Source organism: Homarus americanus, unplaced genomic scaffold (genome assembly GCF_018991925.1).
Source record: "Homarus americanus isolate GMGI-L3 unplaced genomic scaffold, GMGI_Hamer_2.0 scaffold48406, whole genome shotgun sequence".
In the NCBI taxonomy this organism is placed as follows: domain Eukaryota; kingdom Metazoa; phylum Arthropoda; class Malacostraca; order Decapoda; family Nephropidae; genus Homarus; species Homarus americanus.
This window is the reverse complement of record NW_024753828.1, coordinates 2,398,794-2,515,644: the sequence shown is the minus strand read 5'-3', so window position 1 is coordinate 2,515,644 and position 116,851 is coordinate 2,398,794. Positions and strand designations below refer to the sequence as shown.

Genomic DNA, 116,851 nt, shown 5'->3' with positions numbered 1-116,851 from the left:
TTGGTTTAATGTAACATGACGTGCCCTGCCACCAGAGGGTAAAAGTCGCTGACCTAGCCGGGCCTGTCTCATTGTTCTCAGTCTGTGTATACAGTTCTCTCTTGTGCCCGCTATTCCCCTCACAATGGCTTCCGCTGGACCCCCACCACCCGAGAAAAACTTTGAATTACCTGGACCAAGCCATGATAATGTGAAGGAAATCATCGAGTTGGAGGGAGAAAATTAAGCTCATCCTTGACAACGACCCAGACAAGCATCGGTATGAAGTATCTAATAACCTTCTGTCGAAAGTTATGGAACCGTATATCCAGATCTATCTCGACAACATCAATGCTAGTCGTCAACGTAGTATTGAGGACTTCCTCGCCCGCAACCCATCACAACCACAGCCAGCCCAAGTCAGTGATAGCGACAGTGAGGATATGGACTTTGAGGGGTTTGTCTGGGAGGCCCTGCAAACCTCTGCGAGTAGTGAAAGTGAAAGTGATTCATCGGAAGGCAACTAATCTGTCCTCTGCCTCGGAACCAGCCGCCATCCACGTATGCCGATCCAGCTTTTCTACTAACGTAAGTGTTAAAAAATCTAATATTATTGATATTTCTCTTAATTATTAATTGTGTGTGCATACCATCATAAAATTAAGATGTTATTTTTACTACAACGTACGTATTGTGTCGGAAAAAGTGTAGTTTGGGGCTCAGCCCAATCTCTATTTCAATTAATCCCATATGTTCTGTTATTTCGTTTAAGCGTTTCTCGTTTTACGCAGACCTCCACGGGTTCAATTGACCGCGTAAATGCAGACTATACTGTAGTAATTGTTAAAGTGCAGTAATACACTACAAATAAAACAACAGGAGAACTATATTATCCCCCCTTAATGCTAAGATGTACAAATGTTTTAAAAAGCCACTGGGTTTACCTGATTTTTCCCCTGCAGCTTCTTCCTCTCTTTGGCGTGACACACGAGGCTGCTTGACCCTTAGGCATCCAGCCTGTCCTATGACTAATTGCTGGTATGTCTTCTCTCGTCCTGCTTCTCCCTTTATCGTTATTCCATGTTTCTCTTTTTCTGTTTTCATCCCACTGGTGATTGTCACCATCTTGCACACATCCAAAATTATGTCTTTGTTTTGTGTTATTTTTGCACAAAGTGTTCTCCTGGATACAATTGTTTCTTCTGTTCGTTCCTCCATGTTGCCCGCTCCCATCTTTATCTGCGTATTTTCCTGCTTTTCTTTTGTTATCTTTCTGCATTTCTTTCCACATATTCCCTTGGTCTTTCTTCTGTTTTCTCTCTTTACCTTGCCTTTGTTGTGTTGTATGTTCTCTCTTACTGTTGTCTGTGCCTTGCTCCATTTCTCTCTCTCTGTATCTTCCATGAATTTTATTCTCATTTCTCCAGTCTTCCTGGTCACCTTGGTTTTCTGTTCTATGTTTCCTCTCCCGTCTGCATGACCTCTTACGTTCATATCTACAATGCTTTTCTTCCCTTTCGCTTTCCAATCTTTCCCATTCTCGTCTATACTGACAATTTCTTTCTGATTCTCTTTCTTTTTTATATTTCTTCTCTCTAACTGATTCATTTATATTTCCTCCTTTCTCTCCTTCTTCACCTGTCATGTACATTTTTCCTGCACGTGGCATCTTGAACAAAGTACAGTACATGATAAACTAGTTATTTTTTACAACGTTCAAATTTTGAGGTGATATTATAACGTCCATTTTCTTTCTATTCGTAAGTCTTGTGCGTTCACATACATAAATGGACAAATTAACCTTAATTAGAATGATGCAATAGATGTAAAATAAAAATTAAAACTGCTGTATATACTTATGAAAATAATATTTAATAAATCATCAGCGAAGAGGCAATAAAATTTCATTATTGAAAAGACAAATACAGTACTGTACGTCATATCAGCATTTCCTTGTAGTTCACACAATATGCCACAACATCACATATAATACATTATGATTATAAGTTTTTCAATACCCTGTACAGTACTTTAGTAAATTATGCATAAACTGACAAACTTCAATCTTTTACATTTCACTTTCAGAGGTCTAGATTAGGCTTCGGGTAATGCACTAATGAATTAGCTATGAAGTAAACAATAATAGTTTGTTTTTAATTAAATTTAGGGATAATCCGATAAAAGGAAAAATAATTTTACAGGACACTACTAGTGCTAGATTTACCCGTCTCACGTGAGATTCAAAACGTGACTTACTGCGAACTTACACCGAGCAGTATACCCTCACCCAACTTTACTCCAGCCACGTCATCGTCCTCCTCTCCCCGCAAGTACCATCCTTATTTACATTTCGTGTATGGGTGTACCTTACAAACAGATGTCATTGGAAACACTCCAAAACACAACTTCCACGTGTCACTGTATTACCATAAGTTCTAAGATAAACAGATCGGAAGCAAGATTACCTGTATATCCTATATCTGCCCTGATCATGACAAAACATCCTCCATTCACTGATTATATCACTACCTACTTTCCTGTTTTATAAATAATAGATATTTGATAGAGGACCACAACCGAACTTACAAACAAAATATGCGGTTTTCTGCTGTTTTTCGTGGTGTTTCAATTTAAATCTGACATCATTTAGACATCATTTATGTCTTTTAGGAAAACAACCTCCAACTAAATATGGAGGAGAGAAGTTGCGTGGCCGCGTCTCCACAGATAATTCCTCCAGTAGTTCCTTAAAGACCACAACACTACAAAGTAAACTACTGTTCCATTTTGTCAGTTTGTAAATCCATTTCATAATTTACCTATTTTTAATAAACACTATAAACATTGCAGAGGGTGATTTCCATCCTCTATTCTAACCCCCAGCCTCTATCCTAACCCCCAGCCTCTATCCTAACCCCCAGCCTCTATTCTAACCCCCAGCCTCTATCCTAACCCCTAGCCTCTATCCTAGCTCTATCCTAGCCTCTATAACCCTCTAGCCTAACCCTCAATTAACCCCCAGCTTCCACCCTAACCACAGCTTCTATTCTAACCCCCAGCCACTATCCTAACCCCAGCCTCTATTCTAACCCCCAGTCTCTATCCTAACCCCAGCCTCTATTCTAACCCCCAGCCTCTATCCTAACCCCTAGCCTCTATCCTAACCCTCAGCCTCTATTCTAACCCCTAGCCTCTATCTAACCCCTCAGCCTATTCTAACCCCCAGCCTCCACCTAACCACAGCTTCTATTCTAACCCCCCAGCCACTATCCTAACCCCCAGCCTCTATTCTAACCCCCCTCTATCCTAACCCCCATCCCCATTCTAACCCCAGCCTCTATCCTAACCCCCAGCCTCTATTCTAACCCTCAGCCTCATCCTAACCCCCAGCCTATTCTAACCCCCAGCCTCTATTCTAACCCCCAGCCTCCATCCCTAACCACAGCTTCTATCCTAACCCCCAGCCTCTATACTAACCCCCAGCCTCTATCCTAACCCCCAGCCTCTATCCTAACCACAGCTTCTATTCTAACCCCAGTCTCTATCCTAACACCCAGCCTCTATCCTAACCACAGCCTCTATCCTAACCCTCAGCCTCTATTCTAACCCTCAGCCTCTATCCTAACCCTCAGCCTCTATTCTAACCCTCAGCCTCTATCCTCAACCTCTATCCCAACCCCATAATCTTTACCCTAACCCCCAGCCCCTATCCAACCCCATAATCTTTACTCCTAACCTCCAGCCTTTATCCCAACCCCAGTAACCTCTGCCCTAACCCCGAGCCTCTATTCCAACCCCAGCCCCATCCCAACCCCCAGTCTCTATCCCAACCCCATAATTACTCCTAACCCCCAGCCCCTATCCCAACCCCATAATCTTTACCCTAACCCCCAGCCCCTATCCCAACCCCCAGCCTCTATCCCAACCCCATAATCTTTACCCTAACCCCCAGCCTTTATCCCAATCCCGATAAACCTCTGCCCTAACCCCGAGCCTCTATCCCTATCCCCATCCATATTTTTGCCATTATTAGATTCTGTTGTCCCAAAATGCCATGAAATATTCACCAATTACCACACTACTGCTCAGTTATTATGTTCACTGATGTCAATATATTTCAGTCGGACAACAACCAGTGATGTGATTCCGGCGCTTAGTTCAGTACAGTGCAAATCATATGTTGAGTGTAAGATGTACAGAGACAGGTGGGAGGCAGTGATAGAGGCCGTGAAGAAGTTAACACATCAAACAATCAAACGTCAGATGTATATACGAATATCAATAAAAAACTTACATAGGAAATTTATTAAAATGTGATACTTAACACTTTTAAAATCAAATTTAGTTATTTTACATGGGTAGATATTTATTTTGTATAAATAGCCTCATTGTTGAGTGTACTGTAGATCATGACTACAGAAATTGGCACAAAAGCCAGTCAGGCGGAACGATGAGTTTCTGGGTGAGACGGGCAGTGTCATGGGCTAGAAAATTGACAATTCGTGAAAAAAAGACGGAAAAAGTGCTTGTGTGATGCCGATCTCAGAGACATTCAAAATCTTGACAGATGAAAAACGTGAACCCAGGCCATTTTTCCGTGATGTAATGCACCACGAGCACCAAGGAACACAACTTCAAGCTCACCAAGATGTCATGCAGAAGGCCACCAAGTTTCGGTGGAGCTAAGTATCTATGATTCTGTCTTCTTTCATCCTTAATGACAATAAAGAACAATTTATTATCTTACCATGGCAGGCGTTGGATTTATCGTCTCATCTTGTGGGATCATTTTACTCGGTGCTAAAAATAAAACAAATCTGTTTTTCTTCCAGTCTGAAGGACCCAGAGAAGTCATAAAGCTTCTTCTGTCAATGTTAACTTCGTTAGTTTTTTAATGAGCTCTTTATTTAAAGCATATAGTACTGATAACGTTATCCATTTGTAAAACTGAAAGTTAACATCAGAGTATCAATAGGCGATATATATATAATGAGCAGAATATTTCTGTATTGTCGAAAATATAAGGCTGGAACTTTTACAAAAGTTTGGGGTTTTAATTTGTTTTAGGATAGCCCGCGACTTCTTGGGTGATATAAATAATGTTTCTGTATATTTTAATGTGCTTTTAATGGATTTCACATTCATATCTTGGGCAAATTCATGAAAATCTTACCAACCTAACATAACCTAGGAAGCTGATTTCACAAAAAATTTCTTACCTTATATCACTGAATATTGACGAAAAATCCCAATTGGCATACAGAAGCACCTTCAAGGCGAAAGAGACAATGGGGAGGGAGGGTAGTCTTGCAGTTGCTCTCAAGAAATGTGAAACTCAAGATAAGCTCAAAAAACACCCGAGAATAATATTTTTTTTACGTATTTGGCTGCAACAGCTAGATTGTACAAAGTTTGAATAATAGGCTATGTTATAAATTTATTATGGTAAAGATTCAGTTGAAAACAACCACGGTACTCTATATTAGTTTTCAAATAGGGAGATATAATTGCGAACTTTTGGGTCACTCGCCAATGTACAAGTACTGTACATCAGATTCAGTATGAGGTGAGATGTGACTATACCTCAAATTATGAATTTGGTGATATATGAACATGCATCAACATATGTAAAAGATGAGATAATACATACTGTATACTGTACACAGAATCTTGTAAGGAACAATGGTGAGGATTGATGAAATATGCATCAGATTAACCCTTTTAACTGCTGAAAACGCCACTTTTAATATTTTATTTGGCTAACGCCAGATGATTTTATTCAGCTCAACCGTGTACGCACGGAGTTAAATAAGATCTAATTAGTGAAACGAGTAACAGTGTTGACCCCATTAACAACGACAAGAAGACGAAAGCAACAAAGGTGATGATGACCTTCACTTGACTCAACGACGCCGGACCAATAATAGCTATTTATGTATTATACGTCCCTGAGTCTGAGCTCATGGCTGCACGCTCACTCGGATAACTTTTTGTTTATATTGCTGTAACAAAATATTAGTTCATAAATGGTAAAATTTGCTGTCATTTGATACATCGTTTATTATCACAGCATAAAACCAAACTGTCTTAAATACGGTTAGATAAAATAAGGTTACATAAGGTTATCAATGATAATTTTTTTTTGATTATCTACAATGTAGATTCTACATTATCGTACCTGTAAATGTATCACTTTGAAATTTAGAAAAAAAAGAGATACCATACACAAAAGATTTTGGCTTATTCTCAGTCATCCTTATTTAATAAGAGAGCAAATATTCCAGTAGATAATTTAAGCTAGTTTTCTCTACAGAGACAGATTGTAGACGACAACACAGTCGCACGCAGCATGTACGAGCTGGATATTGGACATTTCCTATAATGGACGATACTAACGAGACACTGATAAATCAATTTTCGGTCGTCCACGCGGCTATGAAATAAAAATTTCTTGTTAGAAATCTGGTAAAAATTAATCACCAAACTGTGCTCAGGTAATTCTGTCTGACCAACGCTGAAATAAATAAAAAAACAGATGGTCAAACATTTATTTCTTTCCTTGATATGAATAGAGTTAAGAGATAAAACAATGAAAAAATATGATGAAACGGATCAAATGTTTCATAATATTTTAACTTAAGACTGGACATGGATGGATCTTTTTCTGTATTTTTTGTTTCGTTTAAGTGTCCAACATATTTATACAATATTTCTCATATGACAATGAGAGACAAGGGCGAGCAAGAGTCTCACCATGACAGGGCAAATCGCTTATCAGGAGGAGAGAAACAGCAGAAATTACTATAACCTACAGTACGTCTCAACCTTTTAGGTGACGCATATCAGTTATTCCATTCACTTTAAATATTATGTTACAGGATCATATTATGCACTTAGTAACTGTAAAGATTATTAATACAAAAACTATGAATTGCATATAAAACACACATGAATATGACCTGAAACAATGTGTAAAAATAATCACATTATGATAAGTATTTTGATGCAAACGTGTACGAACTCACACAATCAATATAGTGTACTGTACTGTATATGTTGGAGACTATTATGATAGTTTAATCTTTAAACCAAATATAACAGGAAATCAGGAAAATAGAAACGTTTCGAAATCGTTCACTAAACATAAAGTGACAGGCAAAACGAAGCTGTACCGTCACCGCCAACAGCTGCCTTATTTATCTCCGTCCGTTATATGATTGTGGGAGGGTGTGGGGGAGGAGAGGAGAGGAGAGGATTGATCACGTACTTCGACTGTACATGTTGCGACCAATATATGTGTGTGGGGGGGTGGGGGGGGGCACAGTAGAAGTAGTAGTCAAGGTGTGTGTGTGTGGCAGCAGTAGAGAAGGTTGTATTGTGGCTAATTGCGTCATAACGATTATTGTAAAATATTCTTTAGTTTTCTCGAAAATTTGAGGTCATGATATCAACAAACAAACTATAATGCAAGTGAATATCGTCAACATTAACCTAGCCTAACCCAATATAGTTCGAGTCTGGTTACTGAAAGGAGGGCCACCAGACTGGTGCTTGCTTTACGGAACCTCAGTTACCCAGAGATTGGAGAGCCTGCAACTACCTAGCTTATACTACAAACGGGTAAGGGGCGACCTAATCGAAGTATATAAACAACTTATGGAGCACTTCTCGGCCGAATATATATACCTGGACCTGGCGGACGTCCGCCCCACAAGGGGTCACAGCTCAAGGATGAAGAAAACACAAGTCCAGAAAACTGTGAGGGCAAATTTTTTCTGAGTGAGAATTGTGGACTCTTGGAACAATCTGCTATAGAGTGTTGTGACGGTACCGAGTGTGAGCTCATTCAAGGCCAGACTTGACCAACACTGGAACAGATTCCGATATATTCAAGAGCCAGTTCATGCCCAGGTTCTGCCAACAGTGGAGCTTCTGAAGGAGCTGGTGCCTCCTCTCATAAGGATGCGAACTTGAAGGTGATTAGCCAGAGCGAGACAGATAGTGATGAAAGCATGAATGGGGAGAATGAGCCCCAGAGTGCCAGCGTGGTCTCTTTAATAACCCCAGGTCTGAAAACTGTCCATAACCCTGTACTTCTTCCAATATTTTCGGAGGAGGAACTCGCGGGACTAATGAAGGAACCTGTGTACAAAAATCCTACTGGAATACTGGCCGTGAGGCGTATTACCAAGAACTCCGGGGGTGGTGGATTTGAAACGGTTAACTTATTGGTCAGGTTGATCCATGAAGCCAACGCTCGACTCTATACTAAGTTCAAGGTGGAACGAGTAACACGAACGCTTAGGTTAATTTCAGGGAACATCGGGAGTGTTAACCGCAGAATTAATGACTTACAATGGTTTGTTAAAGTTTTTAACATTGATGTAATTGGTTTACAGGAATCTTACACGTCCAACACCCGGAAGAAAGCTGCACCCAGGATAGCCGGGTTTACAGCATACAATAGTGGAACAGGAAGTGGCCTGCTCACTTATGTAAAGAATGGTTTGGTCTGTAAATGGATCAAAACTCACAATGATGAAAGTATTCACTATCAACAATTTACAGTAAAGACAGCAAACAGTCAATTTTCGCTGTATAACATCTATGTTCGGTGTAATGAGCTGCGAGCAAACGTGTTACCAAAGCCATCAGGTAACAATGCTATGCTGTGTATGGGTGACTAACTCTCGTCACACTGTCCTCGGTGATGTCCAGTGTAACTCTAATGGGAGGGTGTTCGTGAATTACATCAATAATCATTATATCACTGTATACGACACAGACAAAGTGACACATCTGATGGGGGGCAGACTTGATTATGTGATTGGGTATAACCTAGTAGACAGTAATGTCAAGGCTAAGGTCATCTCAGACCACCTAGTCAGTGATCATTATGCAATACTTACTGAATACACTGTTGCTGATATCAAGTGTGAACCCCATCCTAAGCTCAGAATTAACATCCCAGATAATCTTATACTGCACTTCAAGGCCTACATCCACAGATGGTATGCTGGATATACACCTGGGTCAGTGGATGAATTTTGCTGTGATCTTGTAAATGTCATTACCACATATTATACCACCTGGGTTAAGTCAAGGAGGAAGGGGGGCAGCACTAAACCACCTCTGTGGACACATGACCCCATCCTCACCAAAGAAGGAGAGAATGTAGAACAGCTTGCCAACACTTATAAGCAAAATAAAACTAGTGATAACCTCTTGGCATTCCTCAAAGCTAACAGAGAATTTCGTGAACTCAAAGGTCAGGTGAGAAACACCTATTGGGAACAATTCTTACAGGGGATTAATAGAACAACCACTCTAGCAGAAGTGTGGAACAAAATTAGAGCCATTACCAAGTCACCCACCCCAGTCCAGCTTCATCACAGCCCTGCAGAATATGCTGACATGCTATTAGACCAATGGTCTAGTGTGTCACAAATCACTTCCCTGCCTCCTGACATACAACAATATCTTAACACCTCACACATTAATAGGGGTTTCAATATTGAAATAGCCTGTTCCTCACCAGACCTTACCGACCAGTTTCCTATAACGCACCACGAACTAACAACAGCACTAATGAAAGGTGAGTCATCCTCCCCTGGTGAGGATGGCATAACCTATAACACCCTGAGATTGTTGAATGAGATCCCTAACCATCCACTGCTTGACCTGTATCAAATGAGCCTCACACAGGGTATTCTGCCTAAGACATGGACTCATGGAAACATAGTTCCAATCCCTAAAGCTAACTCTCCAAACTTCAGGCCAATTTCACTCACATCGTGTATGTGTAAAGTCCTTGAAAGAGTTGTTCTCAACTGTCTCATGTTTCAAGTCAAAGACAAACTGGCCCCTAATCTGTATGGGTTCATGCCCGGGCGTAGCACACAGACATGCTTTGCAGAATATCTTGTTCACTCAAAAGATAAGACACAAACAGCCTTCATAGACCTTAAATCAGCCTTTGGTGTAGCTAATAGAGACATTATACTTGAGCGACTCACTAATTTTGGCATCCAAGGTAACCTCCTGACATGGATAAAGGGTTATCTGTCCAACAGGTATGCCACTGTTCTCTTTAGGGGAGTTAAAAGTGCCAGAGTGAGATCATTTGAGCTTGGCACGCCTCAGGGAGGAGTGTTAAGTCCTATGTTCTTTAATACTGATGCACAAGCTTATTGCTGACATTCCAGTTCAGCCAAACGAGGCTGTAATATGCTATGCTGATGATATCTGCATTATGACACAGACCAAGCCCAGGCTCCAAGCCTTGCTGGATGTATTTGATCGGAGGTCTGTGGAATGTGGTCTCATAATATCTGTTGAACAGAAGAGGGTCATCAATCCTCGTCCTGCTCACCCTCTGCCTCTTGACTTTAGCATTAACAGCATGCCCTTGGAACTATGTAGCTCCTATAAATATATTGGAATTTGTGTGAATGATGCAAACTTTGTCGGCAACCTTCGTGCCAAACTAATGCAGCGCATTAAACCCCTCAAAACCCTTGTTGGCAAGGGCTATGGAATTAACATCACCTATGCTCGTACTTTCTATCTTCACTTCATTCGTTCTGTAGTTGACTATCATACTCTCCCTCTTGTGACTATTCCGCCTAAACAACTCAACAGCTTTGAGGTAGTGCAAAATGAAGCATTTGCGCATCATTCTAGGATGCCCAAAATCAACCAGAATTGTAAACATGAGGAAAAAGCTCGGACTGCCCTCCCTATCTGAGAGGATAGCTCTACTTAATACCATGTTTTGTGTCAAAGTTTTGAAGAGCAGTGGTCCCCAAACTACAGCTCAAACTGAGTTGATGTTCTATCTAAGTAATCCCGACTATCTCACTAACCTTCCACAAAAGACTCTCTTTGGGGCGTGGCTTCATAAAAGAGTTGCAGATCTCTTGAAACTGAATGTCCCAATCACCCCAGACGAACCCATTAATGCCATTCCTCCTTGGCTGGATATATCAGTTCCTATTAATTACACTCCTGTTGGTAGTAAGCAAATGTTAAACACCGATGTGATGAGATGTGTCACACTAGAAACTATTAACAGACACATAGAGAGTATTAAATCAAGTGAATGTTATGCTTTTACTGATGGTTCTGTGCAGACAAACACAGGTAGAACAGGCTGTGCAATTGTGATATATAAAGAAGATGAGATGATAGTGTCAAACAAGCAAAGGCTGAACAACTGGGTCAGCACAACACAAACTGAACTAACTGGAATCTACTTAGCCACAGCCTACCTTAAAGAAAATGGAGGTGGGGTGATATTCTGTGACTCTCAAAGTGCTTTGAAATCAATGAACAGATCGTCAGGCTCTATGTCTAAAGTTGTATGTGATATTAAGAGAAATGTGATAACTGCCAATGAGAACAACTCGTATCGAATTTGTGTGGATTCCGTCCCATGTTGGAATTAGGTATCATGACGGTGCTGATAGACTGGCCAATGAGGCATGTAAGAAAGAAAATGTTGACCGTGACCTTGGCCTGTCCAATGCTGTACTTAAAAACATTCAAGTCAGAATCATGAACTCTGATCTAGAAGAACTGAGAAATGCAGAGAGACCTGGCAGTTGTAGCATTAGCAGTGCCGGATTTAGACCTGTGGAGGCCCATGGGCAGCCTCTTTGTGGAGGCCCCCCTCATTATAACTACCCAAGAGAGTGGGGTAGCGACTGAAGCGAGCCTAAACACACTCAAGCACAAGCATCAATCGACTCTCACTCGCACTCTCATTGTACATTTGCTAGACATGTTCTAGGAAATGACAACTGACAAGATCATTCATCACTGAGCGGCAACGACTTCACTCAACAAGCACACATGACAATTCTCTCTCTCATTTTACATCTGCAAGACATGTTTATGTCTACTCGTGGGAAGTTCACGAATCATGGGCGACGCAAGTCTCCTCTTTAATCGACAGACACATGACAACCGATGTGCAGATACTACACGACCCAACCCCCTCCGACAGACTGTCAACAAACACAGCGCCCTGATGGCATTCGTAATGGAAGTGATAATGAAAAAAATATTTTATTTGTTTTTTTTTAATCTCAATTTCGTTATTCCATGTAGTTCATTTTTAATCAGTATATGTTTGTGGAATTCTAAATATGTTATTAGCAACACAAACAATAGCATTCATTAAAAATATACTGTTCATAGGAAAACCAGGTATTCATAAATTTCAAGGAGTAGCTAGCCTAATTTCTATCACGCTTCTTGCTGAACATAGTTTTACGTGATGGAATAGATAAACATGAATTTTAAAGAATGAAAATAAAAATAATCCAAATGAATAAACAAATAAATAAAATATTGTAATATGTGGAGGCCCCCAGATTGTGGAGGCCCCTGGGCAGCTGCCCACTTTGCCCACTCCTGAATCCGGCCCTGAGCATTAGTAAATATGACAAATTTTGTGACGAGAGGTACCGGTATGGCCAGCATAAGGACAGAACCAGACAATGTGATGTAGTCTTGGCCAGAATTAGGCTAGGATACAGACACATCTGGCAGGTTAGTAACGCTGTACCCATACCGGAACACTCAGCATGTAAACTTTGTGATAAACCTTTAAAGCATACACTTGAACACTATATTATTGAATGTGACACTGTCAAAGACTTCAGGCCACCTGACTTATTGTATCATGAACTTTGTAATTACTATATTGAATCGGGGGTGCTTGGGGACATTCTTGCTGTTTAACCCAAATTTGTTAGCCCACACTGATTAGTCTTCAATTAGAATATGACGTCCAATGTATATGAACCACTGTCTTGCATGGCAGCGAACAGTGACATCTCCCACATGACTCTGACCTATATATACTGTTAATGAATATGATGCATTTCTTTGTGTACGAACCTCTGTCCTGCATGGCAGTGAACAGTGACATCACTGAATTACTCAGAATAGGCAAACTGTACTCCAAGCTTTGTCAATAAATTTGTTAATCTACAAAACTAAGTGCGTATGAGAGACGTGACCGACCGCCCAAGCGGCTAACAAGCCGATCAGTGGCAAAGAGGATAGAAGTAAAGTAAGAGTAATAATGTCTTATTTTTTTTACCATAAATGCACTGATTATCATGGAGTTATACCAATAATAAAATGAATCTCATTCATACCCATTCACCTTTAGCTGTTTTATGTAGTAAACTATATATCATTATCAATGCAGTGGAAATATGTACCACGTGGCCTTACACTATAACTGTGGGCAGGATCTCAACACGCTCGCGTCTCTTTTTGCCCCTTGTGCATGTATTCCCGGGTAAAGTGTGTTTTTCTACAGAATGTTCATCTTAGAGTAGATGTTGAATATGAACCACCTCAGAACTATCTAAAAAAAAAAAAATTCACTCTCGCTGCCACTAGAGATAACGTTATCTCTAGGCACTTAAACACTTAAAGTGAAAGTGGGTCCCGTAGGTACGACGGTCCATTGAGGACGATGTGGATACAGCACACTGTTTAAGCCTTTTTATTCGATAAACAGACCTCCAGTCCCAACTACAAGTATCAGTAAAGTTAGGTGCCCCTTCACTACGATGTCTTCTCTATTTTATGCTGGCTGCCACCAGACAATTTTATTCGGCTGGGGACGTTCCATCTAATAGTCAAGGGATTAAATAAAACTTTACTGCTTCTACACGACGTAAATTCAAACATATCCATAATTCATTTGCTCATAAACGCCCCCTTTGCAAAGAAACACCTTACTTAGAACACGAATTCATATCCGTCTTATCCTTTCATCTGACTAGTGTTGGATGATTACACTCAGCTGGGAGGGTGGGGAGAGAAAAAGAGAGATTAACTGGGTTACTACACTATTATAATTATCAGAACAAGATTATAAGACGCGCTCTAACCGTACTTCAATGCGTAAGCTAGCCCATAATCACAGTTCCGGGGTCAATCGAGGAGTAGACCATCACCATTTTATGATCCCGCCTTTGTTGGTATGTAAACATTTACATCTGTTATCATCCATATCTTATCCTGGGAGATGGCATAGTTGTCGTGAAGATGAGTCGTTCTGTAATCAGTGTCTCTCGGTAAGATTATGATAAGGCTCAAGTTTATAAGCATATGAATGCGCGGGTTGAGAGAGGTGATGGGGACCAAAACGGGCAGATATACATATAAATTAAAATACACATACACAAATAAATCCACATGAAAAGACAATAGACATACACTAACGTACAGATACACATACAAACACTATTCTAAATATAAACATAACTCCATATCTACAGGTACACTCACCGGAAGCACACACAAACAGTTTATTCAACACGTAAATTATCCTACATGAGCACACACACACACACACGTAATAGTGTGACGCCGCTTTAGTCACACTAACATTTCTACTGTCAACTCGTACAACAACTTTGACAACTTGCCAGTCAACTCAAGATCTATAATTGATACTACAAATAGTTATAAAAATAAACAAATATTTACTTAAAATGTAAAGCTAAAATTATTATAAAGTAATACTTTCTCATCTTCCCAAAGATTACTCATAATTATGTTTAATTTCGTAATTTTAAAGGGGGAAGAAAATGTCATTTGTTTACATTTTGACCACGTGGGAATAATAACATGGCGGAGCCAACAGAAAATAATTTCTCATGTATGGACACGCCTCTCCGAGGAGTTCTTAGTGGACCAGATAAGGCAGCGCCACTGGCTCTTGGATCACCAGGACTCTTCACACACCAAAAAAGGCGTAGAATTGCTGCGCCTTCTTCGCCAGGTGCCTCCATCTTGTTTGTTGACAGTTGTCGAAGGAGGGAAACTGGCAAGTTGGTTCTAAACGCCTGTGTGACGGTGCACAACAGAAAAGTTGTAGGATTTTCTGAAAACTGACAAAAAAAGTTGACGAAACAATGCCAGTGTGACGCCGCCTTTACGGTCATAGCCTCGTGATCGATACAGGTGGACTTTATAATAGCAGGCCTGAGAAATTGTGTCGTACAGGGCCTGAGAAACTATGTCGTACAGCGGCGTCTCACACAGTCATCAAGAGAGAGGCTGGGTTAAGCGTCACATGGCCCCTCTATCCATATGGAATCAATTTCTAGGTAGCCTGGGATACTGGTGGCCTGATCCGTGACGTCATGTCAGCCGACCTACGAAGTGTCGAGCCGACTATTAGTTATTCTAATGTTCTAAATAGCACTAATAGTTGAATTAAATACAATCTTGGGATGGTGTCTTCCAACAGTATGTACACGACGGCTAAAAACTACCAATGAACGTTTGAACTAGGAAACACGAGGTAAAACTGCTGGTGTTACTCCCCTACTTTAGAGGTCTTTGTTTGTGGGGTCCCTCCAGGTCCTTGTGTGACTGGAGTATTTCTCATCTTTTGGTTCTTTTTTTTTATTGTGTATATAGAGGCTCTGGTTCTTCGTTATCAGTTTTTATGCTTCTCGGCCACCATCTGTGCGATGTGTTGTTGTTTTCCTCGATTAATTTGTTTAGTATGGGATCCTGTTCTTGGTGGATTTTTTCCCATATTACATTTGCTTGGGTGTGTATTCTGGTGTTGAGTGGGTCTATGCCGTGTTCTGTGTGTATGTCTTGTGCTGTTTGTGTGTATGGTGGTCGGTGTTTTGCCGCTCTTCTGAGGGCTATATTTTGCACTGCTTGAAATTTAAGTTTGTTTGTTCTTGCGATTGTGTTCAGAGGTATCGGAGGGTATTCTAAGTGTGGTCTGATCAGTGCTTTGTATAGGTGCAATTGCGTGTTGGTGTTTAGTTGGCTTTTCTGAGCTTTGTAAGTTGTGATTTTGCAATTGCTATTCTTTCATTGATGTGGGCAGCATATGGTATTTGTTGGTTATTGACAATAATGGGGTAGGGGTTTGTTTTTGCGATGTGAATTATTTTGAGTTTTTGGACATTGGTTTTTATCTTCCATTTTGTTCATAGTTGTTTATTATCTCTATTTCTCTGCTTGTTCTGATGGCCATCATTTGTTTGGATTTTCCTGGGTACCTGACTATCTGTGTGACATCATCTGCATATGCTATATATTCTGATTGCCGTGGTTGTGGCATGTCTGCTGTGTATAATGTCGGCGATATATTACTGCCTTGGGGAACTCCACTGTGAAGGTTGAAAGTTTGTCCTAGGTGGTTGTCGATGATTAATTTGGCCTTTCTATTGTCAAAAAATTTGCATAGTAGTGTGGTGATATTGGGAGGCATGTCCAGTTTGATTATTTTCAATTTCAGTCCTTCATGCCAGACTTTATCAAATGCTTTTGATACATCTCTTAGAATTATATTGCATTGGTCTCTGTTGCTTACAGCATTTGCAATTGATTCGTATATTAGTGCTATTGCTGTGTTGGTTCCTCGATTTTTCCGAAAGCCGTGCTGTCTCGGGTTATATTTGTTTTCTTGTTCTAGATCATTTCTGAGTCTGTGGTTGACTATTTTTTCCAACATTTTACCGGGTGTTTCCAATAGTGAGATAGGTCTGTAGTTCTCTGCTTGGGTAGGGTTCTTGCCTGATTTCGAAGGTTAATCGCATCCTCTCTTGTGAACATCGAGGAAAAGAAGCTGTTCAATGCCTCAGCTTTATCCTGGTCAGAATCTGCATAACTATCATCTTCAGCCTCAGGTCTGATACTCCTACTCGCGTTTTTAATTTCGACTTTGCATAGCGGTAAAACGCCTTTGGGTTTGACTTGACCTCGCTTGCAACCAGCCTCTGGAACTCCTTCTATTTTAAATTTGGTAGGGAAGAAGCCAGTTGCAAGTGAGGCATTATATTTATTTTTATGCTGTTCGATCATTGACTCAGGTATGTTTTGTAGTACGATTTTATTAATTTGGCTTATGCCAGGTGCTTTGTTCTTAACGCTTGCTATTGTTTTTTTTTAATGTCATTTTAGGCCTATCAGCCGGGAGGAGGCGAGCGCCTTGTAAACAATGACATTTCTAACCACATCCTGCAAAATACAGTGTACTTAGCAAATGCTGCAGCTTCTGAGAATGGGGGTGGAGCGGGTTTATTACTAAGAGCAGAGACGTTACCGAGAACAAATTCTGGCTTGAATGTCATGTACACTAATACTGACACGTTCCTTGATAAGAGAGAGGAGTTTGAAACACTACTAAGAGTACACCAACCAGATATTGTAGGAGTTGTAGAACTGTTGTACAAGAACAGGAGAATCGACCCAGAGGAATGTGAGTTCAGTATTGCTGGATATGACTCATTTACGAACCTTTCTCAAGAAACTTGCAAGAGGGGTGTGGTTATCTATGCTAGGCAAGACCTTAGAGCCAGCCAGGCGAGGGTACAGGGAGAGGATGTTTTTGAAGAGTCCAAGTGGTGTAAAATTAAACTAAAGGGAAGGGACTTACTTATTGTCGGGTGTATCTACAGATCCCCAAACTGTGGCCCACTAAATCAAAGGAACTTAAGAGCCTTAATAGACAACGCGGCGATGCTCAACCCTAGCCACCTCCTTATCATGGGGGACTTTAACTATGGCGACATCGACTGGAGAAACGAGTTCACCCCAAGTGACTTGAATAACCCTGCTACTCTTTTTGTAGAAACTCTGAGAGATAATTTTCTGTTCCAACATGTTAGAGACCCGACACATTACAGAGGGGAGCAAACACCCAAGCCACTAGACCTCATCATAACAAACGAGGAGGGTATGGTGGCCAAACTGGAACACCTTGCCCCAGTTGGCACCAGTCACCATATAGTGTTGTCATTCAGATTTAACTGTTACCTAGTTCAAGATAAGGCCAGGTTAAGGTGAAAATATTACAGGGGAAATTACAACAGGATGAGGGAAGAGATGAGGGGTATCCACTGACCTGACTCATTAAGGCACAAGAACGCAGACACTACGCTGAATATCATAAGTAAAGTGACCCATTTGATCGATAAATAAATACCCAAGACCAAACCCAGTGTGAGGGCGCGTGTTTTCCCACAACACCTCTCCACCACCCTCATCTTACTTACTTCTCTTATCTTAGTTCTTACTCTTACTCGGTTCTGTCACCTATTCTTTTGGTAGCATGGACATTCTTTTGGTAGCATGGTCATTCTTTTGGTAGCATGTTCGAGGGTCTAGGCACATGGGTATGGTAATTCTGGTATCAAGTCACTTGGACGGAAATAAAGGTAAAATACTGTGGGAGAAATGAATACACCTAAAGTACTTTAAGAACAAATTTATTAATATGAAATCAAAGGGAAAAAGATTATTAATCATGTAACTACCAGGCTCAACTCCTGGGCTTATTGCAGACTCAGTACTTTCTTCTTTACTTATTTCTTTACTCAACAGTAATTACTCAGATCTTACACTCTTACTGCACACAACCTTACTGGTGTTACATTACATGGCATAGCAGGACCAGTTCCTTGGCCCTACTCACAATACATAGTACATGGCACTCATTGTAGGTTACTTTTCTCAACATCCAAGTGGTACTTCTCAGTACCGTTACAAGACCTTACTCAACATACACGTTAATAATTAAATCAGCAGATACCTGGGGTCCACTACCCAACATGGGATAATTATTTCCAACTAATTATCCCTAGCATACATATTACAACATTCTCTGTTGACATATACTTCCAAGGAGTAACCCAGGGTAGAACACTGGGGCTCACGACCGTTGTTGTGGTCGGCAGTAGCCAGACACATGGCGAGTCTGGGGTCTGGCCCAACGAGGCAGTGGAGCACCTTAATCAGGCCGCATCAGTGCCATCGCTTCATATATGATCCCTGCTGGGTACCTACTACATCCGGGGCAGTTGTTGAGCGATGCAAGAATCACAATGGGATCTGGGGTAACATTGGAGCAGTGTCAGGGGACGGGCTGGGAAGCATAACAACACAAACAACTCTCTTGTCTAGACGACAGACATATTTACGTTATATTACTTCACACACTGGGTGAATGACAATTCAACTGTTAAAGCATGAACACTGATTAACACTGATATTCACTACAATTGACTGAATTAACATAAACATACCTGGGGAAACATTGGAGCCGCGTCAGGGGACGCTCTCCCTGCGCGATGCACTGGTATATATATCCCTGAGTTGCCAGTGATCGCTACTCACGCAGTGACAATAATCACAAACAAACTAACTGTTACTCATTCAAAGATGACCCTCAGTTGACAAAGGTCTGGCGAATTACTTGAGTTGATATACACAGACTAATTCAAGATTGAGCTTCCCAGGAGAAAGTGGAATAACAATGCATTGATAACTGTCTTCACAAAGGCGGGGCAAACTTGGAGGGAAACACAAGTGCAGCGTCTATGGGGAAAAACACGTCTTCTCAGGGGTCGCTAACTCACTCATGTTTTGCTGTCGTGGAGTTTAATAAGAATCATTAGTTTAATAGATCAGCGGTCAACGTGACCATAACACCAGTGCCTCTAGGAATATGAGGGGATCCCTACATGTGAACCATGCAGCGGTCGACAAAGTTAAGAAGAAAACCCAAAAATTCAAGACGTGGGTTGGGTCAAATGATGAGCAGGACAGGAGGATGTATGCAAGAGCCGGAAACCAAGCAAAGATAGAATGTAGAAGGGCTGTAAAGGAGTTCCAGAGGCTGGTTGCAAGCGAGGTCAAGTCAAACCCAAAGGCGTTTTACCGCTAGGCAAAGTCGAAATTAAAAACGTAAGTAGGAGTATCAGACCTGAGGCTTGAAGATGGTAGTTACGCAAATTCTGACCAGGATAAAGCTTTTCATTGAACAGCTTCTTTTCCTCGGTGTTCACAAGAGAGGATGCGATTAACATTCCTGCGCTTGAGGACAGACGGTTCGACACAACACTGACCCACATTGTGTTCACAGAAGAGGGTATTAGAAATAAACTGTCAAAGCTAAAGGTCCATAAGAGTCCCGGCCCTGACATGGTTCATCCCAGAGTGCTAAAAGAGTTGAGCAACGAGCTTGCCGAGCCCCTGAAGATCCTGTTTTGTAAATGCCTGGATGAACGAAAGGTCCCCAGTGATTGGAAAATGGCTTATGTGAGTCCTATCTTCAAGAAGGGCGATCGTCACTCCACGAACAACTATAGACCGGTGAGCCTGACCAGCATAATATGTAAAGTACTTGAGAGTATTATCAGAGTTGCCGCAATGGAACATCTACTACGAAACAACCTTGTAAAGGATTGCCAACACAGTTTTATCCCGGGGCGCTCCTGCTAAACACAATTGCTCAAGGTATTGGATATTTGGACCCATATTCTGGAACGGGGTGGTAATATCGACAATATTTACCTAGATTTTGCCAAGGCTTTCGACAGTGTACCCCACGAAAGGCTGAAAATCAAACTGGAAGGGTACGGAATTCGGGGAAATGTCTTAGCGTGGATAGAAGACTTTTTACATGACCGCACGCAGTGTGTGGTGATTAATGGCACGAAATCATCATTCGTACCTGCCACAAGCGGGGTACCACAGGGCAGTGTATTGGGCCCGCTGTTGTTTGTTTGTTTCATAAATGACATGCCTGACGTTGTACACTCCTCCATACAAATGTTTGCCGATGACGCCAAGTTATTTCGGGAAATCAAGAACCAAGCGGACTGTGAAGAGCTGCAGAAGGACCTCTGTGGGTTCCAAGAATGGTCGAAGAAATGGCTGCTGAGATTCAATGTCACGAAGTTTAAGAGGATGCACCTGGGGCGTACCAACGGTAAGGAGGCGTATCATATGTCCCAACGGGATGAAGAAACTGCACTATTTGAGACTGATTGTGAGAAGGACCTAGGAGTGTATGTTGACAATGAGCTGAAGTTCTCGGGCCATTGCGAGAAGAAGGTAAATCAGGCAAATAAATTATTGGGTCTTATAAGAAGGTCGTTCAGATATCTAGACGGTCCGTCCCTCGTAACGATCTTCAAGAGTGAAGTGCTTCCCCATCTGGAGCTGTCACCCCGTCTGGTCCCCGAGATATGCTAGGGACTGTCAGTTGGTTGAAAATGTTCAAAGGAGGGCCACCAGACTGGTGCCTGCACTTCGGCACCTCAGCTACCCTGGGAGATTGGAGCGCCTGAACTTGCCTAGCTTATACTACAGATGGGCAAGGGGTGACCTAGTTGAGGTGTATAAGCATCTCAGGGGGCACTACTCAGTCGAGGGCAAACTTTTTCGGAGTGAGGGTTGTAAACTCTTGGAACAATCTACCAGAGAGTGTTGTGACGGCACCGAGTGAGAGCTCTTTCAAGACAAGTCTTGACCAACACTGGAGCGGGTTCAGGTACATTCAAGAGCCGGTGCATGCCCAGTACTTGCCAACAGTGCGTGACAGAGACGTGACCGATCGCCCGGGCGGCTAACGAGCCGATCAGTGGCGAAGAGGATAAAAGTAAAAATACATAGTTTGATAAGTTCGATGAAATCATCTTTCGAGACGGGCAATGAAATATTATCCAGGGAATCTGTAAATGATCAACTGGGACCTTTGTAAAGAGTGATGTTACATCAAAACTGACCAGTTTAAAATCATAATTAATGTGTAAGTTATTGAGTTTATCAACCAGATCCATATTATTCTTAATATTAGAGTTAGAAATGTTGCCAACTAGGGGATGTAGTAAAGAAACTAACCATTTAGATAACTTATAAGTGATTGACCCAACTGAGCTGATGATGGGTCTTGCTGGGTTATTAGGCTTGTGGGTCTTGATTAGACCGTACGTGTATGGCAGTGGAGGGGACGTTGAAGAAAAAAAATTAATGAGATTATCTTCACCTCTCAATAGAGACTTAAGTTTTTTTGTTAAAGTGAGTGTTGTGTTGAGAGGATTATCTATGAGCTTGGAATATGTTGCAACATCACTACTGTGTTGGCTTTATCTGCTTTAGTAACATGTACAGTAGATCCTTATTTTTCTTAAGGGCTTGGATTGCTTTGGTGAATCTTTCTGGACAATTTGGAACACAAGGCTTGGACATAGATGCATACACAATACCTTTACACATGTTCACTTCTTCATTTGTCAAATTACTGAATTTATCGAAATTGCAAAATGCTCTGGCTATATCAACGCTGTCGACTCTCTTGTTAGAGCCATCAAATTATCCAGTTTGTACCTACCATTATTCAAATTCATGTTGACAGATTCGGTATGCTGTCCCCTAGGGACTTGATCTCACTCTCCTCTATTGTATATATTAGCCTTGTCAAGTATTACTCCTTAGTCTGTACTCACCCCTGGAAACGTGGATAAGAAAAATCTTGATAAAATCACAGGGAAAAGGGGAAAAAATGGGGCACCTTAGCTTTCGTCTGTATTCAAGACATTTTCAGTTGCCTCTGAAGATGTCTTGAATAAGATGAAAGGTAAGGTGCTCCATTGTTTCCCTTTTTACTGTGTGATGTTATCAATATATATATATATATATATATATATATATATATATATATATATATATATATATATATATATATATATATATATATATATATATATATAATGCTGATAACATAATACAGTATATAAAAAATACTCTTTTCACTTTTATCCATACACGTTTACTTTTATCCATACTTTCATCACTGCAGCTACCTTCTCAAAAGAAGGTCGTGATTCGTGAGCGCTGCTGTGCCTGTAGAAACTGCAGGTTACCCAACCCCACATTGATGGGGAGCGGCTGGCTAGATGCTGGTCTGATCACTGCCTGATATGCTGGTCTGATCACTGCCTGATACTTTCATCTCCCAGTTTCGGTTGTCACATAATTAACACAACCAGTCGTTTACTGGTCATGTAATAACCATTTTATAGTTTGTGTCACATGCCAAGAGAGAGATCACTGTGGTTCTACGTTGAGATATTTCTACATATAATTGATCAACCGGCATCCATGCTGCTCGACGCACGGGCCACGGCCAGTTATTGGCTACACTGCTTCCCGCACTTTAGTTAGTGTTTATGCAGCAGTGAAAGGGGAAGGAGCAACGCGCAGCACAATGTGGGCCATAAGGCAGACGACGGTCGCCTTGATTTGTTTATTATCTTCACTGGCTACTGTGATGTCAACAGGTAAAACTGATCAGTTACGAGCACCGCAAGAAGAACTTAACCATTAATATGTAGTATTATAAGTTAAGCATTGTAATTCGTAGTTTCACGGTTGTTTTTCGAATTTTGGACCGCCATTCTGGTATCAGGGTCTCTCACGTCCACATGGGTTGTGTCCGAAACGTTACACTATCGGTGCTAAAAATCTGCGTTGACTAAAATAATTTGGTCGAGTAGCATGCGTTATGATGGTATTTAGTGAAAAGTATAAATATATTACATGATTCGAGGTTGGCTTCGGTTTATTGGGTTTATCGGGGTGATAAATATTAATTTATGTATATATGCAGTGCAGAAATTATTTGCACTAATATTTAGTAGTTTCGTACACATCGTTCTTGGGAAGATTTCTGATTATTCTACAAAATTATGGGTCACATTAAGAAGAGTACAAGAGCTGTACACAAAATACTATAAATTCATCATTGCGTGAAATCAACAAATTCGTCCAAATATCATCAACACGGTGAATGAAAAACTACTGTAAATATAATAGCAAATTAATATGTTTGACCCCGAGTACTGGAGTTTAGTTTTACAAATTTATTGACAAAGCTTGGAGCACAGTTTGCCTATTCTGAGTAATTCAGTCAGGTCTTGACTATCACTTCTCACTGCCACGAAGGACAGAAAGGAATAGATCATATTCATAAACAGTATATGCTGTATGGGTCAGATTCATGTGGGTTGATGTCGCTGTTCACTGTCATGCAGGACGGTACTGTAGATGGTTTGACACCGGTCGTTATTTGTTTTATAAAGCACCGCGCTATACTTTTTAAATCTAATCGATTCCCAAGACTAAATTTTTTCTTTAGAACCTATCTCGATTAAGAAATAAACTAGTACTACACATATTTTATATATAATATAAACACTCGTTTAAATGCGTGTTGGAAGAGGAGAGGTGAGACTACAGTACAGTGCTCTGGGAGGTGTGGCGGTAAAATGATTTAATTCCAATGTCATAAGTTAATTTTACCGCCACACCTCCCTGTACAGGAGCACGGTGACCTTCGTGACTTAATTTTTTTTTTTACTGGTTGTAAGCACAACGGCCCCACCAACGGAAGAGTGAGATTATAAAACTCTGGGCGTTTATGTCCACCTTCTCTGGACAGTGCCGTCACAGTGGTCGTGATTATCTCCGTTATTTAATAAACAATGGCCAGTCACCAGTAAAACGTAAATTATAGCAAAAGGTTTCGCTGTTTTCACAACAATATGTGAAAAGGACGTAAACCTATTTGTCTTCATCTTGCGCAAGGCGGAGAATGATCTTTCACAGGAGCATGTGGTCACAGGCAAAGCCAGAAAGATTTTGAGAATGCAGAGAATGTTTTGGAAGAAGAGTATTTGGGTCTTCAATGTCTCCATGGCTGATGCTGGCACGGAATCTGCAGTGTGATCTGTAAACTTGAGCTGTACTTCCATCTCTGAATCTCCTGATTAATTATGTCTGGATGAGGAAGGTCTTCCTTGTACCAATCTATCATCTCTTCTTCTTTTTCCTCAGTTAGTTTTGATAATGATTTTGGTATTAAGAGGCCAACATGGTTGGCTCATGTCCATTTCAACAATCTCTTTCTTTAACATCATTACTATTCCTTCTTCACGTTAGTTTCAGGTTCTTTCACGGGCGATGCAGAAACATAACACCGCTTTGGACACGCCGGCGGAGTTATCAATATTATAAAATGTTGGTGGTTTGAAACTGCTGTGTCGGGCGCTGGCAGACACCAAGAGTGACGTTCAGTTCCTCGAGAGAAATTTAAGCGAATGTAAAGAGGGAGTGATGTAGAGGTTGTCCACTGAAATCAGGAGAATATAGGGTAGGACAGGGCAGGGCAAGGCATGGCAGGGGCGCTTGGAACTGCGTACTACCGTGCAGTGGCATATTTTATTTACATAACAGTAATAGAGCAAATACTACAGTAGGTATAATTTACAGTTGCATTTTTGGAAACTGTTATAAAACAAGTTATACAGTGTACAGTACAGGCAATTGTATTCATAGAACACAAAAGTTCCTGAGTAAAAAAATATACATACATGTTAAAAGAAAACACATTTTTCTTTTCTAGGATTATTGCAAAATTAAGTATTTGGCAATGGAGTTAATAGATAGAGAGAGAGAGAGAGAGAGAACAGTACTAGCTTACTTGTGAAGAGAGAGAACAGTACTAGCTTACTTGTGAAGAGAGAGAACAGTACTAGGTTACTTGTGAAGAGAGAGTACTGTACTAGCTTACTTGTGAAGAGAGAGAACAGTACTAGCTTACTTGTGAAGAGAGAGAACAGTACTAGCTTACTTGTGAAGAGAGAGAACAGTACTAGGTTACTTGTGAAGAGAGAGAACAGTACTAGGTTACTTTGTGAAGAGAGAGAACAGGTACTAGGTTACTAGAAGAGGAAACAGTATTAGGTTATCAGAAGAGGAGAGAACAGTACGGTGTTATTTGTGAAGAGAGAGAACAGTACTAGGTTACTTGTGAAGAGAGAGAACAGTACTAGGTTACTTAGAAGAGAGAGAACAGTACTAGGTTACTTGTGAAGAGAGAACAGTACTAGGTTACTTTGTGAAGAGAGAGAACAGTACTAGCTTACTTGTGAAGAGAGAGAACAGTACTAGCTTACTTGTGAAGAGAGAGAACAGTACTAGGTTACTTGTGAAGAGAGAGAACAGTACTAGGTTACTTGTGAAGAGAGAGAACAGTACTAGCTTACTTGTGAAGAGAGAGAACAGTACTAGCTTACTTGTGAAGAGAGAGAACAGCACTAGCTTACTTGTGAAGAGAGAGAACAGTACTAGCTTACTTGTGAAGAGAGAGAACAGTACTAGGTTACTTGTGAAGAGAGAGAACAGTACTAGGTTACTTGTGAAGAGAGAGAACAGTACTAGGTTACTTGTGAAGAGAGAGAACAGTACTAGCTTACTTGTGAAGAGAGAGAACAGTACTAGCTTACTTGTGAAGAGAGAGAACAGTACTAGGTTACTTGTGAAGAGAGAGAACAGTACTAGGTTACTTGTGAAGAGAGAGTACTGTACTAGGTTACTTGTGAAGAGAGAGAACAGCACTAGCTTACTTGTGAAGAGAGAGTACTGTACTAGGTTACTTGTGAAGAGAGAACAGCACTAGGTTACTTGTGAAGAGAGAGAACAGTACTAGCTTACTTGTGAAGAGAGAGAACAGTACTAGGTTACTTGTGAAGAGAGAGAACAGTACTAGGTTACTTGTGAAGAGAGAGAACAGTACTAGGTTACTTGTGAAGAGAGAGAACAGTACTAGCTTACTTGTGAAGAGAGAGAACAGTACTAGCTTACTTGTGAAGAGAGAGTACTGTACTAGGTTACTTGTGAAGAGAGAACAGTACTAGGTTACTTGTGAAGAGAGAGTACTGTACTAGCTTACTTGTGAAGAGAGAGAACAGTACTAGCTTACTTGTGAAGAGAGAGAACAGCACTAGCTTACTTGTGAAGAGAGAGAACAGTACTAGCTTACTTGTGAAGAGAGAGAACAGTACTAGCTTACTTGTGAAGAGAGAGAACAGTACTAGGTTACTTGTGAAGAGAGAGAACAGCACTAGCTTACTTGTGAAGAGAGAGAACAGCACTAGGTTACTTGTGAAGAGAGAGAACAGCACTAGCTTACTTGTGAAGAGAGAGAACAGCACTAGCTTACTTGTGAAGAGAGAGAACAGTACTAGGTTACTTGTGAAGAGAGAGAACCGCACTAGCTTACTTGTGAAGAGAGAGAACAGCACTAGGTTACTTGTGAAGAGAGAGAACAGCACTAGCTTACTTGTGAAGAGAGAGAACAGCACTAGCTTACTTGTGAAGAGAGAGTACTGTACTAGGTTACTTGTGAAGAGAGAACAGCACTAGGTTACTTGTGAAGAGAGAGTACTGTACTAGCTTACTTGTGAAGAGAGAGAACAGCACTAGCTTACTTGTGAAGAGAGAGAACAGCACTAGCTTACTTGTGAAGAGAGAGAACAGCACTAGCTTACTTGTGAAGAGAGAGAACAGTACTAGCTTACTTGTGAAGAGAGAGTACTGTACTAGGTTACTTGTGAAGAGAGAGAACAGCACTAGCTTACTTGTGAAGAGAGAGAACAGTACTAGCTTACTTGTGAAGAGAGGAAAAAAATATCAGCTTGTGAAATTCAAAGTCAAGTAATCGGTTCTTATGACCAAATTCATTGATGACATCATCGCAATTCAGTTCCATATCTTTGTGGACAAACAGTAAAGCTAACCCTTTCAGTATTTGTTCTGACAGTGGAACGCAGATACGACTTCAGATACTTTAGGCAGCTGAATGAGCTTTCACTTGTAGCAGTTGTCACAGGAAGTGGTGCAAGAATATGTATCTGAGTTGGGATATTTTGGTATGTGCCAAATTTTCTGCAAACTTTGTGAGGCAACAGCCGTTCAAGGAAAGAAGTAGTAGTAGTGGTGAGAAAAGGGGGGGGGGGCATGGCCGAGTGCCCCCCCCCCCTATATACGCCAGTGCTACCATGAACTCCTAAGGAGAAGGAAGAATGTTTAGGAGTACGAAAACAAGCTCATGAGGGAGGGAGGGACGCTTGTAAGTGCAACCACAGCTCACAAGGGAAGGCGCCGTCTAACCTTGACTGGAACATTATCGTCTCCGTCGTGTCAAGTTTGTTACTCAGTTTTGTCATCATTCTCTGTTCTCGAAGATCTTATCTTACTCTTCATTACTGATTACCTACAGTTTTATCACATGCGTGTGTGTGTGTTTACGTGCGTCTGCCAGTTTGAGCACGACATCTCAATTAAACAACACTGGATATTATATAGTCATCCTCTGTGTGTAGATATAATATAATTTCAGGCGTTTTTATATAAGAATTTTCTCTCGATTGCCCTTTATATCTACAGTGTGGTGGACGCCTTTGGCTCATTAGTGTCAAACAGTTGTTATTCTTATCCTGTTTTTTGTCATGCCTTTTATGTATGAGACAGCACCTTGGGGTGTGGACATGTGCGCAGGATGTTAAGAATGACTTGAGTAAGGCAGGCAGAATTAACAGGGTCTGTCAAGCATCGTAGAGACGAGGACACAGCACATTATGCTTACTGCCCCGCTGCGTCACCAAGGATCCTGTTGACGTGTGTGCTTGTTCACTAACAATACTGTACTTACCAGAAGATACCAAACTCCAGCGAGACGCAAAGTTTGATAATCAATAAAATAGTTTAGGTAGGTAGTGTTTCAGGTGTTTTGTATTCTATACACCATTTTTAACCTTTCGTATACTTGTATTCCATTAATGCCATTCATTTATTTGTCAAACAGTTTATCATATCGCCTATCTATCTGTTTATATATCTGTCTGTATAAAAAGTTGATAGATTAGAATGTTGTTTATCCCAGCACACAGACTTAAGTGGGTGCGGGATGGAGGTGGTGGCCAGGGGAGGGTGCGGGAGGTGGATGGTGGCCATGGGAGGGTGCGGGAGGTGTATGGTGGATATGGTAGGGTGCAGGAGGTGGATGGTAGCCATGGGAAGGTGCGGGAGGTGGATAGTGGCCATAGGGGGGTGCGGGAGGTGGATGGTGACCATGGAAGCGTGCAGAAAGTGGATAGTGGTCATGAGAGGTGCAGTGGGTGGATAGTAGCCACTGGTAGGGTGCAGGAGAGTGGATGGTGGCCATGGGAGGAGGAGGGTGCAGAAGGTGGATAGTGGCCATGGGAGGGTGCAGGAGGTGGATAGTGGCCATGGGAAGGTGTGGGAGGTGGATGGTGGCCATGGAAGGAGTGCCAGGAGGTGGATGGTGTGAGGAAGAGGGGTGCAGGAGGTGGATGGTGGCCAGGGGAGGAGGGTGCAGGGAGGTGGATGGTGTGAGGAGGGGGTGCAGGAGGTGGATGGTGGCCATGAGAGGGTGCTGGAAGTGGATGGTGGCCAGGGAAGTTTTTTTTTTGTAGAGAAAGGAGGGGTGAAAGAAGATTAGAGGTGGGGGAAGGAAGTTATAGTTCGGAAATTGAAGAAATTTAGGAGGAGGTAAGAGAGGGCGGGCTGACCGTCTTGCTGTGTGTTAGCTAAGCTAATCGTGTGTTAGGGTTGTGTCATGGGTTAGTTATTGTCCGTGGGTACATCCTACCCTATCCCATATATGGGTGTTTTGAGGGCCATATTTCATATTCCGTCGACCTTACTGGCCGTATAGATTGGGGGTGATGCTTTTTGAGATTTGGTAACTTTTGGGGAACCACAGATGGTTGTTGTCGTTGTCTGGTGGGAGTCTTTGATGGAGTTCTTGCTCTGATCGTTCTATCTCTTGACAGACTCTGCTGGCCAGGGTGTGCAGCTTTTTTTTTTTATGGGGATTAGCCCACCCGGACACAGGTCACTGACCCACATCGGGGCCTGGGGGGCGAAAATGTAATAATAATAATAATAATAATAATAATAATAATAATAATAATAATAATAATAATAATAATAATAATAATAATAATAATAATAAAAATAAATAGTCATAATAATTCACAATAAATAAAATTTGATAAAACAAACAAAAATTAAATAATAAATAATGATAATAATACAGTAACTGTAATAATAATAATATTAATAATAAAGAACTATAAATACAAAAATGAAAAAAAAGATCAAAAGTGAGAAACGATATATGTATGTTGTGTTGTCAATGGTAAGAGAAACAATTGAGACCCTGCAATTGTGTGTAAATGAAGCAGAAATTCAGACCAGCAACCCGGGACTTGGTCACAATTTTCGTGATGCCATATGGCAGCAGGGTCTACCATTAGACAACACATTATGCTTCCAATATCTTCCCAGGCAGTGGTACCTTCCTGTTTGGTAGCTGCCTACTACCGATAAAAGCTGCTGGTTGATGGGTTTTATTCTCATGTATCTCAGGTATGTTTAACCTGTGACGATTCTCAGGGCTTCATTTTGGACCACTTGTAATTTTAATAATTGAGTGGTGCTCATGTATGAAGAGGTACTGCTGGGTAAGTTAATATCGGTGTGATAAATGATGTAACCAAGCGGAGTTTTCTTTTCTCAGGAAACGCGTTAAAGCTGTATAGTTTTTTCAGCTCTCTTCTTGCCTTTTCCTTCCTGCTGTGGACATGGTGGGAGTAACCTGTCGTGGATATATGCAGGCCCAGGAGGGTGCCTCTGCTTTTGTATTCTATCTGGGCATTATTGATTACTAATGGATGGGCTTTCCTTCTGCCTAGGGGTATGTATTACTGTGAATTTGGGGAGACTGGTTTGGATTTTCCATTTTTTTCGTAGTTATTTTCCCTTTCTATTTCCTATTTCCCGTCTGGTGTTGTCGACCTGTAGTGCTCGTGAATTTGCTCGAGTGATGTCATTTGCATACTGCGGGAGGTGGTTGGTGGCCAGGGGAGGATGCGGGAGGTGGTTGGTGGCCAGGGGAGGATGCGGGAGGTGGTTGGTTAGTCAGGGGAGGTGCAGGAAGGTGGTTGTTAGCCCAGGGGAGGTGCAGGAAGGTGGTTGGTGGCCAGGGAGGTCTGGGAGGTGGTTGGTGGCCAGGGGAGGATGCAGGAGGTGGTTGGTGGTCAGGGGAGGTGCAGAGGTGCTTGAGTGGCCAGGGGGAGGATGCAGGAGGTGGTTGGTGGTCAGGGGAGGAGTGCGGAAGGTGGTTGGTGGCCAGGGGAGGATGCAGGGGAGGTGGTTGGTGGCCAGGGGAGGGATGCAGGGGAGGTGGTTGGTGGTCAGGGGAGGGTGCGGAAGGTGCTTGGTGGCCAGGGGAGGATGCGGGAGGTGGTTGGTGGTCAGGGGAGGGTGCGGGAGGTGATTGGTGGCCAGGGGAGGGTGCGGAAGGTGGTTGTTGGCCAGGGGAGGGTGCGGGAGGTGGTGACCTGAAGAGGGTGCGGGAGGAAGAGCACAGTCTAGTTGAGTGTTTCTTAAATATGAACAAAGTTTCAGAGAGTAATGAAAAGACCTTCAATCCCTTTCACCACGAGGAGGTAAGGCTGGCGAGTGATCAGTAAGGGAGTCACGCTATGGAAGTAATGGAAGTCCTAGTTAGTTTAAAATAATAATTAAAAAACAAATTAGTTTAAAATATTTCGCCATTTTTGTCTCCTTCGCTGATGTCAGTGTATCTTGCTTGTATTCTGTGCTTTATTCTTCCGTGTCAGTATAATTTTGGTGTACCAGACCGTAGCATAATTACCGTTGACCATAAAGAGGATAATCTTCCCCAATGACCGGTCTGTGCCATGAATAACTGCACAAGAGAGAGAGAGACCTTGTACAACTCATTATTTAATTAGTCCACTCGTTGCGCTCTTTCCGTTGAGTTTGGTTAGAAGACGTTCTGTTAGATCACCTAATTCGTAATAAGTTATAAAATCCGTATTGTTAGCTACATTACCTCCTCTTCTTCTCCTGTTAGTCCCTGCTAGAGCTTCCTTCCTTGATGGTGGCTGTAATATTAGCCTTCCATCTTACCCTTGGGCATCCTCTCCCGTCTCCAATCCTAGAAAATTCGAGGATATTTTTCTATCTATACCATCTTAGTTGTGGTTTCTGTACAAGCTCCAGCAATGATTCAAAATCCAGTCATATCCAATCTGGTAACTACACAAATAAATAGTAAGACTTTCATTTCCGCTCCATGCACCACAACAGGTCGTAAAAGGGATATGTAGATAAGCCTTTCCCCTAAATTGGATTCTACCTATTGTCACAATCTGCTCTCTAAAATCCTTTCTTGTATATATATATTTTCTGTGTGGCAGTAAAGATATCCTTCTGTAGTTAAACTTTGACCTATTAACTATTGTCTATGCTCGATTAAATGATTTTTTTTTCAGTTCCCTTATAAAATTTTCACATCAATTAGTTGTGTTGGCAAACCATCTTCCCCCAAGGTCTCTCCCTATTTTCATTTTTCTAATCGTTTTGTTGATTTCCTCCCCTGGAGTAAATACTTCACATCCCAGCTCCATTGGCCAGTCCTGATTTAAATCTCCAATATCTGCTACATTTATCCTACTCGAGAAATACTGTTTACACTTTTCATCTATTGCATTTGGTTTCATTCATAAATCTCCGGTCATTTTTTTCACATGTCCAGCTTTGTTTTCTTTTCGGTATGACTGACTGGTCCAGTCCAATCTATAGAGTAGCTTTTGATTTGCTTTGAAATTCAAGTCCAGATCATCTCCCAACTTACCCTAGAAATCCTCCCTGGCCTTTCTCTTAATTCTCTCAGCCTTACTTCTTGCCACTTCATAGTTTCATCTTGATTGTGTAAATAGATATATATTGGATGGCCTTGACGTTATTGATTATTACAAAGTTCTTGTACGAGAGACGAAAATATAGATTTACGAAGTACAATAAATTGATGAATAAAGGAATATGTACAGAAATTCGCTATCAAATTACCTCTTACGTAATGGCAGGTAAAGTAAAAACAGTCACAGGATCGACACGATATAAACAGTAAAAGCTAGTTACAGATTTTATTTTATTTTTTGCAGTATTCAGGAGTCACATGACTTAGATGTTCATCGTTCATTAATTCTAACATGAGATATTCCTTTACTTCAAGTTTTGTCTTGGGTAAGTTCAAAACATCCTGGCTAACATTGTCTCAACATAAGCCATGAAATGAAGGAAGCACATTACCGCACATCTTGAGGTTATACCTTAATAAAACTATCACAGTTCTTGGAAAACCTCTCATGACGACAATTAATTAACATATTTTCCACATTTAATTTGACTTTATCCCAAGAAGGTAAAACTCCAGTACAGGTAGTAGGCAGCTACCAAACAGGGAGGTACTACCGCCTGGGAAGATATTGGAAGCATAATGTATTGTCTAATGGTAGACCCTGCTGCCATATGGCATCACAAAAATTGTGACCAAGTCCCAGGTTGCTGATCTGACTTTCTGCCTTATTTACACACAATTGCAGGGTCTCAATTGTCTCTCTTACTATTGACGACACAACAAATATAACCATACTCACTCTTGATCTGTTCTATTCTTTCTATTCCTTTATTCTCCTATGCTGTCAGTTGACAATAATATTAAAGCGGGTCTTTCTCGGATGAGTCCCACTGGTCGGGAAGGTTGTGGGCCCCAGGGCCTTATCTGATCATCATCAAACTACCGGGGCCTCAATTGATGCCACTGCGGTTGCTGGAGGATCGGCTTTTTTCACACTTCATTTTTCCAACATTCGCGGCCTGAGATCCAATTTTCCTTATGTGGAGCACCATCTATTAACCTCTTTCCCCGACCACTTACTACTATCTGAACTTCAACTGACCAAAGCAGCTTCACCCAAACCTTTTCAAGTCTCCAACTACAACCTTTATACCTCTTTCCGTTCTAAGGGAGGTGTATGCGCCTATTGCAACACACGTACACCTATAGGTCGACTCACGGATCTTGAATCTTCCCTTTATGATGTCATCTGGCTCAAAATATCTCTACCAACTGTGACTATTTTCCTTTGTTTCCTATACTGTTCTCCCAACTCTACCAAATATTTAGAACTCTTTGAGTATCTCACTTCTTGCCATGAGTCGTTGCTATCCACACACCCCAACACCGAGATCCTCTACCTAGGGGATTTCAATGTACATTACAGAGAGTGGCTTGGCTCTGCAAGGGATGACCCAGGTGGAGCTGAGGCACTCTCTTTTTCCTTACTTAATGATTTGGAACAAATAATTAAACACCCTACACACGTTCCTGTTCGACAGGATCAACTTACTAACATTCTTGATCTTTGTTTTACCTCTAACCCCTCACACTATTCATACTCAATTTCTACCCCCTTAGGGTCCTCTGATCACAATCTTATTTATATTAAATCAAACTGGACAAGACCACCTCCCCTACTCACCTCTAAACGTCAGCTATGGCACTATCGAAGGGCAAACTGGCAATCCTTGCGAGACTTCATCTACTTTCCTTGGGATGAATGTTGCTTTTCCACTCGGGATGCCTCGGTATGTGCTGACAGCATTGCTGGGGTTATACAGGGTGGTATGAGTGCATTTATCCCATCTTCTACCAAAACTTTTACTTTACAATCATGGTTTGATCGCTCCTGCTCTCTTGCTTGCAGGGTAAGAGATGGGGCATATCAATCTATGAAACTATCTCCTCCTTTTACCCACACCTCTTTCATTACTTCTAGGAATCGTTGTAAGGCTATTCTTCGTAGGGCCAAGCGGAATTTTATAAAAAGAAAGACCGCTGTCATGACTAACTCTTCTTCTAGTAAATCCTTCTGGTCCTTAACCAAAAACATCTGTAATAACTTCTGCACTCCCTCTTTTCTTCTTCTCTTCCGACCTGATAACTCTATAGCCAACTCTCCCCCTGATAAAGCCAATCTCTTTGGTACCTTATTCTTCCATAACTCCACCTTAGACGATTCCAACTCCATCTCGCCTACTCCTGCTCCTATTGAACCTATGCACTTTCCTTTAATCTCCACTCGTAGGGTTGCTGGTGTGTTATCCAGGTTGGATGTGAGTAAGGCGCATGGACCGGACGGAATACCCCCTCGTGTTCTGAGGGAGTGTGCTGAAGTTCTGGCCCCTGTGCTTGCTCGCCTCTTTCGCCTTTGCCTCAAAACCCAGACGTTTCCTTCTTTTTGGAAGCATGCCTCGGTTCAGTCCATCCCGAAGAAGGGTGACCATTCCAATCCCTCTAACTATCGCCCCATTGCCCTAACTTCATCCCTCTCTAAGATTTTCGAAACTATCTTAAACTATCATTTTCTCTGTCATCTTGAACGCCATTCTCTCTTATCTGATCACCAGTATGGCTTTCGCCAGGCGAGATCTACTGGTGATCTGCTCTCCTACTGCACCCATCTTTGGTCACCCTCTCTTAGGGATTATGGGAAAACTTTCGTCGAGGTCCTTGACATCTCCAAAGCATTTGACAGGGTATGGCACAAGTCTCTGCGTTCTAAACTTCCCTCTTATGGTTTCTCTCCCCCACTTTGTTCTCTAATTTCTAGCTTCCTTGACAAGCAATCCATGGCAGTTGTTGTCGAGGGATAGATCTCTCGATCTTTCTCAACCAATAGTGGTGCCCCACAGGGTTCCGTTCTTTCACCAACTCTCTTCCTTCTTTTTATCAATGATTTACTTCACACTGCGACTAATTATATCCATTCTTACGCATTATCCCCTTCCCCCTAATTCTCAAATTAGACCTGTTTCTAGAGTTGATATCATTACATCTATCAATGCGGATCTGTGCAGCTTCTCCGAATGGGGAGGTAGAAACTTGGTTAAATTCAAGAGTAATAAAACTCAGTGTTTACCAATTACACTTTCCAAATTAGATGATCTCCCACCAATCACATTTGAGGACGCTATCATTCTGCCAAATTCTAAAATAGATATGCTAGGCCTCATCATTTCCTCTAATATGTCATGGAAGCCATACATCCTCAACAATGCTAAAGCTGCCTCCCGAAAGCTGGGAATGCTGTACAGATGTCGTAGCTACTTCACTCCTGGGCATTTTTTTTTACGGGGATTGGCCCACCCGCGCACAGGTCAACGACCCACAACGGGGCCAAGGGGGCGAAAAATAAGAATAAAAAGAAATTAAAAATATAAAAGGAAAAGGTTATATTAATCTGCACCACGAAGATGCCGGAAAACCAACTTTTTAAAGTGAGACAGATTGTAAGAGTATGGAAACACAGAAGAAGGCAGAGCATTCCACAGTTTTGCTTCAAGTATATATACCGGTAAGGGATTCATTCGTCCTAACTTGGAGTACTGCTCTCATATCTGGGGTGGCTCTTCTTCTGTCCAACTGTTAGATAGGGTGGAATCAAAGGCATTTCGTCTTATTAACGCTCCTCCTCTAGTTGATAATCTATCTTCCCTTTCTCTTTGCCGCAATGTTCGGTGGATTTGGCATCCTGTGTACCGCTGACAAGGCCGTGGGCTCGTAATACTCTTTTACTCTTTTACTTACTTTTTCTTTTATCCTCTTCACTGATCGGCTCGTTAGCCGCTTGGGCGATCGGTCACGTCTCTGTTACTTTTATTTTTTCTCTGTGGATGTCGGTCACACTAGAATAACCCGTTATAGTACATCCTTTTTTCCTCACACAGCCAAACTGTGGAATGCTCTGCCTTTTTCTGTGTTTCCATACTCATGCAATCTGTCTCACTTCAAAAAGCTGGTTTTCCGGCATCTTCGTGATGCAGATTAATATTATCTTTTTTTTTATTTTGTATTTTTAATATCTGTTTACTCTTATTTTTTCGGCCTCGTTGTGGGTCGATGACCTGTGCCCGGGTGGGCTATTTCCCGTAATAAAAAAAAAATGCTGTATTATGTGTTCAAGAATTAAACACACACTATAGTCCTCAATCTGGGGTTATTTAGTAGAAATTTATATCCAAAATGTACAATTAGTGTCGGGAAAATTTTGAAAAAATCAAGTAAAAAACATTGACAACAGTGTGGTCACTATGACCAAAAGCCACTTACTGGGCGGCAATTACAAGTAAATGGGAGATGGTACATCAGTAAGGGTATTTGTAACAAATATTTCAGTACATTATTAGAACATAAATGGAAAAATGGAAATATAATTGTGTGAAACATTTCAATAACGTAAATAGAGATGTTATATGAGAGATGATTTACAAGAACGCGCTGTAGTTTTTTCTCTAAGGAATGGGAGTACGGTGCAACACAAGGTTTCGTACCTTTTGATCGTGGTATATTACAGAGTTTTATGTACAACGGCGAGGAACCTCAAAATAAACCACTATCGTTATTTAAGAAACGTACCAGACACCCCTGAGAGATCCAGTGTTGGTCGGCACAGTACCATGATAACACAACCCATTTTCCTCATAAAGTTGCCTGAGATACATTTTACTGCTACAGAGTGTGTATAAAAAATTAACTGCAAATTTCCGTGGGCTAGTTTTTATACTAGAAATTTATTTTATGTACTTCAAGTAATGGCCTATCTCGATTGATTACTTATCATTGTATTCCCTACTAAGTAGTGACCCTGATACAATTGATTGACCAACCATCTTAATTCCCTTGGCTTTCCTTTTTTATCATTTAATCACTTATCAGCTTACTAGCTGCTTAGGCGATTGATTTGTCTAGTGTTCGCAAAAACACTTCAATTAATGTAATATCCTGGCAGTTTTTGTTAGTACAGGAGATAACCGGGGTCCCCGGAGGAAACCTGTGATGTTTGGTAATCTGAACGGGACTTCATTACTCGAGTTTTAATAAGAAATCGTGTTTTATTTCAACCTTGCATTAATTTTAACTTTAAAATGGCGTTAATCCATTATTTTTTCACATAACCTCTTTGTCTAAGTTTTCGAAACGTGTACATGACTGACTTCTTTTTAAAACTGATCTTTTATCAGTGTTATTAGTTTTAATTTCAATTGTTTATTCCTTGATAGAGGAAGCGGGATCCTAGTGCTGTCACTAGATACACCTGTACAATAACACCAGAAGCATCTGGCAAGTGTCACAAGTATATACAGTATAAATAAATATTATAAAGGGGCTTACTAAAGCTTAAGGAAGGAAGGATATCTGGCCAGTATGGGGAGGATCATCGTGTCTCCGTCAGGGGGTCGTGGAGTGGTGGTCCAGCAGGCGTCACGGAAGCGTTGTGTGTGGGGACATCTTAGGAGGTAGTAGATAAGGGTGCGGCTGTCGGGTCTTCTGCATAATGCACAAGAGCGTTGCTCAGGGGATGCGGGGATACCAATCTCCCAAGCAAAGTCATACCCAATGATGATACGGGCAGCAATCACTTCCCTTTTCCGCGACCCTTTCCTGTAGACGTACGAGAGGTCAGGAAGTTTACGGAGGACATCGTACCAGGTGGGCGGGGAGTCCAGGGGGATGGCTGCTTCCCGAGCTTCTCTCTGTTTGCGGCGAATTTGGGTCCTAAGCTGTAAAAGTGTTCGAGGAACAACATAGTCAGGTGTGGCCTTGTTGCAGCCAGTCTTGGCAAGGCCATCTGCTGCCTCATTCCCCAAGATACCGACATGACTGGGTATCCATAGGAATGTCACAGGATGGCCTGCATCCTGAAGTGTGGATGTTAACCCCCGTATTCAAAGGATGAGGTCCTTATTTTCCCCTGATCCAAATGAGATCCCATCGAGAGCAGACCTGGAATCGCAGCAGACAAGCAAGGCAGAAACCACCGGCTTCTTCCTCAGCGAGAAGGACAGCAAGGAGGGCTATTAGTTCAGCCTGAGTGGAGGATGCCCCATCAGAAACTCTGAGAGAAAGTTTGATAGGCTCAGGGGCATCCGAACGGGAGATGTAGACACCAGCCCCGGCCCGACCTGTAGCGGGGTCAACAGAGCCATCAGTGTGTTATTAGTTTTGCTAATTTTAATGTTGATTGCATGTTATGATTCCCCACTAAGGGTCACAGTTCTAGGTTGAAGAAGCCACAGTCCAGAATATTATGAGGGTAAACTTGGAACAATCTTCCAGAAAGTGTTGTGACGGTACTGAGTGTGAACTCTTTCACGACCAGACTTGACCAACACTGGAGAAGGTACAGATACATTCTGGAGCCAAAGTACTTGTCAACAGTGGGTAACAAGGACGTGACCAACCTCCCAAGTGGCTAACGAGGAGATGAGTGGCAAAGAGGAGAAAATAAGAAAGTAAGTAAAAGTAACTGCTTCACACACAAAAAGCTGAAAGCTGACTGTCCTCTACTCTTATAACTTTCTAGGGTTTGATATAGAAAATGGCTTTCTGCCCCTGACCAAGATTATATTTCTATTTATCCCTTCGACGCAGAAATTGAGTCGGTAACTTGTTTAATCTCCCAATTGTTCTTCACGAGTATGTCCTTCATTTTTCAGTTTTAGTACAGCAGGAAATCAAAGTATCCTCGTTGTTCGTTAAGAACAGGTCTAGCCGATAATCGTTCTTAGGTTCTTAAGACATATTTCCTTGCTGCAGTCAATTATTAATTATATATAATGATTGGGGACCGAATTCCTCCACTTTTTTTTTTACAAGTTATCTTTTCGCTGGGTTAGTTATTAGCTCATATGGGGTGGGGTGGACGATTGAATACAGTGTCTCTAGGAATACGAGGGGACCCATACACATGAACCATACGGCAGTAAACAAAGTTAAGAAGAAAACCCAGATATTCAAGGCGTGGGTTTGGTCAAACAATGAGCAGGACAGGAGGGTATATGCAAGAGCCAGGGACCAAGCAAAGTCTGAGAGTATAGAAGGGCTGAAAAGGAGTTCCAGAGGCTGGTTGCAAGCGAGGTCAAGTCAAACCCAAAGGCGTTTTACCGCTATACAAAGTCGAAATTAAGAACGCCAGTAGCAGTATTAGACCTGAAGCTTGAAGATGGTAGTTATGCAGATTATGATCAGGACAAAGCTGAGGCATTGAACAGCTTCTTTTCCTCGGTGTTTGAGGATAGACAGTTCGACACAGCACTGACCCACATTGTGTTCACAGAAGAGGTTATAAGAAATAAACTGTCAAAGCTAAAGGTCCATAAGAGTCCCGGCCCTGACATGGTGCATCCTAGAGTGCTAAGAGAGTTGTGCAACGACCTTGCCAAGCCCCTGAAGATACTGTTCTGTAAATGCCTGGATGAACAAAAGGTCCCCAGTGATTGGAAAATGGCTTTTGTGAGTCCTATCTTCAAGAAGGGCGATCGTCACTCCACGACCAACTATAGACCGGTGAGCCTGACTAAGCATAGCATGTCAAGTACTTGAGAGCATTATCAGAGATGCCATGATGGAACTTCTACTACGAAACAACCTTGTAAAGGATTGCCAACACGGTTTTATGCCGGGGCGCTCCTGCTTAACACAATTACTCAAGGCATTGGATATTTGGACCTATATTCTGGAACAGGATGGTAATATCGGCAATATAATTACTTTTACTTTTATCAGCTTCACCACTGATCGGCTCGTTAGCCTCTTGGGCGATCTGTCACGTCTCTCGGAGTGAGAGTTGTGAACTCTTGGAACAATCTGCCAGAGTGTTGTGACGACACTGAGTGTGAGCTCTTTCAAGGCCAGACTTGACCAACACTGTAGCAGGTTCAGATACATTCAGGAGCCGGTGCATGTCCAGTACCTGCCAACAGTGTGGAACAGAGACGTGACCGACCGCCGAAGCGGCTAACGAGCTGATCACTTGTGAAGAGGTCCAAGAAGATAAAAGAATAGAAAAAATCACTCTGGGGTCACCATTTGTGGGGTTTCGTGATATTGGTTCACACTTAGGATGGGATGGAGAAAGGAAACTCACAATGTGCTCTCTGTATACATATTATATTGGATGTACGATGCAGCTTGGTGCTGGGAAGGCAGCATGGTTACAAGAGTTGAGTACATAAGAACATAAGAACAGAAAAATGTAGGAAACTGCAGCGGGCCTATTGGCCCATACTGGGCAGTCCCGTTTACACCCAACCCCTATTGCTCATATAAGCATCAAACCTATGTTTGAAGCTATTCAGCGTATTCGAGTTAATGATGATATTTGGTAACTTGTTCCATTCATCCACTACTCTGTTTCCAAACCAGTGTTTACCTATTTCCCGCCTAAATCTAAATTTGTCTAATTTAAAACCATTGTTACGAGTTCGCTCCTGGTTGGATAGTTTGAGTACCTTTGTAATGTCCCCTTTGTTTAGCCCTGCCTTCCACTTATACACCTCTATCAGGTCGCCCCTCGCTCTACGTCTCTCGAGGGAGTGCAAATTAAGATGCTTTAGCCTGTCTCTATACTCAAGGTTCCTAATGCCCGGGATTAGTCTTGTCATTCTCCTCTGAATTCTTTCCAAGGATTCTATATCCATTCTGTCATACGGTGACCAGAACTGAACTGTGTAATCCAGGTGTGGTCTCACAAGAGCAAGATACAGTTTTAGGATGACCTCGCTAGTCTTGTAACTAACACTCCTTTGTATGAACCCAAGTACTTTATTAGCCTTGTTACGAGCAAAAACACATTGTTTACTTGGCTTAAGGTTCCTACTTATCATTACTCCTAAATCTCTCTCGCAGTCGGATTTCTCTATGGCATCGTTGTTCATCTGGTATCTGGTTTCCCTGTTTACATCTCCTATACTGAGTACTTTACATTTGTCCACGTTGAATTTCATCTGCCATTTTTCAGACCATTCGAAAAATTTGTTTAGATCTTCCTGTAGTTTTGCTGAGTCCTCGTCAGATTTAATTACACGTCCTATTTTAGTGTCATCAGCAAATTTACTTATGTTGCTGTCTATGCCGATATCTATGTCGTTTATGTATTAATAAATAATAATGGTCCAAGTACTGAGCCATGGGGAACTCCACTTGTGACGTTGCTCCAATGGGACTTAGTGCCGTTAATGCTCACTCGCTGTTTCCTGTCCTGTAACCACGCCCTAATCCATTTAAGGATGTTACCTTTGATGCCATGAGCTTCTACCTTTCTAATTAGTCTTTCGTTGGGGACTCTGTCGAAGGCTTTGCTAAAATCGAGATATACCACATCATAATTGTGCCCCTCGTCCACCGATTCGAAAACTGATGAAAAGAATGTTAATAGATTAGTTAGACAAGAACGTCCGCTTGTGAAGCCATGCTGGGAATCATTGATCAATCGGTGCTTCTCCAGGTGATTTCGAATAGAGTTTGAAATGATTGCTTCCAGTAATTTGCCTACTATTGATGTTAGACTGATTGGGCGGTAGTTAGAGGATAGTGATCTATCCCCCTTCTTGAAAATCGGTATTACATTCGCTATCCTCCAGAATTCTGGTACTACACCTGTTTTTAAGGACATGTTAAACAACTTTGCTAAGGGCATACTAAGCTCTTCCTTACATTCCTTTAATACTCTGGCAAATATCTCATCGGAACCAGGTGGCTTGTTAGGCTTTCGTTTGTCTATTTGCTTACTAACATCGTTACTAGTCACTACTATCTCGCTTAATTTGTTTTCTTCACTATCTCTGAATAGAGTCGGTGAAAACTGTTGAAAAATATTTATTCAAATTATTGCTTATTTCTCTGTCGTTATCAGTGAGCTCGCCGGTGTCTTACCGTATTGGTCCAATCTTTTCTCGTGTTTTAGTTTGATACATTTGGTAGAATCCTTTGGGGTTTGTCTTCGCCTCCCTTGCTATCCTTACCTCATTATTCCTCTTTGCTTTCCTTATCTCGGTTTTAACCCAACTCGCCAATACCCTATAATAGTCCCGGAGGTGAATTTCGCCACGATTTATCCTTCTACCTATAGCCTTCCTTTGGCCAATGATGTTCTTTAAATAATTATTTATCCATTTAGGGTCATTGTTGTCTGATCTGAGTTTTTTGTATGGTATGTTCTGCCTTTGTGCATTAAGTAACTCACAATTTAAATTGTCGTGGAACTCGGCAATCTCAGATCTCGTTATCAGGTCCGTGTCATCTGTCAGGTTCACGGCCAAGCGCGACACCCCTTCTCTCAGCTGCCTCTTTAAACTGTCAAAGTTCGCCCTTCTGAAATCTGGTACTTTAGTGGAATTTTCCTTACGTCTGCCCTGAAAATCTAACTGGAATCTAATTTCTTTGTGATCGCTGTTTGCAAGTTCGTTCCCTACCTCGACACTGCTAATGAGGTTTTCTCTGTTTGACAGAACTAAATCGAGTATATTATTACCCTGTGTGGGTTCGGTTGGTGAGGGTGCTCAGAGGAGGACCAGCTTGTGGGTCGCCATGGTCGCCGGCGGGAGCCGCCAGGCAGGAGCAGGAGGAGGTGTTGCTTGCTGGTGGCTGTAGGTAGAAAGAGTGGTCACGAGGTGTGGGTCGCCATGGCCGCCGACTGGAGCGAGGGCCGCCAGGCAGGAGTAGAGGAGGAGGTGTTGCTTGCTGGTGGCTGTAGGTAGAAAGAGCGGTTACGATACGAAGTCTTTAGTTAAGAGGTGAAAGAAGATTATTAGGAGTTGAAGGAAAAGTGGTGAAACTGAAATACAGTAGGAGTAGAGCGGTTATCACGAGGTGTGGTTTTATATAGTGGAGGTAGGCGTGGCTTAATAGTTGACCTCCGTGATGTGTGGCGGCGCTGGTTGCTGACCTTGGACACGAGGCAGCGCAGGCTGAATTCGTGGGTCGGCTTGTCAGCGACAAACAGCGTTTGTAGGGGAGGAATCCACTACAGTTTCATGCCTCGTCAACCCCGAGTTCGTTCATGGGTGAATGAGTTCCTACAATTAGTGGGGAAGTGAAGGTAATAGAATGCAACGGCCACACTACCTCCATGAAGAAGCCGCAAGTCCAGAAAACTGTGAGGGCAAATTTTTTCGGAGTGAGAGTTGTGAACTCTTGGAACAATCTACCAGAGAGTGTTGTGACGGCACCGAGTGTGAGCTCTTTCAAGACCAGACTTGACCAACACTGGAGCAGGTTCAGGCACATTCAGGAGCTGGTGCATGCCCAGTACCTGCCAACTGCGTAAAAGAGAGCCAGTACATGACTAGCATGACTAGTACTTGTCAACAGTACGTGACAGAGACGTGACCGATCGCCCAAGCAGCTAACGAGCCGATCAGTGGTGAAGAGGATAAAAGTAAAGTAAAAATATGTTCTTGTATACTGAAAATTGACTGTCTACAATATTATGCTGTATCCGCTCTACCCTTACTGAACTGACAGGCTGCGGGATTCACTTTCACTCAGCTGCATTCTGCCTTTTCTGAATGACTGAAGATAATTTTGGAGTTCGGTAACGCACCCAAGATCCAGTCTTCAGTCTTGTTCGCCCTCTTTTTTTTCTGAAAAGGGTGGTGTCAGTTTTTAACCCAGAAATGACGAACAGTAAATGAGTAGTAAGGATGTAAAAAACTACTTTTAATTATTCCTAGGTTTTAAGACTATTACATTTCTTAGGGTATCTATAGTAGTGTATTGCGTGGGATCAAACCTACTTGCTGCTGCTAAATGTAATTAATACCAATCGTGTTTATAAATACCGCCAACGTTCGGGTTCTATGTTGTATCCACAGTTTTATCAGCCTCGCATACCGCATGATGATGCTATGAATATACCTATTTCACAAGCAATAACTCCAACGGTGTATTAGGCAATATTATTTGTTATATGTATTTAAAGAAATTAAGTTCAAATTCCTTCAATAACGATGTAGTTGTACGCTGAAAAATATTGTCTGTACATTTGTGCTTACAAAGGAGAAAAGTATGAGAAATATCTTGCCACAACTGTCTCCTTTCTCATTGCAACATGAGGATGGATGCCACGAGTCACCAGCAGACACAGCAGACGACACGCGGCTGCTCACGCGGCCCCGCGGCTCCAGCCAACCACTAGTGCTCATGGGAAGTTTGTGTCGAGCACTCACTTCATATCTTTATCATGTGTTTTATACTTACACACATTATTTGTCTAGTTATTGTATCTTTATCATCATGTACAGGTTAGTAAGTAGCATGATAGTAATGTCTAAGGTATTCAATCTCCCAGGTAACCGAAAACTGCTTCAGTATGTTGGATGAAATATAAAAATCTCCATCCCCGATCTCCCGCCGGTCACGTACACAATGTTTGACTTTTATTTGCAGATTATATGCTTCAGCTAACTCCAATAATTGTGTTTATATTTGTTGTATTCTAATATATAAAATTTTGCCAGTACTGTAGTTGAACTGAAATGAGCTCCAATTGGTAGTTCTTCCTAACTCGTGATAATGCACGCTTTTGAAAGGGCAGTCGATAGAATACGAGTCCCCTCCAGTATATAACTTGTTCAAAAAAAAATATGAAATAAAAACTAGAACCAAGAAAACACATGCCACCAATGTGCACAGTGTACTGTACTCGGTGCGTGGAGATAATATAGGTCATCGTTTATTGACATGAAAATATTGGACGAGATCCAGGTGGTACATCTTGTAATGTTTTTACTGTTTAGCTGGTATTGATATTCTGGTTTGAGTAGCAAAGAATATTGTACTTCGTGGATATTGTTGTGGGCAAATACATGTCTACTTGCATAAGAAATGCAAACCCTTAACTTATTAGTTTGCCATAAAGTATCAATCATTCAGAGTACCGTCCTCACATCTGAGGGTTGGCCACCACAGTCCTCCACTCTAAACTTTCTCGCACTGATTTTACCAATCCTCCAAGGTTTTATATCTCTGGGGACCCAGGGGACCCAGATTTTAATTTAATTCATCCACCCTAGTCGCTACTACCCCCTGACCTTCCAACCCCCAACTTTGCCCATTACTATTTGTGTTATCCCCTCATACCCGATTATAAGAACATAAGAAAATAAGGAGTCTGCAATAGGCCGGTTGGCCTGTGCATGGCAGCTCCTGTCGAGAGTTACTACCATTCTATCGTCCATTAAACGACCGAAATTCCTTTTTTCTGTACATTTCAAGTATTTATCTAAGTTTTTGCCATTCCTAGTGCTTGATTTGTTTCGGTTATTCTTACCATTCACCTATAAAACCACATTTCAGGGGTCTGACTAATTACCCAAATGTAGCCGCAATTAAGTCAAATAATGGTCCTACATGAATAAATCGGACTGCCAATCACTTCTCGACTGGTATTTGGTGTCACGAAGTCACAAAAATTGGTAAACTTAATTTAATCTGAGTTAATAGATCGAGTGCATGTACTGAGGAGTGAGTAATCACCCAAACAAGCCAGTAATGAAGCTGAACACTATCCTACATGAATAAATCGGACCGCCAATCATCACTTCGACTGGTATTGTGTCAAAGCAGAAAAAAATTAAAAACGCATTTAATCTGAGTTAATAGATCGCGGCATGTACCGAGAGGAGCCAGTAATTACCCAAATGTAGCCGCAATTAAGCCATAATGGTCCTACATGAATAAATCGACCGCCAATCACTGAATAGTATTTAAAATACAAAAAAAAATTGGAAAAACGGTAATTTAATCTGACATTAGATCGCATGTATCAGGGGATGAATATTTGAAGGAAGTCAAGATTTAGAAATGAACAATGGTCCCATACATAATTGATCATAATCACTTCGACTCGGTATTTGCGCCACGTTGCAAAATTGGTAAACTTAATTTGCACCAGCTATTAGAGATCGAGTGCATGTACCTAACCTAACCTAACCCAACACAACTCAGATTAAAGTAAGTTTTCCAATTTTTTTTACTTTGTGACACCAAATACTAGTCGAGAAGTGATTGGCAGTCCGATTTATTCATGTAGGACCATTATTTGACTTAATTGCGGCTACATTTGGGTAATTAGTCAGACCGCATTTCAGAGGACTGCAAACGTTCTGGTGTTTTACTGAAAGTGTCCATGCTTCTGACCCATACATCAGTCATTGCCCTATAAAGCCTTTTTCTGCATCCTTTTTCTCAAATTGAAATTAATGTACCTTTTCATTAGGTCTTTTAGATTATTAAATGCTGTTATTGCTGCCCTATTGTTACTTCTCAAATACACAAACCTTTTCAGGCTAAAGCTTTACTTTCGAACATGGGAATCTTAGGAATTCTATCTTTGCAATCAATAGTTTCGAAAATTCTAAGACACTTTTTTTCTATGATGTTTCCCTTGCAAATGACCTAAAAGTTACCTAACCTACCCTCCTAACTGGGGGGGGGGGGGGTTCCATCCCCCTGGACCCCCAGCATATATAGTTGTTTGCGAGAGAAATTTCAATAGCAAAAAAGTTTCTTAGAATTGTGTAAACTGTTGATTGCAAAGATATAGTTCCTAAGTTTCCTGTGTTGTCCAAAGGTAAAATAATACTTTTTTCACCTTTTAAGTACCCTGTTACCTACCATAATTTTAAAGGTAATCCTGGAGCAGATGGCTAACACCAGAATGCATTGTTCAGTTTTGTTCAGTTTTTCCACAGATGTTGTTTGGATGATAATAATTAATAAAAATGTTACGATAATGCACAGAACCTAATAGAACCTGACCTAACCATCCAAAGAAAACTTACCTAACTTCCTAGATGGGGGCTCTGCCCAGGACCTCTTGCCATATTAAACAGAAAGTACTTACTTTGATTTGTGGTACCAATGAAAGTAATTTTCTTGAAAGTGGCATGGTGTAATTTAATTTTTTGTGGACGTGAGAGTACACTTAGACCAAGCGGGTTGTAAACAAAGAGCAGATGACTTGTTCATAGCTAACTGAGCAGCAGCCTAGGTACAATAAAAAAAAATTGTCTTTCGTTTTAAGTCTTTGACCGCAGACACTGGTCATGGTCACAAAGATGTTTAATTAAATCAGAATTTGTTGTTTGTGATGTAGCAAAGACTAAGAGACATTAGAATTTGATTGTTATAAATATTAAACATGCTTTATCCAAAAGTATTGAGATTTAGTTGGTTTATTAGAATTTGATTGTTATAAATATTAAACATGCTTTATCCAAAAGTATTGAGATTTAGTTGGTTTTGGGTTGTTTTTCTATTTACAACTGTGAAGTAAACCTAAAACAAGTTATCGGTGCCTTTAATACTTAACTACAGTACAACCCCTACATGTGTGTACTGTACAATAAAACATGTAAGGTAGGCAAAGTGATGTTACTTAAACTGTGTTTTTTGTTTTAGTTACAAAACAAAGTACAGTACAGTAATGTAATTTTTGTTGAGAACAATTAATAGTGAATGTTATGAAAGTGAAGGATTCTTGTGTTTAACTATGTAGGCTACTGTGATAAAGGTTGATTAGTTTATAACAACACTGTATGGCCTACTATGCGCTACTGTACTGTACAGGTATAAGCAATTGTTTATTTTTACTACTTCCTTATACATATAGCATATCAAAACCAAAATGATTTAAGTCAATGATTTAAAAAAAATCATTTGATTTGAATATTGATTTACCCTACATTAAACAAACCTGATTTGCAATATACGGTACAGGTGTAAGTTTCCTGCAAAATGTTAAATAGTTATCTGCTAGTGTATTTCTTTTTTTTTTTTTTTTTTTTTTTTTTTTTTTTGGCTGAGGAGTAATATCTTACGGGATACTTACAAAAACCCCACCGGACAAAATCCCCACCGGACAAAATCCCCACCCCTACAGGACAAAAACCCCACATAATAAAAAATAAAACAGAATTTGTTTAAAGTTTTCAATAATTTTCTTACAAATCCACTTTGATATTAGATCTTACCATTACTGTCCTCACTTTTTGAGACCTCAGGGGACCCATGACCTCACAATCTCTGGTCTCTCAGGTCTGTTTAATGACGTGTGGTACCATGAGGCGAACTGTATAAAAACCTGGTTCACTTGTGCACTAATTTAGTTTTTCTTAAGTAGTCTTTGAATACAGTCGGAAGCTAGATAGCTCGTTTCTATTTTTCATACAAATTTCATTTAACGTTAGGTTAGTTTAGGTTCCAGTAGAGGTGGAGTTTTTGTCCTAGGGGGTTTTGTCTGGGGGTTTTTGTCCTAGGGGATTTTGTCTGGTGGGGTTTTTGTCATGGACCCATATCTTACTGTAATGTAGTTGAAGCTAAAGCTTGCTAATTGGCAAGAGTCAGAAGTGGCGAGAGGAAGTTTAGGAAGTTGCTGTCTTTATGATGGCAAGATGACCTTCCCTCCACAGGCTTGGAAGAATGTGTGTGACTCATGAGAAGTGTGATGTTTCATTGCAGTTAAAGAGGTTGACATGAGCAATCTTGAGGAACCTGGAATGAGAATGGTGAAATGGAAGTGCTAGGTAATATTGAATGACAGGAGGTTCTGTTCAGAGCTAAGAGGGCAGGTGGGTATTGAGAGTATTGGCCAGGTTCTGTGTAGAGGCAGGCTGAGATGGTTTGGGCATGTGGAGATAATGGAAGAGACCAATTTGGACAAGAGGTGTATGGGCCTAAATGTGGAAGGGAGGAGAACCGGGGCAGGCCAAGATTGACATGAGGGGAGGGGGGGGGGGTAATAGAAATTCTATTAGTTAAGAACCTGATGAGATATTACAAGAGACCATGGAAAGCTGCCATCAGTTAATTTCAGCTAATCCACGCAAGCATGGAAAATGGCCATTAAATGTGGATGATAATGAAATTTGCCATGAAATATTGGCAGTTCTTTATTTGTTGGAAAAAAAATCTAGAAGTACAGTACAGTACTACAGTACTTTAGATAATGGTATTAATATATTATCATACTGTTCAGGTATTTTGCTTAAAAATTAATGTCATTCTTTGATTTTCAGATTTGGCAGCTGTGTACAAAAAGGATATTCTCCTCATTCGTGATGTGGACAAAATTACTCCAAAATGGCCACTGGAATGGGAATCTCTTTCGTTGTCCCTCCCAAAGAACCTGTACTACCCTCTAGGTCTGGCTCATGACCCACACACCAACCGGCTCTTTGTGGCTGATGCCTTGCATAGAGATACCAAAATCTTTTCTCTGTCATTTGAGTCAAATTACAAGGTGGAGGCCATGCATTCTGTAGTCAAGGGTAAGTGTCCTTATTGTAGTTGTCAGGAGATTTTATTAAGAAAACTACTGTACAGTACAGTATGGAGGTAAATCATTTAGTACACCGAGTCCTCACTAATTCATTATTCGCAATTGGACATTTTGGGATACCTGGAATTTTAAATATTTTGTTGTAGTTGAAATTGTGAAAAAATTATTGTGGAAAATTTATTAAATTATTGTTCAGTAGTGTAGTTAAAAAAATTAAAAATAACTCGTGACGTTCTTTATGTTATGGGAGATGCATTTTTGTGAACAAAATCTTCCACACACATACGGAATTAGCCCACCAGGGCACAGGTCAATGACTCACATCAGGACCTGGGGGCAAAAATATAATAATAATAATTAATAAAAATTAATACAAAATTATACAAAATATTAAATAAAATTATATTTTAAAAATAATAGAATACGTATAGTGTCTGGATGATTTATCAGTAGTATGTGTTTTGTTGGCCATGGCTTCCAAAGATTCCCAGGAGCCTCAGCACTCAATACAAGTTAATACTGTACTGTGCATTAGTGACCAAAATAAAGTTTATCTCTAGAAAAATTACATCACTGTGGGGTCAGCCTTATATTGCAACTCTTTGACTACAAAGTGACAAATAACATTTTAATTTTAAAGTATGTTAAGTCTATGTAGTACAGTACTGTATGCTGTACATTATTCTTAATATAATGTTAGGTTTTTGTCATGCTAGGCTTTCCAGTATTAAATATCAAAACATGTCCAATAAAAATCATTAATTTCTCTTGAATTGTGAGCCGAGTTGTAGTCTGAATCCAGAATTGGATGGTAATTTTGATTCATTAGGAGAATTCAGTACAGTATTTTGGACTAATTCGATCGACCCAGAACCACACAAAAACCAAATTAGCCAAGGTTTGGTGTATACTGTACAACTTTAATTTTTTATTAGTTTTCAGTACTTGTGCCACTTAGGTACTACAATGTTTACTAATTTCATTATTATCTTTGTTTACTCTTGCAGTGTCACACTATACAGTACTGTTTACAATTTTTGTTGGTTTGTTCCAAATTTGGAAGGGGCCAGGTCTTAATCAATCCAAATTAGAAAGTTTGCACTGTGATTTGATATTAATATTTAATTTATTTTTATTTTATTTTTATTTTTTTAATCCTTTAAATTTTCTGTAATGGAATACTGTATAGTATTGATGAAGGGCTTCATGAATACTGTATTGTAGATATTTTCTAGTGAGGAGGTAATAAGGTTGGTGAAATGAAACCTATCTATCATTTGCAACTCTTGTAGAAAATGAATTACTGAATGAGAAAGTTGGTTACTGGTTAAGGAGATATTGTACTACAGGTACTTGTTACTTTTATCCTCTTTGCCACTGATCGGCTCGTTGGCTGCTTGGGTGGTTGGTCACAACTCTGTTACGCACTGTTGGCAAGTACTGGGCATGCACTGGCTCCTGCATATATCTGAACCTGCTCCAGTGTTGATCGAGTCTGGTCTTGAAACAGCTCACAATTGGTGCCGTTGACGTCACAACGCTCTACTAGTTGCCTTTTTTTTTTTTTTTTAACAGGTATGGGATTTTCATTGATATCATCATACTCTTCTTCACTATTTTCTACTCTTGCATATGTTAGCCATGGTTACCTAATGGTAGCTCTGTACTGCAAGGTCTCGTGAAGTTCTTCGCTCTGAAGACATTTCTTACAACTGCACATTCAATTCATGTTATCTGTTGTTGGTCTCCTACATTCTTGCGATTTCCCATGATCTAAAACTTTGAATACAAATCTGTTAGGGGAGCAAAGGGAAAATAAATTACCATTGTTTTATGGCCATTTTCCACGTTGTGAGCTACCATAACTATTTTGACATTAAGCACAAACATTTTAATGTAATAAATTTATTTGAGGCCTCTTGTGTTTCACACCACTGGTACATTACTTTGGTGAACTCATTGGTAGGCTACATGATGCAGGTGGAGGTGTATACAGAATACTGTACTCCTTTTTTTTATGGTGTATTGGCACTTTCTAAAATGTTAGTCTTTAGCTTAATATTGTGTAAATGTACAAAAGCTATAAAGTTCCTCAGTGTTTAGAAAGTTTTTTTGTTCGTGAAAGAATTGTTAACAAGCATTTTTGTAAACCTGAGTAAATTTTTCCTACAGCTTCTGGTATAACAGTGATGGAAGGTCTGTCATATGATCCCACATCACAGCAACTGTATTGGACTAACTCTTCCAATGGTGGTATTTACAAGACCTTAATCCCGACTGAACTTGTGGACGATGTTGCATTAGAGCCCAAACTTGTGCATCGTTCTACCAACGTCATGGACCCTCGTGGGATAGCTATTGATTATTGTGATGAGTAAGTATTAGGATATACAGTACATTCAGTAGTAGCCGTAACACCTCTTTAGTAACTCGATATTTAATTTGATTGCCTAATATTTTCAGATGGATCTCAGATTTGTTCAGCAGTGATTCAAAACTGTACATATTACTGCATTGATTTTGGCATTTGTGGGGAATATTTCAACAATTGAGTATCATCAGATATCAAATTCTCATAATTTAAAGGTGAATGTTAGCATGAGGTATACCTAAGGTGACCAGACATCCTGATTTTGGCTTGACAGTCCCAATTTTCAGAATTTGTCCCGAAATGTCCCTCTTCAGTAATGAAAGAATAAATTTTGACACAAATTTGAAACTTTTTGAGAGAGGTTGGCAGTGGCACAAAAAGTAATGTTTGGCAACTTAGCCCTCCAACTTTGTATGATTACTGTCCTGTCCCAGCCTGCGTGCATATATGTCATATGTTATGTGCTATATATAATATTCTGTTTGTTGCTGTTTATAAAGGCCTTTACCAATATAAAAAGTGCATTGCAATGTCAAAATACTTCTCTCTTACAAAAAATGGAGACAGAAAGTAATGTATGGTGTATGAAATGTAACAGAAATTAGCATTGTACATAGTGGAGATAATGATATTGCTAAACATCTGATTTCACAGAAACACAAGGCTGCTGATGTCAGTGCCTCGTCTTGCAAAACAATCCCTACCTTTTTTAAAAGTGCTCCCTAGCAGTAAGGATCTGGAGATGGCTGCTGTTGAGGGTTTGTGGGTCTACCATACAATCAAAGAGAATTAAAGCTTCCTATCTAAAATGATTGTGCCAAAAATCTTTCAGAAATGTTTTGAGTTGCTTCTTTCAGCCCTATGAAGGTGTTCAAGTAAAACTCATTGACTTTCAGTCTCAGCCTGGAGAAACTTCGGATATTGTTTTTTTTTTTTTTACGGGGATTAGCCCACCCGGCCACAGGTCACTCACCCACATCGGTGCAAAATTTTAATAATCATAATAATAATTCATAATCAAATTTATAATAAAAAGTTTAAAATTAAAAATAAATTTAATAAAATAATAATGATAATAATAAAGAACCATAAATACAAATATGAGAAAAAAAATCAAAAGTGAGAAACAATATTTGTATGTTGTGTTGTCAAAGTAAGAGAAACAATTGAGACCCTGCAATTGTGTGTAAATGAGACAGAAAGTCAGATCAGCAACCTGGGACTTTGTCAAAAAAATTTTGATGCCATATGGCAGCAGGGTCTACCATTAGAAAATACATTATGCTTTCAATATCTTCCCAAGAAAGACAATGTATTTTTTGCCACATTCAGTGAAGGTTCTAGCAAACAAATTTGAAGAAGATGGATTAATTGACTCGTCTGCATTGAAGAAAGCAGCTACAGATTTTTTTTGACACGTGTTCAGTATTTAGGCCAGTGGTCAGGTCACTTGCAAGACTTTGCACATATTCAGTGGGCCTCATTAAAGCAAATATCAAAATGGCAAGATGTTGAGAAAACAATGGATTTTGTTGTAGAAAAGAAATTTATGATTCAAATTTTGATACTTGAGTTATTTGATGAGTTTTGCTGTGTTACAAGTTATATTCTGAGGAAAAAGTGTCAGGGTGGAATGCAGCTAAGTTACCTACAGACCAGCACTGGGTAGAAATGTTCACTCACTTTAAGGACAGAGGTATTACCCACCAGCACATGTTAAAATTGGTTCAGTTCATTCTTTGTCTTCCTGGAAAACAAATGGATCCACCGAAAGTGTTTTCTCTCAAATGAACAATCTGTGGACATTTGGAAAATCACAACTAGAAGTTCCCAATCCTCAAAACCTTACCAGTCACGAAAGTTAACTTCAGACAAACCTGTCTGGAATTCTATAATATGCTAAGATCAACTCCAGAGATGTTGAAACAAATCTTATCCAGTGAAAAGTACGAGCATTAGAAGGTAAGGGCAAATACCATTGTCATGTACAGTATATTTGTTTTGGTTTTGGGTCAAATCTAATTATAATCGGTGTATGGGTTGTAGGGTTTTGCTTTCATATTTTTTGGTATGTCCCATTTTTAGCTCCAAGAAATATGGGCACTTTAGGTATACCCCTTCTCCCAAGCCCACTGTTTAATGCCTGGTTATTATTTATTATCTATAATTTTATTCAGCATTTCTCTAAAATCATATTTCACTGCCGATGTCATCTTTGTAAAGTTCAGGACTTTGAAATACTGTATTGTATAATTATCAGGTATAGTATCACTCCATCAGGTATGGTAGGGTAATAAAGTAAAATTTGCTTTGTTACTGAGCTCAAATGACCTTTTTGAAAAAAGTGACAGTAACTTTTCTGCTTGATACTTATACAATTTTTTAAGTACATTAACATCTCAGATAATTATCGGTACTCTTACTTCATTGCCTATTTTGGGGGCCTCTCGTTAATTTATTCTGGGGGTCTCCGTAGTGAGTGTGTGATACTGTCTCGGGCAATCAAAATTCAGTGAGTACATAAATTATTTCCAGTCAATCATAATTCAGCATTGTACAAACACTGTGATATAGCCAGTAACACAAAGCTCTTCTTCAGCCACATATAATCTCCACATTTGTTTCATTTTTGTGTGCAGCCCTTGTGTGAAAAATACGTTTACTGTATTATCAACTTTTGGTTAGATAGTTGTGTAATAAAGGATAAACTATTTACAGTATTCATAAGATGATGCATTTACATTATTCATAATAAAGTACAGGTACTGTACTGTATATTAACCCAGTGTATAATTGTTGAAGTTTGATTTTCTTTAGCAAATAATTCTCAGAATTAATACAGTGGGGTATGCTATAACGAATCTAATTGGTTCTAGAACCTTGTTCGTTATAGCATTTGTTCGTTATAGGATTAATCCGTTCCAGGCCCCCAAATACAACCACTTAACACTGAAAAATGTAATATAAAATTGTAAAAAAGTGCATAAATATGCATCTAAACCCCTGAAATAAAGAATATCATTAATACTTGTAATAAAAATAAATAAATTAGTAAAAAAAAAAATTCGTTGTAGGAGTTTCGTTCGTTATATATAGCATTCTCAATTTTATAGGTAAAACCGTTCGTTATAGGAATATTCGTAGTAGAATCCATTCGTTATAGCATACCCCACTGTATTAGGATTTTTTCCTGTGGTTTATGGGCAGCATCCTGGTTATTCAGATTTACCTACAGTAATTTGTTGAGTACTGTACAGTGTTAGCCTAGTGAGTTCTGCTATAACGCGTGTTTTGATAACGCGAATTTGCTCTAACGCGATTTATGAATTCGGAACAATATTTGTATAACGCGATCGCTTGTTTGCTATAACGCGATTTTTGCTTACTATTTCTCCAATTTTGTGGTATTAACTGTGAATATGGTAAAGAAGAATATCTCCAAAAAGCATTCTGATGATAGAATTCCCGGTGATTATCGTAAAAGAAAGGATATAACACTTGAAGAGAAGCTTGATGTTATCAACCTCAAAATCACCCTTCTCCCCCATCAAGTTACATTCATATTTTTTCAAGGTAAAGTGTTAAATTTACTGTATGATTTCATTATTAGATATGACTGTAACATTTATTTAGACTGTGCTATCCTTTGTGTTAGGCTAACTACTAAATTTTTTCGATTTCGAGTAATCTGCACCTAACCCTATTTTCTCCATAAGCCCTGTTATTTCTATTACGCGATTTTCTATAACACGATATTTTACAAGAACACAATTATCGCGTTATAGCAGAACTACCTGTACATTACTGTACTATGACTTGAAGAAGTTTTTCTCAGATTAACAACTTTTTACTTTTTTTTATTCATAGACTAATTTGTAAAATCCTTGAACAGTACCCTACAGTTTAGGTGCTTAAAGAATTCATTGATGCCATGGTCAAGGAAAATGGTCACCCAAACATGTGGAAATTCAATGTGATCTAACTGAAGCTTCAAGCTAACCCATTTTGTTAATTTACATTTTGTTAGGGAAATGGATTCACTCTGAACTTTTCACTTTTTTTTCTTTCAGTGGAGTCCCTAAATTAATTTCCAGTAAAGATGAACTGAATGTAGTAATAAGAACAGTATAATGCTTTTGAAAACAGATACTGTACTGGGGGGGTGCATGGCAGTCTGACAACTTGACCATTAACAAATGCTTTCAGTGAAAAGAAAAAAAACTTAAGCAGTTGGCATTACTGGAATCCCAAGCATAAATAGGTATGTATGAGGTCCCCTAATTTAAAGACTTTTGCTGTCTGTAAAGAGCCAGAGATTAGTCCTTTGACGAATAGTGTGAAAGATAGAAGGCAAGAAACTATTTTTAGAAAGCTATGAATGGAAAGGGGTTTACCAAACCAGAAAAGGAAAGAACAAATAGATATTGTACTTTACTGTTTTCTGAGAGAACAATAGAAGGACTTTCAATTGAAAAAATATCAATGAAGGGAACTGAATATAGCAGATGAGCTGAATACATCTTACAGCATAATAAATTCTTTTGACAGCTTCACATTTAATGTTCAAGGCAGCTGTGAGGAAAAAAAAAAAACTTAGAAATCTCATCACCTGTACTTTTAGAATACTGTATATTTATTTGTATTTATTTTCAATACCTTTTCATGTATTAATGGTTTTAGAAGAATGTGAGAACTTTTTAGTGTTGACTCTTTTACAGCCTGTCTCACTACTGTACTGTATAGGAGGGTTACAATCAAGCACAACATACACTTTTTTATCACTGTGATTTGGATAAATAATTTATTTGCTTCAGGATTTTATAGGAACATATTTTGTTCAAAATGTATAAAGTGAAGGTTATTCATGCCCCATTCATACTTTAAAATATACATTGGTGTCTGGATGGCTTAGTACTTATCACTGATTTTCAGAGGATTTTCATATCTGGAATTGTATTTATGGGCATCTGCTAGCTCCCATAGTTGGGTTTGGTAGGCTTGATATACAGTATAGTCTTGATTCACGCGGATTTTGTTTAAGCATTTGGTCATTTACGCGGCACCTTGCCAGAATGAAATATTTTAATTACTCGGTTATTTCATCATTTACGCGGTGAGCGGCGCGAGAGGTCCAGACGCGCTGCGCCATTTTTTATTAACGCGGTCCATTCTTGACCATACGCGGGAAGCGGCGCAGGGAGGGGTGCGCATTAGGTCGCTCTTATGTTATCGCTGACGTCATATGACGTATCAGACTGTGATTGGGTCACACATCCTTACCTCCCTCCGCCGCTAGCTGTGATTGGTCTAATGTAACATGATGTGCCCTGCCACCAGAGGGAAGAAGTCGCTGACCTAGCCGGGCCACTCTCATTGTTCTCAGTCTCCGCGTATACAGTTCTCTCTTGTGCCCGCTATTCCCCTCACAATGGCTTCCGCTGGACCCCCACCACCCCAGAAAAACCTTGAACCTGGACCAAGCCATGATAATGTGAAGGAAGTCATCGAGTTGGGGGAGAAAATCAAGCTCATCCTTGACAAAGACAGTCAAGCATCGGCATGAAGTGTCTAATAACCTTCTGTCGAAAATTATGGAGCTGTATGTCCAGATGTATCACGACAACATCAATGCTAGTCATCAACGTAGTATTACGGACTTCTTCGCCTGCAACCCACCACAACCACAGCCAGCCCAAGTCAGTGATAGCGACGATATGGACTTTGAGGGGTTTGTCAGGGAGGCCCTGCAAACCTTTGTGAATAGTAATAGTGATTCACCGGAGGGCAACTAATCTGCCCTCTGCCTTGGAACCAGCCGCCATTCCCGTATGCTGACCCATCTCTTTTACTAACGTAAGTGTTAAACCTTGATTTTTCTTTTACCTGGTACAGTATATTATTCTCTTATTGAAATTTTTCTTCTATATTATGTGTGTGTGCATACCATCGTAAAATTAAGACTATTTTTACTACAACGTACGTATTGTGTCGGAAAAAGTGGAGTTTGGGGGTCGGCCCAGTCTCTATTTCAATAAATCCCATATGTTCTGTTATTTTGTTTACACGTTTCTCGTTTTACGCGGACCTTCACGGGTTCAATTGACTGCGTAAATCAGGACTATACTGTACAGTATTTTTTTCTTCTCATGCTTATAGCAGGCGTATTACTAGACTGGCAACATAGTACTGTACTGTAGTACAGTAGATCTAGAATCAGTGTACAGTATCATAAAAATAATGATTTAAAACAATGGTACCATAATACTGGCAGCATAGTACTGCTGTATACAGTATATCTTAAGGCTTGATCCCACTTGAATTTTGTGTCTTTTGGCCTTGCATCCATTTATGACAATTCTGGTGCTATTTTGCCAACCAAAATCATGGTAATGTAAAATAGAGTATTTACACACTACAGGTATGACATAAATAATAGCACAACTGTTATTTGCACACTGATTGTAGTATAGATATGAACTTTGCAAGGCTGTTGGTGAAATGTAGATAGCTCAGTGGTATGGTGTTTGTCTCCTAAGTTAGGAGAATCAGTTTCCACTCCTGTACTGAGCATGTCTGAGTTATGCCTGTTGAGCTGCACTTGTTGATGAAGAAAGGTTCAACAATAAGAGAATGCTGTTAGATCCTCCACCTGTTCACCATAAGAGATCTAACCCTGTATCTTGAATCTTAAAAACAGAAAAAAATTGATTTTCATAAATACTAGAAAATATGACATGAAATCCCTATACAGTATCTTAGGTGGATTGGACCCTGAAAGGAAAAAAAAATGTGGGATTGTCAATCCTACATTTTTGCTGGTAATTTATTTGAATTTTGGCCAATTTTATGCGAGACTGCAAACTAATTTAAATGATTACATATTTGTTACAGACAGATGTACTGGAGTGAGAGAGGTGGGTCCAAAAAAGTCCCCAGTAGTGTGAATAAATTGGACCTGAAAGAAAATGTGCATAAAGTTATTCAGCAAGACAACGAGATGAATATCTATTATCAGGTGAGAATATTGTTGTGTGTTCTTAATAAATAGTTTGCTTTGAAATACTGTATGGTAAAGCCTCCATTATATACTATAGAGAGGTGTATATATATATATATATATATATATATATATATATATATATATATATATATATATATATATATATATATATATATATATATATATATATATATATATATATATATATATATATATATACATATACATACACACACACAAGATGCACTTCCCATTTTAGCAGGGAGTATTTAGGAGAAAACTTTGTGTATTTTCCTCCAGTAGCCACAGTTTTCTTATTACTGTATACGTATACAGTACTACCAGTAAATGTAATAAATAAAAATAATACCAATATATTAGTTAAAAAAAATTAATGTACAGTATTGCCAAACCAGTATATTAAGGCCAAATGAAATTTTAACACAGTCACCATTTACCATTTGCATGTACAGTAGTACATCTGTACTCCCTGTTCACCATAGTAATGGCGACGCTACCTCCGTTGATCCCTTAGCAACTCTCCCCACCAGCCGTCCTCCCACTCCCCCACTAAGCCAGCTAATATGTGTGCAAAAAAATGTACATTCCTTTTTTGTGTTTGCCCTTAGGAAAATTATGTAGGTAGGAAGGTGTGTGCATGTACAGTATATCAGTAAAATAAATGAAGAGTTATGTATATCTACCTGAAAATATGAGTTAAAAAACAACAGCTTGGCCCAGTGTCCTGGTGGTTATAGTGACGAGTCTAACCTAGCTACAATGCTGCCAGCGATGTTACAGATGTAACTGTGAAAAGAAAATTATCTTTAAATCTTCATTTGTATCAGGTATTTGTAGATTGAAAAATAAATTTTGCAGGTATGGCATTAATTGATTGTTATGCTTAGTTACCTCTGAAAGTTGGGTATTGGCATACGGATGTTAACCGTCTCAGGTTATTGTCATTAGTACAGTACAGAGTAGTTTTAGATTGACCTTTTATATTTACAATAATTGAGAGACTGATAGTGGAGCGCCAATGTATACATGCACAATCAAGGAAACAGTCATTTATTTTAAGAATATGTACAAAAGATTCATTACTGTTTATTACTGAATAAGTATTTGATTGAATTAATGTTTATATATGTGAAATGAACAATGCAATTCATGAATAATACGTAGAATATTAAAACACACATGAGGAGACAAGACGGCATTGTTTTCGTGAGTAACGATGGTTCTACATAAGAAACTGAAGAAAATAAGACCCTGGTTGTAGCTGTAGAGAACTTAATGTAAAAAAAAAATTTAATACCTGTATGTATGTTTTAAGTAATGTTATTTAATGTTAATAAATGGAACACTAGAAGTAGCTAACCACTAATGGTAAAGAAATAAAGCGAGACAATTGGGAACGCCAACGTATGTACAGTAAGTGCGTACATGTGAAAACATATCGTCATTTCTCTACATTTGAATATGAAAGCAACACTTATTTACTGTTCGTATATGTTTTGAATAATATTTATGAATGTAAAACAAAAATTCTACTCACCAATGGTGGTAAAGTCTAAAATATAAGGACAACCAATGATGTGCGAGTTTTTACTCAGATGACGAAGTCATCAGGTTCAACTCTGGCTGAAGCTGTAGCTTTCCATAAAGCTGTTGCTGAAACTGTTACTGAACCTGAAGTTGTTGTTGAAGCTGCTTATGATGCTGAATTTGATGGTGTAGCTGAAGTTGATGGTTTAGGCCTTCGAATAATAAAGCTGTCCAAAGAACCTTGCACAGCTGCTTTCTTTTCTCATATATCTGTGTAGAGGTCATTTGCATTTACTTAAATTGTAATTCATTGTTCTGTTAATGGATTCACTTCAGAAATTATGTTCATTGCTTGCTCCATATAATATCCACAGACCTCTCACCCTTTTCATATCGTTTTAACACATCTAGTTTCTATTAGCTTTTGAAACAACACTACCATCACTTGCTCATGTTGAATAGGGATGCAAAAATGCTGTAAGAAACCCGAGAAAGTTTTTCTCCTTTTCCTGTTGAGATGCATGAAAACAAAGGGCCTGCCAGCTGCGATTGTTTATACTAGTGATGCTGGCGTCACCACAAACAAGCCCGGCAGCCTCCGTGTGCAAGGCGTGTTTTTTTTTTTACTATCGGGATTTAGTTATTTATACGAAATGTAATATATTTTATTTTATTTCACACGTAAATACAAAGAAAATAATGGTGTAAATTGAATTGGGTCCTAAATTAACTAGGGTCTTAGATATGAATCTTCGTTAGTTGAACCATTGTTATCGGAGGCTTTACTGTATACAGCTACTCCTCGACTTACAATCACCCGGACATACGACCGCCCCAGTAGTACCAAAAATTTTTCAAATTACGTATTTTCGAGTTCCGACGTTAGTGGTTGCGCTGTGTACTGACAAATTTTTTGTTTGTAATTCCCTTTAAAATGGCTGGCAAGCTTAAAAGTGAGAGTTTTGTGGTGCTGAGAAGAAAAAGAGACCCCCATTTTAGATTTTCTATGTATTACCTTCGCATTTTTGACTTACGGTCAATTTGCCCTCTTTCTCCCCACTCCCAGCAAGGGTTTGGTGGTTGTACAATAGGCTTTAAGTTTTTATCTTATATAATATCACAGACTAAAGTTAGGAGAATATAATGTGCATTGCTGGAATCCTTGCATGACAGTGAATAATTTGAATATAAACATCATATATTTTGCACAGGAGATAAAAGTTTTAGTACAATACATTAGTTTAGTACATTTTAGTAATGTAAAGTTTTTCAACTGTATTTTTGGGTAGATTTACATAAATATCTTCATTTATTTTCATTCATTTACATGCACACACCATACTAAAAGAAATAAATGACCTAAAGTGCAAACCTGTACTGTACATGTACTAAATGATTACAGTACTAAAATTTTTATGTACTGCAAATTATAGCTTGTTTATATTTAAATTAATCACTATCTTACAAGAATCCCAGCAATGTAAATTATATTCTCCCAGGTCACTCCACTGGCATATTATAAGAGAGAAGCTTAGTCACTTAAGGACTGATAAATAGTAAGAGAAACAATTGAGACCCTGCAATTGTGTGTAAATGAGGCAGAAAGTCAGATGAGCTTCCTGGGACTTGGTCACAATTTTTGTGATGCCATATGGCAGCAGGGTCTACCATTAGACAATACATTATGCTTCCAATATCTTCCCAGGCAGTTAGGTTAAAAATAAGAAAATGCTGCCGGGGGGGGGTTGTTGCTGCTGATGGTTGGTAATGTAGGTGACTGTTGATGGTGCAGATGGTGAGATATGAAAATGGTTGTTGGTTTAGGTGAAGAGGGATGGTGGAACAGTATGGTTGGTGATGTTGGTTGTTAGTTTAGGTGAGACTTTATCTGCTAACCATCATCACTTTCAGGAAGTGTGAGCAACACTGACAAACCCGACTCTGACTTCAGGTTACATCACAAAAAACACTTAAATTCAGACTCCAGTTCACATCTGGGTATTACTATTATTATTATAGTTATTTTATTTATTTATTTATTTACAGGTACATATTTACTTATATATTTTTTGTAAAATTTATGTTTTGTGGGAGAAATATTAAATTAGGCTAGTTACTTACCACTAAACCTGCCTGCTGTTGGAAGGGTAATAATCATCACTAGAGAAGGCTTTGCCAACAACACACCTTGCTGCTCCCATGATGACACTGTACTCCTCATGTGTGATTATCTTATATGTCTACAACCCAATAATAGGATTGAAAAGGACTAAAAGATAGATGGCAGCTGGGAGAGAGAAGCTATAACATGTGTAACTAGTATATTGCCAGATCTGTGGTTGATTTGCATTTAAAGGTTAGAATAAAATGTCAGTTTGTCTACTTAAGCAAAAACTGCTGTGAAATAACTAAGTTTCCTCAAGATTATTATTACTGTATTGTTATTGGGAATTAGCAATAGGATTTGGTTCTATGGCTCTCATTGAAACCAATACCAACAAAATAAACTATGATGAACAATACAATTTCTTATTTGTATTTTAGGGCCTAACCTACGACATCAGACGGAGAAAACTTGTTTGGGCAGAGACCGTTGGAGACAAATTTGATGATAAAAGCCAATGCCACTTTGTCAGCCTAGCCAATGGGGTAAAGGAACCTCAGGAGCTTTTCAACTTTGAAAATTGTTTCCCATATTCTGTAGCAATTGGTGACGAGTATATATATTGGGCAGATTGGAGCCAGCAGGGTATTATGCGGGCATCACTTATTGACCCCAAGGATGTTGTGAAGCTTGTCCATACCCCTGCTGTTGGTGTCGAAAGCAATAAGCGTCATGGTGTTTATGGTCTTGCACTGTTAAATGACCTCACTGAAGAATCTACCACGGATTTATGTACAGATACAAGCAAGATAAATTACGAGAAGCAAATTGATAAATTAAGATTCCAGGGGCCTGGAACTGAAAAATTATCCCCTGAACCTTTAGATGTGGAATCACCTGTAGAGAGAACCAATGATGATGGTGGACACAGCACAGATTCTGTAGATGTGGAATCACCTGTAGAGAGAACCAATGATGATGGGCATAGCTCAGATTCTGTAGATGTGGAATCACCTGTAGAGAGAACCAATGATGATGGTGGATACAGCACAGATTCTGTAGATGTGGAATCACCTGTAGAGAGAACCAATGATGATGGTGGATACAGCACAGATTCTGTAGATGTGGAATCACCTGCAGAGAGAACCAATGATGATGGTGGATACAGCACAGATTCTACAGTGACTTCCATGAGCTCTGCAGAGAATAATGTAGAAATAGTAATAGATCACCATGTTATAAAGAATGAACCAAAATTAGGAGAAGTTGAACCAGAAACTGAAGTTCCACTCAGGGCCCCCACCTCTATACACACAAACAAGCTGAAGGTCAATGCAGAAATGTAAGTAAAAGTAACTTTAGTCCATGATATTGTGTAAAGTCTTAGATATTCTTTTAGATAAATAAGTGATGGTTAATGCTAGCTCTGGGATCTTAAAAGATAGAGTAAATGTATCTTTTTGGGGAGCAGCATAAGCAAGAAAATGTAGTATCAATTAAGTAGTATTTGTGTGTCTGTCTTCTATGTTTGGAATGTTTTTTGGCCATAGATGTTCTCATTTTTTCAGGGTATGCAAGCACACTATAGGTAATGGAAAATACAAAATTTCATTTTCTCATCCTTATGGAAATGAGTGTTTTTCAATATCATTTGTAAAGGCCGTAAAAATTATCTAGCCAGGGTTTTCTAACGTATTTATTATTTTCTGAATTATGTAAACTTAGTTTGTTTAGAAGCTTTGCTCACAGGTGATTTTGTAAAGGGTTTGTACAGATTATTCTCTAGCCTTTAAAATTTTATCCCTTCACCTTTTTTGCCATTCTTTATGTACAGTATTAGTGTACTAATATGAAGTAGCTAATATGATTTTTTTTTCTTTTTCAGATGTAATAAAGAGAAGTTACTTTGGATTATTGCGGTGCTGTCTGTGGTTTGTGTATCATTCATGGCTTCAACCTTTTTCCTTCTGGTGAAAATGTCCTGTCAGCAGAGTAGAAGGGAAGGTAAGTCAGCACTACCTGTAATTGTTAATTCCAAATAAGGTGAGCAGGGTTTGCTTGTCCTGTATAGTAGTGTATTTGGTGGGGCAATTATTGTGTCAAAACAATATACAGTATACCCTGTACTGTATATGTACAGTATGTACAGGGGCCCCCCCAAATTCGCTGGGGTCAGATTCTCAAAATGACCGCGAATAACATTTGTGGACCCGGGGTACATTTTTACTTGTGTACAAAGAAATGTACAGCCCCCCCCCCAAGTTCGCAGATTTTTACTTCGAGGTTCTCGATTATTCGCGGATGACACCCTGGATGTACCCAAGAATGTCTGTGGGTAATTTTAATGTCTGCTTTTTTGCGGCTGGGACAGGGAGCCATTCGTTTTAGAGACAGTAATTTCCTTTACCTGTATTGTAAATATGTTACAGTCTACCCTCAAGTCCGTGCTCCATTACACTACTTTATTAATAGAGCACGGATTTGAGGGTAGACTAACATTTTTAATAAATTTGTTTCTGATTATTTGTGAGAGGATTTTCCAATTATTATTTATTTGTATGTTTTTTGTGGGTGTGAGTGTGTCTACAAACACACACATACATATACTCGTATACAATACAGGTAAAGGAAATTACTGTCTTTAGAATAAATGGCAAAATAAAAATCCGCTAATTATCCGGGCGTACTGTATGTAAGTAACTACAGATTTGGCAGTTCAATTTCAATATTTATTCCTTGATGGAGGAAGTGGGATCCTAGTGCTATCACTAGGTACCCCTGTACAATAACACCAAAAGCATCTGGCAAGTGTCACAAGTATATATAAATATTATAAATGGGCTTACTAAAGTTTAAGGAAGGAATGAAGGATATTCCTTTAACATCATCAATATTATTTACATAATATCTGGCCAGTATGGGGAGGAGCACCGTGTCTTCATCAGGGGGTCTTGGAGTGGTGGTCCAGCAGGCGTCACGGAAGCGTTGTGTGTGGGGACATCTTAGGAGGTAGTGGACAAGGGTGCGGCTGTCGGGTCTTCTGCATAATGCACAAGAGCGTTGCTCAGGGGATGCTAGGATACCAATCTCCCAAGCAAAGTCATACCCAATGATGATATGGGCAGCAATCACGTCCCTTTTCTGCGACCCTTTCCCATAGACATACGAGAGGTCAGGAAATTTACAGAGGACATCGTACCAGGTGGGCGGGGAGTCCAGGGGGATGGCTGCTTCCCGAGCTTCTCTCTGTTTGCAGCGAATTTGGGTCCTAAGTTGTAAAAGTGTTCGAGGAACAACGTAGTCAGGTGTGGCCTTGTTGTAGCCAGTCTTGGCAAGGCCATCTGCTGCCTCATTCCCCAAGATACCGACTGGGTATCCATAGGAATGTCACAGGATGGCCTGCATCCTGAAGTGTGGATGTTAACCCCCGTATTCAAAGGATGAGGTCCTTATTTTCCCCTGATCCAAATGAGATCCCATTGAGAGCAGACCTGGAATCGCAGCAGACAAGCAAGGCAGAAACCATCGGCTTCTTCCTCAGCGAGAAGGGCAGCAAGGAGGGCTATCAGTTCAGCCTGAGTGGAGGATGCCCCGTCAGAGACAGTTTGATAGGCTCAGGGGCATCAGGATGGGAGATGTAGACACCAGCCCCGGCCCTACCTGTAGCGGGGTCAACAGAGCCATCAGTGTAGAGGACGATCCTACCTGGGGACCAGTGGGCGATCCTGGAGAGGTGGTATTTGCAGAGAATAACAGGGTTCACATGGGATTTCGGGAGCGATCCACCAAGGGCAATCACTTCAGGTTGAAAATCCAGCCAGGGAGAAGGAGATGAACCAACAGCAGGGGTGACATCAATATCAGGCAGGAAGTCATGTTCCTGAAGGGCTCAGATGAGTGAGTACGAAATACAATAATCCCAATAATTGCATTTCTAGGGTCAAGACCCATTTCTCTCAACTGGCATACAATGAAAAAAAGAAATACTACTACCCCGCAATGCCTGGAGTGTTTGAGGAGCGCCAGCAGGAGATGGCTGACTTCTTCCGTGAATCTCTAGCCCAACCATTTACACGTGGCGACTACAAGGAGCTGGTAGAGCTTTGTCTGCTGCTTGTAACTAAAGGATCTGAGCCAGTGAACTTCACGATGGTCTACCCCGGCGCACTTCACGAAACAAGGTGGATGGCTAAACTGCTCTATACCCTCAAGATTGTTCTTTTGTCAGGCCAGATCAAAGAGTTTCCCAAAGCCGAGGTTGTGACTAAAAGTCAAATCAGCAAGTTAGAACGGTTTGCTGTGTTCACAGTCGCTGTTTATGTCCCATGGTGGATTGTTTGCCCCGTTCCAGCAAGTGTGCCACTGAATGACTTGAATTTGGTTGAAACCTTGGCTGAATTTGCCCCATATGACGCCACAATAGTTGACAAAGCACGTGTGGCACTCGGTAGACACACTTGGTACCTAACTGAGGAGTTGGCCCCACTGGCTTTGTTCTCGTCCCAAGTACAAGAAAGGACAAAAGAGGAGATGAGGAAGGCCCTTCTTTGCCATGAAGGCACTGAAGTTACTAAGAGAGTGGGGTTCAATCATGGGGGCTATGGAAAGCCATATCTTCCCCCTGTCCCAGAAAGTGGCACTGCCCTGGTGGACCTAATTGGGCCTGACTCAAGCTGGTTCTTCACCATTTTAGGCATGCCCTATCAGTTTCTCCACAGTCCAGCCAGTGAATGGGCGGATCATGACGACTACCTGAACATGAAACGGGTTGTGGACAAGCTTCAGGTCGTCAATGAGGCTGCAGAGCGTGGTGTAAAACTTTGCCATGACTTTCTTAATGTTGTCAGGGATGAGGAGCGCTTTTAAGAAGTCCTTCAAGTAGTTGAAAATGACAGACTCCGCGTTTCTAATCAGCGCAAACGATCATCTGTTTCCGAACAGAAATCATGGTTTCTTGCTCTAGAGAAATGATACCTTGTGAATATATGATAAAACCTCTTAATGTACCATGAGAGAATAAGAATGATTAACTTTTTTGTGTAAGTGATAACAGCTTTTAATTTAGACAGGCAAATGATTTGTGCTAATATCCCTTATGATGGTTGTGTAATCTCATATATAGGCGCGCATGCCGTATAAACAAAATTGCTATTTTTCAAATTGCTGGTGCTCACTCAAATATGCACGAATCTTAAAAAATTGCACGTGGGTATTTTTTATGTCAATATGCAACACCAAAATTTTGAATAGCATTGTAGGACAAAGTTGGGGCAACTGTCACACCCTAGTGTCCACTGAGAAGCCCCAAGGATGTTACGAGCAGCATTCCTCTGGATAACTTCGAGACGGTTGACAGCAGTCCGACTGATGTTGACGAGGGCAGGGGCGGCGTAGTCGACACAGGAACGGACAAAGGACTTGTACATGGTGAGGAGTATAGGGATGGTGGCACCAAGGGAACCCCTGGGCATGGTAGAGAGGGGAGCGAGACGCCGAAAACATATGCCTCGAAGATAGCGGACTTCAGTGATCTGACAACGTGCGAGTTACATACACACCCAGGTCTCATTAACCCAGTTCAAGGGCGTTCCTGATAAGAGAAGGGGGGAGGTACAACACGACCGTGCCACATGGCTTTTGTTTTTGCAGTTGAAAGAAGGAAACCAAGTGAATCACACTCTGGAGACCAGATCAAGGGCTTTCTGCATGCTGAGGTAGTTAGTGGCTTGGAGGAGGACATCGTCGGCATATCCTGAGTGGACAACTTCTGTCGGCCACTGGAGAGATGCAATGGAGTGCATGAGAGTGTTAAACAAGGTGGGATTCAGGACTCCACCTTAAGGGGTGCCGAGGTTCATTTCTTGAACAGGAGACATAGAGCCTTCAACGCGAACCCGGGCCTGACGTCCAGTGAGGTAAGAGGCGATCCATTGAAGAAGTCTTCCTTTAACCCCTAACCGCGCAAGTTCAGCTAAAATGAGGGAAAGCTGAGCCGTATCAAAGGCTCCCTTGATATCAAGGAAGGTTGAGACGCGGGCAGTCTGATTGCAATAAAAGGAAGCAATGGAGTGTGCTGTGCTGCAATGTTGTATGAAACCATTGAGGGAGTTGTGGAAGCCGCCTATGGTGTGAAGAAGGCGACGATGGAGTATCCTCTCCATCATCTTGCAAACACAGGAGGTAAGACTAATGGGTCGGTATTTTCCAGGATCTCCCGGCTTAGGGATGGGGATAATAGTGGCATTTTTCCAGTTAGACAGGAGAACCCTATGTTCATGAGACATATTGTAGAGAGCGAGCAAGGGGCTGTTAGGAATATTAGTACAGGCGTTGAGGATGGAGTAGGTTATCTGATCATCCCCAGGAGAGGTGTGTTTCCTAGAGCGATGAGTTCCGTCAAGCTTGAACTGTGTGATGGGATGATCAGTGGGGGCAGGGGAGGTAAGAGCAGCACGAACAACAGGCTCAGACACATCGATGCGAGCCTGCACTGTCTCCTGCATCAGATCTAGAAGTGCCTCAGGGGAGGAAGCTCGTGCCCAGTCCTCCATTAAAGAGCAGGCAAGGGAGGTGGGGTCAGGGTGGGGAGGAGGCCTCCGTCGAGTACCCCGTATAGCATTAATTCAATTCCATACATAAGAGGGTGACGACTGGAATGATAGAGACCCCGTGAAGGATAGCCAGTCCGCCTCACGAATCCGATGACGCTCCTGAGCTGCAAAGGACCACCAGTTTTTGGAGTCTTCCCAGTTCTCTGGAGAGCGAGACCTCCGTATGGCAGAGTGGAGATCACGGGTTACCTGCCGGAGATGTCTCACGGCAGGTATACGATACCAGTAGTTGGTGGCACTTCTGTTGTGACGGGGAGGGCATGGAGGGGCAGCGCGATTGACAAGAGTCATACACGGCATCAAAATCAGCGCTTTAAGAGTCAAGGGACTGGGGGACAACATAGGAATCTGTCCAGGTAGAAATGTATTGGATAAAGGAAGGAACAGCATCTTGTGTGAGACGAAGACGAGAGGATCGATAAGGAGCTGATGTAGGGGCAGAGAAGGAGAGCCTGAGATGGGTAGTAACGGCAAGATGGTCACTATACAGAGCAGGTTTGATGCAGACGGTAGGATGAAAGGAGGTATGACCGTTCAATAGTAAGCCAACATCAAGGAAACTATGGGGGAGGCGAGTAGGATCATCAGGACAAAGAAAGCGATCATCATCATCCCCATTAAGAAACTGTGAGAGATGTGATCTGTTAAGGGTACATGGAGTAGGATGATCTGGAGTAAGAGTGGGATGGCGGGCATTAAAGTCGCCAAGAACAATAGTGGGAACCCCATCATGGAGGTCGTGAAGAACCTGGGGGTCCAGAGAATCACTCTTGAAATGAACATTGACTACACGGAGGGTCTGGTCACCGAGAGTAAGGGAGACAGAAAGTAATTCAGACGGGGTCCATGTGAATCAGGTGAAGGGATGTTTTCCTGAAGTAGAGCGACATCTACTTGATGGGAGAGCACAAACTGGGCGAGGTCTAAGTCCCTGGATGTTCCATTGTAAGAAGAGGAGGGAACGGCCTCCGGTGTGAGATGAGTCGGTGGGAATAGACAGGGCTCCGGAGGAGGTACCAAATTCTGTTGAGTATATTGGAGAGGGAAGAGTGGGAGAGCAAGGGATGGATCCTCCACCTCGGGAGAAGGAAGGAGGTGGGTCACCAGGGCTTGCAAAGTGTGCCCCTGTTGGGTCAGGGTGTCCAGAATGAGTTGCTGTTGCCTCTGCAATGTCGCAATTGCTTTCACACACGAGTTGAGTTGGGCAGAGAGAAGGTTGATTTGGTTGGAGTGGCGATCCAGACGGAGAGTGATGGTTTCCATAGAACCAACTTGGTGTACCTGTGCAGGAGCTGGAGGTGAGGATTGGCAAGGGCCCGACTGGGCAGGTGGTGGTGGTAGCGACGGAGAGGGACGGTGAGGGTTCAGGTGAGCAGGAGGTGGTGGTGCTGGTAAGAGACAGTGGGGGTCTGGGTGGGCAAGAGGTGGTGGTGCTGGTGAAAGACAGCTGGGGTCCAGGTGGGCAGGAGGTGGTGGTGACTGTGTGGCAGGGCCGGCAACGACCTTGTTCTAAGAACGGTAGGGAGAGGGAGGGGAGAAAGGATGAGTGGTAGGGGTGATAGGGGGGATGGTAGAGGAGAGGAGATCAGTGGGAAATCCTTGGTAGATGGAAGAGGCGGTGGTGGATAGGAGTGAGGTTTGGTTGACGGGCTTCGTCAGAGACGAGGGCAGTGGAACAAGGTAAGTTTTCCCCAGGCGAGTGCCAGGACGCTGTGGGCAGTTGGCATTCCAGGCGTGGTGACTACCATGGCAGTTGACACCGTGGAACAACTGAGATTTTGTTCTGAATTTTAGATTTACATTCCACTGTGTCATGAGGACCTGCACAGAAACCGCAGGCGACCATCCTCGTGCACTACCAGGTGCGGTGTTCCATGATTGGCAACGACCACAGATTTTCGGGGTTCCGATAAATTGGTCAAGAGGACAGTTGTGAATAGGTCCTACATTCACCTTCGGGGGGAGGGGGCCCACCCACCAGCCGATGAGTTCGTTGGATGGACGTTTGGAGACCGGGTTGATGCAGCGTTCCATGTCGAGTAGTAGTGGGAGAAGAGGGCGAAGATCGTCGATAGGGATCTCCCAGGGTACGTGGCGAACCATTACCTTGGTACAAAGAGTTTCTGGGGTGATGGTGGTGAACTTCAGCATCACCTCCCCCTGGGGAGCAGGAAAGCCCACTTGAATGAGCAGGCGTACCGTCTCTTCCGTTTGTGTGGTGATTATTACGGCTGTAGGACCTTGGCGGAGGTGAAGTGTTGAATCCTGAAGTGGAGAGCAGTGACGGAAGAACCAGGTCGTTCGTGTTCTCAGAGGCAAGTCCCGAGGAAAGGCAAGACGACGAAGGCGCGACTGGGCATGGAAACAGGGAATCCCCTATGTCCATCTTCGGCGGAGGGTCGGTCATTGAGCCACATGTAAGCTCACTTGGGGACCCCAACTGCAGAAGGAGGCCACCCTCTACAGCCCCAGACAAGGTGCGAGGGGGAGCCGTAGCCCCTGCTGGAGACCCTGACTTCTGAGGTTTCTGCTTTTTATACTTGTCTTCAAGATAAAAGTCGTCAGCATCACTGTCACCTACTGCCGTCGTTTCCACCGAACGGAAGCGTTTAACGGCGGGCATAGGGCACGTTGGCAACACTGCAGTCAGGTGGAGTGGTAAAGACGTCACTGCTGTGTCATACTTCACATTGCGACTTTTAAGGAGCAGTCTCTTACAGCCTTAGTTGACACCTACGGCATGCATGCGCCTCTGCAGAATTTGTCTTATGAATAAAGAGAAAACTATAAAGATAAAAATAAGAACAAAAAGTGTAGGAGTATATTGTATGTGGAAGACAAATGTTTATCTGGAAGCAACGGGCAGAGGGGTGAGGGGTAGCATGGGTGGGTGGCTCTCTCCCACAGGATTCATTTACAGTACTTATTACGTTTATCCTCCTCACCACTGATAGGCTCGTTAGCCGCTTGGGCGATCGTTTACGTCTTTTACGCACTGTTGGCAAGCACTGGCTCCTAAATGTATCTGAACCTGCTCCAGTGTTGGTCAAGTCTGGTCTTGAAAGAGCTCACACTCGGTGCCGTCAAGCACTTTCTGGCAGATTGTTCCGAGAGTTCACAACTCTCACTCCGAAAAGTTAACCCTCACAGTTATCCGGACTTGCGGCTTCTTTAACCTTGAGCTGTGTCTCCTTGTGGGGCGAGCATCTACCAGCTCCAGGTAAGGACACTCAACTGAGTAGTCCCCTCTGAGATGCTTGTACACCTCAATCAGATCTCCCCTTGCCCGTCTGTAATACAAGCTAGGCAAGTTCAGGCGCTCCAGTCTCTCTGGGTAGCTTAGGTGCTGCAGTGCAGGCACCAATCTGGTGACCCTCCTTTGGACATTTTCCATCAGCTGACAGTCCTTAGCATAACACGGGGACCAGACGGGATGACAGTCCTCCAGGCGGGGAAGTACTTCACTCTTGGAGATCGTTACGAGGGGCGGACCCTCTAGATATCTGAACGACCTTCTTATAAGACTGAATAACTTAGTTGCCTGGTTTACCTTCTTCTCGCAATGGCCTGAGAACTTCAGTTGATTGTCAACATACACACCTAGGTCCTTTTCACATTCCGTTTCATTTAACGCAGTCTCTTCGTCCCGTTGGGACATATGATACTCCTCGTTACCGTTGGTACATCCCAGGTGCATCCTCTTACACTTCGTGACATTGAATCTCAGCAACCATTTCTTCGACCATTCTTGAAGCTCACAGAGATCCCTCTGCAGCTCTTCATAGTCCGCTTGGTTCTTAATTTCCCAAAATAACTTGGTGGCATTTCTCTCCTCCCTGCACTAGCAGGGTTTGGCTGGGGACTACTGCACCATCCTCGTCATCGCCACCTACTGCCACCGGCAGTCCCCCGCCCACCTTCGCACTAAAACAAAATTCAATCCATAAGAGCCTGCACTGGTAGATATAAGAATAGCACCATCCCATCTATTGTTAAAATAATAAACAGCTTCTAATTTATGTACTGTACAGCCCAGTAAATCACATGTAAGTTTGTTTATTTTCAGCCACCGGCTGCAACTCTATTAATAAATCGTTTATTCTTATTATTTTTTATTATTTTATTACCGGTATGTACAAATGTTTGCGGACGACTCCACTTCTTTATGCAATTCTACCTCAATTCTCATTTAATTTAGGATCATTTGGTGCCAGGTTGATAAAATATTATCCTAAAAGAATCAGCTTTCATGAAAAAAGAATCCCACACTGAACATCATGAGTCATTTCATACTCATTTGTTTACAAAGAACAAATAGCTGATCGGCTTACCACAATGTCTGTCTTCACTTACAAATTAGTACAGTAAAGTTGTGTATTATCATCACTTAATAAATACTATTGCGGTGTATTTATCACCATTTAATAAATACATGTACTATTGTAATGTATTTATCATCACTTAATAAGTATTATGCATGTGCACATACCCTGGTTTATTCATTAATAATTTTGCTTAGTCTACAAGTAGCCAAACTGAGTCATCATATAACAGCCAAAGGCAGTAAATAACGTTTTTAAGAAGGTATCTTCATATCAAATACTATTCAGTGTGTTATAGTGACCCCTGTTGTAAGCTGGTCTACTGAAGCCTCACACGAACTCATCTGAGTAAACCTTCTGATACACATTATCCTTTTATTTTCAAGTCCTATTACAAATTACATGCAGTATTATATCTTTTCTCTATTACTGAAGATGTTATATTAATAATTATGAACCATAAACCGTAAGAGGCCAATCATATGAGAATATAATAATGAATCAATAAATAAATAAATAAACCTGACGCATGTGGCAACACCTGATCAGCCCCGGTCTGCTTACATACTCAAGTGTCTTAGTTCTCAGTAGGCCTATAGTAAATCTGATTTGACCACTGGACAGTATTCAGTAAGTGTTGTTCATTTCATAATTTCTTTTTTATTTAATCTCCCTTTTTTTTTTAGTATTTCTAGTGACCAGAGCATCTCGGAGTACGAAAAAGGCGAAGTCTGATTTATCGAGGTTTTATGAGATATTTACAGGGAGCCCCACAAATTTGCAGGGGTTAGGTTCTCAAAATGGCTGCTAATAACATTTACAGAAGGGGGGTACAATTTTACTTCTGTATACAATGAAATGTATATTCCAGCTATGTGTTTGCCCTTAGGACAATTGTTTCTCTTACCTGTAGTATTGTATATATGTGTGGTGTGTGTTTGTGTGTACACACACACACACACACACACACTATTCGTTAGGTGACTGTAAAGTACCTGCTTTGTCAGTCTACTGTCGTCCATGCGGGTAACATGGCCAGTCCAGCGTTAGTGTTCATGGATAATGGTAGCCTCAATGCTCCTACAGTTGGTGTCAGCAAGAACGCTGGCATTTGTTCTCTGGTCTTCCCAGTGAACTCGGAGGCTGGAACGTAGACTACGTTGATGAAAGTTTTCAAGTGCCCTGAGGTGCCTCCTGTATGTGACCCATGTCTCACTGCCATTTAGTAGGGTGGGGAGGATCACTGCTCGATATACGTGCAACTTTGTGGATAATTTTAGTTCCCTACAGCTGAAGACACGATTTCGCAGTCTGCCCAAGGCGTGAGATGCACATCTAATCTGATGCTGAATTTCTTCATCGATGTCTGGTGGTGGACAGGTGGGAGTCGAGATACCAAAAGTGGGCAACATTAGGGAGTGTAGTACCGTTAAGCTGGATGGATGATGGAGGTGTCTGAACCAGAGGCAGGTTGAAAGAGAATCTGAGTTTTACGTACATTCACCTCAAGGCCGAAGTGTGCATACGTGTCTGCTTAAGTGTTCAGGATCTCCTGTAGGTCGTGTTCAGTGTGAGCAACAAGGGTGAGGTCGTCTGCATACTGAAGTTCAGTAATGGAAGCTGCCAACACCTTCGTTCTTGCCTGGAGTCGTCCTACAATATGTTGAAAAGACCCCCGTTACCCAGTACTCGATGTTCACACCGGTGGCTAAATTGGCACTGGCACGAGTAAGGAAGGCAGCCAAGAAGATGGAAAAGAGACTTCGTGCCAGTGCACACCCTCGTTTAACCCCTGTTTGGATGGGGAAGAACTGGGTGCCGTTGTGCAGGACACTGCCGTTCATGCCATCGTGGAGTTGCCTCACAAAGGTGATGAATTTTGGTGGGTAGCCAAAACGGCTGAGTCACCAGAGGGCTTCCCTGTTGACCGAGTTGAAGGCCTTGGTTAGCTCGATGAAAACCATGTACAGGTCACGACGCTGTTCTCTGCACTTTTCCTGTATCTGGCGGGCAGCATAGATCATGTCAGTGGTGCCACGTGATGGTCTAAAACCTAATTGAGATTCTGGGAGGAAGTTTTCCCGCCTGAGGAAGAAGTCTGTTTAGGAGGACTTGGGCGATAATCTTGCCAGCTACGGAGAGCAGCGAGATCCCACGATAGTTAACACAGTCTGACCAGTCCCCCTTGTTCTTTTAAATATTGACAATGGAGGCATCTTTAAGAGCTTGGGGGATTTCCTCCTTTTCCCATATATTCTCCAGGAGAGAGTGGAGACGGATGATAAGCAGAGGTTCTACTGCTTTATGCACCTTGGCTGGGATTCCATCAGGCCCTGAGGCTTTGTTATTTTTCATCTGTTTGATGGCAGTAGCTACCTCATCCAGGGATGGAGGATAGTTGAGGTGGGTCAGCTCTAGATGCTGAGGGACCTGCTGGGTAGTCAGGACATCTACGTCAATGTTTCGGTTGTGCAATGAATGGTAGTGCTTTTTCCAGCTGTGAAGGAGGCCTTCGTCGTCTTTCATTATTTGGTTACCATCAGATGAGCGCAGGGAGGCTTTGCCATAAGTGACTGGCCCATAAAATGTTTTAGTGGAAATGAAAAATTCGTGCATCTTGTGCTAATCTGCAAGTTTTTGTGTTACACATGCTTTATTTTTAAGCCAGTCATTCTTTAGATTGCGAAGTTCCAGCTGGGCTGCCGCTTTCTTCTTGCGGAAGGTATCAGCTTTGGTCTGAGACTGAGGGTTGTTCTGCCAGTCAGTAAAAGCAGCACGTTGTAAATCGATGTGTACTTTGATTGCCTCATCATTTTCATCAAACCAGTCGTGGTTATTTATTTTGAACTGGCCGAGGGTCTCTCTGCAGGTCTTTGTCATAACAGTATTAAGAGTATCCCATTCGGCACTGGGATTCACGTTGTTTGCTTTTGGGCTGTTTATAAGCCGATGTTTGAGCTGCTCTCTGAAAGTATGTGCTTCCGCTGGATCCTCCAGTATTGAAACCTCTTCTGGAGGCTTGCTGCCTTTGCCGTTTTGGGGCAACGTGAAGTGAGCTTGGATTTGATGAGTCGATGATCAGTGTCACAGTGGTCTGAGCCACGCATGGCGCGGGTGATGAGCACATCTCAGCGATCTCTTTCTCTGACAATGATGTAGTCAATGAGATGCCAGTGTTTCGATCGTGGATGTTGCCACGAACCATTGAACTTGTCGGCCTGCCTAAACAAGGTATTGGTGACAGTGGGGTCGTGTGCAGCACACTTGCTGATGAGAAGTAGGCCGTTGGGATTACACTTGCCTAGTCTATTTCTCTCAATGGTTCCCTACCAAATGTTAGCATCTCTGCCAATTCTGGCATTGAAGTCACCAAGGAGCACAACCTTGTCTTCTTTAGGGATAGAGGTTAGCACTCTGTCGAGGTCGGCATAAAAGGCCTCCTTGATGTCATCCTCTGCATCCAGTGTTGGGGCTTAAGCACTGATGAAGAAGGCATGATGTGAATGATACAGTGGGACTCGGAGCGTCATGAGGCGCTTGTTGATCCCAATAGGCATTTCAGTTAGCCTGTGTAGGATGCATTGGCAGATGACAAAGCCAACTCCATAAATGCTGTTTCCCTCCGCAGCAGGCTTACCCTTCCAGAAGAAGGTGTAGCCAGACCCCCGTTCTGTGAGTTGGCCCTCATCTGGGAGCCGGGACTCACTGATGGCTGTCGGTGTTATACCTAGCCAGCTCTTTTGCCACAAGGGCAGTTCTTCTTTCAGGATGCACATTTGTGCCAGTATCCAGAAGGGTCCTGACATTCCATGCAGCGACCATAAGAGTTGTATAGTTTGTTTTTGTTTGGACCTGTGATTTTGATGGTGTTTTTGGCCGCATAAGGATGACCTTACTGGGTGCGGTTGCCCAGTCAGGTTGGGTTTTTAGGCAGGCTATGTTAAAGCACCTTTTCTAGCCCCCTCCCTGTGTGGGGTGAGCACAGTGGCTCCTCGTAAGGGCTGCTCAGTTGCACAGACAGGACCGGGTTGCACTACTGCCTAGATCCCAGTGCATAAACGACCATCTTATCTGCGTTGCCCATGTGCAGAGTTGTGACTAGAGACTCCCGGCAGTCATCTGTGCCTGTCTCCGTCGCCATAGGACTTTTGGGGTTATAGGGGTTTTGATGATAATGAGAGGTATGATGAGCTGGATGATGGCTGTACATGAGTTGATTTATGTGGTGAGGCAGGAGCGCAGGCTGCAACCACACATCTTGGCTCTCCCTTTTCCTGATCCAGTGGTGCAAGTGTTGCAATGACTGGGGAGAGGGAGATTTTCAATGGACTGCTGATAGCCCAGATTTTTGGGTTTTGCCTTTGTAGCCTGTCCATCAGGCATTGCCTTCATCCGCTGATGTAGTTGTTGGGTTCCCATGGTGGTCACCTCTTCCACCTACACCGCCATTGGGGTCTGGTTGGAGGTCTGTAAGCATGTCTGCCTGATGCGGCGCTCCACCGCAGATTTTTCGTTTGGGGTTTACTCCTGTAGCCTTATACCTGCCAAGTTGCTTCCTTGTTTGCCACGAGGGCTAGCCAGTGGCGGCAGCTGAAAGCGAGAGGGAGCAAGAAGTGTTTGCACCTTAACACTAACATAATGCTGCCACACTAGACTCCTTTCACCACCCTGTGTATTGTGTGCACACAACACACACACATAGTACACATAAATAATAATTGGAAAATACTCTCACAAATAAGAAACAAATTTCTTAAAAATGTGATAGTCTCCCCTTAAGTCCGTGCCCTATTACTAATATTATTTATTTATATGTGTTTTATGTGTGTGTCTACACACACACATTTACAATAAAAGTAAATTAATTTACTCTCTCTAGAACAAATGGCTTTCTGTCCCAGCTGCAAAAATGCCGGTAACTTTAAAACTATCCACAGACATTCTTGGGTACATCCAGGGTGTCATCCGCGAATAACCGAGAACCGCAAAGTAAAAATCCGCGAATTTGGGGGGCTTACATGTGCCTTGTGTCCTGTGTGTAGTGAAAAGATTGACAAATGGTAAATCACTATTTTTTTTTTAATTATTATTACAGTGGTCCCTCGGTTAACGAACGGTTCGATTAACGAAATTTCGGTTAACGAATTTGCTCCCATAGGAATTTTCAGTTCGATTAACGAACAAAACTTCGATTAACGAAAGCCTTACGAGAAACACGTTTTGTTGTGCACATCAGCTGATCGGCTAGTCCACCAATACAGTAATTGGTTTTATGTTTAAATTCGTTTCCAGTGACGTAAATGTCAAGAAGGTTGTGCTCTTTAATATTTTTGCATTTTTTATATTAAAATTATTTGTCATTCTAAAATTTAGTTAACATATTGATAGTATAGACAGTACAGGGAACAGTTTTTGTGCGCCCATCAGCTGATTGAATCGCCCAACAATGCTTCTCAGTTTAACTTTGTTTACAGTGGAGTGAACATCAAGTTTGGTCTCTTGAATATTTTTGCATTTTTTACATTAAAATTATTGGTCGTCATTCTGAAATTTAGTTAACATATTGATAATATACAGTGCAGAAATTATTATGAAACACGAAGAAGGCATTAGAATCAATGCACTCTGTAAAGAATATGGCATGTCATCATCGACTGCCTCTACAATCAGCTGTTTGATATGTAAACAAAGCTGCAGGGAATACGACATACACACCTCAAAGTAAGTTAAAATACAGAATTCTTTTGTTTTTTACTTATTATTATACAGAATACTGTACAGTACAGTACTGTATTTAGTTTATATTTAATGTTTTGTTAATTCTATTACTGGTATACAGTACTTTGTATATACTTTTTCTGTGAGTTGGAACCAATTACCCAATATCCCATTGAAATAATAGATTCGGTTAACGAAATTTTCGGTTAAAAATCGAGGGACCACTGTATTTTTATTTATTCCTCTCATTTACTGGTACTTAATATATATTATTTTAAGTACTAAGGATAGCTCCTTTTTAGGAGAGCATCATAAGCAAGGGGATAGACAAAATCACATGTATATCAATATCATGCCAAGCATAACTTACTTTCACCAATATTGTGCTGTGCTGTCATACTAGTGAAACACTTACAGTTGTTGAACCAGTCCCCTTACCCTACAATTTGCTTTTCATTTTTCCAAATTATTGTCTATGTAAATTTTAAGCTGTGGACCTTTATCAGACTTGAAAAAATTGATGTTAAATTTATAATATCACACCATTTCAGCAGCACCTGCTCCCACTCAAGTAACTCGACAAGTGAAGCGATTTGGTCCCAAGAAGCGATATGGTTCAGGGAATAAGTCGGGAATTAATGGAACATCACCATGCTCTGGGTTATCTAGTAGTGATGGCGTCAGCATCAATATTGAAGATTGCTGTCAGATGACTATGTGTGAAACTGTAAGTCTTTAAATACTTCATTACTTTAGATAAGAATATTATGTGAGAGAATTATTTGTTTAAAGAAATGAGAAATGGTAGTTCATTTGCATTTTGTTGGAACTTTCTTGGAATTTTTTTCTGGAAAATGGGCCTGTTTTTCATCCTCGGAAACTTGTTCGTAGACCCGGAAGGGAGACTTTTCCCAGAATTTTTCCATCCCAATTTCAATTCTGACTATTGAGAGTTCCAAGGCTTGGGGATTCTGGTTAACGGGAAGATGACTATATTACCGGATTGTATTATAATTTTTAATTTGCGAATAAGCGGGGTATGCTTTGTGAATGTCGAATAGGGGTGTTAAAATATCAATTGTGGATAAGCGGGTTTGCAAATAATGAGGTATTCCTGTACGTCATTTGTTTCGCATATATGTTGTCTGTATCATCCACTACCTGTATTGTATAATAAATCTGTTTGTATCAGAATATGATGCATAAATAGTGTTAAAAACTTCTACTATAATATTAAATAACTAGAATAAGTACAGGTTGACCACATAATTTCCAGCAGTCGATGATCCGGACAAATTAGGGTGATGGAATTTCAAATTAATCGCACATCTCTTACTGTAGTTTGAATTATTTTTCAACCTGGAATTTTGGCTAGTTATACTGAACAGGGCGTCCTCGCTTAACTTCGGGGTTACGTTCCTGAAAACGTGACGTTAAGCGAATCAATTTTCCCCTTAAGAAATAGATAAAATACGGGAGTTACGTTTCTGAGCCTCCCTTTGTTCCATGAAAAAGGTTACATATACAGAAAATCATTGCCATTTCTATAGAAAATAGTAGACAAAGTATAGAACTACAGTACAGTCTCTCCTCAACTTACAACGGGGTTCCGGACCAACGACCAGGTCGTAAGTCGAAAATCGTGGGTCGAACTATAAACGAGGAGTATCATAAATTAACGATTTCTTGGTCAAAAAATCAGGGTCGACCTATAAACGAGGGGGGGTTATAGACGAGCATATACTATATACGGTATAGAGTGGGGTATGCTATAACGAACGGATCCTACTACGAATATTCCTAAAACGAACGGTTTTACCTATAAAATTGAGAATGCTATAACGAACGAAACTCCTACAACGAACATTATTTAATTTTTTTTTTTTCTAATTTATTGTTTTTTTATTACAAATATTAATGATATTCTTCATTTCAGGGGTTTAGATGCATATTTATGCACTTTTTTACAATTTTATATTATATTTTTCAGTGTTAAGTGGTTGTATTTGGGGGCCTGGAACGGATTAATCCTATAACGAACGAATGCTATAACGAACAAGGTTCTAGAACCAATTAGATTCGTTATAGCATACCCCACTGTATATATATATAGGACTCACAGTATTACTGCATAATACCAAGACACTTATAACACATCACTCTTTCTTAATAAGGGAGGGATGAATTAGGACTCTTATTGACAGTTACAGTGAACCCTCACTTTACGCGGTTAATTCAACCCTCGGCGGCCCGCGTAAAGTGAGAAACGCATAAAGTGAACAACATAACTTATGGGATTAATTGAAATAGAGACCGGGCCGACCCCCAAACTCCACTTTTTCAGACACAATACCTACGTTGTAGTAAAAATAACTTCTTAATTTTATGATGGTATGCACACACAATTAATAATTAAGAGAAATATCAATAATATTAGGTTTTTTAACACTTACATTAGTAGAAAAGATGGCTGGGCACACGGGGATGGGGGGTTGGTTCCGAGGCAGAGGGCAGATTATTGGCCCTCACCTGTATCACTTGTATCACTATCCACCACAGAGGCTTGCAGGGCCTCTTTGTCAAACCCCTCAAAGTCCATATAAGTTCATATCCTCACTATCATTATCACTATCACTTACTTGGGCTGGCTGTGGTGGGTGGCGGGTGAAGAACTCGGTAATGTTTTGATGACTGGGCGACCTTGTGCGCACCCTGCTCGCGCCGCTCTCCGCATAAAAGGGTACACACACCGCGGAAAGTGAGCATTCCGGTTTCAGCAGGGTACCACGTAAACGTGGAAACGCGTAAAGTGGGACCGCTTAAAACGAGGGTTGACTGTACTGTATTTATTGGATTAAGGTTTAACAGCTACACTTCAAAATATTAAACCTATGTTCCTAGCTAGTTAAACGGGGACCACGTATCTCACAACAAATGGGGGCATAAGGATTTACCAAATAGAATATACCAAAATACCTGCCACCACCGACATCCCACACCTCCCTACACAGACTGCTATTCAAACCGAGTGAGCCCACAAGGAACGCCAAAACTTCCATGACGTCACGCCTCATAGGCTTTCTCATTGGTTGAAGACAGGCCTAAGGCTTTCATACTATTGGCTTAAAATTGGCGGGAACTCTCAAGTGGCGGGAAACTCATGACATTGTTACATGGGGGTTAGACCAAGCACAGCGGCTATGTCCACAGCACGTTCCCCTTTTTCAAATCGGGTTAATACATCCATTTTCGTAGCAAGGGTAATGGTCTTGCATTGCCTCTTCACTACACTAGCATCAGTAACACTTGATGGGCGCTTGGAAGCCATTTCGAATGGTTAGAGTACAGTTTTAGAGCAAAAACACTTGAGCACACATGAATGATGTGAAGTCGTAACAGAGACTGGCTTGGCGTCGCTTGGGGATGCTGTGACGTTCCGTGAGTGAGGGCAGCGCACCGAGCCGAGAGAGCTTAGCGTTGCCAGGCAAGAGCAGATGTTGCTCGGCAAAAAGTAGTCTGTAACGACACAAAACGACTGTGTTTTATTTATTTAATTATTTACTTTTTACTCAGTTATATGCACACATAATCCTATATAGATATTGTGATAAAAAAGTAAAAGAAATCATTCTCATAAGGTCAAAACATAAAGGGAATAAACATTTCTTCAGTCTGCAGGTATAGCACACAGAGTCAGGGAGCAGCATGGAGGATCTTAGCTGCTGGTTGTTTCCTGTGTCCCTGTGTAATGAAACGATTGCCAAATGGCAATGCAGTACAGCAGTTTTACTTTTAGAGGGGGTCCTCGTTTTCCAAGGCTATCAGGGAGTGTGCTACTGTATACAGTAGCTATATTATCTCTTAAGAGTTGGTAACCGGCAGGATTCTTTTGTTTTATATATTATTATTTTTATTCATTCCTCATATTTACTGGCACAGTATACACGCTACACAGTTCAGGCTGGCAATCACCAAGCTGACTCAAGAGATGTATCTGGCTGCTTTCTGTATGCCGTAATGTCACACACACACACACACACACACACAAAGCCCCAGTTATTATTTATTATCTGTATATCATTAATATTTCTACTGATTAATTTATTTTTCCACAGCCATGCTATACCAGTATGAAACGAGAAGGAAAAGGGTACAAGATATCTGAAAACCATCTCATCAGATGTGAAGATAAAAAGGGCCTCTTAGATGATTGTGGAGACATCTGAAATTTATAGATGTTTTAAAATTGAGAATTCACAGTGGAAATGAGTCCACTGTGCTGGTACACAAATGGAAACTTAATTGAAAGGTTATTTCAGGTGAGTTGTGTACAGATCAAAGGCTGTGATATTACCTTGACTCTGGTCAGGGTTCTGCAAAGATGTACATGGTTATGGTGGTCAGAGTATGTTGTTCATTTGTTAAGTTCATTGTTGTGCATAGCATTATTTTTTATTTCATATTTCATTGGTAATTGTTGGAACAGATATGCAAGTGAAACCATTTCTGAATATGTTGAGTATCTTTAACTGATCATAGTAGCAGGTACTTCTCCATAATACCCAATACTATACCCAGTGAACTACAGTACAGCATCTCTCCTGTCAGTTGTAAAATACAGGGTACTGATAAAAATTAACTACAGTACAGTATATTAAAGGAGACAAATTACTAGGCAAAACAGTGCAGTGTGTATATATATATATATATATATATATATATATATATATATATATATATATATATATATATATATATATATATATATATATATATATATATATATATATATATATATATATATATATATATATATATATATATTCCATTTGCTCAGTAATGCCTCCTTTTTCCATAGAAACACCTTACTATCGCAACTTAAGTATTTTCATCTGGCTAGCTCTAGACGATCACACACTTAGCTGAGTAAAATCAGTCGGTATTGTCAGAGTTACTCTGCATTGTAATCTCTCAACTGATATACACTTTCCCTCTTCACCTCTAGTAACACATCCCCCACCCCACGCACACATACTTGCACACCTCCACTCTCCCTCCTGCTCACTAGCGAATGCTTCGAATTTACACTTCAGAGTTCGGGGTTCACACCCCATTTAAAGAGAGCACTGGCAATGCTAAGTGATAAATGCAGGAGTGGAGCCAACTGTATGTGCACAGTACAGTAGAACCTCGATAAATTGGACTAATTGGGGCAGACCCCAGTCCAAAAAAAGTGAATATATGGGGTGGGGGGGATTTTTATTTGTATTTTTTGGTATTTCTGGTGACCAGAACATCTCAAGAGTCTGAAAAAAGCGAATTCCGATATATTTAACTCCGATTTATCGAGGTTTTACGGTAGTACTATATTTGGAAGCTTCATCTCCTAATTGCTACTATCCTCACCCTGGTCAAAGAGGTTTAATAAAATACAGTAGCCTCACATAGGCATCATCTTAAGTTTTACTGACACACCTTACTTCATTTGATTAAGCGCTTCAATTTTCATAATAATTGGCACATACAGTATACTGTAATTCTAAATGATTTTCATTCATGATGGATACTGTACTTAAAAATGTGATGGTTAACAGAAAATGTAAGATTTATTGTTGAACAAAAAGACAGACATTGTTAAAATCCAACTGTGTTGCTTTACTTTTCGTGCTAGATGGCATGTAGTTCATTTTCCTTCTTGTAGCAGGTGTAACTGAAATACTGAGTAATGTACTGTATGGCGTGTGTTACTGTTGTGTTGAGGTAGGAATGGTATCCAATTTTTATCCTCTACAGTGTAGAGACTACACCATATTCCAACCCATATACAGCTCCACTTTTACAATAGAAATATAAATCAAATTAATTAATACCTAAAAGTTGCCCTATCTTTGATGCACTTGATAAACTATTAGTAAATATTCATCATTTGCTCCAAGTTGACATGGCACAGTGTTACCATATAGGATGAGACTAGAGAAAGTCTACAGGTGAGATGTCAGGGTCCATTAAGAGTTACGTGCCAGTAGCTGGATAGTGTTGTGTTTAGGTCTGGGTGAGATTAAGATGGGTAAAGTCATGTGTTTTTGAGGAAGGAGGTTAGGCTACTCATTAAGTAACCTGGTGCTGGTGGCATGTAGCAGCTAGAAGGTGGCTAGTTAGGTCCCACAGTCTGCCTCCCATGTGACCACCTCCATGGTCTATGTGGTGATGGAGCATTTGTGCAAGCTCACAATCTGGATGTACATAAATGTGTGAGTGTGTGCATATAAGAATGTTTGTGTTTATAGGAGTGTACATGCTTATAAGTGTTTGTGCAAAAGACTGCATGTGTGTAAGATTAGGTGAATATATCTCTAATGTACAGTATGTGTATTTATACAGTACATTTGTATATTGTAGTGTGTATGATTAAGTGTAGATGAGGTTGTAATTGAGTTGATGCAAATATGTGTGTGTATCCAAATGAGTGTGTGTGCTTGTATGAATATTGTTGTAAAGCAGTACAGTTTGTGTGTTTTAAGACTTTTTGTGCAAATCTGTCAGTGTGTGTACAATGTACATGTGTGTTATGTATGTATGAGTATTTGTGTGTGTTGTTTGGTATACAGTATTTGTAATGGGAGATGTCAACTGCTACTCACCACTGTCAAGCAGCCATCCATTATGCAGGACATGAGACCACCACCACAGGTTGCCTTCTCTGACTATTGCCCCACCACATCACATGGCATCTCTCAATCCACTACCCATGGACTCATGTTTGTTTTCCTTGACAGTGAATCACAATCTTGTATGTAGGATGTATTACTGAGGGTATACTGTAATTGTTGCGAAGTGAATGTGTAGTTAAGAAGTCTCACTATAATTTCAGTGCTATTTTGGGACATTATTTTTGTGCTTTAGCCGAAGTTAAACATCTAATCATATTTTATATCCTTAATTATGAAGAATATTCACCATATTACCCTTTACACATCTAATATTTGGTGTAGCTTTACTGAACTTTGGAGTTCTTTCTGATTTAAGCCGAATTTTAATTTTTTTCTTCAAATTTTGCAGATTATTTAGCACCTTAGGCCATTTGATTGAATTGTAAGCATTGCTCTGGTCAACTGCCTAATGTCTCTGGCCAGTGTGTGCTTTGTGATTGATGAAATATGGTGTCACCCACAAAAATAATGTCCTTTTTGAATTGGTATGATATCAAACAAGGAATTTTGGCTATTACTGTATGTATATACATACAAACTAAAAGGTGAGCTTGACAAGGAGTTGGGGGTATTTCACTAGCTGCTTAGTGTAAAGAATCTGGAAATCAACACCTGTCTGATTCATGAATACATCACAGAACCCATAGTGTGTTAACCTTTTGACATTAAACACTTTACTGTATTCAGAAATTGGCAATAATATTCATATACTGTACTGTACTACTGTACTTTAAAAAAAAGTTATATCAGAAAACTGTTTTCATCCCAAGTTCCATTGTGGAATGGTGTTATAACTGTACCTGTTAATACCACCAGGCCATAACATCTCCTCTACCAGGGCCCCCCAGGCCTTCATGTGCAATATTATTAAACTGGAATTTACAGCTAAATCCCCAGCCAACTTTTGGCTTGATAATTATTAATTGAATGATTAAAAAATGAATTTGTCACCATGTTCCCATATTTTAGATTAATGGAGCTACTGTGTACTGCATAACATTTACAGTACAGTCAGCCCTTTTCCAATGCATATTCCTCCAATGTAGATTCGCTTATAAAGTACTGTATATGCAAAAATAATTGCAACCAATTATTTGCTGAATGCAGAAAATTTTAGTATACTGTACAGTATGTGGTACAATGTGTGTGCTCTTGTACTTTCTAGATCTGTCACCTTCCCCTCATTGTGTCTCACACTTGCACTCCTGCTCTCTCCCTCTCGTGTATGCTGTAGTCACACTAATCTATTTTGTCTCGAGTATATAAAAGATTTTGTGTGTACGTAATAATCAGGGAATCTACTCTGCTGTGTTCACCCAATCCTATTAGTTCCTCCAATGTGGATTTGCTAAATACGACGTTTTCGAGCAACCTAACCCCAGCGTTGGAGAATGGCTTACAATAATTAAAAATTAAAATTCCACAATTACAAAGGATAAAATGGTAATCTGTGTAGTATATCAGACCCACAAGAATGCAAGACATGTGTCTGGTGAATTTCTGTTGTGTAAGTGCAGCAAGTGACCCTATGTCATCCTTCCCCTTGTACTGGTGTTGTGATTTGAGATCAGAATGAATAATGACCTCTGAAATTACTGCATTTCCTGGGTGGAAGTTTCTGTATACAGTAATATGTCTGGTATATGCTTCTTGGCCATCACTAGCATGTGTTGTTTATTTTATATTCTAGTCTCCATTTTATTATTTATTTATTCAATCAGTTAGGGGATTTTGTTTCCTATGTTTTTGGCAAGTTTGTGTGGTCTAGTATGAATAGAATAATTTTTTATTTTTTGTTATGTCAATTGTCAGGTTGTAATGAGGTTCAAAAGTGCTCCAAGCTACAGGACCAAGTTGTGTATCAGTTGGCTCATTCACCTCATAATAGCCAAGGGATAAAGCGACTCATCAAGGGAGTGGGATATACCTGTACTGTACTGCCAACTTGTCTATCCTATGATGATGATGACACTCGCCCATCACAATTATCCTATACTTGTACTCCAGTAACAGGCTTTTAAAGAGCTACAAGGGAAACATGGCTATGAGATATGAGCTGAAATATGAGTACTATACAGTAGTATATTTTTATGTCGGTATTCTATTTGTGTTTGAGTTAGAATGAAATGTAAACATAATGTAAATACAGTACTGTAAACTGAATGACTTATGACACTAATTCAGATACAATGTACCAACTGTAACATACAGGTATTTGTTCTTAATTTGTTCATGGATGAAGATTGTTACTCACTTTATAGAAAAGGAATAATTAAACATTTTAATACAGTATCTATATTTATAGATACAATATGTGAAGTACAGTACTGTACTGGTATCTGTTTAATACAGTAAACTCTCGAAGATTCGGACCCGGGAAATCCGGATTTCGGAAGATCTGGACAAAAATTTTGGGGGTTCCGGGCTAAGAAGCCTCCTAGAAATTTCCCCAAGAAACATTCCCAAACCAGAGCAAAGAACATTTTAGGCCCGTGGGCGCTGCTTGACCCATCAGTTGCTTGGACACAGGTGCCTGAGGAGGTGGGAAACATAAACACAGTTGACAATTGTAGCTTGTGGGAATATTATTTCATTCACTCTAGTAATGCTACAATGTTTCTTATTATGTCATCATAGGTAAATACATGGTTTACATACGGTAATTTGTTTAGCACTACAATAGTACTGTATTTTTGTTTTTCTTACATCATTTATTATTCGCCGAAAATCCGGACAATCAGCTTTTCCGGATAGGTGGTCCCCCCCTTAGTCTGGATCTTCGAGGGTTCATTGTAATATATTGTTGGATATACTTTATGGTCAGTACTAGTCATTTACTAATGAAAATTGATAACCTTATTTTTAATTATATGCATAAATTTCATATCTTGGGAACACAACTGTAACCACAGGAACTGCCTTGTTACAAAAATTTTGATTTAGAGATACTGTATTTATATTTTTTTAAATGTCAACAATTGAATGTTATGACATCTCTATTACAGTACCTGTACATGATAAGCTTTGTAATAGTTTTGAGAAACATTTGTAATTAATCCTTATTGAAATACCTTTTGCTTGTACTGTATAGTCACTGAAAAAGGTCCTCTCAGTCCTCCGTCTCACCCCATGAACCCTGAGACTCATAAACCTATGAATCCAAGACATCACATAAATGACACACTGAGCCTAACAGTGTCTGGTGTCTCTGATTCACGAGTCTCGGAGTTCATGGATGGGACAGGACTTATATCCGTGACTACATTTTGTTTTTTTTGCAGACTTAATCTCTTGTTAATACAGTACTGTGTATGTATACAGATATGCCTATCAGTGTATGTACAGTATATCTATATGCTTACATATGTATTTATACTTACACAAAAGCTGTATATCATAATGGCTGTGATCTACCTCATATAAGAGTTTTGGCTTTATTGGATACGATAGTTTTTCCTTTTTTTTTCATATTATTGATGAAAACTAGTTATTACAGAGATGGCAAAAAAATTAAAATGTCTTGTATTAATATTGTCATTAAATACATGAAAACATTTCTGGGAAGTGATATAAAGGACGTGAAGGGGGGGACTTTATTTTATAAATTCTTTTTATTTTTATCAGGTGAGAGGTTAATACGATCTTAGTCAACTTAAAGTATTAGATCTATCAGCTACTCATATCATATTTTAACTTCTGATTTATCTTCAGAGCGAGAAATAACTTGTAAAGTTACATCACACATTAAAGTCCAGTAAACATAAGTGTAATCGAACAAGATAAAAATGCATATCCTAAGCGAGTGTTGCATTACAAGTTGATCCAAGAGCACTGCCAGGTGAAATATGATGCTTTACTTCTATTTTTCACTTGTAAAATTAGTTAAATATGATAAAATCATCACCTCTGGTTCATTCCTCCACCCTCACACATGTATATCTTGAAGGTAAAAATGTGCTGAGTGTTTTAGCTTTAAAGCACAAATGCATTTTTCTTTATTGTGCGTCTGCATAACACATGTATGGTATCTTTGTGTGCCAAAGCAGGCTTAGAATTTATGTACACTGTCTTCCTATGTATGGGCAGCTTCCTACTTACATGCATTATCTATATACAGTATTGGGTATCGGTTAATAAAGCATGGTTTGAAAAGTACCGTATACTAAAATAAAAAATTCTGCATTCACAATGAAATACTTAACAAATGTTTCAGGTCCAAAATTATTACATGGACTAAGAAATGACAGTCATCTTCCTCAGTTAAAATTTTTGGTTAATTGTCTTGGTGTATTGGTGTCCCAAAGGGTTTAGTGTGAACAAAGTATTGAATCTCAAATTTTCCTGTAACCTTCACCATACAGTACATTGCTTTACACAAAGAACGAGAACTTGTTTTAGTGTATGGATTGCACATATATTCTGTTAATATACCTTCATTACAGCAATTGAGACACTGCATTTAGGAAAGGCAAAGATTTTTGTTATAAAAGAGGTGTTAATAGTAATACAGTAATATAATAATGAGTATGGAGTACAGTAATAACTGTTCTGTTTATCTTTTTAACCTGTGCACATCCTCCATAAGCACTTGTAAATAAAGCTATTCAGATTAGGTAACTTTCTAAAATTTTCTGGTATGAATTAATGTAAAGTCTATTTTATTAGTTCATCTTTGTTACACTACAAAAAATATGTAACTAAACAAACTTAAATGACCTTGAGTAAAAAAATATTGCAATCTAAAATTGTCATGTATGGTATAGTATCCCCAAAAAGTATCGGCCAGGAGGGGTCCGATGACTTCTGAAATGTTACATGCAACTCGTGATGTCCCGGGAGGGTTGGTATCTGTGGCATACTGATCCTACTACATTTGGTAACTGAACATCATATTAATTATACTAAAATAAATACACATTGCATTGCTTATGTTAACCTATATACCAGAGTAAATGCATGTCCCAATATCTATCATCTGTGGTCCCATAATGTTTCACACAGTGTGTGGACAGATACTTTTTGGGGATATCCTGTACTGTACAAAGGACTCAAATTTAAGTTTCGTAGATCCAGTTGGAGTGGGCTTGATCTTGATTTATTTTCTGCAGTTCATTTTCTGGAGAGCTTTTTAACATTTGGCTTTCACAGGTTTTTAACACTAGTTGCAACAAAAGTTTGAAGTTTGAAGAGTATATTTGCAGAATATTTTTTTCTCCTAATATACGTATGTAGTTTACCAGTGTGCACTGGTAAAGACTACAGGTAATGAGGTTAAAATAGTTACCTGTTAACAAAGATCCTTTAACACTCTTTTCAGAAAATAAATTTGAATAAAGGTATACAGTATCTTGGTTATTGTAGTTGATTTATTAGAAAGAAAGTAGTTAAGTGAATCTACATTTAGTGAAATATTTTTTTTTATTGACATTCATATTGACAAAAAGTGACCCTATAATTGATCAATGAATTCACTATATCTGTGCAGTAAAAAATATTTACAAAATAATAAATTAAATGTATCTAACTAGAGATAGGAATGAAGAGACAACATACATGATGGAGTTGGGGGGAGAGTTGAATGTCTACTGGGCTGCAGGCTAACCAGTTTCATGCCATGTTAATATACTGTAGCTACATTATATGAATGTTCCCTAACTTATTAATTATGTTACAATGAAACTATGCAAAGGGAAGGTACATAAAGCAAGGGATACCTATACAATAATCTAAGCTTTCTTACCAAGATCTAGTGCCTAGAGCCAGTCTAATATCATGATTCTGGTTGCAATCAGGTTTAGAAATTGCTATCTCAATATAAATTTAAAGAAGCCATACAGAATCTTGATTAAACCTTGGTAACTAAATAAAAAAAAAATTGCTTGCATAGAGAATTGTACAGTACAGGGGTTACCGACTTAACGAATGTCTGACTTACATACGCCTGCTGATACGAACGGGGTTAAACTTGAAATTTACAGGATTTTATTGACCCGATGACCTTTTTTATTTTCATTTACTGAATTTTGTCATACTATTTCTTTTGTCTTAAATTAAGTGATTTTTTATGTATATAAAGACACGTTCAAATTCAACTTAAGAATTTCCTCAGAAATAGAACCTGTTCGTAACCCCGGTGACCCCCCTGCACTGTACGTGTGTAATTGCTAATTATACAATAATAAACCTTTCACCTATTTTTCATTTTGGAGTGAAATTATTTATATGAATGTGAAAAAGTATAAAACTTCAGATGTAATAAGTGAAACACAGTTTTGTTTGCAAGTAATTAAATTAATTACCTTCAGTAATGTAACAAGTGGAACACAGCTTTGTTTGCAAGTAAGTTATTTACCTTGGGGAAAAAAATATCATACAACTGATTCCAACACTTATCCATCCAATTTCATAACAAAATTAGTAGTTGAAGGTTTTTTGAAAATCAATCAATTTTATGTTTTAGTATTAGATACTTACTAGTAACAATATATGTAATTCAAAAGTTTCTCTCCTCAAGAAGTGGAAGAAGCTGTTATAGTGCACTAATTTTATAATTAAAAAAAAGAAAGATTAATAATAAGTGGTGGTAATGTAATAATTATATTTAATTTAAAATTACTTTTTTTAATTGATCTGTTTAAATAACTTAATGGTATATATACAGTATATGTGGGATTTAACAATTCATGTGTTTATTTTGATTTGTGTTAATGTTGGGAATGCACAAAGATTACCGTCTTAATGAATATATATGTAGCATGATCTCATGCTTGTAATGAAATGGTTGTATGGTCTTCAGGCTGGTTCATTGTAGCGCTCCAGAACAAATTTTTCATGGTAAAACTTTTTTTTTTGTTTAGTCAAGAAATCACTCATTTGGAAGTCAGTTACATGAAAGTTCTGCCTATATCCCAAATATGGTATCTAGGTATAGAGCAGGAGTAATTCTTTACATCATGATCTTGGCTTCCTCCTCCTTCCACAGACTGTCTTAGGACCTTGACTTATTTGGTCTATTTCCTACTGTTTGGAAGCCACAGAAATGGTAGAAAGAATGGGAGTACTGTACCAGTTTATGCTATTAACATTTTGAGGTTATGTGATTTTTAATAAACACTTGCACTAATATATTTATGCAAGAAAACTTTGGTTGTGATGAAATGCAGTGCTAAGTTTTAAGTGGTTATGTATCCATGATTAAGATATCAAGAACTGCATATATCGCTGTCTTGCTTACACATATCATTCTTATGTATTGTATTTTTTATTAAACTCACTTAGCCTCAAGTTGTACTAAAAATATAGTCATTGTCTACATACAGTCAGTATTTGTATAAAGCTTTCACTTATTTGTAAACAATGCATTTCTAAATTATTTTATTATTTATGTACCTGGTACTACAGACTGTTATTACAGAATTACTTGAAATCTGTTTTACTGTACTGTATACAGTACAGGTAATTATGTGGCATTTGAGTTATGGAGAATGCGAGAAATTCATCCCACATAAATTTTACTAAGTCTGGTTTTGTTGATTCATATGACATTTTTAGAAAACTAAACATAAAAGAATGAAATATTGAACTTAAATTGATTTACAGTATAGGCAAGACAAATACTATAGATATTTCTAGTGAAAAAGCTGCTGCTTAAATTGCTCTTGTATTAAAGAAAATTTGGGATGTGTGTGTTTTATTGAAAAATACTTTTTCAAAGGTTATTAGTTATGTTTCTCTCCGATTTACTCTATAAAACATTTGATTTTGATGGGTAATAATGTAATTCCCAAACAAATAGGTATGAAAAAATATATTCATGGAAACTATCTGTAACAAGTTTATATACAGTAATCTGATTGTTAAGTTCATACAGTACTGCATTCTAAAAACTTTATATATATATATAAAAATAATGGTGCAGTCATATTGTTATTGTGATGCTCGTAGTACTCTGGACAATCTTGTAACCACAGTGAAACTTTACCTAGATACAAATGTAATCCAAAGGAAATAACGATATATTGTATATATTATTTTAAAATGAACAGGTATGATTTTCATTGTGGAAGATTACAATAGTCCTAATGTGTTGCCTTACCTCGCTCATCCTAAGAAAGGATAGTGATATTTTTGTATGCAAACATTCTGGTCGTGTATTTTACAGGTGAACAGGTCACAGGTCGACACCAAGATGGGTCACCTTGGGGATCTGATTAGTCATTGCTGGAATCAGTGTGTGGGCTCTCCAGATGAGAGACGCATTGAACCAGTTTAATTAACTTAGGGATAGAGTATATGTTATACAGATCAACTGTTGGTGCTTCATCATTCAGGAGACAATCTCGACTACTTCTGGCTCTAAATCAAATGTACATGACAGTGTTTCAAATATCCATTACTATGGATACCATAGCACCTAATAGTTATCTTATTGGTTTGTGAGGTAGTTTTGGGTTTATGAAAATATCAGATTCTTCAAACCCTTTGTTTTCATTGAAAAATTTATTTAAAGTTATGTTGTACTGTATATGCATTAGATAGATAAATCAATTACAAAATATTAGCAAGAAACTACCCCAAATTATAAAGTATATGGTAAATTTGTAACTAAATTTTCAATTTCAGGGATAAGAATTTTTTTGATGCAATAAAATGTTGATCTTTTCAGTAATTTTTTCTCAATCCTACTATTTGGACCTTGGGATCACTTGATTAATGATACAATCATATGAAAAGTATAATCCTTTATTTTAGACACCATGAAACTCAAGACGGTGGAATGCACTGGTTCCTGAAAAACAAAATTACTTTTATTCAGCTGCACAACTTTTCATCTTCATACTAATAAATGTTGCTAAGAAACAACCAAAATGGGATTCAATTTAGACTCATAAATAGTGTGCTATATTAAGCCTTTCAAAAGGCACAGCATGCCCCTACAATTTGTAGCCTATTATATGCTGATGACACCCTGGATGTATCCAAGAATGTCCACGGGTAAATTTAAAGTTGGCGTCATTTTCGTGCACGGGGAGCCAGATGTGGTGAACGACTGCTGGCTTCCCCCACAGTCAACCAGGATGTGCAGCACATCGTCCAGCTTGCTCGTCAAGTGGGAGGTGAGGGGTTCACCAACCCTCAGGAGGAAGAGGTGCAAGAAGAACTCCTGGGTCACGCTGAGGAAGAGCTGGCACTCATGGACATGTTTTTCGAGATCGATCCCTCTATCGAGAGATCAGTCAACTTCAAGAGAGGGCTGGAGAAGCTCCTGCTTCCTTACAGGGAAATAATGAAGGAACTCACACACCAGGTAGCCCAGCCTCCAATCACCATGTTCTTCGTGCCTTATTCCACTCCAAGTCCTACACCTTTTACAACTGCAAGAGAGCCTCCTGTTCGTGCACCTCTTCCTCCTAACTCTGATTCCAACATGGACGACCACCCTCCTGCAGCCCCAAGCTCCGACCTCCCTACGCTCTCCTCTTCTGAAGCAGATGAGCACTTATAACTCCCCTGCCTTCATCATCAGTCATCATTTTCATCATGATATCCATTAGTGGCAGGGGAGAGGGTAACGTGCTATACAACATGGAATGGTGAGCGTTAATCTATTTTTTATAACAGAGTTGTCAATCGTTGTTTGTGGGAATATTAATTCATTCACTAGTAATGATACTATGTTATTGTCAGAAAATGCATGGTTTATATAATTTGTTTATCACTAAGCCTGTCACCAAAGGGAGCAATAAGGGGAGTGACTGCTTGCTTTTGTTATTTAGGGTTGTCTGCTGTTAAACTCTCCTCAATCCCTGCCATATTTCATTGGATTTACCGATAAATTAGTGATTAATCATGGCAGTATTACACCGCAATTACCGACATTCTTCATGTTGGGTTTGCTAGATGGCTACAAAATTAATTCTGTAAGTTTGATCTACGTATCAACCCAGCTGGCACTCAAATGCCATTCGTTCTTGACTAATTTTAGGAAAAAATTGTCATATGGCAACCCAACTTTAATAACAAAGCACGGAGTTGACTTGAGGGTAGACTCGCGTTTTTCTACATTTCAATATATTTTGTGTCTTGTTTCCAATTGCAAGAGGATTTTCCCATTATTATTTATTTGTAACCACACACACAATACGTACTGGTAAAAGAAATAATTGTCCTAAGGGCAAACACAAAGGGAATATATATTTCTTTGCACACGAGTTAGCTGGCAGGCTCAGTGGGGGAGCAGGAGGAGGCCAAAAGTGTGTGTGTGTGTGTGGGGGGGGAAGGGGGGGCGTTACCAGGGAATTGGCATCGTGTGCGTGTGTGGGGGGAGCATTACTAGGGAATTGGCGTCGTGTGTGTGGGGGGGAGCATCACTAGGGAATTGGCGTCTTTGTGTGTGTGTGGGAGGGAGCATTCAGTGCCGGATTTAGACCTGTGGAGGCCCATGGGCAGCCTCTTTGTGGAGGTCCCCCTCATTATAACTACCCAAGAGGGTGGGGTGGCGAGTGAAGCGAGCCTAAACATCTGGGAGTTCCGGGCGACGCTGTAAGCCCCCCTGGGAAAATTTTGAAATTTGAACACTTCTTTGGAGAATTTTGAAGCCGTATGCAGTTATATTGAGGAAATTAGAACATTGAGAAATTTTTAATTAACTGTATATTTATTGAGTGTACAAATTCCCAACACACACACACAAAAGTGAGACATGACTGGAGTCATTCATGTGGTCTCAAGTCGACCAGCCCTGATATAGCTACTACCGCACATGTCAAAAATTTTCAAGAGACTTCACAGAAAAGAATATATTAGTTATTACAGAGAGATGATTCTTTGCATTATTAATCAGATAAACCTCTACTCAAATAATGGTTCTGTCCAAGAATGCATGTATAGGCTTCTTTAAATCCAAGGTCAGGTAGATTCAGAATAAGTATTAACTCAACTATAAATAAAATTGAAGTTTTGCATCCAATAGTAAAACATTTGCAAGACATGTTCTAGGAAATGACAACTGACAAGATCATTCATCACTGAGCGGCAACGACTTCACTCAATAAGCACACGACAATTCTCTCTCTCATTTTACATCTGCAAGACATGTTTATGTCTACTCGTGGGAAGTTCACGAATCATGGGCGATGCAAGTCTCCTCTTTAATCGACAGACACATGACAACCGATGTGCAGATACTACATGACCCAACCCCCTCCGACCGACTGTCAACAAACACAGCGCCCTGATGGCATTCGTAATGGTAGTGATAATGAAAAAATATTTTATTTGTTTTTTTTAATCTCAATTTCGTTATTCCATGTAGTTCAGTTTTAATCAATATATGTTTGTGGAATTCTAAATATATTATTAGCAACACAAACAATAGCATTCATTAAAAATATACGGTTCATAGGAAAACTAGGTATTCATGAATTTCAAGGAGTAGCTAGCCTAATTTCTATCACGCTTCTTGCTGAACATAGTTTTACGTGATGGAATAGATAAACATGAATTTTAAAGAATGAAAATAAAAATAATCCAAATGAATAAACAAATAAATAAAATATTGTAATATGTGGAGGCCCCTGGGCAGCTGCCCACTTTGAACCACTCCTGAATCCGGCCCTGGGAGCATTACTAGGGAATTGGCATCGGTGGGGGGCTAGGGAATTGGCGTCGTGGTGGGGGAGCATAGGGAATTGGGTGGGAGCGCATTAGGAATTGGCATCGTGTGTGTGTAGGGGGAGCGCATTAGGAATTGTGTGTAGGGGGGGAGCGTTACTAGGGAATTGGCGTCGTGTGTGTGGAGGGGTGTTATTAGGGAATCGACATCGTGTGTGGGGGGAGCAGGAGGAGGCGAAAAGTGTGTGTGTGTGGGGGAGCGTTGCTAAGGAATCGGCATCCCAGCTGACTTCGTTACTATGGGGAAGCAGTGAGTGTACACAAATGGTAACTGTGTTAAACTTTCAATTTGCTTTTATTTTCTGATTTGGCAATACAGTATTTATTGTTGATAAGTTATTATTATTATTTTTATTTATTCATCACTTCCTGGTACTGTATATATTATTTGAAAACAACTATGGCTACAGGAGAAAAATACACACAAAAGTGTGTTCCTAAATAGTCCCCTGCTAAAATGGGGGATGCCTCTTAGAGGGTATATGCCATAAAATATGGTACTGTATTTATTATTATTTTTTTTATCATTATTCACCGTTTTTATACATTTAGTAGATTCGCCGGAAGATACGGACAATCGGCTTTTTCGGACAGGTGGTTTGAGAAATGATGTAATGCGCATTTTCTGGAACTTCCACGAAAATTTTTCCGTTACCTGGAAAATTCCAAGGATGAGGTTTTTTGGTCGGCTTTGAGTCGCCTTGTTAGCCGGAAATCTCTCATTCCCAGAAGTGCTCTGCACCAATTGTTCCAGCTAACAGACATCGCTGTATAATGGCAACACAACATCTACGAAAATCTCAATAATTGTGTAAGCTTGCCTGTGAGGTAACCTTTGACTTAAGTTAAATTTGAAAAAAATTACAATGGAAAAGATGAAGTCTTACATTTTTCTCTAGTGTCAGTGCATACAGTAAACCCTTTCAATAATGGGCATTTCCAATAATCAACAACTTTTTTCTGGATATTTGAGAAACCTGGTTAGACCCGGGCCCCAATGTGTTAAAACACCCTAATATTTCCTCTAAGCACTATTAATAATTTAATATACTGTACTGTACATTATTTGATAAATATTTTCAATTTAAACCCAAGTACAATCGGATAGGCAGAAAGTGCCTTACCTTGAAGGTGACACGACACAGTTCAACTGGGCAGTCACCCAGCATAACTGGGTGGCTAATCGACTACACAGTTATAGCCCACTGTTCCAACACATGTTCATTTTTCTTATTTTATAGTTTTGTACTTTCTTTTCTTTACTTCTAAGCCACATTAGAGTACAGTATTATACTGATTTTTCCACAACCGAATTCACGTTTGGTGGATTAATGATAAATGAGGGATAGCTGTAATGTCTTAAGCAATTTTTTCCTCAAAATAACCTTAATTATATTATGGTGCATCTTAATGGCTGAAGCATGTTATGGGCCGGGAAATCCAATTCTTTTCATAATTCTTATTTTATAGTTTTATATTATCCTGTATTTTCTTCAGTTTTAAGTCACATTAGAGCATTGAAGCAGCATTCATATTATATTTTCTTTACTTCCAAGGCAAATTAAACGATTGAAATAATATTTCCAAAACTATTATGGTTTCTTATGTAAACAAATTCTGGGGCAGTCAGCGCTTGGCTGCAAATTATGATTATGTGACCCCAAAATTATAAAAGACATTGTAATAGAGGTACAGCACTCTCAAATTTGTATTTTGTGAATTATTGAGACTCCACTGTACAATGTATGGGAAAAACAGGATTGATCCTGAAAATCTTTTTTCTGGCAGAGCCAATAGCTAGGAGGCATACTGAGAGGTTGTCTGAAGGACAGACTCCCAATAATGCCAAATAATGTCACTTTGTTAATCCATTCTGGATACACTAACCACCATTCTCTCCCTATCACACCAAGACCCTCATGGGACAGTGGTATGATGGTATCCTAGGGGCTATAGGTCTGATTAGACTATGTCTGACAAAGCAGCATCTGATTAGACTATGTCTGACAAAGCAGCACACAAAATACTACGACTACTGTCTACCATCTATGATTCAGGGCATCCAGGGGCAGATCCAGGAATATCAAAAGAGGGGGGGGGGATTCCAAGAAGTTGTGGGTGGGGAACATGGTGAGCACAGTAAGCTCACCCAACTGGGAGCCCCCCTCCCGACTTTGTTTTAAATCTGATCAATATCATGGGCATTTTGTAGCCATGTACTGTACACTTCATATGATAAGATATTATGAGGTCAATAGTAATTACTTTTTATTATACAAAAATGCCGGAGTACAATACTGTTATGCATTAGAGAAAAGTATTGGAATTTTCTGAGGAAAAGAGGGGGTCTGGACCCCTAGGACCCCACCTGGATCTGCCCCTGTCTATATAATTTTTCATTTCAGTTCCTAATAAATAATCAAGGACATAAAATGCAAATGATTCAAATAAGCAAGTCTTACCTTTAAAATTCATCTTTCAAAAGTTGTTATATCTTTGACAAACTCTTCTCCATCTTCACACATATATTCCCACCCACAGCAATAGAAATAAGATACCAAAGCCCATAAATACAGATGCAACGAGGGCAATCAAGCATTCCTGTAAAATAAAATCAATGATTAGCATTATCATTCCTATTACTTACTTTTTTATACTGTAATAAGTTTTAGCAATGCTTCTGACACATTTACAGTGTTGAGCACTGAAAATAGTGGCACTACTTGGGCCTAAATGTAAAGGCAATACAGCTATTCATTTGAAAAAGTGGTGCACTAAGGTTACTATCACCACTACATTTTAATAAACCTTCAATATTGGAATAATTCTTCAATAAGTATCTCAAATCCTGATTATAAGGGAGCCAATTTGTGACTGTTCAGTATAACTGGTGACTACTGTTTATGGTTGGGCTCTGAGCCTCTGATTCTAATGTGTTTATATCATGAATTATACAGGTCCAGGTGCACCAGTTGCCCCACACACACACACAGCTAATTTGCTGTCACTCAGAATCGAGCATGACGATCATCAAGCTATGATAAAATGATATGACTCATAAGGGATGTCACCTTCATTGCTGCGTTTTGAGGTGACTAAAGAGGCCGATACAGGACCAGCAGAGTCGTTCACATGAGTTGCACATGTGGAGGGCTACATCGAGTGTGGGAAGGGTGGTAGCAGCGTCTTCCCGGCGTTTGTGCTTGTCTGACTCAATTTGCAGTCGGGCTAACTCGAAAGTATTGACACCTTCCCGTGTGGTGCTCCTCCAAGCGTTACGATGTGGAGTAAACGACTCCCAGGTGAGGGTGTCAATTTGGCACTTTTTCAGGTTTGTCATAAGACTATCCTTATACCTTTTCAGTTGCCCTCCAGCATTACATTTACTATTCATTAGGTGACTGTAAAGTAGCTGCTTTGGCAGTCTACTGTCGTCCATGCAGGTAACATGGCCAGTTCAGCGTAGTTGTTCATGGATAATGGTAGCCTCAATGCTCCTACAGATGGTGTCAGCAAGAATACTGGCATTTGTTCTCCTGTCTTCCCAGCGAACACGGAAGATGGAAAGTAGACAACGTTGATGAAAGTTTTCAAGTGCCCTGAGGTGCCTCCTGTATGTGACCCATGTCTCACTGCCATATAGCAGAGTGGGGAGGACCACTGCTCGATATATGTGTAACTTGAAGATAATTTCAGCTCCCTACAGCTGAAGACATTGTTTCAGTCTGTCAAAGGCTTGAGATGCACATCTGATCCAATGCTGAATCTCTTCATCGATGTATGCGGTGGTGGACAAGTGGGAGCCAAAATACTGAAAGTGGGTAACATTAGAGAGGGTAGTACCGTTAAGCTGGATGGATGGTGGAGGTGTGTCTGAACCAGGGGCAGGTTGAAAGAGAATCTGAATCTTAACATAAATTCACCTCCAGGCAGAAGTGTGCATACGCATCTGCGTAGGTGTTCAGGATCTGTAGGTCGTGTTCAGTATGAGCAATAAGGGTGAGGTCGTCTGCATATTGAAGTTCAGTAATGAAAGCTGCCGACACCTTTGTTCTTGCCTGGAGTCGTCTTATGTTGAAAAGACCCTTCATCCAGTACTCGATGTCCACCCCGCCAGCTAAATTGGCACTGGCACAAGTAAGGAAGGCAGCCAAGAAAATGGAAGACAGAGTTGGTGCCAGTACACACCCTTGTTTAACCCCCATTTGGATGGTGAAGAACTCAGCCTAGGTGCAATTGTGCAGGACACTGCCATTCATGCCATCGTGGAGTTGCCTCACAATGGCGATAAATTTTGTTGGGAGGCCAAAACAGCTGAGGGTCCACCATAAAGCTTCCCTGTTGACCAAGTTGAAGGTTTTGGTTAGGTTGATGAAAACCATGTACAGGTCACGATGCTGTTTTCTGCACTTTTCCTGTATCTGGCAGGCAGCAAAAATCATGTCAGTGGTGCCACGTGAAAGTCTAAAGGCACATTGAGATTCTGGGAGGAAGTTTTCCGCCTGAGGAAGAAGTCTGTTTAGGAGGACTCGGGAGATAATCTTGCCAGCTACGGACAGCAGCGAGATCCCGGGGTAATTGCCACAGTCTGATCGGTCTCCCTTGTTCTTATAAATATTGACAATGGAGGCATCTTTAAGAGCTTGGGGGATTTCCTCCTTTTCCCATATATTCTCCAGGAAAGAGTGGAGACGGCTGGTAAGCAGAGGTTCTCCTGCTTTATACACCTCAACTGGGATTCCATCAGGCTCTGAGGCTTTGTTATTTTTCATCTGTTTGATGGCAGTAGCTACCTCATCCAGGGACGGAGGATAGCTGAGGTGGGTTCAGCTCTGAATGCTGAGGGACCTGCTGGGTAGTCAGGACATCCACATTGGTGTTTCGATTAAGCAGTGAATGGTAGTGCTCTTTCCATTGTCTTTAATTATGGTGTTACCATCGGATGAGTGGTGTGGGGCTGCGCCACGAGTGATTGGCCCATAAAATGTTTTAGTGGAGTTGAAAAATTTGCGCATTTTGCGTTGATCTGCAAATTTTTGTGTTTCAAATGCTATATACCTGTACTGTACTTTTAAACCAGTCACTCTTTAGAATGCAAAGTTCGCGCTGGGCCGCCGCTTTCTTCTGGTGGAAGGTATCAGCTTTGGTCCGAGACTGAGGGTTGTTCTGCCAGTCAGTTAAAGCAGCACGTTTATCATCGATGAGTACATTGATTGCCGGGTCATTTTCACCAAACCAGTCTTGGTGTATTCTTTCGATCTGGCCGAGGGTCTCTCTGCAGGTTTTTGTCGGGACAGTGTCGAGAATATCCCATTTGGCGCTGGGATTTCCATTATTAGCTGTTGGGTTGTTTATCAGCCCACTTTCAAGCTGCTTTCTGAAAGCATGTATTACCGCTGGATCCTCCAGACGCTTAGTATTAAAACCTCTTCTGGAGGCTTGCTGCCTTTGCCGTTTTGGGACGACGTGAAGCGAGCGCTTGGCTCTGACGAGCCGATGATCAGTGTCGCAGTGGTCTGAGCCACACATGGCACGGGAGATGAGGACATCTCGGCAATCTCTTTCTCTGAAAATGATGTAGTCAATGAATTGCCAGTGTTTGGATCGTGGGTGTTGCCACCTACCATTGAACTTGTTGGCCTGTGTGCAACACTCTTGCTGAGGAGGAGTAGGCCATTGGGATTACACTTGCCAAGTCCATTTCTCCCTATGGTTCCCTGCCAAATGTCAGCGTCTCTGCCAACTCTGGCATTGGAGTCACCAAGGAGCACAACCTTGTCTTCTCTAGGATAGAGGTTAGCAATCTGTCGAGGTCGGCGTAAAAGGCCTCCTTGATGTCATCCTCTGCACCCAGTGTTGGGGCATATGCACCGATAAAGAAGGCATCATGTGCGTGATTCAGCGGGACTTGAAGTGTCATGAGACGCTCGTTGATCCAAATAGGTATTTCAGTTAGCCTGTGTAGGAAGCATTGGTGGATGGCAAAGCCAACTCCAGAAGAAGGTATAGCCAAAGCCCTGTTCTGCGAGTTGACCCTCATAAGGGAGCCGGGACTGACTAGTGGCTGCTATGTCGGTGTTATACCTAGCCAGCTCTTTTGCCACAAGGGCTGTTCTTCTTTCAGGATGCTCATTTGTGCCAGTATCCAGAAGGGTCCCGATATTACATGCAGCGACCATAAGAGGTTGTACAATTTCTTTTTGTTTGAATCTGTGATTTTGACTGAGTTTTCAACCGCATAAGGACCTAACTGGGTGCGGTTGCCCAGTCAGGTTGGGTTTTAGGTAGGCTATGTTTAGGGCACCTTTTTTAGCCCCTTCCCCATGTGGGGTGAGCAGAGTGGCTCCTCGAAAGGGCTGCTCAGTTGCAGAGACAGGACCGGGTTGTACTACTACCTAGATCCCAGTACAAAAACAACCATCTTATCTGCGCCGCCCATGTACAGAGTTGTGACTAGAGACTCCCGGCAGTCATCTCTGCATGTCCCTGTCGCCACTTGTCGGTCGCCATAGGACATTTGGGGGTATAGGGGTTTTGATGATAATGAGAGGTATGATGAGCTGGATGATGGCTGTACGTGAGTTGATTTATGCGGTGAGGCAGGAGCGCAGGCTGTAACCACACTTCTTGGCTCTCCCTTTTTCTGATCCAGTGGTGCAAGTGTTGCAATGACTGTGGTGAGGGAGAGTTACAATGGACTGTCGATAGCCCAGTTTGTTGGGTTTTGTCTTAGTAGCCTGTTCATCAGGCATTGCCTTCGTCCGCCGGTGTAGTCGTTAGGTTCCCATGGTGGTCACCTCTTCCACCTACACCGCCGTTAGGGTCTGCCTGGAGGTCTGTAAGCATGTCTGCCTGATGCGGGGCTCCACCGCAGATTTTTCGTTCGGGGTTTACTCCCATAGCATTATTACCTACCAAGGTAAATCCACAAGGCAGCGGGGTAATGGTTGGTAGGCGCCAGGACGTGTCCATATGCCAGTGGGCTTATTCTCCGTCCCTCTGGGAACCACTGCTACTCCGAGATCCCCTGCTGATCTAGCCTGGGCACATGAAGCACCCAGTTACCGTGTGTTGCCACGAGGAGACATAGCAGGAGTCTTGATGGTGAAGAGGCTTCGTACTGTCAGGGGAAGACTTATGCAAGTTGCTTCCCTGTTTGCCACGAGGGCTAGCCAGCAGCGGTAGTTAAAAGCGAGAGGGAACAAGCAGTGCTTGCACCTTAACACTGATATAATGCTGCCACACTAGATGCATTTCACCACCCATATATGCTCTCTCTCTCTCTCTCTCTCTCTCTCTCTCTCTCTCTCTCTCTCTCTCTCTCTCTCTCTCTCTCTCTCTCTCTCTCTCTCTCTCTCTCTCTCTCTCTCTCTCTCTCTCTCTCTCTCTCTCTCTCTCTCTCTCTCTCTCTCTCTCTCTCTCTCTCTCTCTCTCTCTCTCTCTCTCTCTCTCTCTCTCTCTCTCTCTCTCTCTCTCTCTCTCTCTCTCTCTCTCTCTCTCTCTCTCTCTCTCTCTCTCTCTCTCTCTCTCTCTCTCTCTCTCTCTCTCTCTCTCTCTCTCTCTCTCTCTCTCTCTCTCTCTCTCTCTCTCTCTCTCTCTCTCTCTCTCTCTCTCTCTCTCTCTCTCTCTCTCTCTCTCTCTCTCTCTCTCTCTCTCTCTCTCTCTCTCTCTCTCTCTCTCTCTCTCTCTCTCTCTCTCTCTCTCTCCTTACTTAAATGTGTGTTCAATTAGACTTACCTGTATTTCATTTAGGACTTTTTTATAAGGTCTCTTGATCGAAAGATTTTCCATTGGAACACATCTCCAATTATAAAATAGGTTTCAATAGGAAAATTGTTTCTTATGGAATTTTTTCAGGAATGGATCCCTTCCATAAAACAGGGGAACCTTGTACAGTACTGAATGCAGTAGGTACTGAACTGTACATAAAAGTTCTTACCCATGGATTTTGGCAAGTTGTTTTTGTCCTGCAGTCTCCAGCCTGGTAGTGTTAGTGGTTCAGTATAATCATTATCCGTATCTTATTGACTGTTCTTGGTGGAAGAAAAATTCTCCACCAGCCCTGCACTACACTCGTCCCTCTTTCTTCAGAAATACATACACTACCTTTATACAGTAAATGTAATTTTATAAGTACATTACCTTAAAGAAATCTCTGGTAAGCTTTGTTGATGTAACCTCATAAACAAAGAACCATGCAGTGAAGAAGACCCCAATGCTCATGAGTACTAGAGTGAGGTGTGGGTAGATCGCTGGATTCACCGGCGACACATACCTCGACATAGACTCTACTCCGATCTGGAAATAAGACATTGGTTGTGAGATGATACCCTGTGTAACAAGATATTAAATGAGGAATGATTTGCAAGAGGTCCAGGAGTCCCCAAAAGAAAATTCCCAATGTCAGCAAAGATGAATCGCTTAATCCTTCTGATACATCACTTACCCCTCCTTCCCTGTGCCTGGCTGTTAATTGGGAAACATTATAATAGTTGTTCAAAAGAAGTGAAGGTTTATTTAGGGGCCTAATCTATCCAAATGGGAATTTGTTTCACATTAGCAAGAGGCTCTGCCATCTATAAACGCAAAAATATCTGACTCAGTCTTAAGATAACATTTCTTAACTCAAGAAACCACCCAAAAGATGAGAATTTGCAATTCTAGTTTATATTATTGTGGTGATATTTTTCATTTTGAACACTAATCTATATCCATCTGGCAAAGCCATTCTCAATGTTGACCTGGGCATTTCATATACAAATGAATGCTTCCCAGTAACTGCTTCATTTATAGGAACAGCTACTGTTATACAGTAGTCGTGATGTTTTGCAAAACAAAAAAGACGTTTCCTCTAATAATACAGTAATAATAATTGCTGGTCTTTTGTTTCTCAGAGGCGCCAGGTTTTCTAAAGAATTCACTAGTGCTCGAAATATTAAAAAGTCAGACTTCAGAATGTGGAAAAATGTAAAACATTTAGCCTAGATGAAAAAAGAGAAACCAAATACAGTGATCTCTCGGTTAACAAACGCCTCAGTTAACGAATTACCTTCCATAAGAATCTTCAATTCGGTTGACAAAAAAAATTTGATTAACGAAATCCATACGAAAATCACGTTTTGTTTTGAACATCAGCTGATAAGCTGAGGAGGTACTCACCCAATTCAGTAATCTCTTCTATGTTTACATTCGTTTTCATTGGAGTAAATATCAAGAAAATTGTGCTCTTTAATATTTGTGCATTTTTACATTAAAATTATTGGTCATTCTAAAATTTAGCCATCCAAGCTATGTCTACATAAAGTTTTTCAACTATTTTTGGCTCATATATGTAAATTTATTCATTTATTGAAACTCATTTACATGCACACACTGTCCTAAGGGCAAAGCTGAACTGTATATGTAATCAGAATAATGTACAAAATGATTACTAAAATTTTTGTTTAGCGCAAACTATGGCATGTTTACATTCAAATTAATCACTATCTTATAAGAATTCCAGCAATGCAAATTAAATTCACCCCAGTCACTTCTATTAAATTTTATAAGCAAAAAACAAAAACTCAATCTAATGGACATAAATTAACAATTAAATACTTCACACCACAGGTGCCAACTGTCAAACATGTCACTGTCACCCACCCCTCCCTCCCTACCGCCCACCTTCCAGAGAAACGTTTGGGGATTTTCACTAGGCTTACAGTTTTAATCATATATAATATCTCAGACTAAAGTTAGGAGAATATAATTTGTATTGCTGGAATCCTTGCAAGACAGCAAATTATAGCTTGTTTATATTCAAATTAATCACTATCTTATAAGAATTCCAGCAATGTAAATTATATTCTGACCGGTTATTTATATACAATCTTATGAGCAACAACATAAATAAATAAATTAAATACTGTACTTCACCAGACCTTCCCCCTAACTGTCAAAGTACAACTCACCCCTCCCCTCTTCCCACGCTCCCTCCCTACCCTGGTCTTCCCAGACAAAAGTTTGGTGTTTTCATTAGGCTTTAAAGTGTTTATCTTATATAATATCTCTCAGACTAAAGCTAGGAGAATATAATTTGCATTGCTGGAATCGTTACAAGACAGCGAATAATTTAAATATAAACCTCATATATTTTGCAAAAGAGATAAAATTAATCACCTGTATCACATTACAGTAGTGATTTACGAGTTCTAATGTACGGTATATGTACGATATATATAGTGATTTAAGGGCGATTTAGGGGAATTTTAGGAGTGTTTCTGACTTTATGCATTTTTGGGTTTACTTTGTATATACTTTTCTGTGAGCTGGAACCAATTACCCAATATCCCAATGAAACAATGGTTTCGGTTAACGAACAACCCTCTGGAATGAATTGAGTTCATTAACCGAGGGACCACTATATCAGATGAACAACGTTATAGAGAAATCCGACTGAGAAAGATTTAGGAGTATAATGATAAACAGGAATCTGAAACCAAGACAGCAATATATACCTGCATTTGCTTGAAACAAGGCTAACAAAGTACAGTACAGTACAGGTACTCCTCAACTTACGACCTACTCAACTTACGACCACCCGGACATACGACCGCTGCAGTCGTGTAAAATATTTTTCAAATTACATATTTTCGAGTTCGATGTTAGTGATCGCTCGTACTGACCACAAAATTTTCATTTGTAATTCCTTTAAATGGCTGGCAAGCATAAAAAGTGAGAGTTCTTGTGGTGCTGAGAAGAAAAAAGAGACACCCATTTTAGATTTTCTATGTATTATTTTCGAAATTTTTGACTTAATGCACCAATTGCCTTATGACCTGGTCGTGGTCCCTACCCCGTCGTAAGTCGAGGACTGACTGTACTTGGGTTCATACAAAGGAATATTAGTTACAAGACTATCAAGGTTACGCTAAAACTACTGTATGGTATATCTTGAGCCTGTGAGACCTCACTTGGATTACCGCGTTCAGATTTGGTCACAGTACTACAGAATGGATAATCCCTAGAAAGCATTCAGAGGAGGCGACAAGACTAATCAGGGCACTAAGATCCTTGAGTATCGGGACAGATTAAAGCATCTGAATTTGCACTCCCTCGAGACACGGGAATGAGGAGAAATATGACCAAGTTGAATAAATGGAAGTCAGGGTTAAACAAAAGTGCTTAAACTATCCAACAAGGAGTGAACTCAGTAGCAATGGTTTTAAATTAGAAAAATTTAATTTAGGTGTGAGATAGATAACACTGGTTTAGAAATATAGTGGATGAGTAGGGCCAATGGCCTGCTGCAGTTTACTCCATTCTTGTTCTTATTGCTCTGGGGTCCTGAAGGTGTGAAGGATCACCACTACACAAATTCATTTCGAATGTGCAGTCAGTGGAATTAGGTTGGCCAAATACTTAGGCTCACCTAACATTAGTTTCTTAAAAGTCATTAGATAGTTTGAACTTTGTCCTAGCTTTTAATTGGAAGACAAATTAATTTTTCAAGAATGGGGATAGTGAGAGAGAACTCAGTGGGAGATAAAAATAAGCCTGGCAATCATGTTTGAAATTTCTTCGGTGAATGATTAGGTAGGCAGACCCAAGTTCTATACAGTACATCAAATGGCTAACATATCCAAAAATTGCAATTCCTCCACGGTTTTGGGATGCAGGGATACTTAAATTTTTTAGGTCATCCCTGCAATCTAACCTAACCTTACAATCAACCTAACCTAATGTAGTTTAAGAACCCACAGTATTATTATCGTTTCAGTGGATACACCCATTTAAGTCACCAATATCAAATCGTTTCCTCAACACTAACAGTAGCTGGTATTAGTGACAAATTATAAGTTATTATACTACATGAATAGAAATCACATATGTATACGGATAACTCGAGAAGTATTGTGTTATTACTATATATAAAGATTATTCATTTAATAAAAGCGAATAAAACATTGGTAAATAAACAAAATACAGAACAAATGAAGAATTATGAATTGTTATTACTATACAGCTACTCCCCGACTTACTACCTCACCACCTGCACCTACGTCCTGCCTCAGTCAAGTGCGACCACCCTTTCCGACCGCCATAAGATAGGTACCAAATTTTTTTCAAATGGCGTCTTTCTGGGCGAAACGTTTCCGTCCCGTCACGAGGCGTTGTGTGGCTCGGGTAACGTGGGTATAGCACCCGGCGTGAGCGCTTAGTTGGTGTTTGGCTGTTGTTGTATCCGCAACTGATCGCTGTGTACTGTGTACTTTTGAGACGAAAATGAAGATAATAATGCAGTATGAAAATGGAAAACTGTAGCAACCATTTCACGCGACCTAGGCTTCTCGCACTCGACCATATCTACTATTTTGAAGGACAAGGAACATATTCGTGAGGTAGTGAAAGGATCAGCACCTATAAAGGGAACTATAATAACGAAAAAAAGACACTGTCCCATTCATAAGATGGAAAAATTACTTGTGATATGGATGGAAGACCAGATACAAAAGCGTGTACCCTTTAGCCTTCTAACCCTACAGGCTAAGGCAAGAAGCCTTTTCGAAAGCCTGAAGGAGCAGGCAGGAGATGAGTGCGACCAAATCTTCAGAGCAAGTCATGGGTGGTTTAACAGATTTAAGAACCGCTACAGTTTACATAATGTAAAGGTGAGTGGAGAGGCTGCTAGTGCTGATGTTGGTGCTACCGAAGCTTTTAAGGAGGAGCTAGATCGTGGAGGGAAATTATTTGCCTGAGCAAATATTCAATGTGGATGAAACTGGATTATTATGGAAGCGCATGCCTGAACGGACATACATCCACAAAGAGGCGAAAACAATGCCAGGATTCAAGGCATTCAAGGACCAAATTACACTTCTGTTGGGGGGAATGTAGCTGGTTTCAAGATAAAGCCCTTCATGATCTATCATTCAGAGAACCCAAGGGCTTTTAAACATGTCAGCAAGCACACACTGCCAGTGTTTTATCGAAGTAACAAGAAAGCCTGGATGACCCTAGTACTGTTTGAGGATTGGTTCATGACTTGTTTCATTCCTCGAGCCAAGGAGTATTGTCTGCAACAAGGGATTGCCTTCAAGATTTTGTTAATTTTGGATAATGCTCCGGGACACCCACCATACCTGGACGACATGCACCCTGATGTTAAGGTAGTCTACATTCCACCTAACACTACCTCTGTCATCCAACCCATGGATCAAGGTGCTATTGCAGCTTTTAAAGCTAATTATTTACGTACGACCGCTCAGGCTGTTGCTGCTACTGAAGGTGAGAAAACGCTCGAGAGTTTTGGAAGGACTACAACGTTTTGAAATGTATAAAGGTCGAGGTTGCCGGACTAGAGAGGTACAACCTGTATGCGTATAGATATATATATATATATATATATATATATATATATATATATATATATATATATATATATATATATATATATATATATATATATATATATATATATATATATATATATATATATATATATATATATATATATATATATATATATATATATATATATATATATATATATATATATATATATATATATACTCTGTTATTGAATATGATGTATTTCTTTGTGTATGAACCTCTGTCCTTCATGGCAGTGAGAAGTGATACCACCCTCAGTGTCAAGACCTGACTGAATTACTAAGAATAGGCAAACTGTACTCCAAGCTTTGTCAATACATTTTTTAAACTAAAAAACACTTACCTCCTCACCCTTCCTTCCTCCCAGCCTCACTCTCCCTCCCCACTCTCCCTCTCATCGCCCGTCCCACCCTACCCTTCCCTTGGGATATCCTTTCCAGTTTTCTCTTTCTCTCTCTCATTTCCTATGTTTCTCGAACCTTCTCCCTCAATTCACCCATTCCCTCATTTATTTCCATCCCGTCTTGTAAAGCATACACTTTGATCACTATATTATTGAATGTGACACTGTCAAAGACTTCAGGCCACCTGGCTTATTGTATCATGAACTTTGTAATCACTATATTGAATCAGGGGTGCTTGGGGACATTCTTGCTGTTTATCCCAAATTTGCTAGCCCACACTGATTAGTGTTCAATTAGAATATGACGTCCAATGTATATGAACCACTGTCTTGCATGGCAGTGAACAGTGACATCTCCCACATGACTCTGACCTATATATACTGTTAATGAATATGATGCATTTCTTTGTGTATGAGCCTCTGTCCTGCATGGCAGTGAGAAGTGATACCACCCTCAGTGTCAAGACCTGACTGAATTACTCACAATAGACAAACTGTACTCCAAGCTTTGTCAATAAATTTGTTAAACTAAATACTAACCCGGATGACCGAAGCTAATACCTTGGAAAGCTTGTACTGTGTTATATTTTCCAAAATATAACCTAAATATGCTTCAAAACATTGGTTATATTACATTGTTGATATCCGCCTAGTTGATCACTGGCGGACCACCATATTCAATGACAGCGATTAACCTTCTTGGGCATTGACAGAGTAACAGTTAAAGGTCAATTTATATAGTAGCCAGGCTTCGATTTAAAAAAAAAACGTTTACCTGGTTCTTATGACCTTCGTTTTTGGTACTAACCGACCTAACCTAACTGAAACCTGGCCACTATCCTAATTTGACCCTATTAAATAACAATGTACACTCCAGTGAGGTACTAGCCATTTCATGTAACATCACAATTAGACAAAAAAAAGGAAAGGGAAGAATTACTTACCATCTTGACTGTTATTTACACTGTGTCCACCAATGACAGCCCGACAACTATGAGTCTCACCCACAGCTAACACTATCTAATGAGGATGGGGAACTTGTCGTACTTCATGGTCGTCACTCATACTATCATTGTCATACCTGTTATTGTTCAACTGTATGACGTTGACAATGTAATCATGTAATGTATTAACACTATTTAAAATAGGAGTAACTAGGTAAGCATTTATATTAGTCTGTCAACAATTAATAATTATGAGATATAACTCATAGTAGGCTGACTATGAGGTTGGAATGGTTAATCAATTCTCCAAAATAAGTAAAAAGATTTGTTTTATTTGCTCTAAAATTGTTATACGTATATGTAAATTATTCCGGTCCATAAGAGTTTAAAATTGTTTGGTTAAACCGCAAACATCGGTAATATAAAATTTGGTTTACTTCCCTAGTGCCTTGTTCATTCAGATTTATATTTTCTTTTGTTTAAAACATGATAATGAATATAGCTAAATAATGTAGAGTTGTAAATGCTTTTCATATAAAGTAATAGATTACTAAGTTGATTAAATGCTTACATACAGTACTGAGGTACAAGCATATCCAAATTAGTCAACTTCCCCCCCCCCCTCCATTCATTATTTATCTAATGGCCAAATTGGCCACACAGTAGAGGTGGCCAGTGCCCCGTGTAAGAGAGCCTCCATTATTCTTGATAATTCAGTTTCATGTTGCCGGGCGGTGGGCAGTATCGTATCAGCAGTTGGTTGTTATCGTACATTACTCGGCACTCACTAGACCATGTGTACTGTACATCATATATTTTATCAACATCATGTAACTGTTGGTAATGAAAGTTTGCACAAATCTGGTTATATGGAAACGAAAACAAATATTTCGGCCAATTAGCTTCATCAGTGATGAAACTCATTATTCCTTAGACTAATAAAATCGGATTCAGTCATTGCCCTCTGCAGCACATAAAAATTATATCTTAATTAATGATATATACTTAATTTATAACATGATATAAGTAAATTATTATTTATAAGGTTTCAACCAAAAATACGAGGGAAATTGAAACCAATACTTCAATATTCCCCTGCAGAGGTGTGTTAGTCGGCGTGTTTGTCAACAACAAGATGGCGATTGATCCCTCCCTCACAGAAACTGATATATTTGATGAAGTATTGAAGTATGGGTTGTTTCTGGGGGCCATTTTTCAACTAGTGTGCATTGGAGCAGTAATGTTTGTTCCCAGTAGGGATGACAAGCGGGTAAGAGTTGTTGTAATCAATATTTTACATGTATACAATTATCTCCAACACGACAGTTATTCCACTAGTCGTGTATGGTAGACACATAGGTTAATATTGGTCCCTCCATGTTTACCTGAGGTTATACTCCACTTAGAGTCACTTGTTTCTTTTCCTCCTCCTTGTAGTTTAGGTTGGTTGGTTCCTTTGGTATGAGATTAGGTTTTTTGTGTGTATTTTGGGTGTGTTTTACTCAAATTTGACCTCCATTTTTGTGCAAATTAACAATGTTAAAAATGAAAATGTTCATTTGGTTAATATATAGGACTAACCCACCAGGGCTGCATAGTTTCGATGTGGCCGTATCATCTTATGTCCAGAAAATGCCTCAAATTTCACCATATCATAGTAAGTCCGTTCTGTTGGGTCCGACTAATTACCCAAATGTAGTCGCAATGAAGTCAAATAATGGTCCTGCATGAATAAATCGGACTGCCAATCATTTCTCGACTGGTATTTGGTGTCACAAGGTAAAAAAAAAATGGAAAACGTAATTTAATCTGAGTTAATAGATCGCGTGCATGTACCGAGGGAGCGAGGAATTACCCAAATGTACCCAAATGTAGTCGCAATGAGGTCAAATAATGGTCCTACATGAATAAATCGGACTGCCAATCATTTCTCGACTGGTATTTGGTGTCACGAACTCACAAAAAATTGGTAAACTTAATTTAATCTGAGTTAATAGATCGAGTGCATGTACCTAACCTAACCTAACCTCGACTAGTATTTGGTGTCACGAACTCACAAAAAATTGGTAAACTTAATTTAATCTGAGTTAATAGATCGAGTGCATGTACCTAACCTAACCTAACCTAACCTAACCTAACACAACACAACTCAGATTAAATTAAGTTTACCAATTTTTTGTGACTATGGCACCAAATAATAATTGAGAAGTGATTCACAGCCCGATTTACGCTTGTCAGAAAGAGTGTTAAATGTACACACACAGTAATAAAGTAAATACTGCAGAAATAAATAAATGCAACACTAAATGAAAATTGCAAGGTGAGCTGATAATATGTAGATGATAATCCAAAAGTTTAGCGGTTACATTTATAGATGAAGTAAAAACCCACATTGGAAAAATAAAAGATAATAACTTGGAGCTGGTATACTAGGAGCCTTTCAGCCAGCTTAGCTTCTGAGGAGTCTGGGGAGGATGAGGACAAGAAGGAAAGCCACATCATTTCTGCCAAAGTTCTCACGGAATTGTTCTCCAGCTAGAACAAAGTGGGTAAAATTGTGGAGAATTATCATCCTGATGTTGCTTCTGTGGAAAAGGGCCTCAGTAATTTTAATGACACTGTGTTGTGCCACTTTTGGAAGGTCCAGAAATCAAGGTTGAAGCCGTCAACCCTGGATTCCTTCTTTAAAAAAGTTACCAAAGATCCTACAGACAAAGTGCCTGTAAGACAGTCACCAAAGAGGGCTAGGAAGGATGACTCCTCTCCCTCCACCTCTTCTCCATAACCTCCTCCTCCTCTGCCTCCTGTCCTGCATGCTGAACAACACTAACGTAAGATAAAGTACCGTATTTTTTACAATTTCCACAGAAATTTTTTATTGTTAAGTGGTTGTATTTGGGGGCCTGGAATGGATTAACCCTATAATGAACAAATGCTATAATGAACGAGGTTCTAGAACCCATTAGATTCGTTATAGCATATATATATATATATATATATATATATATATATATATATATATATATATATATATATATATATATATATATATATATATATATATATATGTATGTATGTATATATATATGTATATGTATGTATGTATGTATGTATATATATATATATATATATATATATATATATATATATATATATATATATATATATATATATATATATATATATATATATATATATATATTAAAAAACACATACAGTAAGTCCGCGTTTCACGTCGCCCTGCTTAACGTTGTTTTGCTACTACGTAGCTAAACTTTAGAGACCAAAGATTCGTTCAATGTCCCGGTGATCCGATACTACGTCGTTTTGCGTCGTCGCAGACTACTTTCTACAGCCCATCACCCTCTCTCGGCTTGGTGTAGAGTCTCAGTGACTCACCACCCTCCTCCGCTCTCGCCCTCCTCCACTCCCACCTTCCTCCTCTGCTCCCACCTTCCTCCTCTGCTCCCACCATACTCCTCCCCTCCTGCCATCCGCCTCCTCTTCACTACCCACCACACACTCGCTCTACCGCCTCCACCCATTGGTGAGAATCAAAATAAACTTAGTACTGTACGTAGTTGTATATGTATGCACTATTTTCTATAGAAACGTCAATGATTTTCTGTATATGTAATATATTTCAAGGGGCAAAGGGAGGCTCAGGAACGTAACTCACGTATTTTATCTATTTCTTATGGGGAAAATTGATCCTCTTAACGTTGTTTCATATAACGTCGCATTTTTAGGAACGTAACCCTGACGTTAAGCAAGGACTTACTGTGTATACAATACAGGTAAAAGAAATAATTGTCCTAAGGGCAAACACATAAAGGGAATAATACAGTATACTGTACATTTCTTTGTACACACGTAAAAATGTAACCCCCTCAACCCAGTCATCAAATGTTATTCGCGGATTTGGCGTTTCGCGACCATTTTGAGAACCTAACCCCTGCGAATTTGAAGGGCATGCTGTACTTCGATTATCCAACTTATCTGCTTTTCCGACCCACCCTACCCCCATATAGGTCAGTTAAAAGAGGGTTTAGTGTAGTATGAATTTACTGTGTTTATTTTCAATCTTGGGAGGATTACTGTACAGTAGTTACTAAGTATTCCTGTAGCATATTTAGTTGAGAATGTTAATATTTTGGTATATTATTATTTAACAGGATGGAGATTCAAGTGATGACGATGGTTCTGAACATGGCTCTCCCCACACATCTCCACCTCACCGAGGTCATAGTCAACATCATCGTCGTAAACAAGACAAGAAAAAGAGACGATGAGATGTATGTAAAGAGAAGGGGTGAACACAATGGTTGTCATGTAGATCTGGACAAGATGAGAATGTATCTCTGTAAATGTCAAATTTAAAAGTACTG

General features: G+C 40.1%; 1 protein-coding gene across 4 annotated transcripts; it reads left to right on the top strand.

Moving 5' to 3' along the window:
* The first annotated feature begins 23,001 nt into the window (after positions 1-23,001).
* Positions 23,002-94,733, top strand: LOC121855535. 4 transcript variants are annotated; one of them, XM_042350516.1, is made up of 8 exons: positions 23,002-23,105; positions 49,426-49,677; positions 51,861-52,062; positions 58,951-59,074; positions 63,152-64,053; positions 64,597-64,715; positions 79,917-80,089; positions 83,478-94,733. In XM_042350516.1, exons 1-8 carry the CDS (start codon positions 23,033-23,035, stop codon positions 83,586-83,588), a joined length of 1,956 nt encoding a protein of 651 aa, XP_042206450.1. In that variant the 5' UTR covers positions 23,002-23,032; the 3' UTR covers positions 83,589-94,733. The 4 variants fall into 4 exon arrangements, with proteins under 4 accessions (XP_042206450.1, XP_042206449.1, XP_042206453.1 ...); XM_042350515.1 differs by having other exon boundaries at positions 79,914-80,089; XM_042350517.1 differs by lacking the exon at positions 23,002-23,105 and adding an exon at positions 44,496-44,649 and having other exon boundaries at positions 79,914-80,089.
* Positions 94,734-116,851: the final 22,118 nt, after the last annotated feature.

Coding starts and splice junctions, on each gene's coding strand:
- LOC121855535 (XM_042350515.1), top strand. CDS start 23,033: ATGTGGGCCATAAGGCAGACGACGGTCGCCTTGATTTGTTTATTATCT. Junction 23,106..49,425: donor GGCTACTGTGATGTCAACAG/GTAAAACTGATC, acceptor TTTGATTTTCAG/ATTTGGCAGCTGTGTACAAA. Junction 80,090..83,477: donor AGATGACTATGTGTGAAACT/GTAAGTCTTTAA, acceptor ATTTTTCCACAG/CCATGCTATACCAGTATGAA.